Here is a 144,179-nt window from a genome sequence, read left to right on the forward strand (position 1 = left end):
TGAGCTTTTTTTTTTTTTTTTTTAATAAGGAATCTATAACTTTTATGGAGATAGTTTTCCTAACTCCTCATGTACCTTTTCAGTGATGGGAGAGAGGAAGTAAGAGAATCTTAAACTGAAAGTTTAAAAAAAATTGTTTTACATGCAACTGGGAAGATAAAAAAACATAATAAAAGAATAGGATTTATTAAAACTTTCAAATAGTCTTACACTTTTTTACACTCATATGTAAAAATTTCCACACACACACACACACACACACACACACACACACACACACGAGTTTAATTTAAATTTAGCCCTCAAAGCTTGAAAGCAAGGATTGTAGCTTCAGAAATTGTCACAGAGAACTGGTCTCTTATGTTATTGAGCCTCAGCCAAGGAATTAAGTTTTTTCTTATGCTTTACTGGATGGCAAAACATTTTTTAGCATATCTTGGAGCTAAAGGTATTGTTGATAAAAAAAAATAGTATATATTTCTCACCTACAGTTGATCAGATGTTTCCATTTTTTGTGCTACAATACCGATAGGTAATTAAAGTATTCATGTCTTAAGTTGATTTGACATACAAGCGTGACTTCCTTGGTTTACTGTTCACCCAAAATATTTCCAACAAATAATGTATTGGAATTTCTGATTTATTTGTTGTATTTTGCCTTCTTCATATACCAGAACATGAAGAAATTCCCCTCAATCTATCCTTCATGTCAAATTGATCACCATGGTGACAGTCTTCTGAAGAGTCATTCCATTTTTATATATTTATGTATTTATTTATTTATTTTTTTACTCAGAAGCAATTTTATCACCTTGACCAGGACACAACTGAGTAATCCCCAGAGTTTCTGCTTGGCATTCATATCTACTATAACAATCTCAGAGCACATAAATTCTTCTCTATATGCCTGTTACTTCAAATTGTCTTTAAGATAAAATATGTTTTTTCTGCTGTTCAATCATATTTGAGTCTTGTGGCCAATCCTTAATATGTGCCTCTGTTTAGTTTTCTTATATGCTTGCATGCACATATATGTGCATATAGCACATATGTAAGAAAAACCATACAATAATGTATAATATACATGTTATATACAATATAGAGAGAATAATATATAATGTAAAGAAAAGTAAACATATATGTGTGTATATATTATGTATATATATATATACATGTATATATTTGTATCTATAGTTCTGACTTGTAAAAAATGAATAATGATACAAAAAATTATAGTTTTGTCTAGTACTCTACTAAAAAAGCAAAACATACAAAATGAAGCAATAATTTAGGAAATTTAGCCTCCATATGGAGGAAATATTTGAAATTTCTAATTAATGCACACTCCCCCTCTCCTCTCCCCCCCCGCTACTCTTTTTAAATTATAGGTTTAGAAATCTCAATATTCTTTTACTTTGGGAGTAAGCATGTGGCCATGTAGATGAGCATGAATAATAATAACAAAAAATTTGAAACCACATACATATGTATATGTGTGTATGTATATGTGTAGAGGGCAGAACTCTGGAGAATTATGCTTGAAACAAGGTGTTAACTCAATGGAATTGATGAGATGATTATTCTCTAGTTCACATATATACTTAGTACTTAGCATGGTGATGTAATGGTTCTCTAGTTCACACATAATCAGTATGCTGTAATGATGTAATTACAATAAGCTAAAAAGGACTGGAAGATAGACATTCTATCTTTGATCAGCTTCATGGTGGCTCTCATGCCTCTTGCCCTAAGATCAACACTGGACTAGAATAAAGAATTTAGACTCTCTTCTTGACCATTCTCTTGGTGTCTATCCTACTGAGACCAAAGCCTTTCCAGAGAACCTCCAGAGAGCTAACCAAAACATTACATATATATATATGTATGTATCCATATCCATATCCATATCCATATCCATATCCATATCTATATCTATATCTATATATATAATTTATGTAATTGCTGGAGGATACATCTTAGAAAAGGATTATTGATTAAATAGTTGTCATTAATGGCTGCCTTTATTTTTGTCATTAATTCATCAAACATTTGTCAAGAACTAATATACACAAAGTACTGAGTAGGATTTTGGTCTAATATTATTTGCTTCCTCCTTACTTCTTCCATCTTTCTCTTTGTTCCTCAAAATAATTCTGTAAACTCCATATGCTTAACTTTCATGATATCTTCAAAGATAAAGATATAAAAGCTTATTAATAGTACAGTACGGAAAATTTGGAAGAGGTTCAGTTTCTGCAGCTTCAAATTGTCAATTGATGAATCAAGTTTTATCTAGACAAGCATTTATTAAGTATCTACTTTATGCTAGGCTGTAAGCTAAGAACTGGAAATACAAAAAAGAATATGGAATACTTTTAAAGCAGCTATCCCTCAGGATGACCTACTGGATCTCCTTCTCTTATCTTTTCATACATTCTGAATTAATAATTTATTAGATTTTAATTTTCTCTAACAAATTCAAATACACTATTTCTTCCCTAGAGTAGAAATGAGATACTACTCATTCTAGGGTCTAGTACTTTACAAAGTCACTAATATGTTTTTATTCCTAAGTAGATCTTTAGGCTTTATCTTAAGCCCTCTTCTCTTTTTATATTCCTTTTTGGTGATGTCATCAGCATGGTTCAGTTTTAATAGCCTTGCCAGTAATATCCAGATCTATTTTTTCTCCTAAGGTCCTACTCTATACATACACATACACATACACACACACACAAAATGTAATATTTACATATGATATATAACTATTTAGGAAAACAACATATTAAAACATATAACATATTTATATAAATGTATAAATGTATGGTATGATAATATATAACTCCTCTTTTGTATATTTACTGTGTGCATGTAAAGAATGAGGCAATAACCAACCAATTATTTGTATTGTATATTTATTTGTTATTTTCTCACCCATTTAATATTTGTTCCTCATATGTGGAGGAGGGTATTTTTCTTTTTCTTTGTCTCTCTAAGAATGAATGAACATAATGCCTGATACATAGTATTTAATATTTAATGCTTGTTGATTTGGTTTACCATAACACAGTAATAATGATTGGAAATGATCTCTTTTTTAAAAACAGAAATTTTGTGAGTCACAAAGGAGGGATTTTGAAGAGTGGAATTAGTCCTAGGAACAAATAGTCTCAAAATGGAGTTATCTGGATTGATAAAACTTGAGTTTCCTGATGCCTTGTGTTGGTACTCCTGGTGCTCCCTATCCCCGAAGAGCTTATATAACATCATAGAAGTTCAGTGCTACTTAGATAACTGATAAAATATCAGTGATGATAACAATAGCCATGGTGATGGTAATTCTTCCTAGTGTTGTCATTCTCAGGCTTATGCTAAGAGACAAATTGGAGTAAGCTGCCTTGTCTTATTTGCTTGTCATCTAGGTGTTGGTGTAAAGATCATTGAAATAAATGTCATAGAACCAGTGTTTGAATTCTAGCTCTGGTTATAATTTTTGGGTATGACCAGACAAGTCTCTTCACTTCATTGGCCTTTGGTTCCCCATAAATACCAGTTTTGACATTCCTGTTTTTTCAGGCTGCTATAAATGGAGAACCAGAGACTGAGACAAACATATGTCTTAAAGTTCACAAATACAATAATCTATATGATGTAGCAATAATTTTTATTTGATTTTTGTCAGTCATGGAGACCTATATTTAATTTAAGAATAATGCACTAGTTTCTTTTTATTTTATTTTATAATAACTTTACATTGACAGAGTCCATGCCAGGGTAATTTTTTTTACAACATTATCCCTTGCACTCGCTTCTGTTCCAATTTTTCCCCTCCCTCCCTCCACCCCCTCCCCTAGATGGCAAGCAGTCCTATATATGTTAGATATGTCAATGCACTAGTTTCTAAGACAAAAATATCACATACAAAATGTGGAATTCTGCTCATATTCAGGAATGTATTGCTGAAGTCTACTGTGCCTATGATTGTCTAACTACAAAATTATTTTTGTCACAATCAATAGTATCTTTCTTGCTCTTATATTGGCTTTAGCAGCATCAATTAAAGCATTTGCCTGGAAATGATTATGCACTCAAATCTTCAAACAGGAAGCTTACTTAAAGTTCAGTTTCCAAGTTAAATGATATTTATTAAGAACTATGAAAAATCACTAGATACTTGGCTTTATTTGATAGTCGCTATAACCTTAAACATTTTTTTGAGATCTTAATAAGTAATCAGTATTGGTATACTCTTAGATCAGTCATCTGGTATATCAAATTAAAAAAAAATAATAATAATGGCATGAGGAAATACAATTTATTGTTAGGGAATTTCAAAGTAGATACTGCTTATTTTTGTTGAATTAATTTTAATTTTAAATACATACTGAGTCTTGGTCAGTCATCTGAGTTCAGTTACAGCATTCCAGACTGAACAGTTCTTTCCTTATATCTTTTTTAAAAATTTTCATTCCTTATTATTGTTCAATAAAAAACGATCAGCAGAATGATTTTAGAGAGGCCTGGAGAGACTTAGATAAATTGATGCTGAGTGAAGTGAGTAGAAACAAGAAAACATCGTACACAGCAACAAGATTATGTGATGATCAAATGTCATGGAATTGATTCTTTTCAACAATGAGATGATTCAGGTAAGTTCCAATGATCTTGTAATGATAAGAACTATTTACATCCAGAGAGAGGACTGTGGGAACAGAATGTGAATCACAACATAGGATTTTCACTCTTTTGGTTGTTGTTAGCTTGCATTTTATTTTCTTACTCTTTTTTTTTTTTTTTTTCCTTTTTGATCAGATTTTTCTAGTGCAGCAAGAGAATCATTTAAATATATTTACATGTATTGGATTAATATATTTTAACATGTATAACATATATTGAATTATTAGTCTTCTGGAGGAGGGGTTGGAGAGAAAGAGGGGAAGATTTGAAACATGGAGTTTTGCCAGGGTCAGTGTTGAAAAATTATCCATCCATATATTTTGAGAATAAAAAGCTTTAATTTAAACAACAACAAAAAATTTTCATTCTTCCCTCTTATTTGATGAGCAAAGTTATTGCTTATCTTCTTAACTGCTCTGTATCCTTTTCTATCTCTGAATCAAAATTAATATTTGTTTAATATTTCCTTCTGTTATTGCTCTGACATGACCCCCCCCCCTTTTTTTTTAATTAAAGCTTTTTATTTTCAAAACTTTCAGGGGCAGCTAGGTGGTGCAGTGGATAGCATATTGGCCCTGAAGTCAGGAAGATGAGAGTGCAAATCCAGTCTCAGACACTTAATACTTCCTAACTTTGTGACTCTGAGCAAATCCATAATCCCAATTGGCTCAGCAAAAAGAAAAAAAAAACATGCATGGATAATTCTGCACATTCACTTCGTGTTCCAATTCCCTCTCTCCCCAAGATAGCAATTAGTTCAATATTTTTGACATGTCTTCAAATCCTGAACCATTTAAAAATCATTTTGAGACACCATTACTTTTATCAACTGCAATTAGCTATTAAATGGGGGGGGGGGGGGAGAGGAGAGACAGAGACAGAGAGATGAAAAGACAGAGACAAACAAATAGAGAGACAGAGATAAGACAGAGAGAGTGAGTGCTGGTAGAACCTATCTACCAAAGAACTTCATTTTCTTTTCCATATAGCTAGAAAAGAAGTATCATATTTTCAGCCCCATTCTCCTGTCCCTCACACAACATAGTTTTAGAACCACATGAGACAACACATTCCCTATTTCCTTTTCATCATAATCATGATTGTGATTATTGTAGCTATTATTTGTATAGTGCTTACTACTATTTGATAGATACTGTGCTAAGCATTTTGCAATTATTTGATCATTTTGTCCTCAAAACAGTCCTAGGAGATAGGTTCTCTTACGATTCTCATTTTAGAGAAGAGGAAACTGAGGCAAACAGAGAGCAAGGGATTCTCTCATATTTGAACTTAGACTTAGCTGCTTCCTACCTTAAGGAAACAAAGTTTTTAATAATAATAATTATGACTTCCTATGACTTTATTCTTTGAGAACAAATCCAAAATTGGAAATAAAAAGTTTTTGAAAGTAAGTCATTCAACAAAGGAATGAGTCAAAAAGGAATAGTCCCCTCCTCCAAAGATCTTGGAGTTACACATTGATAGAGTTCAAACAAAGGCACAAGGAAACAAAAATGGAATGACCAATATAGAGGTACTTTTCAAATAATGCCCATAGATTGAATAGAATATATATCTCAGGAAATTGGAAATTTTTTGCATCAGTCTTTGGATCCCCAGGAAGGTTTCTGGGGTCAGCAGAAACTGGCTGTCCTGAGTTAAGCATTAAGTAAATCTGATCCCCAAGCAACAAGTCTGGTCTCTAAGTCTTACAAAGGTGAAGTTCAAACAATATAATAAAATGTTTTCCCACAATTTCCTCCTTGGGAGAAATATTTTAATGCTAGCAGAAATACAATTCCTAAAACAGAGAGCTGGGTTAAAATTGAAAAGAAAGTTTATTAAAATTATTCAAATTAGAGGAAACATCCCTTTCACTGCCCATCTTATCAAGAACTTGACTAAATACTTTAAGAAAGGATAGAGTCCATATTAGTGATGAACTTTTCCTAACAACTAAAAATTAGAATGATTAAATTAAGTAAGCATTAGGAAATATAAGTTAGGGGAATTAGACTTGCACCTGGAAACAAATAATTCTACACTATGGCTTTTTGAACTTTTTCTACTTGTGACCCCTTTTTGCCTGAGAAATTTTTACAAAACCTTATATATAATTTATGGTCTATTATCAGAAAAAGTTTGAGATACATATATATATATATATATATATATATATATATATATTCTGATAATGGACCATAATTTCACAATTGCCACATTCAGTTACATGACCTCCATATATGATTACAGTTTAAGAAGTTTTGCACTATAAAATACAAAAAACTTTCGAAGTCACTGAAAATAAAAGCAGAGAACACCTATGGCTATGAATATTACAAATATATGTATATATTTGTACATATGTATTTATATATGTACAAATATATACACACAAATGTATACAGAAATGTATTATGTACATATTTACACACAAATGTATGTGCATGCGTTTTTGTATATACATGTTTTATATATATACATATATATACATACATACATAGACACATGTGTTTGTTTGTATATGTATGAGTGTGTGTGTGTGTGTGTGTGTGCATATGTGTGCACTTCACTTGCCCAGGCTTTAGAAATTTGCACTGAAAGGAAAAAAAGGAAGGCTGCAATTATATTAAAATACAATTAAGACTATCCCTTTTCAAGGATACAGACTGACCTGATATAAGACTAAGGATTTCAAGTGGGAGTTTTAGTTAACCTTTATTTTGGAGCAGCAAATTAAATTTCTTCATTATTCACAGAATATATAGTCAAATACAACAGAAACAATACAATGACAACAGTGGGTAAACCGATTTAAGAGTCTTCTACTATGACTTAATTTAAATCCATCCAGGAACAGAAAACAATCATTATTTTTTTTTTAAATCATGTTCTGGAGTTTCATACATACAAGGAATAGTTCTCTCAAGACCCCAGAAAAAAACTGTCCACTTTGAGATTCTAGTTCAGGGGTCCTCAAACTTTTAAATAGGGGGCCAGTTCACTGTCCCTCAGCTGTTGGAGGGCCGGATTATAGTAAAAACAAAAACTTTGTTTTGTGGGCCTTTAAATAAAGAAACTTCATAGCCCTGGGTGAGGGGGATAAACGTCCTCAGCTGAAACATCTGGCCCATAGGCCACAGTTTGAGGACCCCTGCATCTGATAGATATCCATATGAGAAAGTATTATATCTCAACCATCAAAGCAACAATAACATCTGTAAAGCTGGGATCCCTTGATACAAAGTTGTATCAAAGATGCAACTTCAATACATACTTTTTCAGATGCATTTGATAATTTTCATAAGTAATTGCCAAGAAATCTATCAAATAAAAATCACTTTTTATAAAATAAATATAAAAATCTTATTTCGGTTGTAAAAGTTCTAAATTTCTCATTAAAATACTTTACTATCTTAGAATTCTACAGCATTATTTCAGTAATGTCTCTAATAGACTTAGTATGATGTAATTACTTTTCTAACACTAAAGATCCAGGAGACTAAAGAGCTGTCAAGTTCCTAAAATACAAAAACAGTAGCAGCAGCAACAACAAAACTTCACAGATATTTTCAAGATCTTTGATACTGTCCTCAAAGTTTATGTTATTGTTACAGTTGTTGATTTTAAAGCATATATTTGCAGTTAAAACATAACAATGTGTTTTAACCATTATGACCATGATCTATGAAGAATTTATTTTCCAATGATGCAATTATATCACTGTAATATCCACCTCAATTAACAGCATTTCTTATATATTGATATCCAAAAAATCACAATGAAAAATTAGAAACCTAAAAATGATATAAACAATATTATATATTTTAAATCAATACAAAACATTCAATGTCAATTGAGTGAATGCATTTCTTAATCATCTTACATAGAAAATCAGTTCATGGAGCAGCTAGATAGTGCAATGGATAGAGTACCAGCCCTGAAATCAGGAGGACCTGAGTTCAAATTTGACCTCAGTCACTTAACATGTCCTAGCTTTGTGACCCTAGGCAAGTCACTTAACCCCAATTACCTCAGCAAAAAAAGAAAGAAAGAAAAGAAAATCAGTTCATCTGTCTATTACTTTGGCATTCTCAAGTAAGAGCATTAAAAAGCCAATACAGGATTATTTTGAATCAACTTTGAATTACACTTATAATTACTATTCATGTAGTTTCTAAGCCTTATTGTCATATTATCTTATTGTCAGATATCAAGTGTATTTTATATTAATGTCTGACCTATAGATGGTCAAACATCACAATTATCTCACTTTAAATGAGATTATACTCTAGGACAAACTCAAATCAAATCTGGATTTACAATCATAATTTTTATCCATTAAAATCTTGTTTTTCCTGAAAGCCATTATTCAAATTAAAGAGTCAGCTGCTTTCAGTTAGCTCAATTCCAAAGATTTTTGATGACAGTCTTACATAATTTTTTTTTTTTTTGGAGGAGGTCCATGAGGTATCAAAGATTGGAATATATCCTACTAATGGTCTTTTGAGGACAGAATTTTAGTAATCCATATACAAATAATTCCATGCTGTAAATGTATTTGTATAGTTTCCATTTGGTAAACTTTGAAATTTGATAGAATTATTTCTCTTATTTTGCTAACAGGCATTGCTCTGACTAATGTCCATTAATTTACAGAGACAAAAGATACGATAACGTTATCTTTCTTAAAATATTTCAGCATTTACAAAAAACTAAACCTTATTTAATAATATAATGACTTTATATCTACAGATAGATCTACAGAGCTCCAAAAAATATAGTTCTTTCCAAACTTCTCATTCTATGTTTACTACTGCCTACCACTATTTAGCCAGGGAAATACTTTGTCCTTTTTCCAAATCTTTGATTATAGGCTTATATATTTATAAGCAAAAGTGACTTCAAAATCTATCAAGTTCAACTTCCTCATTTTTTTAAATGCAGAAACCAATGCACACAGGTTAAATGAGTTTTTCAAAATCACAGAGTAATATTATAGGCAGAATTTTCATCCTAGCACTCTGACTCCAGTGTTAAAATATTAATGCAACAATATGTTTGGGGGATGGGTTTAGAAAATGAGAAGTCCATAATCAAATAGGACTCCTGCATGAATGGCTCAACATGTTAGCTAAAATGTCCAGTTTATGTGGTAGACAACTACAACTATTTTATAGCGATGTTCTGATATGGCGACAGATTGAATCTGCCACAAATATTTCTAACAATCAAGCCTGAAAAGACTCATAATTTGAGAAAAAAAATATTTTAAATTTCTAGTATAGCTTTTATCTAATATGAATGCAAAAGAATGCAAAATTCACTTTATGATCTTGAATACATCACCTTTAACCTGATTATGTCTGCTTTCCATAGACAAAAGAATAATAATCCATATCTTTATACTGTCTGTTGTCAACATACATTAATATTTGCAAAGTTCCCTCTTTGAAAGTACTTTTTGCATGTAAAACATGCCATTATCTCTATAGAAATAGTTTGTTCAGTCCCCTATGCATTGTATCTAGCAGTTAAAATTTTCTGACTTCTAAATACTTGACTTGCAATGTTTCAGTAATTTCTTTGGTTAAAGTTTCACATGTCTATCCTGAATATGCATTATAAATATCCTTATACTTTTCCAATCTCTAAAAATGCACAGTATTCTCACATAGTTTTGATTTATGTGCCGTCAGTACTTAGATATAAGATTTTTATTGCAGTTCTCATAGGAATTTATAAAAATCACAGTGAAGAATATCTGTCATGTTGGAAGACAGAAGCAGAGAGAAACACATAAAATATTCTATATTTGAATAGAACATATCTGTGTTATTTAAATAGAATTTTTCTTTTTCATGTCTATATATGTCTGAAATTAATAAAATATATAGATTATCAGATAAGAAGAGACTGTGCTGTATCTCAGATTTTGATAATATATCTCTCACATGCTTGTTCAGTATGGAGCACTGATACCAAGTTTGAAGTGTAATTTTAAGGTTATCAGAGCAGTAGATTCTCATTTATGAATACATGCATACATATCCACATATCTATATATGAATATATGCATAATTGATTGAGGAAGTATGGAATAGTTATTAGATTGCTGGACTAGGAGTTAAGAAGACCTGGGCTCAAATCCTACCATAGAAGTTCATTAGTTATGTGATCTTGGTTATGGCACTTAAGCTTTCTGCAAATCAATTTGTTCATCTGTAAAATGGAAATAATACCATTACTTATCTCACAGAGTTTTTGTGTGGATTAAATGGTCTAATGAATATATTTGAAGGATTTTTCAACTTTAAAATACTATGTAAATAGTAACTTTTTTTTCATTTGTGTATATTATCACTTGTCCTTTTCCTCATATACATACAATGAGAATTCAATTCTGTAGAGCTAAGAATTGTTTCATATATGTCTGTATTCTCAGAAAAAAAATCTTAAATATCTTTTAATTTAATTTAGTTGAAAGGATCTCAAAGAATATCTAATCCAACCTCATCACTTGAAAGATAAATTTATGGAGGATAAGTTCAAGGTTGAGAAGTTAACAAAGGATTTAGCAATAGAGTTGTACTTAAAAAATCAAGATTCTCTATATTCTCATACTTTTTTTTTTTCATGATATTCTCTTTGCATTGCTTGGACTACTAAATCAGGGTAAATTGACTGAATATAGTATTTTCTTTATTAACCCAAACCATCATTTGGGCCATTCTAGCTTTTCAGAGGAAGATACTTTTCCTTGGATTTCTATTATTAGTTGTTTTTTAATCAACATCAAATAATGACTACAATCTTAAGGAACCCAGGGAACAAACACTTAAGTTCTTGTAAGAATATTTCTAATATTCCATATTTTCCCATAAAATAATTTCCCCCAGTGGCCCAGTGATTTCATTTCTTATAGAAGACTTCAGTTTAAAAATATATATATATATTCTTTCTTCATATGCAACTAACACCTTACTCAGATTTGGTATATCTTTTTAGATTAATTAAACAAAGTAGCTAATTGGGTGCATGTGTCATGTAATGAATTGTGGGGTATGTGTTGACATAATGTCCACCAAAAATATATATAGGAAAATGGGAAAGAAAACTTTTAAATTTCATAATTTTATTGGGAGTATCTTTAGAAACTTTAAGAAATGTACATTTATAGTTTGTGGTTTAAGCAAAGATTTTTTTTTTCTTTGCTTGCTTTTCCTAGATGTCAAAAAGAGACATTTTTTAAAAAGCTTTTACAAGTACACTGATAGTGCCATACATAATATTCAATACATCTTTTTTAAAGTCATTTCTGGTGAGATTTTACTATAATGTAATCTATAGAAACCAAATGCCCACAAGCCTCTATGTAAATCTTTTTTTTTTTTTCACCATTAATTTTCCTCCACAGGAATGGGGGCATTTCAATTTCTTTATCCTAGAGACAGCATGGCTAAGAAACCTAAGATCCTTCCAGCAAATGTACAAGTTTCGTTATATTTATATCATGAAAAGATATAGGTACAAACTATATTCGTGACAAATGGTATCAATTACATGTACTATTTCCAACTGAGATTTGCAAAATGTATATAGATATGCATTGCCACATCTTTTGAATGAAACTAAAGGTATCTAATCTACATTTTGCTCAGAAATTCTAAGACTCAGAAGTACTACTTTGGTCTTCCTGACCTTTATGTTAGTTTCAGGCTGTGCATTTATCTTATATCTGAAATCATTCTCTGCATGTCAAGTCACCTGGAGCATTTTTATAGTTAAGAGAGAGAAAATTGGGAGTAGAGGAAAAGAGGAGGAGAGGGAGGAGGAAAAGGAGAAGAGGGGGGAGAGAAAGAGGGAGAAAGAGAAAGAGGGGAGAGAGAGACAGAGACAGAAACAGAGAGACAGGTAGAGAGACAAAGAGACAGAGACAGAGAGAGACAGTGACAGAGACAGAGACAGAGACAGAGGCAGAGAAAAACAGAGAGAGAGAGAGAGAGAGAGAGAGAGAGAGAGAGAGAGAGAGAGAGAGAGACTTTGTTTTCTTTGGCAAGTGCTAGAAAGGAAGGAGATGATTATTTCCTGAAATCAACATGGAATTCCAGATTACATTGCTCCAGAAATATTGGTCATGAAGCCCTATACTAACTCTTTGGATATATGTCCCTAAAGGCAATCTCATAAATTTTATTCAATGAAACTATGACCTTTGAATATAACAATTTGCCAAGACTATATTGAAGGCTCCTGAAGTATTTCAAGAGAAGAAGCTTATTCATTTTTCTGAATTTTGATGCAACCAATGCAATATCATAAATAAATAGGAGCATCTAGAAGAGAAATACCATGCTTGAGATCTACAGAAGGAAGTAGGTTAAAATGTATTTTTTACCAAAATGTCTTTTAACCAAATTAAAATAATACAAAACAACAAATGATAAATTTATGGTTTTGTTAGTTAATATTTAGCTGAAAGGAATTAATTTCAATTTGTGTATGACATGACTCATCTGGAGGATTAGCCACATAGGCCAGAGAGGATCCATATTCTCCTTGGACTATATTCTGGATCTCCCAATCATTGTGGCAAAAGATCACTGGTCCATGCAAGTCTCCCTCTTTTATGCATTGCCTTATGTCTATGATTAGAGTCATCAAGCAAGAATTTTTTTTTTAAACGAAATTGTATGGATTCATTTTGTTGTTACTTTGCATATTAATTAACAGAATCAATCAACACTTCCAAAAAGTCTAATGCTGTATTCTATCTCCTTCCACAGATCCTCACCTCTGACAAAAAACCAGAAAGGAGTGCCTTTTCATATCTCTTTCTTCTTAAGGATTACATTTAGTCATATAGTGTTACAGAATTTAAATAATCACTATTGTTAAAGCATTTTATTTTGAAGATATTTCAGTGGGCAAGAAAGAAAATTTGTGTGATAATAATTGATGGTGGAACCACAAAAAATGACAGAAAAGAGAAAAAAAAACATGTCTGTTGGAATATAATAACATTAATTAGGATAGTTCTTATATGCTTTGAGGATTCTCCTCCAAAGAATTAAACTTTCCTTATCTAATTTTACTTATATTAATAAGATCCCTAGCAGATAATAATTTAGGAGATTAAAAAATGTAACCTTTGAGAAAGAAAAAGGAAAGCAGATAAACAAATTGGAAACTTGGATGTAGCTCTGAAATCCAACTTTTTGAAAATAAATAATTTTCATTTCCACCTTAATGTAAAGGGAAGGTTGTTCTAAGGGCTTTGTTTACATGCTGGAAACCTCAGAGCTGAATCTGCATCATAGAGATAACTACTTGTATAAAAGAAATGTGTACCTGGGGAGCATTGAACTATCTACTTCTTTGAGACTGGTCTAGTTTGTGAAGGATTTCAGAAACATGGTTCTGTTATTTACTTTACAATTGGGAAGCATTAAAGAACAGCTATAGTTTTGCTTATCTTTTTTTAAACAAAATGCTTTAGCCCATACTAACAAAAAATTGACAAAACACAAGATATTTTATATCTAAATAATAGAATATTTCAGTACAATTCTTTCCTCTTGACTTGGCCTTCACAATTTTCTCATCCTAATTGTAGATGAGAAATGTCACTAACGCAATAAAAGTACACCTCCCCAAAAGCATTTTCTGTAATAATAAATTATTTATGTTTGCAGCTTACTGTTAAGGTTCAAACAACAATTCTGATGAAAATAGAAAGAGAAAACAACTGTTTTCATGGTACCTCTAATCACGGTGAAGAGTTAAGATTCAAATTTTATGACTTGAGATCTCTCAGTTTCTAAAAAGAAAAAATAATCTAAATTCAAAAACATCAAAAGGAACAGAATCACCAGTCCTTTTGAAACAAATATAAAAGTCTTGGAGAATGTCTTTAACAGTCTAAAACATATTCATGAAAAGTCATCAAGGAATTGTTGAGATAAGGCAAAATCCTACATGAAGGATTCTAGCTTGATGACAACATATTTTCAGTAACAAAACTTGAGAAAAAAAATGATAAGACATTATAGATGAGTCTTTTTTCATGTGAAATCTATGTTCCTCCATAGTTTGTATGTAATGTTTCTTAAATCAAATAGTTTTCTCATGGATATAATAGAAATTATATGATGCAGAAAGAGGAAGCATATACTAAGAGCTCCCACAGTCCCAGACTATGGGATTTAACAGACAATAAAAGCAGAAAGGAGTACCGTTTCATATCTCTTCTTCAGTATTACATTTAGTACAATGTTACAGAACTTAGATACTATTTTAAAGTCATTTTATTTTAGGGATATTCCAATGAGAAAGAAAGAAATTTTGTGTACTAGTAATTGAATATAGAACCACAAAAAATTATAAAAAGGGAAAAAAATAACAAATTGATGGCATTAATTAGGATAGTTCTTATATGATTTAAGGATGATCCTCCAAAGGACTGGGAATTCATTATTTAATTTTACTTATATTAAGAAAATCCCTAGAAGAAGAATTTAGAAGATTGAAAAATGTAGCCTTAAGAAACTGGAAACTGAATGGATGTCCATCAATTGGAGAATGGCTAAATAAGTTATGATATATGAATGTTATGTAATATTATTGTTCTGTAAAAAAATGACCAGCAGGATGATTTCAGGGAAGCCTGGAGAGACTTATATGAACTGATACTAAGTGAAGTGAACAGAACCAGGAGATCATTATACACAGCAACAACAAGACTTTATGACGATCAATTCTGATGGACATGGCTCTCTTCAACATTGAGATGATTCAAACCAGTTCCAATTGTTTGGTGATGAAGAGAGCCATCTACACCCAAAGAGAGAACCATGGGAACTGAGTTTGAATCACAACGTAGTATTCTCAATCTTTTTGTTGTTGTTTGCTTGCATTTTATTTTGCCTCTCTCTCTCTCTCTCTCTCTCTCTCTCTCTTTTTCTCTCCCTCTCTCTCTCATCACACACACACACACACACACACATACACACACACACACACACACACACACTTTCAAAATAAAACACAAAACACTAAAGTACATAACACCTTAAAAATATATCAGGCAAAATGATAAAAGAAATACAAAATAATCATGAAAAGACAATGATTTAAAAAATAGAATTGGCCAAATGGAAAAAAGGATGTACAAATGATTTCTGAAGAAAATAATTCCTGAAAAATTAGAATTGAGCAAAGGGAAGTAAATCACTTTATGAAATAAAGAAGCAATAAAACAAAACCAAAAGAATGAAAAGAAAAGAAGGCAATGTGAAATATTTCATTGGAAAAACAACTAACCTGGAAAACAGATCAAGGAGAGATAATTTAAATTTTTTTGAGCTTCTTGAAAATCATGATTTTTAAAAAAGCTAATCATCATCTTTCAAGATGTTGTCTGATATTCTAGAACCAAAGAATGAAATAGAAATTGAAAGAATCCACCAATCATCTTCTGAAAAAAATTCTTAAATTAAAAATCCAAGGAATAGCCAAAATCAGAGTTCCCACGTCAAGGAGAAAATTTATCAGCTTCTACATTAAAGAATGGAAGGGATTTGAATATGATATTCTAGATGAAAAAGGAGCTATCACTGCAATCAATAAGCACACATCCAACAAAACTGAGTACAATCCTTCAGGGGAGAATATGGATATTTAATCAAGAAGAGGATTTCTAATTAAGAGCATTCTTGAAAAAAACAGAGCTGAATATAAAATTTGACTTTTCAATAAAAACTCAAGAAAAGCATAAAAAGGCAAACAGAAAAGAGAGATTAGAAGGGATTTAATAAGGTTAAATTATTTACAATTCCTACATGGAAAATTGACTTGTAACTCATATGAGCTTTCTCATTATTAGAAGTTAGAAGGAGTATATATCGACAGAGAGCATAGCTGTGAAGTGAATGTGAAGGTATAATATCTAAAAAAATAAAATTAAGGGGGTGAGAAAGGAATATAATAGGAGAAATGAAAAGGGAGAGGTAGAATGGAGTAAATTATCTTACATAAAGAGACAAAAAGTTTTTACATTGTAGGGAAAGAGACAAGAAGTGAGAGGAATTGGTCAGAGAGGGAATAACATATATACTCAATTGAGTATAGAAATCTATCATACAGGGAGAATTCTGGAAAGATGGCAAGTAGTTGAGAGAAGTTCAAACTCTCAAGATTTTCCCCACAAACAAAACAAAATTGTGCTTCAGAGCAAACATAGACCAGTGAAAAATAAACAAGCATTAGGACAGAACTGGTGTCCTCCTGGACAAGTGAAGAAGGCCCAAAGAAAGATATCAAATCTGAGATTTAGTGGACAGTATAAACACCTACAGGGTAGTTCCTAAACAGCAAACAAGAAGACATGGGACTAGGTGGATTTGAAGGAACACTCAGCCTGAACCACAGGAAGTTTCATGTCTTGAACAACAATGGGGTGTAGGGGGGGCTGAACTGGGAAGAGTGAGGGAAACTCTACTAATCAGGAATGCCAGGGCCAGCTTCTCCCCAGGCGAGAAGGAGCCATCACACCCACTGAGTGCAGAAACAGTGAGGCAGGGATGCTGCTGGCTGGGAGCACTTATAGGAGGATGGAGCTTTTGACTTTGGGTACCAGGTCAGAGAGGAGAGCTAAAGAAAAGCCAGAGGCATCATCCCTCCCAACCCAGTATTAGAAGTGCTTGCACTAAGAGTCCTCATAAAACAAAACAAATAAACAAAAAGCTCCAAAAACTGGCAAAGAAGAAAGGGCCCAACCATAGAAACTTAAGGGAATAGGGAAAACAAGGTTCATCTTCAGTGAACAGTGAAGTCAAACAAAACAAAACAAAAATAGCTATAATAGAGCAGTTAGGTGGGGCAGTGAATAGAGCACCAGCCTTGAAATCAGGAGGACCTGAGTTCAAATCTGACCTCAGACACTTTTCTTATCTGTGTGACCGTGGGCAAGTCACTTAATCCCAGTTGCCTCAGCAAAACAAACACACAACTAAACAAATAAATAAATGAATGAACAAACAAATTAAAAAAAAAAACAACAATAAAAAAACTCTTCAACATTAAAGACTAACATTAAATGGTTGCCTGCCAAGAAAGAATTTATAGGAAAACTCAAAAAGACTTGAAAAATTAAGAGAAATAAAGGGGAAACAAAACAAAACAAAACAAAACAAACAAACAAAAAAAGAGCCAAGGAAAACAAGATTATGAAAAAAAGTTAACCAATTAGAAAAGGAGATAGAGTCTTTAAAAATTAGAATTGGTAAAGAGCAAGCCAGTGAAGCTATGTGATCAAGAAATAACAAAAACAAAATATAAAGAATGAAAAAATAGAACAGAATACGAAACATAAGAAAAACAACAGTAACTCAAGAAGAGAAAGGAAGAATAATTGGAGTACCTGGAATCTGTAACCAAAGTAAAACCTCAACATAATAATGCAAGAAATAATTAAATATAATTGTTTTGGAGTGATAGAACATGAGGGAAAAGTAGAAATACACAAAAATGACTATCACCACTTAAAAGAGATTCTACATGGAAGATACATAGGAATAATTAAAATTTGAAACTCTTAGATCAAAGTGAAGACTACAAGAAATCTATAAAACAAATTTAAATAATTTGGAGCTACAATTAGAATCTTACAGGATTTATCAATAGCTACAATAAAAGACCACAGGTCCTAAAATAATATATTTAGACAATCAAAAGAACTATATATCTTTAGCAAAATTAGACTATATATATATATATATTCAACAAACTTGCAAATTTTCAGCACTTTCTCTCAACCAAACTGGAACTCATTAGAAAATTTAATATAGAAAAGCCAACATCAGAGATTAATTTCAAGGGATTCAACAAGTACAAGTTGTTTTTTACATGGAAATGTATATTATATGTTTAAGATTGACATCAGGAACTGGATAGCTCAAAAGATCAGTATGATCTAACTCAAAACAAAATAACAAAGCAAAACTGTCTAGAAAAAGGTGGCTATGCTATACAAAAAAGAACTACTAATGCAGGCATTAAAGGAGGAAGGAAGGCTGGTAGTTCTGAAAACCTATTCACGTCAGGAATGGGTTAAATAAGGAACAATACATACAAAGTTTGAAAGATACAGAATTCTCCAAAATTATAAGAGGGCAGGGAACAGGATAAGGTGTCATATAGAGGGATAAACAGATTTATGGCAGTGATGCAAGGATGTGTAGATTAATGGCAAAGAAATAAAAATAGAAAGAAAGGATGCATTGGATAAGGTGCAACACATAAGGGTGTTTAGATGAATGGATAAGGTGTGTAGATGAATGGAAATGGGATAAAGAGGGAAGGGAAAAAGAGGGCAAGAGTATAAAGGGGGGGTTTAATAGAAGGGAGGGCAAATTAGGAGAAGAGGTAGTCAGAAACAAAACCGATGGGTATCCATTCAGTTTCTAGTACCTTGCCATTATAAAGAGGGCTGCCACAAACATTTTTGCACATGTGGATCTTTTTCCTTTTTTTATGATCTATTTGGGATATAGGCCCAGTAGAGACACTGCTGGATCAAAGGATATGCACAGTTTGATAGCCCTTTGGGCATACTTTCTGATTGCTCTCCAGAAAGACTGGATCACTTCACAATTCCACCAACAATGTATTAGTGTCCCAGTTTTCCCATATCCCCTCCAATATTTGTCATTATCTTTTCTTGTTATCTTAGCCAATCTAAGAGGTGTGTAGTGGTACCTTAGAGATGTCTTAATTTGCATTTCTCTAATCTATAATGATTTAGAGCATTTTTTTCATATTTGTTCATATCATTTGACTATTTATCAATTGGAGAATAACTTGTATTGATACAAATTAGAGTCAATCATAAATTTTAGAAATGAGGTCTTTAAAAGAGCCCTTGGATATTATTTTTTTTTCTTGTTTTCTGCTTGCCTTCCAATCTTGGCTGCATTGATTTTCTTTGTACAAAAAACTTTTAAATTAAATATAATTAAAATTATCTATTTTGTATTTCATAGTGTTCTCTGCTTTTCTAGTTTTTTTTTTCCATTAATTCTCTTGAAATTCGCAACATTTTGTTCTACCAAATGAATTTTGTTATTTTTGGGAGGTTCTATTAAATAATTTTTTTGGCAATTTAGTATGAATAAGAAGATTAATTTAGGTAGAATTGTCATTTTTATTATATTACCTTGGCCTAGCCATAATCACTTGATATTCTTTCTGTTCTTTACATCTAACTTTATTTGTGTGGAGAGTGTTTTTTAATTGTGTTTATATAGTTCTTGACATTGTCTTGGCAGATAGACTCCCAAATACTTTATATTATCTACAGTTATTTTTAATGGAATTTCTCTTTGTATTACTTGCTGCTAGACTTTGTCTATAGACAATGCTAATGATTCATGCATATTTATTTTGTATCCGGCAACTTTGCTAACTTTAGAATATAGAAATATTCTAGAAATGCTAATAGAAATGCTAATGCTTCATGCAGATTTATTTTGTATCCAGCAACTTTGCTAACTTTATTTTTCTAGTAGTTTTTTTGTTGATTCTCTAGGATTCTCTAAGAGTGATATTTTGGTTTTCTCATTACCTAATCTAATCCCTTTAATGTTTTTTATTTTCTTATTGCTAGAGGTAATATTTCTTTTTTGTATTTTATTTATTTTTAACACATTGTTTATGAATCATAAAGGTAATATTTCAAATACAATATTGAATAGTAATGGTGATAGTGGGCAACTTTTGTTTCATCCCTCATCTTATTGGGAATGTTTTAGTTTATCACATTATATATGATGCTTAATGATGATTTTAGATAGATACTACTGATCATTTTAAGGAAAACACCATTTATTCCTATACTCTACTGTTTTTAATAGGAATGGGTTATAGATTTTGTCAAATGCTTTTTATTTGTCTATTAATGTAATTATATGATTTCTGTTGTTTTGTTTATTGATATAGTCAATTATGCTAATAGTTTCCTAATATTGAACCAGCTTTCCTACTTAGTCACAGTGTATTATTCTAGTGAGAACTTGCTGTAATCTCTTTGCCACTATTTTAAAGATTTTTGCATTTGTATTCATTAGGGAAATTGATCTATAATTTTCTTTCTCTGTTTTGACTCTATCTGGTTTAGTATCAGCACCATGTCTCTGTCATGAAAGGAATTTGGTAGGATTCTTTCTTCCCTCCCCTAGTTTCCAAAACAATTTGTACAGTATTGGAATCAATTGTTCTTTAAATGTTCCATAGAATTCACTTGTAAATCCATTCTGCCCTAGAGATTTTTTCTTAGAGAGTTCACTAATAGCTTGTTCAATTTCTTTTCCTTAAATTCAGTGATTTAAATAATTTATTTCCTCTACTGTTTATCTGGGCAATCTATCAGTTTTAAAAGTATTCATCCATTTTTCTTAGATTATCAGATTTTTTGGTATACAATTGGTAAAAATAGCTCACAGCTAGTTTGCTGATCCATAGACTTCTGAACCAGGGCAGAGTAGCCAATGCTACTGTTTTGGCTAAGAATCTCCCAGCATATTCCCCATGGGACCTCTCTGCCATGGGTCTCTCTGCACTAGGCCTGTTCTTGGCCAGGCCATGTCCCCATCCAATTGAGACACACCTTTCTTGAATATCTTTCCAAAATATCTTCTGCCGGAAATTTGTTGCTCTCCAAATATTTGGGGATTCTATCACTCCAAAATCTTTCAAAGGCTTGATCTGGTATTGGTTCTGTGGGAAGCCAGAAGAATTCAGGCAAGGTCATGTCTATTCTGCCATCTTAGCTCTATTCCTCTTTGTCATTTTTTTTTTTAATGAAATTATTGTTTCTATAATATGTAATTTGACCCACTCTTTTTCTTTTCTTTTTTTAGGATTAGGTTATTTAATTTCCACTTAATTCTTACTCTCTCTATTTTTCATTATTGAATGTGATTTTTATTGCATTTTCATCTGAAAAGGATGAATTTAATATTCCTGCTTTTATGCATTTGATAGCAAGGTATTTAAGTCCTAATGTATAGGCAATTTTTGTGTTAAGTGCCATATACAATTGAGAAAATGACATGTTCCTTTTTATTCCCATTCAATTTTATTCTGAGATCTAACATATTTAAATTTTCCTGACCTTTATTCATCTCCTTGCTTTGCTTCTTGTATAATTTTTGGTAATATTTATCTAGTTTTGAGAATGGAAATTTGAACACCACTGCTTATATAGTTTTATTATCTGTTTCCGTCTTCAATTCATTCAACTTTTTTCAGAAATTTAGATGCTATAATATTTGGTGCATATATGGTTCATATTGATATGATTTCATTTTTTAAATAAAATCTTTCAGCAAGATATAATTTCCTTTTTTATCACCTTTGATAAGATCTATTTTTTACTTTTGTTTTTTTCTGAAATCAGGAATTCTGCCCTGCTTTCTTTATTTCAGCTGAAGTATAACAGATTCTGTTCCAGCTCCTTACCTTTGCTCTGTGTATATCTCCGTTTCAGATGTATTCCTTGTGAAAAACATATCCCATTCATATTTATAGTTATGATAAGTATTAATTTTGCTCCATTCTGTTCTTCCCCTTTTTATGTTCCCCCCCTATAGCTCCCCAACCTTTCTCTGTTCATAACTGTTTTACTTCAGATCACTGCCTTCCCCCCTATTCCCCCTAGTATCTCTATCCCTTTTTTACTTCCTTAAAGGGTAAGATAGATTTCTATATCCAACTGAGTATGTAAATTATTCCCTTTTTGAGTCAATTTTGATGAGATTAAGACTTAAGATTTGCTGTATCTCCCATCAATCCTTCCATTGTAAGAAATTTTCCATCCTCTTTTATGTGGAATAACTTAGCCAAGTCAATCTTCCCCTTCCTTTTTCCAGTAAACTTTTTTATTTTGTTTTTTATTGCTTTATATTATTGTTTTGGATATTACACTATCAAAATAACCTCATTTCCACTTCCTCTTTCTATATGCAGTCTTTCTAATTGTCCTTAATATATTATCTTGCTGATGTGGGTGTGGTCCCTTTAAGAACTGACTTACTCCTTTCTTTTTGATTCCCAATCCCCCCTTCCCCCCAGTTAATGTAATTACCTTTTGATTCACAAATCCTGGTCCCTTTGAATTCCAATAGAAGATCTGGATCTGTCCCCGCCCACATCCAGATCTGAGCCAACTCAGAGCTACACCCACAGGCTCCTCTAGTTAAATCTCCCATTATTAAAGGGACATGCTGGGACCCCCTCTTTGCAGAAGTCCCAAACATACTAGCCATGTCAGGACCCTCTGTCCATTGGACCCCTCTGTTTGGTGCCCTTCTTATCTCTACCTTCACCTATACTTTAACCTTGCTTACCCAATAATAAACCTCTTTCATCAATATAGCTTTTCTGGCCTATACCTGCTTTTTTGGGGGACTTGCGCTGCTACTAGAGCTTATATAATGCCATATCCTTGCGCTGAATCCAAAAGGGTTACAGGGAGGCTCTATTTGACTCACTGTACCCCAAACCTGCCACTAGACTTCAACTAAACCCTAATTTCATTTAGGTACCCCATATCTAGACCTCATCATTGCCATACAAAAATATAAACACTTTAATCTTATTGAATTTGTTATATTTTTCTTGTTTCTATTTTACCTTTTTATAGTACCTTTAAATCTCCTATTATGATGTCATTTAAAAAATTCAACTATGGTCTTTTATTTAGAAATATTTAAAACTCAATCTTTTTTCTTAAATGTACATTTTCCCAAAAAAATTATATTCAGTTTTTTTAGGCAGATAATTCTTGGTTTTTATCTAAACTCTCTTGCTTTCCAGTATATCATATTCCAAGCTCTCCACTTTTGTTTTCTTTTGTTTTTGATGTGGAAGCTGCCAAATTTTGTGTAATTCTGACTGTTGCATTATTTCTTTTTTGCTGTTTGAAATTCTTTCTCTTTTTGCTTTGAGCTTTGGAATTTGTCTAGAATATTCCTAAGAGTTTTTCTATTTTGCTCTTTTTCTAATTTATCAGGGCAGTTTTTTTGATAATTTCTTGAAAGATGTTGTCCAGGTTTTTTTTTTTTTTTCCCTCCTATCATACTTTCAGGTGGTCCAGTAATTCTCATATTATCTCTCCTGTATCGAATTTCTAAGACAGTTGTTTTTCTGATAAGAAATTTTACTGTTTTTAAAAAATAATTATAGCTTTTTATTGACAGAACCCATGCCTGGGTAATTTTTTACAACATTATCCCTTGCACTCACTTCTGTTTTGACTTTTCCCCTCTCTCCTTCCACCCCCACCCCCAGATGGCAAGCAGTCCTATACATGTTAAATACGTCACAGTATTTCCTAGATACAATATATGTAAATTTCAAATTTTCTTCTTTTTTTTTTCTTTTTGATTTTGCTTTATTGTATTTTGATGACTCGTAGAATCACTCATTTCTACTTATTTAATTCTAAATTTTAAAGCATTATTTTCTTCAGTAAGTTTTGTACTTGCTTTTCTATTTGGTTAATTCTAATTTTTAAGAAATTATTTTCCAGAGTAAATTTTTCTATATACATTCCTACAATGTTAATTTTTTTTTTTTTTAATGATTCTCTTCCATTAGTCTCATTTCTTTTCACAGTTGTTCTACTTCTGTAATTTGTTTTTAAAAATTCTTTTCAAACTCTTCCAGGAATTCTTTTTGGTACTGATACCAAATTACATTTTTTTTTGAAGCATCACATATAACCATTTTGATATTAGTTTTCTCTTCTAAGTTCATGCTTTTATCCTCCTTATCACCACAGTAACTTTCTATTATCCAACTAATTTTTTTTCTTTTGTTAATTTTTTTTCTTTTTGTGTGTGTGTGACTTGATATTATTTTTTGTGAGAGTTGAGCTCTGGTACTACACGGTCCCAAGGATTTAGTGCTGTGGTTTTCCAGGTTTTAGTTCTGGCTTTCACTGGCCTTCAGGACTTGGTTTCCAGGACTAGAAGATAAGCTTTCTTGCTGGCTTGTATTTAGGGGTAGGAGGTAGGCGGAGCCTGGCACCCTTCTCTTGTCCCCTAGTGTGGGATTTAGCAGCTGGCTTACTCCAGGGGTGGGGCCTTACTGCTATGTTGCTATGGAAGCTGGATTTCTCTGCTAGCTGACCCCAGAAGAGAAATTTTGTTTTGTGCCTGGGGGTAGGACTTTGCTGTTGGATTGCTATGGAAACAGTCTCTCTGCTGTAGGGCCCAAGCTTGGGGCTTCACTGATGGCCAACAATGGGCTCAAGGTCTTCCTAGAGATTTGTGTATGGGGTAGGGTTATTGGGGTAGGACCCTGCTTCTGTGCACAGATTATGCATTTTCTTAGGTTCTGCTGATTTGTCTTATTGGTGGATTTCCTTAGGCTTGGAGTCTTCCTGCAGGGCTCCTGTTGTAAGACTTGATGCTGCTGCTCTTCCTATATTCCTTTGTTACTCCAGTGCCTGTCTGATAAGCTACAACCTCGCTCCTGGACCAGTTATGAGGTTTACTGGTTATTTGAAGAGGAATTTGGAAGTTATTTTGTACAATTAAAAATAAAACCATTCCCTTGTAGGAAAAATTTACTTAACATATGTATCATCAATTTACATTTAAATTTAAATATCTCAGGTCTTTTTTGAGTAGTTCAGATGAAAATAGAAAAGAAGAGGTTCTAAAGGAATTAAGATTAGGATCATAATTTAATATTAACACTCAGGTTTCACAATGGACATGTAACATAAGAGACCCCAAAATAAATAGCTACAGTCTGAACTTATAGAGTCCAACTTGTGCTAGAGAATATTTAAGGTGTTAAGGGAGCACTAGTACCTCTGATATAAGAATTTGCCAAGATTTTTTCAGGGATACTCATTCACTTTTAGTATCCAACCATTCACTGAACTCCCATCTGTGTCTCCAAAACTTTGTCCTAGGAGAGAGTAACTAAGAGGCTTGAACTCAATTTCATGTGAATTAGGGAGTTACTCAACGCAAGCCTTTAAAGACTTCCCTTAGTAGAATGGGCAGATGAATACATTCTGGAATAGGGGTTTCTTGTCTTCAGTTTTCCAAGAATTCCAAAGATTCTGCAGTTTTGTTTTGTTTTGAAAAATCTTTTTGTTTGATAAATCATTCCTATCACATTTTCATGAAAGATTTCCTCAATAAGAACTAAAAATATTGTCCTAAACATTTAATTAAAAATGATTAAGCAAACATAAGATTGTATAAACACTAATTTCTTTGAAGTTAATATGATGAATTAAGTTTGAAAGACTCACTTCTAATTGTTCATCTGGTATAAAGATGGCAGAGTATAAATATAAGGGTTCTATCCTCATAAGATGAAAATACACAAAATACAAATACACAAAAGACACAATCAAATTTATTTCTTTTTTGTTATTATAGGTTATATTCATTAAAAGTTTATGTATAAATCTGCCAATATATTCCTCAGATTGGGTCTCATGCCAATATCACTGAAATCTTTTGTTTTCCTTCACATTTGTTTGTGGTTTTATGACAAACTTTATAAATGAGTTTATACTTTAAATTTACATTATACTTAGTTGCCATCTATATTTATTGGAAAAGAGATAAAGTTTGCATTTTTTTAAATGAGCTTTTAAATATGCATTAATTAAATAACTTTGGTTAAAATTATTTAGGAAAAAGCTGATAAAATTAAGTTTTCTGTTTCAATAGCCTATTTGAATAGATCTGTTTAGATCTGTTTAGATTCTGTTTGCATGTACTATCTTCTCTATCTTTTGACATATCACATAGCTAATATGTGATAACCTAGTTACTAGACAGCACTGAAAATGAATCTGGTTATCAATCTAAAATCAATGAACTTTTTCCACTTTTAAATGTTGAATCAATTTTTTTTATTCATTCATCTATTTGTTCATTTTATTATATGGAATTCAGGAATGAATGATATGTAAATCATCTTTCATCTGAAGTTCAAAAAAAGATGTATGAATTTTGGGGTAGTATAAAAGACTTTATTTTCTTCTATTTAATAAATCTGAACAATATTTTCTCACATACTTTACTATTTTCAGTTCATTCAGACTTGAAACTGAAATCATCAATAGCTAATATATGTATTCAATTGATTTGAAATACTATGTAAAAATTTTCAAAAGCAAGATATATTCATTCATCTTCTACAGAATCGACTGAGATAATGGACATGCTCACTGCTCTTTTTTGGGTTTTGGTCATAATGAAGACTGCATGTTAAGATGACCAAGAGACACATCAGTGTGATCCGAGTGAGTTAAAACTTAAGTAATTCTTCCAGGAAAAATGTGTGTTTGTGTGTATGTGTGTGTGTGTGTGTGTGTGTGTGTGTGTGTGTGTGTATGTGTCTGCATACTTTTACGTATGTATAAATTCATGCATCAATTTTTTTTTTTTCTTTCAGAATAAAGGGAATCTGAAGTAGTTATATATCTACCAAAGAGGTCAAAGACAAATAGATACCATATGCACCAAGATGAACTACTTCATTGTTAATGAATAGGGAAAAACAAAACTATTTTAAAACAGAAATCTAGGATGCAAGTAAAGATTTTATGAATTGACAAAAAGTAAAATAAATATAACTAGGGCAATAATAAGCACAAAGACTATAAAATGCAAATAAAACAAATTTATGCTTAATATTTTAATGAAAGAAAATATGAGTCTTTGTGGAAGTTGGAATCTTATCAGTTTAGAACATAAAATATTGTGTGACTTAATTGTTATGTTTTCTCGAATGGTTTCTGTGTGTGTGTGTGTGTGTGTGTGCGCGTGTGTTTGTGTGCACGTGAGCGCTTATGTGTGTTTCTCAACAAATAAGGATTATTTGGAGAGGGGAGAGGGAAAGCTATATAAAGAAATCAGAGCTATATAAAATAAAAGCTATCTTTTTAAAGAAAAAATAAATGGAATGATGTATATAGTAATTATATTAGTTGCTTAATATGATGGAGTGCAACTGAAAAGAGTTGAACAAACTTCCATTGGAAACATGTCAGTATTGATGATTTCTTCTTGTTAGAAAATTATTCTTCCTATTTTGAATGTACATGGTTTAAAGCCTACCTCTCTAGAATCAGTCCCCTAATCTCTAAAGCAGCTGCTTGTTTTTGCCTTGATGCTTCTGGGCTGGTAGCAGTTTCCTCTGATCTACACTGGTGGTCTCAGTCTTTCATCTCATTTTTGGCCAGCAAGAGAGCAGGGTATAAAAGGTGACCAAAATATAAACATGTTTCCCTGGAATAATTTTCTTGAAATCTAGTAGAGTGTTATTCACATAGTAGGTTTTCAATAAATTCTTCTTGCCTTTCTCCAGTTCAACAGTGCCTGTTCTGAATCAAATGAAATGCTTCCAAGATGAAAAAAAGAAAATGGAAGCGACATTTCTGTTCAGATAAATTCACTCTTATTTGAATATTGCATATTTCCTTGTGATTTCATCCCACTGCTTTTTTCCATAATGTGTTTTCTTCCACCCATCACAATTACATTTCAGTGTTTGTTCCTTGTCCATTTTCCCCTTATTATGCTGCTGTACTTTTGTCCTTATTTCTTTTAAGTTGATCTCTATATACATGCCAGATAGAAGGTTACACAGTCAATGTCATGCATGGAAGCTATTAACTAATGAGAGGAAGTAGACCTTTATGCATTGAAGGATAGCATTCTCTTTGTCATATGCTTCCGTTTAACCTTTATTTTCAAATGAAGGAAGAGAAAAAAGCATAAAAAAGTGTTTCAAAGTTTGCTTGAAACACTTTAGTAAGACACTTCTCCTTGCAAAACTGCATTCCTACATAACATCTTAAATTATTGAAATCTTTATTCAAATATTTTAAGGCTAGTGTTTGTGCACGTGAAGCAATTCCCCTCTTTCCCTCAGTATTGTTTTTTATTATGAATCAATCTTTTTGCTTGATGCCAATTCTCTTTCTCTTACCAGATCCATGTGCTGTACCGACCCTGTTATTAAGAAACCTAACCTCCTTCCCACGTAGCAGATGTAGTCCCTCTTTAGCGAGTTCGGAGTTATTCTGCATTGGGGCAATCTCTCCTCCTAAGCCATACTGCTCTCTGTGACTCACTGTGGGGCATTCAAAACTGCAACTTCCTCTCTCACTACTGTGAATATCATTTTGTGGGCTGAAGTCCAGGTTTCTTGCTGGGTGTGTAGGAGTTGTGAAGGCATCTGCAAATGGAGGGTCCTAGGCAATCCGTCTGTAGCATTAGAAGAACAGCCGTCAAGCTGACCTAAGCCACTTGCTTAACTTTGTAGCTGTCAGTTCAAGGGTTTCAATGGGATCCATCAGCAAACAGTGAGGGAAGTGGTTCTGCGGGCCAGCCAGCCACACAGTGCTGGAGAAAATGAGCTCCTCAGAAATTGAAGTCAAGCAGTGATCACTTGCGATTTATTCTTTTCTGGGGCTGGCTCTGGCTCCACACTATTGCTCTGTTCTTCTGCATTATTTCTTCAAAAGGCATAGCCAAAGGTGGAAAAAAGTGTGTGGGGTGTCATGTTCAAGTGTCATTCCACTCTGGTAAAGTACTATCAGGATTATGTTTAGAAAACAACAACAAAAATATGCAGTTTAAGTAATGAGCCAGGAAGCTCCAGAATATTATTAAACATTTTAACTAATCAAAGGCATTTTGCTGCAATAGAGAAGTTCATAACCATACCCACCCTTTCTCAATCTCATTTTTTTTGTACATAATTTTTTATAAACTCTGCAGGATTCTATTTACTATACTGGGTTCTTTTCTTTAGATCTTTTGATACTAAATGGATAAAAATCCAAACCAGGAATTGTCCATTGGTTATCCATTTGTTTCCTTAAATAACTAGTCCATTTATAATCCTGTATAATATAAGGGAATAAGCATACTTTTCAATTAATATTCTAATGCCACTTATCCTGTTTGTTTGTCTTTGTAATATGCTCCTTCTAGTGTTATTGGCCTTTTTTTTTTTTTTTTTTTTTTTTTTTGGTATTATTTGAACAATCTGCTGAGTCAGAGTACTTTTATTGGCTTTTCTCCTGGCTAGAACATTTCTTCCTCCACTTCTTCACTTCCTTGCTTCAAGTCCAACTAGAATCTCACAATTTCTTGGTTTTTCTCTTATTGATACACCTACCATTTCTGGTAACAATATTATATAATAATGGTGATAATGGACATTCACATTTCAATCCCTGATCATATTGGAAAGGTATCCCTATTACAGATAATGCTTCCTGATGGTTTTAACATACGTATTATTTTAAGGAAATCACTATTTATTGCCATGTTCTGTAGTATTTTTAAGAGGCATGGAGCTGTATGTTATCAAAAGCTTTTTTCTACACTTATTGAGATAATCATGATTTCTGCTGGTTTTCTTATTGATATGGTCAGTTATGATGTTAGCAGTGAATTAGTATAAATCCCATATGATCAGAGTGTATGATCTTGATGATGTATTACCGTTATCTTCTGGTTAGTATTTTACCTTAAATGATTGCATCAATATTCATTTCAGAAATTGATCTATAGTTTTTTTCCCCATTTTGACTCTTTCTATTTAGGTATTAGCATCATGTTTGTGTCATAAAAATAATTTGGTAGGACTCCTTTATTTTTGCTTATTTGGAATTAATCGTTCTTTAAATATTTGATAGAATTTACCTGTGAGAGGCAGAGCCAAGATGGTGGAGTAGTAAAGGCAGGAACTCACTCAGCCTTTCACCCAAACTACTCCAAATTGTTTTAAATAATGACTCTATAAACAAATTTTAGAGATAGAATACCTAAAAAATTGAGGAGTCAAAAGCAATTTAGAAGGTCATTGAAGAAGGTCATCTATGACACCAAGGTGGGAATCCAGTGCAGCCCCAGACTTGGCCCTGGCCCCCCACCCCAGTGGAGTAGAAACAGGTATAGGCATTTCTAGGGTTTCTAGTTCTCTCAGCCCAAAGACACCAGGCAGGACTTGGAAAGTCTCCAGAAAAGGTCTCTGTCAACAGAGCATGCAATCCCAGTGCAGGCCAAGCTAGTGCAGCTCTGGGTCCCAGCCCTGATCCCCAGCATTGATTTAATCCTACAACAAATAATGGTTTCCTAATTATATAATCATTGGTATATACTCAGTGTGGAGCATATGATCGAGAAGCTTTTAAGGCCAGAAAAGGACAAGCACACTAGAAGCTCTCGGAGACAGCTTCATTTCAACATCCACCTTTGTGGCTGGGGAGTGAACCACAAACCTTTGCAGATTTGGAGAGATTCGGACAGAAGCCAGAGAAGGAGGCAGGAGCTCAAGCTCTTGGAACCAAGGAGACATATAGGCCTCTAAGAAAGCTAACAGGGCCCCAGGAAAGGAGACAAGATTTTGAAAGAGACAGTAAAGGATTTGAATTTAACACCTGGCTGCATTTGTAGTGATTACCAAGCTGAAACAAAGGCTACCTCTAGAGACCCCTAAGAAAATCATTATGGCAGAACAGAGACAAGATGATGAAGTAGAAGCAGCACTAAAATTATCTCTTCCAGGATTCCCCTTCAAACAGTTTTGAAATAATTCCTCAAGAATGAGGATTTCCAGGAGTCAGATGGAAAAAGTTGTGAATTGCTGTAACTTTCCCATTTTTACTTCTGAGAAACCATGAAATAGTGCCTCAACAGAGAACATTACATTTTACAGAGAACACTACATTTATTGTTAAGGGACAGGTCAATTCCCAAGAGCCTCCACAGCTGTGGATCATGACATCTGAAGGGGTAGCAAGACAGCCTTTGCTGACACAGGTGTTGCAGACTGGGAATGAGATAAATTGGAGGCAGAGGGAAGAGGAGAGAGGTAAGACAATGAAACATCCTCTCAGGAGAGAGGTCAGAGAAGAGCAACTGCCTTTCAGTCTCCTTGTATCATCCTCTCACAAGAGGAGATTCATTCTGCGTTGGATCTCCAGCAGCCACTGTCAAGTAGTTCCCATGTATTTTAGCAGCTGTCCCGTGTATTCCAACAGGAACTGAGTAAAATTTATAAAAAATAAGAGCCATGCCTAATTGATAAATGATCACAAGATATGATCTATGTGCCCAAAGGGTTATAACCCTTGCATTCATGAATATTCTTTGACCTAACAATACCACTATTAGACATGAATATCAAAAGAGACTTTTTTAAAAAGGAAAAATATTTATATGTAATATATATTATTTGTAGCAGATCTTTTCTCAGAGCAAAAGAAAAAATGGAAATTGAGGTGTTGCCCCTCAATTGGGCAATGGTTGAACAAATTGTGATGGGGCATCATGACTAGGATGGTCTCAGAAAAAAGCCTGAAAGTCCTCCATGAACTCAAGCAGAGTAAAATGTATTATATGCAAAATAATAGCAATGTTTTAATATTATCAACTATGACTTTTTTATTACATCATGATCTAAAAAATATGCATTTAATATTTCTACTTTTCACTATTTAATTGTGGGATTTTATGTCCTAATAGGTGACTATAGTTTTTGTGGATGTGTCATTCACCTCTGAAAGACAAAAACAAAAACACATTTGTGTAATCCATATTATTCCCATTTAATTTTGCCTAGAGGGCTATCATATCTAGCTTTTGTAAAAGCTTTTTTTTTTTTAACTTAACTTTTTTCTTATTATTTTGGTACTTATATCTATGTAGTTCTGAGAGGAGAAAGTTTGGCTTTCCCCCTACTTCTCCCTAATGGTTTTTTTATCTATTTCCCTTTGTAACTAACCCAAATTCTCCTTTTAAAAATGCAAATGTTATGTCATTTGGTGCATATATGTTTAGTATATGTATGTATATATTATTATTTGTGTATGTATGAATGTGTAATTTAAATTTTATTTATTTTTGTCACCTAGGATTTTTGTTATTTTTTTTTTACCAGATAAAAAATGAGGCAAATATTGTTTGTCTTTTTTCTTATATATTGATCTTTGTATCTCATACATTAATCTGAATTGAAAAAAAAAAGTTGTTTAAACTTCCCAAAATATTTTATTTTAGGGTAGCTTTTACATTTTCAATTTTCTAAGACTATACGTTTAAAATCAGTTGCCATGGTAGAAGGAATTAATCAATAGAAGGAATTACCTGAGACATTTTTATAACAAGATACAGATATGTTTTCACTCAATCAGTAAACAGATATCCATTAAACACTTACTTTACCCCAGATAATGTTCAAACTAGTGGAGATACAAAGAATGATTAAAAAAAAAAAAAGTCATCTTGAGCTCACAGTCTTTGAGTGGGGATGGGAAAGGGTCAGGGATGCAATATACAAACTCTATCTCTTCTCTCTCTGTACACACCCACTCACCTATACACATATCGATGCATAAAATATGTCTATACATGTATAAATACATGCACATGTGTGTATATATTCAAAGCACATATACGTATATATGACATATTATATTACATATATTACACTTTCTGACTATATATGTATTTATATATCTATCAATCTATCTAAAATCCCATATAACATTTATATGATATAGCATTTGAAAAGACACACACACACACACACACACACACACACACACACACAACTAGGGAAGCAAGGAGGCCAAGATGAGGAACAACTATGACATAGTTTTGGGTATGGCTGGAAACAAATGGAAATGATTGGGTTTGGGCAACTGATTACTTTGTTTGAAGAAGAGCAAGAAGGCTTCTGTCCTTGGATTACAAAGTGTATGGAAAAAGAATGGAGGAAGTTTTAATAAGATTGGAAAAGTAGGAAGAAGTCAGGTGATGAAACACTTTAAAACCTAAATAAATGATTTTATTTTTGGAACTTGAGATTACTTGACTTGAACTGAATAGAAAGGTAAGCCAGATTCAGGGTTTAGATCAATTTAATAGCTAAATAAAGCATACCAGAATGGTGTACAATGGAAGAAAAGAATATAATGTATGCTGTTAAAACTAGTCATTGCACTAAGATAGATACTGGAAAAAAAAAGCAATGTTCAGTAACCATAATTTAGCTGAACGTGGTGGGTCAATTGTATTATAAAAGAGAAAGCTAAGTGCCATAATCCATAGACACAAAAAAAATAAGAAACAGAAATTTTAGAGGAATATATGACTTAAAGCTCAGGCCTTTAAATTATTAAAATTTATTATGGCAGGGCAGAGACAAGATGATAAAGTAGAAGAAGCACTAAAATGATCTCTTCCAGGATTCCCCTTCAAACAGTTTTGAAATAATTCCTCAAGAATGAAGATTTCCAGGAGCCAGAATGGTAGAAGAAGTTGTGAATTGTTTTAACTTTCCCATTTTTTACCTCTGAGAAACCATGAAATAGTGCCTCAAGATAGGTCCTGGAATTAAAACACTAGCCAGAAGATGGGGGTCAATCTTTTATCTCTCTTCCCCCCACACACAAAAAAAGATGAGCAAACAACAACAAAGAATCCAAGTATGAAAAGTTATCATTACTGGGAATAAGACACAGATTCATAATAGGATAACAATATCAAAAATGCATACAGGCAAAACCTCAAAGAAAAGCAAGGAAGTGTCTTAAGCCTAGAAAGAAATCATGAAAGAGCTCAAAAAAGGAACTGTAAAACCATAGAAGGAAGTAGAATAAAAATTGGGAAAAGAAATGAGTGATGCAGAATTATGAAAAAAGAAAAGTCAACAGCTTGGAAAACTGCTTAAGTAGAATTGCTCAAATGGAAAAAAAAAAAATCCACTAAACAACCCAACCCCTTAAAATGTACAATTGGCCAAATAAAAAAGAAATCACAAAAGCTGATTGGGGAAAACAACACTTTAAAAGTTAGAATTGGAGAAGTGAAGACTAGTGATTTTATGAGACATGAAGAATCAATCAAATTCAAAAGAATGAAAGAAAATTTTAAAATGTAAAACATAATGTGGAAAAAACAACTGGCATGTAAAATAGATCATAATTTTTGAACTACATGAAAGTCATAATAAAAAAAAAAGAATCCGGACAGCATTTCAAAAAACTGTCAAGGGAAACTTCCCTCATGAAGTCAAAAGGAAAAGTAAGCATTCAAAGAATCCATTGATCATCACAGGAAAAGATCCCAAAATTAAAATTCAAAGAAACATGATAGTCAAATTTTAAAACTATCAGGTCAAGGAAAAATTACTACAAATGTCCAGGAAGAAGCAATTCTCAAATATCGAGGAGTCACAATCAGAATTACACTGGATTTAGCAGCAACATTAAAATATTGGTCATGGGAAAAAAAAAAAAAGATATTCCAGAAGGCAAAAGAACTAAAACCAAAAATCATTTACCTGGCAAAGTTAAACAACATTTCAATGGGGGAAATGGTCATTCAATGAAGAAGAATATATGAATGTAATGGGATTATATAAGAATATAAGAAATGATGAACAGGCATAGCTCAGAAAAAAACACATGGAAAAAGTTGTATAAACTGATGCAAAGTAAAATGAGTAGAACCAAGAGAACATTGTACATATAGTGTCTGCAACATTGTATGATGATCAAGTATGACTGACCCAACTCTTCTCAGCAACACAATTATCCAAAACAAATACAAAAGACTCTTGAAGGAAAATGCCATTCATAACAGATAATGTAGTTCTGCTAGTACTGATATGTACCCCCCCACACACACACACACATACACACATATGTATGTTCATACACATATTTCATTCATTTATTTTATTCTTTCTCATGGAAGAATAAAAAAAGCAACGAGGAAATAAAACTATGAAAATGATGTGATATACTTAGAGAACCCTAGATAATCAACTATAAAACTATTTGAAATAATGGACAATTTGAGCAAATTTGTAAAATATAAAATAAAACCACAGAAATCTTGGCTATTTTTAAATAGTACCAATAAACTTAGAAGGAAGCGATAAATACATTTTATTTAAAATCACTGCTCATAATATAAGATACTTGGAATTGTACTTGCCAAGGCATATACCCCATGATTATATGAACAGATTTACAAAAGAATCTTCACACAGATAAAGACAGATCTAAACAACTGGAAAAATATCAATTACTCATATATTAGGTGAACTATTATAATGTAAAATGTAATGTTCCCTAACTTAATTTACATTTTCAATGCCATACTAATCTATTAAATAGTTATTTTAACTACAATAACAACAACAACAACACTCTTCTGGAAAAATAACAGGTCAAGAATTTCAAGACAATCACTGAAAAACAAGCTGAAAAAGCAGCCCAAAAACCATATTTTAAAGTTAAAAAGTAAAGCAATGATCATGAAAATGATCTTATAGATCATAAGAAATAGAGTTGTGGATCTGTGGGATAAATTCGGTGTACAACACATAGTAGTGAATGACAATATTTATCAAATATTTGATTAATTCAAGTACGCATACTTTTGAGAAAAGAATCCACCATTTAGCAAAAATTCCTGGGAAAACAGGTTTGGAAAATAGTTTGGTAGAAACTAGGATCAAACCAAAATTACATACCATATACCAAGATATAGTCAAAATGGATAAATAATTTAAATATTTAAGGATGCTATCATAATTAATTTAGAGAATCATGGAAAAATCTGCCAGATTTATGGATAAGGCAGGAAAAAGTATTAGATCAAACAAGAGATGGAAAGGTTGATTGGAAACAAAATGGATAATTTTGATTATATGAAATTAAATTTTTTTGTAGAAACAAAATTAATGATGTTGATCAAAATTATAAGGAAAACTGGAAATTAGAGGAAATTATACTGCTTCTCTAATAAAAGCATCATTTCTCAAATACATAAGGAATTGAGACAAATTTTCAAAAATAAGAATCATTCTGTGAATCATAAGTGATAATAGAATATGGAGAAACAATCTTTAGAAGAAGTCAAAGCTTGCAATAGTCATATGTACAAAGGCTTTAAGTCACTACTGATTAGAAATGCAGATTAGAATAACTCTGAGATATTACCTATCAAATTAGTTAATATAACGGAAAAGAAAAATTATAAATGCTGGAGGAGTTATGGAAAAAAATTGGATTAGTAATGCAATGCTGCAGGAGTTGTGAACTAGTCCAACACTGTAGAAAACAATATGGAACTATTCTTTCCAGGTTATTAGACTGTGCATAGCATTTGACCAAGCAATATTGCTCTAGGGTCTATTTCCCAAAGAAATCAAAGAGAAAGAAAAATAACCTATTTGTTGTATAAAAGTATTTATAGCAACTCTTTTTTTTGGTGGCAAAGAAATGATAATTGAGAAAATGCCCCATTTGTTTGAGGAATGGATGAGTAAGTTATAGCATATGATTGTGATAACATATTAGTATGCTATAAGAAAAGATATGAGCAAGATGATTTCAGAAAAATCTGGGAAGAGATATGTGAACGAATGCAAGGTGAAGTGAGCAGAACCAAGACAGCATTGGTCATAGTAAGAGCACTATTGTATTGACTATGAAAGACAGCTATTCGGATTAAGACAGCCATCCAAGACAATTAGAAATCACCAATGATGTAAATTGCTCTTCTCCTCCAAAGGCGGGAATAAAAACAATGAACTTTGTTATCTAATTGTAGCATACCTTTAAAACTGTTTTTTTTTTTTTTTTAATCTTGTGTTTGTGTGTATTTTCTTTCACAACTTGGCTAATATGGCTATGTCAAGGAATGTTCAAAGAAATTGCATTCATTTCACTTGCCAGCAAAGTTATGCTTAAGCTCCTGCAAGGTTGACTTTAACAATTTATGAATTGAGAATTAGCAGAAAAGCAGGCTGGTTTTTAAAGAGGTGGAAGAGGTAAAGTTCTAATTTCCAACATTAGTTGGATAGTGTAGAAAGAAGGGAGTTCCAGAAAAAAAAAAATCTAGTTTTCTGTTTTTTTGTTTTGTTTTGTTTTGTTTTGTTTTGTTTTTTCACTGTGGATCACAATAAAATATGGCAAGTTCTCAAAGAGTTGGGACTACCAAAACATCTCACTTGTCTCATGAAGAATCTATATGAGGGACAAGAAGCAACAGTTCAAACCAAATATGGACCATCTGAATGGTTAAAAATTAGAAAATGAATATGAAAAGACCATATACTGTTGCTTTTAAAATTTAACATATATGCAGAATACATTAAGTGAAATGCCATGCTGGAGGAGTCAAAAGCTGGAATTGTTGTTTGTTTTTTTTTTTTTTAATTGTAGTAAGTTTATTTTTTAATAATACATTGCTTTATGAATCATGTTGGAAAAGAAAAAAATCAGATCAAAAAGTGAAAAACATGGGATAGATTAAAAAAAAAAAAAACAGAAAAAAAGAAGTGAACATAGCATGTGTTGATTTACATCCAGTCTCCTCAGATCTTTTTCTGGATGTAGGTGGCATTTTCTGTCCAAAGTCTACTTGGATTGCTTTGGATCACTGGACTGCTAAGAAGAATCAAGTCTTTCATAGCTGATCATTGCACATTCTTGCTGTTATTGTGCACAATGTATTGCTGGTTCTGCTTGTTTCCCTCAGCATCCATTCATATGAATATTTTCAGATCTTTCTATAATCAGTTTGTTCATCGTCTTTTATAAAACAATAATTGAATTAAGGTTGCTGGGAGAAATGTCAATAATTTCAAATATGTAAATGATACCACTCTAATGGCAGAAAATAACGAGATATTAAGAACATTTTGATGAGTATAAAAGAGAGGAATATAAAAAGCTCACTTGAAGCTTAACATCAAAAAATCTAAAATCTTGAATCATTGGTTCTTTACTTTCCGGCAAATGCAGGGAGAAGAAATACAGTGTTAGATTTTATATTCTTGGGCTCAAAGATATTGCAGATAGTGACTAATTTGTAATTCACAGTTTTGGGGGGAAATGGAATGTTAAACTTTTTATATGTATTTGTGAAATTTTTTTTAAATTAAATATGTAAATGTATACACACATGTTAATACCAAAAAAGTAAAAACATTTATGGCACTTATGCTCTTTTAATTTAATTATCATCAGCCTTAAGCTTTAAATCAATGTGGGTTTTAAAAAAGTAATTACATTTATATAAAAGCCTTAACAATCCACACATATCAATGAACAAAAGACTAAAATGAATTTGTAAGGCTTTAGTGCATTGGACTGTCTAGTTAAATTGTCATACTGAGAAAATTGTCTTACTGTTGTCTGGACACTATTACCCTCTTTACTAATTTTTTTTCTACATTGGAGTAATGATAATTTCTTGTCCTGAAAGCAGTAAAGTGTAGTTTAAAGTGTTTGGATTAAGAATAAGGAGACCTACATTCTAGTTCCCATCCCAACCTCTAATTAGCTGTGAGATCTTAGACAAGCCTTTTAAATTTTCAAGGCCTCTGTTTTTTCATTGAGAAAAGGAAAATTTTAAACAATATGCCTTCTGTTACTTTTATAATGTCTTAAATTGTATTATTAATAGCAGCACCTTGAATACTTTACTAACATGAATAATTTCACAACTTCTAATGCAATATATATGTTCCATTAATTTAAAGTGTGATTGACTATAACACTACCATATTATGATATATTTTGTAAATATTAATATCCAAGAGAGAAAGATCTAAATACTAATACTGCTAATAATTTTAAATTAAGATCTGAATATGAATAATGGTTCATTCATCCAGAAAAATTATATACACATATATAATACTTTTCATGTAACGTAAAGCTGAATGTTTATTTTTCTTTCTATTTATTCATTTTAAATCAAATATTCTTTAAAAAAATCAGACATATATAACATTGTATGCATCTAATTGTAGTATCTTTATTTGTATTGAAGTTCATTCAAGGAACTATAGATACATAAAGGTTGTTTTATCTGAAAGTGCTCCCATACCTAGAGTGCTCTTTTCATTCTTGCAGGTATATATTTAATATAGTACATTGAGTTTGATTTGTTGTATAGAATCATAGAATACATTTATATTGAGACATACACACTGGAGTGTTTTTTTTTTCTCTTTCTTTCTGTCTCCATTTTTTTACAATTTATCATCTTTATCATAATTTTAATAATCATTTATTAAATATAAACACCACAGAATTATGAATTTAAAATAATATATTTTAATTTTGTATTCTTTAAGAATCTCAGGGCCAGCTTAATGTGATGACCTTCAAACTCTCAGAAAAATTCCAAATGGCTGATCCAGGTTAAAGACTGATTATTTTCCTTCTTGTAAGAGATTTTCAAGTGTTTAGCCCCAGTTTGGCTCTGGGTGACAATTAGATATCTTGAATCTGGCTGAAGCTGTAAAAGATGACAAAGTTGGCCCACAACTCAAATCATTTAACTCATTGAAAACTGATTTACAGGAACAGAAATGAAATTACTTCTCTGGTCGGAGTTCCCTTCTTTGGTCACTTCACTTCAGGTCTCAGATTTGACATGGAACTAAATCTAAACTATTGTTGCTTGTTTCTTAAACAGGATCAGGTCTGTCCCAGCTGGAGTCCCTGCTGAGATCACATTGGTTCTTGTCCTAGAACAACACAGCAGAGTACATTTAAGTTTACTGCTTATTTTGGAAGGCTTTTTGAATATGATAATTCCTAATATCTATAGATCTCTAACTATCTCCCTTTAAACTGGGATTTAAGAGAGAGAGACTCACTGTGGAATTGTTTTTTTCCTCCTCAGATAATCTCAAATGCTAATTGGCTTGGAGATTTTTCTAGGTTTTTGAGTAGTTTTATGGAGAGATGGGTTGTACTGCTTTCTGCTAGTCTGCCATCTTTTTTGACTTCTATCTACTAGGAAATATTTTCTTAATGTACAAGTCATCATGTTTATGTTATTCATACTACAACTTTTGTTGAGTTTCAAATATCCTTTATATATTCATGTTTGAAGAACAGAATTAAACAACAGATGCAATTTCTGTTATTGACTAGTTCATAGCCTAGTTACAATGTCAAAACCAGCACACATATACAAATAAGCAGAAAATCATTATACATAGCATGTGAATATGTGATGGATAATATAATGAAACCATAAAAATATATAAATATACTGATGCGAAATGATTATATAATCCATGTACAATATGGCTTAGTCAGGAAAGGTTTCTTGAAGGAGAGCTATTTTAATTAAGATCTCATAAGAGATTGTGGGTATGGATCAAATGAGTGGGAAAAGAAAGGTGTTCTAGCTGTGCTAAGGTGATGGCAGATGCATCTGGCTGAAAGGGGAAAGTTCACATTTAATAAAAAAAAAAAAAAGAAAAGAAAAGAAAAAGAAAAAGAAAAAGAAAGTGATAAGCTTCCAGACAAGTTATAGAGTAAAAATTTCTTGAGAGTTCTGCACACTAGAGTTGGAAGTATATATTCAGTATATTAAGTAACAGAAAAATATTTTAGAGTTTTTGTTGTATTTGAAAATAACCATTTATCTTTTATAAGGAAAAGGTTTTGGGGGAAATTATACATAAACAGCTAAACTTTGCTTTATATTTCATCATGAAAAAATAAAAAAATTGCATAAAATATAAAAAAAGAAAATATTTTATTGAAATTAGTGAGAAGGAAGGGCAGGAGAAAAGAAGAAAAAAAGAATTGCATTAAGTATTGTGAGAAAAAGGCCTGATAGAATCCATACAATAAGAAACTGAAATAAATCAATAGTTCAATTATAAAATTCTGGGGGAAAATGATTTTATATCCTGTAGACCCTTTAACTATATATTGAAATTTCTATTACACAACATCATCTTCATTATCATCATTATCATTTATCATCTGTCATGATTATATCTCTGGATAATTTCTTGAACCAATGTCCCCTCCAGGAAATAGAATTATTTATTTTGTGAAACCAAATGGAATTCCCATATTAATAAATGACTTTCTTGGAGTAACTCTAAACCATATAGTCTTTTAAAAAATAGAAAAAAGCTAAATAGTACAAAAATATGCAAAATAATGAAAGTTTTGAATAGAGCCAAATTATGTTATTTATTCCTTCTATTTTGCAAAAAATTTATGTCTATTTTTATGTGTATGTTTGCATATATGTATACATGCATGTATACAAAGATACAAATACATGCACACATATGCATGTGTGTATGTATATACACACACATACATATATACACACACATATATACCCATGTGTGTGAATTAGTATATTTACACAATGAATAGGTCAAGTATTTATTTCCCTATCTGGATAAAAAATGTGTTAATTTTAGATGAAGAAGAATCTTAGAAAAGTGTCAATACTCAGCATATTCAAGGGTCCATTGCATATTTCTATTTGAAGAGCAGGCCACCTTCAATTCATTGGGTAGAACTTTAATTGGGAGGGGGGGGGAGGAGTTCAGGGAAAAAAACAACAACAAGAATTGCCTGGTAAGAGAAGTGTGTGAAAGTTTCCAACACACAACTGGATAGTCACACTGATGAAATGACTCAAAATATACATTATTTCAAATGAAAGTAAAATTAAAAAACTTTTGTTTATATAAAGTATAGATGATCCTTTGTAATATAAGTTGCTAATAAATGATTTTGATTTTTTAAAATTAATAAATATCTGTTTTTATCTTCTATTAAAAATAAAATGCCAGAAAACAAAATCCATATAACTAATATATATTTGTTATGGAAAACATATTTGTGTGTATATATATATATGTATATACACAGAAATATTTATAACATGCAAATATATGTATATGAATATAAGCCAACACATAATACTTAAATATATACGTATATACACATATACATATCTATAACACATATATATATAAATGAGTGTATGTATGTGTGTGTGTGTGTATACACACTTACACCACAAATATAACTATATATTTGTATATATGTTTATTACATTTATATATGTATGTGGGTACATATGTATGTATGCTTGTGTATGAGAGAGAGAGAGAGGGAGGCAGGGGAGGATGGAGGGGAAAAGGGAACAAGCATTTAGATTATATGTGCATTTATTAGAAAGATGAAAAACAGAAAGAGAGGGAGAGAGAGGGATAGAGAGAGAGATGGGATGAAAGGGAAAAGGGAAAATAAACATTCAGATTGAAGCTATTATGTGCTAAAAACAGCTAAGGACTTTATTAAATATTCTCATTTGATCTTTGGCAACATAGTTGCTCATATCTTATTAAAAGTTTTTCTCAATTGTCTTTACAATCTTGATATTTTGAAAATTGTTCTTGTGCTGCTACTAATACTTTGATGCAATTGGAGTATGTGTGTCTGTGTGTATGTATGTGTGTATACATATACAAACACATATATATGTACAATATCTCTTTCATCTTTTCTTACTGAATAATTAAATTCACATGACTTAATTTTAAAAACTTTTCCCTCAATTGATAAGTATACCTTTCATTTCTAGTTCCTTGTCACCACAAAAGAATACTGTGAATATTTCTATATTTTAATACAATTTAAAATGAGTATTTTTCTCTATTTTTAATTATTAATCAAAATAGAATTATGATAACACATAAAAGGTAATGCTACATTTCAGTATCTACAATTTTATGTGGTTTATATCTTTAATAATAATAAAACTGTCCAAATTTCTCTCAGAAACCCTTGTTTTCTTCAAAACTGAGCTCAAATGTTATATTCTACATAAGATCCCCCTTGTTCCTCTCTATATATTTTCCCTCAAAAATTACCATGAAGAGAGAGGGAGAGAAAAAAAGGGGTGGGAAGGGAAGGGAAAGGGAGAGAAACAGATAGAAAAACAGAAACAGATACAGATTTTTGGATAGATATGTGAAGGACTGGGTGACTATCATAATCACTGATCCTTCTAACTCTCTCAAAATGCGATGATTAATTTTAAATCCTAAATTTATGCTACTCATTTTAAATACAAAATATTACTATCTTATGTCAATCTCTTTATGTCTATAAAAATAACTAGCTTTTTAAAAATGTAAAGTAGTTTAACAGATAAGAAGTAGAAAGAAAGAATAGTAGGATAGAGTAGACATACAACTTTTAGCAGCAAATAGTAACATTGTAGTCGACAAGCACAAAAGCTTAATTTTGAGGAAAAATTAATTCTTGGCAAAAAAAAAATGCTGAGAAAACGAGAATGCATCATGGCAGGAATTGGGTATAAACCAATATCTTTCACCATTTACCAAGATAAGATTAAAATGAGTAGAAAGCTAGATATGAAGAGAGGTATTAAAAGAAAACTTAAAAACCATTTCATGTGCTCCCTAACAAATTCATGCATAGGAAAACAATTTGTAGCTGAATATGAGATAGGGAACAATATGTTATAAAATAAATGATTTCAAAAACATTAAATTTAAAAGGTTTTGTACAAATAAAACATCTTCAGCCAAGATCAGAAGGAAAGGAAAAAAATGGGGAAAATTAGAAACAGATTCTTAGATAAAGGTCTCATATCTCAAATATCTGTAGAACTTGGTAAAAATCTATAAGAAAAAAGTCATTCTCCAATTGATAAATAGTCAAAGGATATGAACAGGCAGTTTTCCAATGATGAAATCAAAATAATTTATAGTCATATTAAAAAATACTTTAAATCATTATTGATTAGACAAATGGAAATTAAATCAACCTTGAAATATCATTTTATATCTATCAGATTGGTTAAAATGATTGATAGGGAAAGTGACAAATACTGGAGGTGATGTGGAAAAATTGGGAAACTAATTCACTCTTAGTGGAACTGGTGAAGTGATCCAATCATTGTAGAGAGCAATCTGGAATTATGCCCAAAGAGTTATTAAACTACCTATACCCTTTGACCCAATAATACCACTACTAAGTCTGTTCCCAAGATTATTAGATTTTTAAAAATATAGCAGCTTTCTTTGGGGTCAGGAAAAAAAAAAACAAGAAATAGAAATTGTGGGGATGTCCATGTATTGGGGAATGGCTGAACAAATTGTGGTATATAATTATGATGAAATACTACTGTGGTATAAGAAACAATGAGCTTGATGATCTTTAAAGAATGGATATCCTTGCATTAAATAATGAAGAGTGAAAAATGAACAGAATTAAAAGAACATTGTATATGATAAAAGCAATATTGTTTTAAGAACAATTTTGATCAAATGAATTATTTTGACAATTATAAAATATAAATATAATTATAAAATATATAATAAATATATAAAATAAATATAAAATATAAATTTACTATAAAGCACATATGAAGGAAGACACTGTCAGCATCCTGAGAAAAACTGATAAATAGAAGTATATATAGAATGGATTTATACACACACACACATACACATTCACATTTGTGTCTAATGGTAGCTATGTCTGGGGCAGGGGAAAGGAAGAACAACTAGAGAAAGCAGCACAACATATTTAAAAGGAATAGTTTTGCAGTTTCATGTGTAATCTCTTTTTTTTTTCTATTGTATTATGGAAATGCTTGTTTTATTTCTTGTTTGGAATAAAATAAATAAAATAAAAGTCACGTAAAAGGATAGAAACGACCCAGTTTATAAAATTTAGTTTCAAAATTTATGTGATTGGCTCAGCTTATCAGATGTTCTTCTCAAGTTTGTTTCATTCCACTTCAGACCTTTCTGAAAGTCTTTCATCTAAATTCCCATCAAAAAATACTTCAATAATTTCCCATTCTTCCTTTTAGCTCTCTGATCTTCTGATGGAAGCACAGCACTAACCAGTTACCCCCTATCCAAAATAGCTGGTAATAGACATATTGATTGAACTATTGGTTGAAGAAATCTTAAAATTAGTTATTATCAATTACTATATATAAATATTTCAGAAACCTTTCATCTGAAGATAAAGGTTGTAATTATGAGGATATGCTATAAATTAAAGAACAATGAAAGAGAACAAAAATAATTTTTTTAATGGTGTCAAGGTCAAATCATGTCAGAAAAGGTTATTCTAAAATAAAGTAATAGTAATGAAAATTTGAAACAAACAAAAAGCCCTCAACAAATTCACATTGTGGAAGGAATGAGCAAAAGTAAAGGGACTGGCACTAATGTTTGTGATTTCAGGTATTTAAAAAGTGCTCCTTTTCATAGATTCACTGAAAATTTCATTGGATGATGTAAGAAATCATTGATGTAGAGCAGTTCACATACTTTAGTTCTTATATAAATCATTTATCTCTGTAGAGAACAATTACCTAATCTATAAAAGTAAGTAGAGAAGGACAACTAAGCAGTTTAGAGGCTAAACCACTGGCTCTGCAGTCAGGAGAACCTAAGTTCACACTTAGCCTCAGACAAGTCACTTAACCCCAAATGCTGAAAGAAAGAAAAGAAGAGGAGGGAAGGAAGGAAGGAAGGAAGGAAGGAAAGAAGGAAGGAAGGGAGGAGTTAAAAGGAGGAAGGATGGGAGGAAAGAAAAACAAATTTAGAAAGGAAGAAAGGAAGGAGGGAAAGAAAGGAGAAGGGAGGAAGGAAGGAGCTTGAAAAAATAAAAGTAGATCATATTTCATAATCAAAAGACATATTTCAGCTATACAGTTTTATGGTTTCATGAAGTGCAATCAGTACTCTTTGGGGAGGAAATATATACTATGAAAACTGGTTGTTTTAAAATTTGTTTATTATAGCTACAGTGATAAATCGCTCACTTTTATATCTAAAAAAACTAGTAATAGTATCTCATTCATTTGGCTTTACTAAATCAGAATATTTAGTCTTTCATTTTTCAAATATAATAGGGACTGGGCTAAATTTATAAAAAAAATAAATAAAAGCCATTTCTCAATTGATAAATGATGAAAAGACACTAAAAGGTCACTTAAAAATGCTCTCAGAAAAATCTGGAAAGTTCTCCATGAGGTCATACAAAATGATATGTACTATGTACAAAGTAATAGCCATGTTATATGAATGACTTTACTATTCTCAGCAGTACATAATCCAAGACTACTCTGAAGGACATGAAAAAAAAAATTTTAATTAAATAACTTTTTATTGACAGAACCCATGCCAGGATAATGTTTTACAGCTTTATCCCTTGCACTCACTTCTGTTCCGATTTTTCCCCTCCCTCCCTTCACCCCCTCCCCCAGATGGCAAGCAGTTCTTTACATATTAAATAGGTTACAGTATATCCTAGATACAATATATGTGTGCAGAACCGAATAGTTATCTTGTTGCACAGGGAAAATTGGATTCAGAAGGGATAAATAATCCGGGGAAGAAAAACAAAAATGCAAGCAGTTTATATTCATTCCCCAGTATACTTTCTTTGGGTGTAGCTGCTTCTGTCCATCCTTGATCAATTGAAACTGAATTAGCACTCTTTATTGAAGAGATCTACTTCCATCAGAATACATCCTCATACAGTATCATTGTTGAGTTACATAATGATCTCCTGGTTCTGCTCATTTCACTTAGCATCAGTTCATGTAAGTCTCACCAGTCCTCTCTGTATTCATCCTGCTGGTCATTTCTTACAGAAAAATAATATTCCATAATGTTCATATACCACAATTTACTCAACCATTCTCCAATTGATGGGCATCCATTCATTTTCCAGTTTCTAGCCACTACAAACAGAGCTGTCACAAACATTTTGGCACATACAGGTCCCTTTCCCTTCTTTAGTATCTCTTTGGGGTATAAGCCTAGTAGTAACACTGCTAGATCAAAGGGTATATACAGTTTGATAACTTTTTGAGCATAGTTCCAAATTGCTCTCCAGAATGGCTGGACGTGTTCACAATTCCACCAACAATGTATCAGTGTCCCTGTTTTCCCACATTCCCTCTAACATTCCGCATTATCCTTCCCTGTCATTCTAGCCAATCTGACAGGTGTGTAGTGGTATCTCAGAGTTGTCTTAATTTGCATTTCTATGATTAATAGTGATTTGGAGCATATTTTCATATGTCTATAAATAGTTTCAATTTCTTCATCTGAGAATTGTCTGTTCATATCCTTTGACCATTTATCAATTGGAGAATGGCTTGATTTCTTATAAATTAAGTCAATTCTCTATATATTTTGGAAATGAGGCCTTTATCAGAACCTTTGACTGTAAAAATGTTTTCCCAGTTTATTGTTTCCCTTCTAATCTTGTCTGCATTAGTTTTGTTTGTACAAAAACTTTTCAATTTGATATAATCAAAATTTTCTATTTTGTGATCAATAGTGATCTTTAGTCTTCTTTGGTCATAAATTCCTCCCTCTTCCACAGGTCTGAGAGGTAAACTATCCTATGCTCTTCCAATTTATTTATAATCTCATTCTTTATCCCTAGGTCATGAACCCATTTTGACCTTATCTTGGTATACGGTGTTAAGTGTGGATCAATGCCTAGTTTCTGCCATACTAATTTCCAATTTTCCCAGCAATTTTTGTCAAATGATGCATTCTTATCCCCAAAACTGGGGTCTTTGGGTTTGTCAAACACTAGATTATTAAAGTTATTGACTGTTTGGATATGAAAAATGTTATCCATATTCTGAGAAGGAACTATTTGTGTGAATACAGATTGAACCATACTTTTTTAAAACTTTATTTTTCTTAACGGTTTTTTTTTTTTTTTTGAGGGGTGGAGAGAGATAAAGATGTGTTTTCTTTTGCAACATGACTTTTATGGGTATGTCTTGTAAGGAGAAATAAAGACAATCTGGACCTCAAAGTTTTGTGTTGGGGGGGGTTAATATAAAAAAAGTGTTACACTAAAAACTGGAAAAATACAGATATAAATATAGATGTAGGTACAGACATATATATGTCTGTACCTACATCTATGTATGGAGTTATATATGTGTATAAACAAAATGTAGAGAAATAAACATAAAATGAAATACCATGCCCATTAAAAAAATTACTATTAATCAGACAAATGCCAATTAAAACAATTCTGAGATACCACCTCAGATCTATCACATTGGCTACCATGAAGGAAAATACAATACTGGAGGTGATATGGAAAAATTTGGACATTAATGTACTTTTTGTGGAATTTTGAACTGGTCCAACCTTTCTGGAGAATAATTTGGAACTATGGTCAAAGTGTCTATTTTTTGACTTAATAATAACACTAGTAGCTTTACAAAAAGATCTTAAAGAAAAAGGAAAAGGACCTATTTACACAAAAGTATTTATAGTGGCTTTGTAGTGTATATGTGTGTGTGTGTGTGTGATTGCAAAGAGCTGGAAATTGAGGATATATCTATGAATTAGGTAATAATTGGGAAAGATGTACATGATTGTCATTGTATAGTATTGTACAATAAGAAATTATGAGGCAGATGATTTCAGAAAAATTAATTTAGGCAAGATGATAGAAGTTTAACAAATCTATCATCAATCATTTAGCTTATACTATATACTTAAAACTAAGAAAATTTCATTTCTTGAATTGGAAACAACATCTTCAATTATTATTATTGCTATTAGTATTATTAATAGAGGCCAATTTGTTAAGATTGACAATTTTCAAGAGTGACATAGATTCTAAAACAATAAGCCTTCACACAAACAAACAGAGAAGTTTGCAAACAATAAAAAGTAAGGGTTACCATAAACACAAATGATTTTACCCCAACTAAATAAGAATTTTATATCATAAAATATTGTTATAGATTTTAGCAAATGCTTTAATTATTTGTTATTTTATTCTTATATAATTTTTGAGGGATCATTATTTTAAAAGTAGCAAAATATTATGGATCAAGAATTGAAACTCCAAAAAGTGAACTTCTTTTTTTCTTTTTCTTTTTTCTCTTTAAAAAGTTCAGTAAATAAAATACATAGAGGAATAGAGGAGGATTCATAAAGGTAAAGAGGAACATATACATACAGAAAAACAAACCAAAAAACCCCAAATCAACAACCACAAAATAGACAGATCCAAACAGAGAACTATAATAACAGAGAAAAAGATCTGGCATTAGAATCAGGAAGACCTGAGTTCAAATTTTGCCTTTGCCTTTGATATTATATCAAATGATGCTTATGTATTTTGACTATATGATGCTGGGCAATTCAATTAATCCTTTAGTGGTTTCAGTAGCTTTAAAAGATGAAAAGTTGCAGAGTAAATGTCCATTGGAAATTACTAGAAACTGTGATTTCATTGACAAATGACAATCTGATAGTACATTTCCCTTTAGAAAGTGCTACAATGCCAAGTGTCACTGTCCATGGTGAACTTCATGAGGATTAAGACTAGAAAAAAATAAAACTTAATGTGTTCTTTATGGGTGTCTGACAATTAAAAAGTTGCAAGAAAAATAGTTTCTCAGTAATTTAATAATCTTTTATTAATAATGTCATTATTAATAATTACTAATATTAATAAAAGGATGGTCATTTTGCTATCTCTCTTAAATCAAAGATCCTTAATGGTGGTGGGTTCAATGTTTATACAGCCTTTATACAGTAGATATTCCTGAGGGGTGCCAATCAATTCTGGTCAACAGGAGAACATATTACAATGGAAGATGAGCTATATTAAAATGAAGTGTTTGGAGAATGTGACTTGGATTACTCAAATTTTGATTATCATTCTTGTCTTATATATGATTAAATGTCTTTGTTAAAGGACTAATTGAGTTTATTAGATGATTATGAAGGGTAAGAAGTTTAATAGTTTATGATATTAGAAGAATATCCACTGGCAAAGTTACCTCTCAAACCCTATGAAGTAATAGTAATACTTTGGTGTATTCAACCTGCAAAAGCTAGTGGGCCTGAGCAGTAAACCCAAAGCTATGTACTAACTATAGGTTATTATATATCATTGATTACTCACATTGAAAAGTGTAATGTTCTTCTCTAAAATATAATGTTCTCTGGGAGCAGGTTTCTTGGGGGGGCTTCTGGGGGCAGCCTTCCTTTCAGTTCAGTAATCCCCCAAAATACAGCCAGGTATTAAAGTCCAAATCCTTTATTGTCTCTTTCCAAGTCATGTCTCCTTCCTTGGGCCTGGTTAACTTTCTTAGAGGCCTATCTCTCTTCTTGGTTCCAAGAGCTCCTGCCACTAGTTCTTTGTCTCTGCCAGCTTCAGCCTCCAACCAGCACAAAGGTGGAAGATGGAATGAATCTGTCTCCTCCTCCGAGAGTGGGCTTGTCCTTTAGTGGGCTTCTCCTTATATATGCTCTCTTAAAGGTGTGAATCTTGTGGAACTCTAATAAGTACTAAGTAGATTAGTGAAGTAGAGAACTGTTAAGTACCATGCTAAATTAGATAACTGACTTAGCACCTTGTAAGAATCCTAACAGAAAAGTACTTCATTTCTATTAATTTAAGACTGATATGTAAGAAAGAGGGAATTTCATTATATTCCAGAAGTTGCTTCCTATTTTGAATGCTTTCAGATTATAATAATCTATTGAATCTTTCATTAAGTACTTTGATATTTTCCTTTTGTCTAAAATACCCTATATCTTTCAGATAAAATATTAATTTATTTCTAATTTTCTCATGAATTTATTTCTAACTCCACCCAATCCGACCAAATAATTGAATATATAATAAAAAAATTCACACCTGTTATTAAATTTATAAGCATAAAATATATACTTAGTATATACTATACTTATAAAGTATATATTTTATATACTTTATATATTTTATATATTCCAAAAACAAGCTGAACCATTGTCCATTTTTTGTGTCTTTCTCAAATTCCACCTCCTCAACTAGGCATATATACTAACATCTGATCAATTTGACTGTTGATTCTTAAATTGTTCAATTAGAACATTGAGACCAGTGTTGAAGAATGTGGTGGAGGAGTGAATGTAACCTTAACATCTTCTCCTTGTTCAACATATCCTTTATCTCAATTCCAGTAAATCTTTTCTGTTGAAACTTTCATCATTTCATTTAGTTTATCTTCCTCAGAAGGATGAGAGGCTGAGTCAGGAGTAGTAAGTTATTAGTCTGTGGCTGCCTAGAACTTTCAAAACAGATGCTGTGACCATTGAGATATTTGACTAGCATTCAAATCGTGGTTATTTTAAAAAGATCTTCTTTTGAAAAAAATCACTAGAGAATGTGAATCTAGTACAGATATAATTAAGAATATGATTTTAAACATATTCTTCAAAATTTCTCTGTATAAACAGGGTATTTAAGGTTTTATGATACATCGTTTGACAGATCACATGTGTTCCTATTTTTCCTGAGCAAAGCCCAACAAAATGTTCACTACCAACAGACTTCTTAGCCAAGTTCACCAAAATATCCATACTTCTTTCTTCCCACTTAGTCTGAGTTTCAAATAAAGCTGGGATGAATTATGGCTTCAGATGGATCCTATGCAAAAATTGGTGGTTTGGAGTCAAATCTCATATAAACCCTGAATGTTGAGTTTTGATTTAGCCAAAAATCTAAAACGAAAATACAGGCAACTGAGCCTCTTTCTCCATTGACATGGGAGATAAATCCATGAACTCAAAACTAAGGGGAAGATTCTGTGGTATCACTGTTAACCTCAAATATATGAATTTCTTGAAGTGATACATAGAGTTGCTAACCTATAAATGGAAATTCGATATTTTCCTTAAATTGAAATCTGAGAGCTAAATGAATGAAACAAGCATTTATTAAGGACTTACTATGTTTCAAGCAAGTAATGAGGAAGGCAGTCATTGCTCTCCAGGAGTTCAAACTTATGGGGGTGGGAAGGAAGAATACATTAAAAAAAAGAAGGGCATTTACAGGGCAGATGCAAAAGCCTGGAAGGCTGAAGGGTGTCCAGTTATCATGTGGCTGAGTAGAATGTTCTTTCTGCATTATTGGATTTGTCTCAGTTATATACACATGTGTGTGGGTTTATTTCCATATATGCGCTCTCTGTGTCTGTCTCTTTATTTCTCTGTCACCGTCTCTCTTGCTCTGTCTCTTTATCTCTTTCTCTCTGTGTTTCTATCTATGGCTCTCTGTATCTGTCTCTTTGTCTCTCTCTGTCTCTGTCTCTGTCTCTGTCTCTCTCTCTGTCTGTCTCTGTCTCTCTCTCTCTCTCTCTCTCTCTCTCTCTCTCTCTCACACACACACACACACACACACACACACACACACACACTTTCACAGATTAAATGAAGTAATTAGCCTGTAGTAAAAAAAAAAACCTAAGTTCAAATCAGCCTTTCATACTTACTGGCTGTGTGATTTTGGCCAAGCACTAAACTTTTTTGCCTCAGTTTCTTCATCTATAAAACAAGGTAGAAAAGGGAATTGAAAATCACTCTAGTATCTCTGCCAAGAAAATCTCCAAAAGGAATCAGAAGTGAAATGACTAAATAATAAAATACACATACATATACATGTATGCATACATATAACATACAGGCACTTAAACAAATACTACTAATATCCTTACATGACATTTAATTTCAGTGTTCATATCAGCCTCAGTCTTAAAAAGACAAAAAGTATTCACTTCCATTTTGTCAAATTTACAAAGTAACCTTTCTTTCTTTCTTTTTCTTTTTTTTCTTTTCTTTTTTCTTTTCTTTTCTTTTCTTTTCTTTTCTTTTTCTTTTCTTTTCTTTTTTTTTTTTTTTTTTTTTTTTGCTGAGGCAATTGGGGTTAAGTGACCTGCCCAGGGTCACACAGCTAAGAAGTGTTAAGTGCCTAAGGCCAGATTGGAACTCAGGTCCTCCTAACTTCAGGGCTGGTGCTCTATCCACTGTGCCCACCTAGCTGGCCCTGATTTTTCTTTAGAATTATAAAATAACCTTGAATCAAAAAGTAAAGTTGAATACTACCCACATGATTTTAGACATTCTTTTCAAATCTCCTTTAAGTGTCATTTTCTTAATCTCTAAATCGACCTGTGATAATACTATTACTTTTTTTTTTTTTTTGCCAAGACAATTGGCAAGTAAGTGACTTACCTAAGGTCATAGTTAGTGTTAAGTGTCTAAGGCTGTATTTAAACTCAAGTCCTCTTGATTTCAGGGCTGGTGTTCTATCTACTGCACCATCAAGAAGCCCCACTAATATTACTTTAGTGAGAAGCGTCAGATATGCACAATACTCCTGAGTGCAGCTAAACCAGACTAATATATAATTGGAAAATATTCACCGACAAAAAATATAGTACAACATAGATAAGGTTAATATGTGCTTTTAACAAATCAATATATTCCTGCAGGGATACTTGTGTGTGCATGGATCAAATAAGACAGAGAAAGGCCATCTGTATCCAGGTTTTATGTTTTCTTCCCCAAACCATATTGCTTATAGATGCAGTTGGAAGAACTTGAATATAATTACAATCCTTTAAAGAATTAAGTCAAGCTGTAGTAAAACAATTAAACTTTGTTCCTATCATTTGAAATCAAATAAGGTACTTTTTGTCAAGAGATAACAACTTTAACAACTTTAATGACTTCTGTCTTTGACACAGATCCCTGTCCACCAGAAGTGTCCGTCACTGCATATAGGAACACAGACTTAGGGAAAGATAAGAGTCACAGGTTCACGTAGTCTGTCAGGAGGCTTTTGCAGGAGAAAGATAAGAAACAAGTATAATTGCCTGGAGTGTTAGGTAGAATTTTGTTCATCCTCTCTGTAGAAAAAAAAAGAATTGCTGAGGGTTTTTTTTTTTTTTTAAGCACATCTTTGTACTAGAGAGCATTTATTGAAAACTTTCAAGTGAAGAATGCTTCTAATCTCACCTTTTTTAGATTTAAAGGTTAAATTTTCAAATATGTCTGCCAATAATTTCTACTGATGTAAAAAAAAAAATAAAGGACTGGCTTGGATTTCAAAAATCAAAATATCTATTAAGTAAAATAAAGCAATAAAGCCTTATTTTTCAAAATATGACAAACATAGCTAATTCCATAAGCATCTTGTTCGGGAATGATGCTAGAAGTCCATGTTTACCTGATTAAATCTTAAAAATCAAAGCTACATTAATATTCTACTTTAGACACACCCCAAACAAATAGAATACTGCTTATACTTCCCAGCATTTTCTTAAAGAATACAAAATGTGAATTAAAAAAAAAAGTAAATATAAGATGTGAACAACTAAAGTGTGAAATTATATAAATTTTTCATTAATTCTTTATGGGCCTTAGATTTCTCTTGTTTAACTGAGATGACTAAGAGAACAGGTGATTCTCGCTTGGTACTCATCCTCCATAAATCTTCTGGACTCTATTAAAACTTTCCTGTCATCCATTCCACTAAGTAAGGAAAAAAAAAAAAAAGCCAAAGTATTGTTCAAGAAACTCTGTCTCAGCTTTGAGGAAACACAGTAGGTGGCTGAAGTGAGAATTAAAAACTGCCATGTTGCTGAAGTTCTCACATTTTTAATATCCCCCTTCAAAGCAGTCAGTGATGGCAAAATCATTCCAGCCCTGTGATATAATTAATTGCTTTAATTTTAAGCAGTTCAAAAGCAAGCAAGCCCTTCACACTGTGCTAATGAGAAAGAGCCCTAACAGAAGCTAAATATTTTGTTTATAAAATGCTCTGGAAAATTTCACTACAGATATGGACACAAATTGACTTTACTTCTGGTTTATATGTAAAATGCTTTAAAATAATTAACAACAATCATCTATTAAGTATCTGCTGTTGTTTTCTATGTCAATGCTGTACAATTTCACTTGGAACACTTATAAAGATTTCTGACTGTTGAAAGTATTCACTCTGAAGGAAATTCTCACATGTTAGGAAAGGGCAGGAATGTGCCTGGTATTTACTTGCCTCAATATTTAATGTTAACATTACCTATTTACCCTCCATTATTCCAGCTTCTTGATCCATAAGCTTTGCTTACCTCACAGACACTGAATAGATTAAAAAATTAAGTAGATGAATGGGAAGGTCTAGCTAACTGACACAGGGGCTGTATAAAGTAAAGATATTTCTGGAGATTCGAACTAAGTTTAGAGATTTTGGTTAAGTAAATAATTTTCTTTAATGTTTTATGTGAGGAGAAGCATAAAAAGGCAACACAAAGTTTAGGTAAAATATTTTAGAAGTTTTTATGTTTATAGATTAAATGATTGCTGTAAATATAAAATTTCTTCCTAATTTCATATTTTCTAATATTGATGTAGTTTAATTCTCAAGATTCTATATGGGTTTCATTAACTCATTTAGTATAAATTCACTGTTTTTCTCATAGAATTATTGCCATCCAAGCAATTGAAATGAAGCATGAAAATTGCTATTCCATTTTCCTTTTTCATTTCTTCCCTATAGTATAACTTTCACTTTTTTGTGAAAGAAATTATGTCCCATATATTCATTTTTCTTATACTTACTCCTACCTCTTTGTCTTGGTTTAGGCTATTTCACTTTTACTTGCAATGAACTTCTGTCGTAATGTTTTTTTTTTTTTTTTTTTAATCTATAAGTCTTAAATCCTTCAAAGCCAGTTGTAATCGACTCCAAAAACTTTGTCCTAAAACAATGCAACTAAGTATATTCATTTCTGTGTTCATAGTCATCTCTTGATTGTCCATCTACTTGTTGATTATATAGAAAGAAATGTGGTTTAGGAGGGGGAAAAAAAGAAAAACAGGGAGGGAAATAGAGAGAGACACATATTTTAAAAAATAAATATTATGGTATCTGATGCTCCCAGGAAAGTGTGAGGTAGGTTCTATTATTATCCTCAATTTTCTAGTTGAAGAAACTGGAGAGAGAGAGAGACAGAGACAGAGAGAATATGGGCTTTTGAATAGCTGAACCAGGAGTCTTTCAGAACTATACATATATGGGTAAAAGCCAAAAAAGCAGCATTTAAAGGTGGTTCTGAATAACAATCTAAATTCTAAAAACTGTTGAGTATGGAATTATTGAGTAATATTGTCTCTTTGGTTGACATGAGATTTCATCACACTCCCAAATTGCACTAACTAATTTCTCTTGTGTAATCAGTCATTTAAACTAATATGTATGCTTCCCCTCAATTTCTGTTTTATAGTTTACTTTGATAAATGTTTGCTAAAAGATTATCTTTTTGTATAAGTATTTGACAGAAAAGGAGCTAAGCTGGTCAAAGTTAAACTTTAACCCCCTTATCTAGAATGAAGCTACTTCTCACTCAGAGGAACCAACAGAAGCATCTTTTATCTTGAATCCTAAAAGAGCATCTTGCCACTAGAATGCAAGGATCTAATGTGTGACAAATATAATTCAAATACAATTATCTTCTTGAAGATAAGAGAGTGAATAAACAATTATTCAGACATGGCCATTTTTCTTCTCTCCACAAAAATAAAAATGACTCTCCTTGTAGGTATGGATTTTTCTTATCATATGTATACCTGCTACATGTGGCCTCCAGATCTGTCCTGGTTTAAAAATACTTAATATATTATTCAACTTTCAACACACATGAGGTTTTACTGTTTTTAAGTTATTTTGCTAGACACTGGTGATTTTAAATGGGAGTTAGTTTAGGGAAGTTAGTTTAGGGCTTTGGTCTGTGATTTCAATTGCATAGAGAGTTCCCTCCACCTTGATTAATAGCACTTCAGTAACTCATTATTTTAGAAGTTGTGCATGGAGAGTGAATAAGCATTTGTATATCTAATATGTGCTAACTGTGCTCAACTTTTTTTTTTAATGTAATATTATTTGATGCTCCCAATAAAATGTGAGGTAGGTGCTATTATTATCCTGTTTTATAGTTGAAAAAACTAGGACAAATTGGAATTAAATGAATCATCCTAAGTCAGAGAGCTAGTAAGTATCTGAGGTTGGATTGGCAATTAATCACATCTTCCTGATTCCAGACTCAATTTCTATTCTAATGTACCACCAGCTTTGACTTCCACCGGTTTATACAGTTACTGGATCAGAGTACTTAGAAATTCCAAGATCTACTGCTTTCTTAATAGAAAAAAGATAATGTTAGATAACAAGCAAACATCCATGTGTGGGGTGAAAGTACAGTTGTGGCATGAAAAAGAATACTATAGGGTGATGTTGTCTATCTTAAGAAGTGACACAAAGAACAGTTCAATACAGTCTACTTGAACTTGGAAATAGGGTGGCTTCTTTACCCTGAAAGAGAGAGACAGACAGAGGGAGAGAGACAAACAGACAGAGACAGAAAGATAGAGAGACAGAGCTTCCAGATGAGTTAAGGCAAGAGGCTGGCCTCCTAATAAAGAGGCATCATGGCAACAAGATCCTGTGGGTGGGGTTACAAAGAAAGGTCTTTTTGTGCATTGAAAGAAAACTGAGTGTGGATAGATTAGGGATCAGGATCCAGATACACAAGCCTACTCAGAAGAAGACTTTGAAGCAACAGAATAATTGCCCCCAGATGGCTAAAGGAATCATAGGTTAAGAGCTCAAAGGGATCTCAGAGATGACTCAGACCATTAAAAAAATGTCAGAAAAACCTGGATTCAAGTCCTACTTTTAGAGCCAATTGGGTGTGTAATCCAGGATAAGGCAACTTTAAGGGTTCTAGTTAATTTCCAAGGTCCTTAAATTGAGTCAGAAATATTGACAACCTGTATTGGTTGTTATAGTTTTCTTAGCTGGGATTTCTTTATACCAATGAAGTCAATCCCTATTTCTATCAGTTTCTGTATATAGAATGTATATATTTTCCAGAAAGACTTTATTATTGTTGATTATATATAAACACTGCTTCTCTTCCCTACACGGAGTTCCTTTTTTTCCTATCATTGGTTTTAGAATTTCATTATTATTTTAATTATGATTTACAACAGGAAATATTTTTTTAAAAGCAGGAATTCCAATGATAGTAAATATATTTAGGAAAAAAAAACTATTTTCATAAAATCCCATAAGTTATGTGACTCAATGAGCTACAAAATATTTCTCTTACTATGGGAAATTCTTAAGTATCAATGAATTTGAAGCAAACTAAAATAGTCCAATATACTTTAAATTATTTGCATACAAACATACATAAATACATACATATAACATACATATGTTAAAATAATGTAACCAGAAAACAAAGAAAATAAATGTAGAGATAAGTCATTTCTCTACTTTCCCAACTTTTTAATATAATGATCTACTGCTTTCTGGAGTGCAGTAAATATTTAGTTATACTCTAATTTTCTGAAACAATATTATAATTTAGACAAAGGAAGAAATAATGCTAAACCACATGAAACAAATAAGCAGGATTTTGTGTATGTATGTGTGTGTTATATGTGTGTGTTTACATATGTATGTATTAGTTTTATATATACGTATATATATGTATGAATGTATGTATGTATAAATTTATATATATGCATATGTGTGTGTGTCTGTAAAATTTTGCCTGAAGAAGATTCTGGAAGTTGGTGGATTAGATCAAAAAACATTAGTCTTTCCTAATTTCTTTTACAAAAATGATAAAAAATCTCCTCAAAGTAAATATTGAGCAGAAGAAATAAACAAGAGTGGGGGTAAGGCAGTTGTCCTAGCAAAACAATTTGAGAAGATCCCAAGAAAGACTGGACCTCCAGAAGTAGAGATGTCGCCTGAGTGAAGTGCAAACACTTCTAGGCCTACTTTTCAAAATCAATAAACAACAAGCCTTGGGAGCAGAAAGGTAGCCTCAGCCTCAGAAACCTTCATCACATGGACAATATAAGGGTAGGATGGCTGCATGGAAGCCATGAACCTTCCATTGTCCAGGAACACCAAGCATAGCTGTGCTGCCTAAATATGACCCTAGGCTGTGCCTAAAGGAGAAAAGGACTAAGACAAGCCTGGCAAATATGGTTGTAAAAGGGCAGAAACCCTGCTGGCTATAGGCACTTGAAGGAAAGCACAGTCCCTGATTTCAATTCCAGGGCAGAGAGGACATGGAATGTCCAGCTGTCCAAAGATCATAAGGAGCAAGAGCATTTGAAGGACAAAGTGGCTAGGGTCCCTAGCCATGGCTTAGGTCTAGTCTCAGGACAGAACTTAGAATGTAACAGTAAGAAGAATCTCAAACTTGGATTACAATCAAGTTTTAGTCCTAAGATATGGAGAGCATCATTTTCCATATCTTAGGACTAAAACTTGATTGTAATAATAAACTGCTAAGTAAAAAAGATAATAAAAATGAATGAGCAAAGGAGAAAGAACCTGAACAAAGATAGCTACTATGGGGATAGGGAAGATTTGGATTCACATTCAAAGATAATGAATCTTAAAAAAAAAAAAAAAAAAAAACAACAACTCATTTTTTCACTAAGAAATGTCAGTTGTACAAGCCCAAAAAAACTTCTTAGAGGAACTTAAAAATAATCTTTAAAAACCAAATGAGAGAAATTGAGGAAAAATTAGGAAAAAAAATAAGAGCAATCCTAGAAAACCAAGAAAAATATGAAAAGAAATTCAGCTATCTGGAAATAGAGAATCAAAAACTTCAGAAAATAATTCCATGAAAATTCAAATTGGTCAAGGGAAAACTAATTATGTTATCAGGCACCAGGAAATGATAAAAACAAAGCAAAAGAATTACCCTTATTGATATACTTGACAAATTTTGCTTAAATTTTAGAGAGAGGTATATAAGAAGTTATTTTATAAAGATAATCACAGGTACAGAATTTCAAGGTTCACAGAGGTCTAATCATATATAATCCTTCATTTTACAAATGTGAGAACCTGATCAAGATCATGCACATACTAAAAGGCTGGAATATGAGCCCCAAATTTAAAAATCAGTACTCCTTCCATTGTGCAATATTGCCTATATTGCCATTTTACATGTTTTTTCATTGTTGGCTTAGAAAAAGGGACCAGAGAGTGATCCTGTAACAACTACTATACATAAAAGATTGAGAAGTTGAGATGAAGGTTTATGGAATCCTTTCACATTCTCTGGCCTCATATTGAAAGCACAGATTTACATCCTCAGAATTATATGTCCTGCTTTTTTTTAATCCCAGAATTTACCTAACCTACTTTTTTTCAAGATTATGATTAAGCTGGTATTTATTTCTCAAAAAAGACATTTCCATTATATACACTAGTCTCAGGCTACTTATTTATAGATGGATGACCTTTAAGATTAAGCTGAAATCATACCTGCTCTTAGAGACTCATTTGGGAATAGCTAGTTATCTTCCTGTACTCTTGCCAGCTGTTCCAATCTGAAAATTATTATTATATTTCTCCCACTGGAAAGATGAAGAAATATAATAGACAAAATGTTTAAACTAGGATGTTCTTCAGATATCCCAGGACTATTAGAATCACATAAGAAAGTAGTTCTATATCCCTTATACTTTTATTTTGCAAGAATTTGAGTGGTTCCCAGGTTGAGATGTTATTATTGACCTATATTTTGGAAAAAACAGACAAGTAAAGTCCACTGGTTGTAGATAAACATTTAAGTTTGTGAACCATTCCAATAAAATTGTTGATTCTCACATTCTGTTAAGAAGAATCATTCACAGGCAAGAATGTTTATACTAGGTAATTATTGCATAGTTAAAACAAAATATTTTCATCATTGGTGCAGAATGATTTTGGGTTTACCATATGTAATCCTAAAATTGTTCTTTCTTAGGATATCAAATATTTTTATTCATTTGGGCAAATCTTTCCTAGATACAATTAACCTTATCTTCATAACCAACATTTCAGCAAAATAGTTCTTTTATTTTCCACACTGAAGAATGTAGATAATGTAATGCAATGCAACATTTTTTTTTTTTTTAAAAAAAAGCAGGTTATCATACAGATAGACCCAGATAATAGAATCATCAAAGTTGGAGATGGAAAAGACCCATAAGGTCATTCAGTCATTTTTAAGGCAATGCAGCACTGTTCTTCATAGTATTCTTTTGAATATTTTGTCCAGTCTAATTTTAAAATGACTATAGTGATAGGTTTCCACATATCCTCTTATGACATTTTTCAGAGTCCAGAAATCTCCATGTTACAATGTTTCATGATAAGCACTTTCACTTTCAATTTTCTTTTTTACTTAATCTTATTCATTATTTTTCCAGAATGAATAGACCACCCAGTTCTTTCCCCCAACAGCATCTAGTGATTTTTATTTAAGTAATTTCCATATCTCCAAATAACATTCATTTGTATGTAGAATTGTGCTTCTTATACTTAACTATTTAAAATTTACACAATCCACATACATATATAATTACTTTGACAAAATACTGCTACATTCATATTCAAACTGATGTTTCTTCTGTGTATATTATAAAACATCACTTCAATCAATCCAAAAGGTATTTTCTTCAAGTATTTAATAAGCTACCACATGCCATATGCTTTGTTATGTGGGGAGTTACAGGTACAATGTATGGATAAAATCAATAGGGTGAAATCGGGGCAGCAAATCAACTAAAATCACCATTATTCCTTCCAAATATCTTTAAAGATGACATCTCATTGAATTGTGTCATCAGTGAGTACTTACAGATTACAATTTTTCAATACCTTCTCATCCATTGCTATTTTTCATCTTTTCATTCAAAAAATACTCCATTCAAAGATTTTTCCTACTTTGTGGAAGCCTTCCTCTTAATCATTTAACACTTTATGGGGATTAGTTTAGCATTCAGATCTTCCCCCTTTCTCTTATTAAATTAAAGTCTACTGCCTGCCTTGGTCATATATCTCTTGATGATATCAGAGAATAATGGAATTTGAATGATGCCTACTGCAGTCATCTTCTGCAAAATGTATAAATGCAAATCATGGTAGGTTAATGAAATATGGCCCATCTATAACCACAAGGATATTTTTATTCCTCTTTGATTTTAAGTTTTTTAAAATAACTGAGAAATTACTGATGTAAGCAAACTTAATCCAAAATAGGTAATTTCCAGTCCTATCCATCTACAGCGTCCTGGACTAAGATACTTGCTATGGTTTACTCTTCCCCAAGGCCTTTGGTTTACTCTGTAATCTCAGTTTTACTCCTAATTAAAAATGTCTTGGCTATTTGCTTTTTTTATCCTTTCCTCCCAAAATTCTTTTTTTGGAAGACCATGAAGAAGGAAAGAGTGAAAAAAGGAAAGCTTACTTCAAACATAAGTTATCATATTACTCAGAAAAAAAAGTAAATCTGACATCCAATTTACTCCTAAAATTCATGAAAGGCACATATTTATTCATTGTTTCATATAGACATAACGTGAAGAATATAAGTAATATAAATGAATTTCAGCTCTGGTATATAGAAATCTTGATTTTTTATAAAAGTATAACAATGGAGTATATCTTTTCAGTATTAGAATCTTTGGACTCTTCTTAATTTTAAACGATCTTGAATTTCTTAGCTTATGTGTCTATATCTTATTAGGATATAAGGATTATATTCTTTCCCTAAGAACAAGTTAATTCATTTGACCCTCTAGATCAAAACTTCTCAAGCTGTAGGTTAGAACCTATGTTGGGTCAGGTCACTGAATGTCGGGGGGTCACAAAATTAGGATTTATTATCAATAAATGTTTGATACCTATTTTGTATACTTATATACCTGTGGTCAGTTTCTCCAGCAAAAAGGGGTTATGAGTGGAAAATGTTTAAGAAGCCCTTACCTAGATAGATGTTTATCATCTGGGAAATAAATCATTTGTCCTCTCCTTAACTCCTAGCCTTGTGATCATACTGGAAAGATCAATGGTCTGTTTTCTACTAATTAGCAACTTATTCATCTGTCTATATGAAGCCAAACTTTTGGCCTTTTATTCTTACAGAATTCTTTAAAAAATTCTTACAAAGTTTAATGAATCAAGTTCTTTCATTGTCAATATAACTATTAATAGAAGCAGTCAGCACTATGCTCAGGGATATTGACAAAGCTGGGAATCTATCTTACAGTATTACTCCAAAGGTTCAAAGGTTAATAGATCTAGAGATCAAGAACTCCAAATTCATCTATTTCTATGTATACATTTTATAAATGAGAACAATAGGATACGAGGAGATTAAGTTCTTTGTTCAGAATGACAACAATATGTAGCATCAGTGGTAAGGCTTGAACCTTGGTCTGGTGATTCTAGAAACAGTGTTATTTCCATAGTATTATGCTGCCTCCTAAGTCACTTTTAGGTGAGCTGCCTCACACTGTTATTATAGACAGAGAGGAAATGCATAGAATAAGATATTTAAGGATGAAACAAAGAGAGAAAAATGTTAATATTGTTAATAGTTAATGTTGGATTCCATAACCTTAACCAGCTTTTGTGATTTGGAGTGAATTAGATTATTCTCAGAGTAACAAGAATGTCTGAGGGATTCAAGATTCAAGACATTATACATTATATTAATTCTTTGGGGAAAAAATGGATAAGTTTCCTAATGCATTTTGTAATGTAATAAAAGATAAACTAATTCTTTTTTCATAAAATTATTATTCAAATATGTGAAAATATATATCATTCCCACATTGCCATCTATTATGTAGGAGAAACAGCTTGAGATGCTTCCAAGAATCCCCAAAGAACATAACTATCCTGCTTGCCTTCCCCTGGCCATGCCTTAGATTGTAAATGTCTTATAATGTTGACTCTGACATACACTCCAATGCTTCTGTTGTAGTCTGACCAAAACAGAATATATTAGGACCATTACATTTCTCATCCTTAATATCATACTATTCTTAGTAAAGCCTGGGATTGCCTCAATCTTTATAAATAATAATTTATTCTGATGCAATTCAATTTGACCACAACTCCCAGAATCCCAGTTCTCTTTTGAATGAGCTACTTATTGTCTGGGCATGCTTCTACCTTATTGTAATTGTTATTTTTTTTCTTTTTCCATTTTTTTTTTTGAATTGCAGTAGTACTCTATATTAAATCTCGTCTTATTATATTTGACCTTTTCTGTGAGTGGGAGGTAAAGGCAGTGTCAGACAATGAAATTATGAGCTATTTTCCCAAATATCTGATGTCTTGATGTGGTAATTAGTGGAGGAGTCATTTTTCTAGTGAATTCTGAGTCTTAGATAAAATGATTTCTTATAATACTTTATTATGAATTTCTGATATGGTGTATTTTAAAAATATAGGTGTAGCATTGCTTTTCTTACTTGCTTAGATCTTAAGCCAATAATCACACCAAAAGTTTGGTTTATACTTCTAGTTTATAAATGAGGGGTACACCATAACAAAATCACAAATCCAACAGATTAGGAAAATATGACCAAAAGATGCTAGAGATAGGGAGGTTTGTCAGATTTTTTTTAAAAAATAGAGAAAAAGAATGGCTAATGGTAAAAAAAAAAAAAAAAAGACAACAAAAAGATTATTTTATTCGAATTGTTCTTCTTCATGTATCCTGAAACTCACTATGCTATATGAAAATTGCCTTCCTAACAATATTTAGAAAAATAAAAAATCCTCCCCACTTCTTTTAGAAATGTCTTTAAAAGATGGAATGACTCAGTTTCCCTTTAAGTTATCACTCGCGTTCACTCCAGAGCTTTATCAAATCACTAATACTCAATATTCACAGTAAGATCTTTTTAGTTATTGTATTTCTTATTGTTTCTAAAGAGGTCTAAATAAGGTGTGCCTTCAAACAAAACCTGTATGATAACATTGATGTTTATTATGGCCGTTCATTTCTGATTAGTTCTTTCTTAGTGTATAATTTTTTGCCCCTCTAGATTTAAATCTACTTAAAATCAACATCTATATCTTCCACTGCTTTCTAATGAGAGTGATCTTCAAATATTAGACACCTAATGGGGATTCATTGATTTAGGTATGCTGAAATATATGCCTATGAAGTTTAGCACACCCAATGTATTCTCAGTATTGAAATAATTAGTGAGAATTATTTAATAGAAGATAAATCAAAGTTTTATTGTTGTTGTTAGATTATTATTATTATTATTTTAGTTATCATTAGGAACTAATGTCTCTTTCATAATTCCTATGATCATTTTCAAATTCAGTATTACTTCTCAAACTCACTTTAAGCAACATCAATTTAAATAAGTACAATTCATTGCTTTTCCAAAGAAAACCAGATAAAACAACATCTTATCAATCTTATTAGGTGAGAGTAATGCAATTGAAAGTCAATATGTACACAATACAAAAGAATTGTATGAACTCTTAAGTGACATCGTAAAACCTGAAACTATATATATCATGCATACATTTAGCTTTTCCTGATATGAATAAGAATTCTACACATGGATAGAGGTCAGGACATAGTACAGAGGGAACTCAGGATGAAAACATATACACAGGCACATACACATGCACTCATAGAGTGAGGACCAGCTGCAGTCAAACAAACCTAATTAAATTCAATAGTTCCCAGGTGCTCACATGAGAATGCTTCCTACCAATTATGGATACAAATCTACCCTAAAAACTTAATCCACCACTTCAAAAATTATAGGTCTTTAACTACATTTTCCCCCCTGCCACTACACTTCATTTTCTTTGAAGATATAATATACAAAGTTTATATACCAACAAGGAAACACATTTTTTCTTCATTTATAATAAGAATTTACTTTAACTGTTTAGAGTTAAGAGATTAAAAGTTCAGTATTCAACATCTTGGCAAGAAGATATATCGTATTCTCTTGAGTTTCCCTTTTCTGCTTTTTCTACCAGATGTTCATCTTTTTCTGTTTCATCTTCAATCAAAATCTCCATGAATCTACTTAATCCAAGAAAGATCTATCTCCAATAAAATTCTACTTTCATGAAACACAAAGTTGTAAAACAATATTTTCTACAAAATAATTAAAAAATAAATTATATAGTAAAATGGAACTTTTAATATATTTTTTCTAAAACAATACTTTCTCAGTATAATTTAATTTCACCCTTGAGTATAAATTCTTAAGTATTTTTCCTTGTTCTTATACATGTTCATATGTATTCTTTTCACTAACACTATTCAATATTCAGCAAGAATGAAATTCTTTTAATACAACATAAAAATTGTATCACTGCAATTTAATTACATATTGTACTATATAAAAATTAATGAAAGGATTTATTTTTAGGTAGCAAAAAGCATGTAAAATGTTTTTTTTAGCTTCACCATCTAATTTTCCAATTGTGATATACATTTAATATTAATTGTTTTTGAAATTATGTAAAGTACTTTTGTTACTAAACTCTTCCTAGAGTTTAAACTATTAGATTATTTATATTACTAATAATATTTGCATTTTAATTGTTGAAGTATATGTGCAAATATGTATGTGTTTGTGAATACATACACATATATTTTTGTACATATATATTCATGGAAGATATATTAAATATTTTGAAAGCTTCTTTTAATTAAGACATTAAAATACCTTTAAAATTTTTTTTGGCATTAACATTATCTATTTGCCATTATTCACTGACGAAAAACCAGCATTTTAACTAGTCAATTCTATATATGTATTCTTTGATCAAGCAATTCAGAATTTTTTAAAAATTTAAATTTTGATTTCCTTACCTCCAAAATAGTTTAATATAATGGGTTGTTATATGAAGTTAAATAAAATAAATTGTTGCATGTATTTATATTTGGATTACAATTTCTATTTATATTATACAAATACTCAAAATATGCCTTTTTAATTGGGCATCTTGTCTAAAGCTTCTAGACAAAGTGGCTGCAACATAGAGACCATGGAATTTAGGGTCAGAAAGATTGAATTCAATTTATATTGGTGCCATTTACTACCTGTGTGAATAGAAGGAAGATTATAGAAAATCCCTGGGCTTCTAGTTCCTTGTGTGTAAAATGAGAACTTTATACTAAAGGCCTTTAAAATTCTAACTTGCTTAAAGTATATAACCTAATGAACTGCCTACATCAACTTAAATTTCAAAGCAGATTAGGAAGTTTCACAAAGTGCTTATTTCATAGCCTTGTAAGATACACAGTACAAGATAATTCCCCTATTTTCCAGATGAGGAACCTGAAGACAGTATGAAAAGGCCACCCAGTAAGTTTCAATCAGATAATAAAACACAAGCATCCTAATATTTGATTTTTATCACATTTCTTCTTCTTTGAAATCATCAAACCAATTTTAGTATGTCTCTGTCCTGTATGTCATACCACTTAACTATCTAAATATAATTAAACTTTTCAACAATTACTATTGAACTTGTTCTGATTGTGATACTATCAATAAGTAGCTAGATAGCCATCAGTGAGTTATTCCACTATTTGGTGACTTACTTTCTCAACTGTAAAATAAGGTGTTGAGGCTAGATAACTTCTAAACTACCTTAAAACTTTAATATGTTTCAATTTTAATGTTGAAATATGCTGTGTTAAAAAGTCCAACAATGGTATATCTCTAATTGTCTGAAGAAGAGTTATTCTCAACATTAGTTAGTGGACTTGTTTTTGATAATTATTTTTAATATAATTTTTTTATATTACATATTTAAAATATTATCATAAGTGCTTTATGGACCTTACAAAATTGTAAAAAGAGTTATGAATAGGAAAAAAGTTAAGAATCCTTGGTATATGGATGTGTGCTATGACATGTGTTGAGAGAACTATTTAAGTATACCTTGCTTTCAGTTATAATTTAGGTCATTTTTTCAATTTTGGCAAAGTCTCATTTCAGATATTCTTCGTGGTGTAGAAGTTACTCTTGACTCCTTTAAAATTCTTCTGCTATAGTACAGGATTACCTTAAGAATTGCTATGAAACTGGAAAAACATGACACAGAAATGAGGTAATTATTTTTTGATATAAAGAGCAGCCTGGCTTCTCTAAATGGTTACTTTAAAGCCAGTTTTAAAGGCTTATCATGGATTGATGATCATCAACATTTATACTTTTTATATAAAACCATATATATATATATACATATATTATAAATATATACATATACATACAATGTATATATATCTGCATATGTATGTACATATATATAATATATTTATAAACAAAAGTATGCCTAAAACATACATACATACATACATATTACGTACATATACAGTTCTAGAGAATTGATTCAGGTATGGAATTGTTTTCTTCAAAGCCTGAGGAAACATCCACTGATGAAAATTATTGGTCTTTATAGAAAAGTTGTTGCTTTGAAGGATAAGAGGTGAATTGGGATTAGAAGGTAGGAAACACTTCCTGTAATTACTAAAATTTTATAAATAACATCTGCTTTAGTTTATTTGGAATCCTAAGGTAGTTACTCTCTTTATATAACTTTAGCAATTATATGGTATCTAGTTTATAAGGTAAATGCAATAGCCAGTGCCTAATAACAGGACAATATTATTCAAAGTTTCAAAATTCATCATAAACCAATATCTAAAAATATTTAAATATGAAGTGCTATTTGGAATTTGTAGTTCTGTTATTTGGGTGTTTTTTTCAATCAGCTAGGAAATTAGACTCTTCTACTTCTTGAGGAAAGGGGATTTTATAATCCACATAATCTTTGCCTTGGAAGCACTGTTTTATCAGGCCATTGAGCTAGTAATGTTAGAAACAGAACCCAAATGTCCTAATACTGCATCCATTCTTCATAGTAGGTCCAACTCTATCATACAGTTGTAGTTACGAACACAAATAAAGCCTACTATAGGGAAAAGAGCATTAGATTTGGAGTTGTAGAATTGTGTTTAAATCCTGTGTTTGCTATTTGCTGCCTATGTGAATTTGAACAACTTAATACTTGTAGGCATCAATTATTATTATTATTATTTATTTTTTTGTAAATTATAGGGATTGGGCTATATTCTAAATAAGATCATTCTCTGAATAAGATCAAGATCCATATTCTATAAAATTTAACAGTAGCTAAAACTCATTTTGTATTTTAGTTATAAAACACAGTTAAGATAGCTATGTTTAAGTATGACTTTATATACATATACACACTTGTGGAATCTGTCACCTTTCTTTTACAAAATGCTACAAATTGATTCAAAATTCATTCCTTTTATGTTTGTTGTAATAAAAGAGAGAAAAACGTATTAGAACTTTCTTGGCATTAGAGGTTTTATCTATTTTGTCTATTATTATTGTCTGACCACAATTAAATTCCTTTTATATATTTTTAACTGTATCACATTTGGTTAAATGTAATCTTTTCCTTATTACACTACTTCAAATTAGGGTTTGATTTCTTTGTTCCCTAAAGGTAATATTTATTAAATGAAGAAAGTTAATAAAAACACAAGAGATCATGTAAAAAAAAATACTCCTAAAAATCTTTTTTAAAATTCCATTTTCTACCTTTGATAAAATAAGTTTCTCTATTTTTTTCTTAACTAGAAACATATGGATATAGATTTCAAAAACAAGAGATATGTTTACTATAAAAATGATGAAGATTGTAAATTTGGCAGAAAGGAAGACCAAGGTCTTCATCAAAAAAAAAAAAAAATCAAGTATTTATAATTCAGTGTTGAGATAACAACTAACACACAAATGTTGAGATTATGAGTCCTATTGTCAATGTTCTATCTTCTTTGTGAGGTCATATGGTACTGGGAAAATGAAGTTAAAAACAAACAGAAAAGATGAATAATTATTAAATTTGACATTTTTCTTTCTGTCAGATGTGAAAATCTGTTGTGAAATCAAACATTCCTCTACCCTTGGGATATGTACCAAGGTATCAAAACTCACATTCTGTAAGCACTACGTATGTTTTAACATTTGGAGAAAAGAACTATATTGCACCTTTAATTTCTTTTTATGAATAAATCATTGTCTAATGAACTGTATTTCATAATGATTTTGCATCTTTAGCAACCATATTTGATCATAATTGCAGTAAAGAAAAATTGCTAATTTGTTTTTGCAAAGACAATGCATAAATTTTAACGATTTTTATGTGGATAAACATGTATGTATTTCATATGTGCATATTATACAAAAGCTCCTTGAGAGTAGGAATAGTTTCATTCTGTATATGTATAGCCTAGTACCTTGCAGGATTGGTGCATTACAGATGCTTAAATTCCTGAAGATTATGGTGATAATAGGAACTTATACAAAAACATATATTGGTAGATATTTGCATAGATATGTGAACATATCCATACATATTCATATATTTGCATAAGGCAGCATAATTTACTGAGGAAATGCATATATTTGAATGTACTTATTACATAGCTACACACATGCATGCATATAGAAGCATGCATAATTCTGTACATAGATATATATCACTATATATGCATATATGTATATACAAAATAAATACAGACATATGCAATTATCTGATATATGCATGCATATATATACCTATACACTCATATATACATACGCATTTATATATTAACATGCTCAAATAAGATACACATATATAAATATTAAAGTCAAATCTTAAAAAGATGACTTGTGTTTGTAAAACAACATTTTTTAAAGTTATTGCATGCCTAACATTAATTATAGATGATCTTGTTATGAAATTAAGACATAAGACCATATATAGAAAGTTAAGGCATATGGCTATATGTGTGTAAATGAATAGTTATTAAGATATTTAAATAGAAATTTTATTAAACTTATTTTTATTATATCTATCAGACAAGCATTTAATACCCATGCAAATATCATTATGTTAGATGCCCTCTTCCAACCTAAATACCTTTCCCTTCCCCCTTGTTTTTTTACTTTTTATTTTGTTTAAAAATAACTATAATATTTTGAAGATTGTTTTGTAATTCTGAGTACTTGTTAGTAATGAAAAAGTTATTCAGATTTTGAAAATACTGCTATCCTTTGCCAAAATTGTAGTCTGTCAGTTTGCAAGAGATGTTTTTATATTTTATATATTACCCAGTATATTGCCCTGATATGCAAAAGTTATGAGAAAATATGATCAATTTCTAACTACCACACACTAAATGATTTATAAAATTAGCTGTGAAAAATGCTTTCTAATGCACCATTAAAAATTTGGTAATAGAGTAAGCATTGACAGTGACTCCAGTGCATACTACTCTAAGACAACTAAGCATCATTTTGTATATTTCCCATTTAACTATTCACTCACAGAGCTCTACAGATAATTAATTTTTTAAAAGTCTTTAGATAGTGATGATGGTGTATGTCATATATAACAACAACAACAACGACAACAAATTGATACTGTTAGTGCAATTCTGAGCTGACAGATGTCTACATACTAAAATCTTGACACTATTGGCATCAGGCTTGGCAGTTTCTTACACGATGCCACAGATATACTGAATGATACTGATGCTATATGGTAAGCTCTTGGAGGATTTTAACATCTGAACAGAGACATTTGTGCTATCACAATATGATTTTTATTTCCTTATGTACTTCTTTTACCCATCATCTTTTCAGTCATAATAATAGTGCTATTGAGCAATGCTTTGTAGTGATAGATATTCAATGGGAATTAATTAAAACCCAAGAGGGGACAGAGTAAACTGCAAATTCCATCTTTTATGATTCCATTGAGACATAGGATATATTACCAAGCCTGAGTGTCAAGCTTATATTTTCATGAGCATTTTATATACATAATCCTATTGGAACAATTAGTGCAACAAATAGCATTATAAGGATATGTTCACTAAAAGAAATATGATGGGATTGGTCTTTAAGATTATAAAGAACAAAAAAAAAAAAGAATTTATCTGTAGAGGCAGAAATCACTATTACCAATAGGTATTGATATAATTTATTTGACCTTATTCACTCTAAGTTACTACTTTCAGTATTCATTACACCCCAAAGTAAAATGGGACAGACATATTTGTATCATTCTCAAAAAGTAGACAACTGTATCTTTTCCAAGTGTACCCTTCCTTGGGTGGCAGCATTAATGTTATTTTTCTGATACAGACATAAATGGTATGGATTTGTTTAAGCATATAATTCCTTAATGACTGGAATCTGGTAAAATGATGTCTGTCACACAAGTGACCAGGCAAGATTCTTATTATTGTTTATCCTTCTTTTTCAAAAAGGATCAGTGATGTCATGAGGGATGTCTTGATTCATGACGGTTTTACAGAATCCTCAAACTCACTCTTGTTTTCCAGTCATAAAAGTTCAGGGCCAAGATCAAAGTCAGGATGACTGGCAATGGTTTGGAATGACCTTGGAGTCCTTCATAGAGTCTGATGGGCTGCCTTCATGGTCATTAGAACAAATTGTTCCCATAACTCAGTCTTCAAATGCTTGGGGTAGGCACTCATCTCGGTCACCAATAGGTCTGAGACTTTTGGGTTACTCTCAGGATGGTTTAGCCCATTTGTCTACTGAGGAACCCCCACTGGGAATGCTACAGCTTCTTTTTCTTGGAGCCCCAAGTGAGAGTTGAGTGCCAAATAGACATCAACAGAGGACCTTATTGACTATTGACTATATAAAAGCTTTCACTAGATAGCCAAAAAAAAAAAAAAAATCATTTAAGACAATTTAAAATAGTCAAAACACTCTCCTTTTATTTAAACCCATGTATTTTTTAACTAATTCATGGGAATGACATAAACTCAGAAGTTAAGAAAAATAATGTGTTTAGATACAGATTTTCTGTCCCCTAATATAATTCCAATCATGAATTGGTATGTTTTTTGAGAAGTGGGGTCACAGTGTTAGGGAGGAGAACAATATAAAGGAATGGAGGAGTTGATTCAGGAATCAGGGCTGATTTCCAGTTGCTGATTCCTCTGATTTTCTGCTCATAGTTCTATTCCTGGTTCTCATTCTGACTCCAGCCTCTCATGGCATTCTGGATACAATTTTCAATTGGCTTAAAAAATATTATGAGAAGGCTGTAATTAGGGTGGGAGTTAATAGATGGTAGTAAAGATACAAAACAATAAAAGAAATAAAAGAACATCAAGAAAAATTTTTAGATAAGTAATTTCATAAAGTAATATAAATGTGAATTTTATATTTTTAAATTTTATGTATTTTTTCTAAAATCAAACTAACTATATGCTCATTTTCTATGTCAAACATAGTCATGCTTATAATGAAGAATTTTTTTGTTTTTTTTTTTTGTTTTCTTGCCAGAGGTTTTCCAGTAGCTCAAAATTATAGACTTTGCAGGCAACAAGTTTGATTTCCCTTTTATTTACTCTTATACTGGAGACTATGTCTTTTCTCTTTTCAAATACCATTTTTTCCTGGGAAATGTATGGAAGAGATGATTTTTTTTTAATCAATCAATGTTAATTGGCTTTTAAGATTTGATCCTGGACCTTTTAAACAAATCTGACATTAGTGGACCTGAAGTATAATGGGATTCATGTATATTTAGTGGTACCAATGAAAGTAAAGGGAATCACTTTGCTAAACAACCATAAATGATTTAAGGCTGGGTTGTTTGTGGTTTGAAAATATATACAGAGGGGGAAAAGATACATATATGTGAATGTTGGTATAAACATAAAGTTCTACATTATTCATTGGATATATTTTTATTTCAGTAGCTGTAAACCTATTTTGAATAGGGAAGAGGCTTTGGCAACATATTTTCAGGAGATTCCTTAATAGTAATAATGAAGATTGGTTATTAGAATATTGGATATACTAGGATTCAGCAAAACTAATAGATCTGACACTTTAATTTTAACCATACAATGAGGTAAGAAAGGAATGTTCAAAGTTTTTGCAAAGAGTGTTACTAGGAACTCAGGAGAAAGGAAAGAAGATCAAGAGATGATAAAATTGGAAGTCAGCTTAAAGGCATAATAAACTGGGCAAAAATAGGGCCAGTAGGCTCTGTTTCAAGTGCAGGCAGCACTACCCAAGAGAAAGAAAGGTAGACAAAGGAATCCTGCTACTGATGAGGTCAGTATTTTCATGTAGGAGCAGAGATCCTGGAATGAAGGGCAGAAAGCTTCAGGGGAGAGAGAAACTTCTCTGCCATACTTACTCTCTCAGGAGAGGCATTAGTTTTAGAAGGCCTGGAGGGGAAGACTAGATAAAGTAGAATTCCAATAGAGGATGTCACGTTGTTTCGAAATACATTATGAGACACATACGATGAAAAATGCTCCCTTAACTTAGAGAATAAGTTGCAGTCTGCTGTGTTTGGAGAATATTTCTCTAAATTGAAAGCAGAGCTAGAAAGAGCAAACACAGAACGAGGGATAAACAATATGAAACTGGCTTTGGTGATGTTTGCACTGCCAGGATTACAATACAATGCTCATATTGCTTAACCATGGGCAACAGTGTATTTGTTTCCCCAGATAAGAATAATCTCAGATGAAATCAGATATCATTCAGGAACTTCCCCTAAACTTGGGAAGATAACTCCAAAGAATGCCACCAGGAAAGACTGTCTAATGAGAGAGTGTTTCTGTCCCTGTTAGATTATCCTGGGTCTTGTCTGTGAGTTCAGATTTTGCATCAGAAATAGAAATGGAATTTGGGGTAATCTATGCATAATTTTTTAAAAGTGAAAACAGGTTTAAGAACAAGCTGAATTTGCTCCTGTGAGTGTTCCCTCTAGTCTTTATGCTTAATAAATTGCTGGGGGAAAGAGGAGAAAAACAAAGAAAACAAAAAACTATCACTGGATCAATTTTAGGGGCTGAATTCATAGTTGTACAGAGTTATCATCCAATACTTCCAACTTCATTTATTTTGAGAAGAGTCTAGAGAACTACATATATACTGAATTGAATTAAAGGACATCTATAATTATTTGACAAATGGAGTCAAGGATGAATAGGAGATACCCTCCATGCTAGAAAAGATCTCCAAATATCAGTTTTTGTATTTGAAGTAGGATCACACACAATCCATGCTGCATTATTTAATTAAAAATTATAATTGAAATTTTGGATTATTTTGCAATTGTTTCCCTCAATGACATTTTGAATTTTTCATCCCTCAAACTTTAATAGTCCATCCTTTTTACATAGAAGTAGCAAACTACTTGGAAGTTCATGCTTTATCATATATCTTGGTATACATATATTTTTTAATACAAGATAATGTTCTTGGAATTTATCTTGAGAGCAGACTGAGCAAGATTACATGCAGATTGTATAATACTGGATGGTAACCACTTAGTTAAAAGCATTACAGCATTTTCTCATCTTAGGCAATTTTCTATTGTCACTGAATTCCAAGATTCTCAACTTATATAACTCGAGATATATGTAGCTCCAAAGTTGTTTTCATTCTGTCATTAAACTTATTTTTGAAATTAACAAATATCTATTTTTTATTTCTTCTACCAACCCTCCCATATATATTGAAAAACAAATTCCATTAACAAATATGTATATTTACACAAAATAACTTTCTATATTGGTAATGTCCAAAATATAAATCTCATTTTGCTACTTGAATCTATTGCCTCTTCTTCATAAAATAAGCAGCATACTTCAGGTCAACATGGAATCATGGACAATCATTGAATTGGTTTGAAATGTTAGGTCTTTTGAAATAAATTATCTCTGCAACAATAATGGAATTATTTAAAAATAAATGTTCTCCTGGTGATGTTTATTTGACTATGTTATCACTTTATACGTCTTCTCAGGTTTCTCTGAAACTACAGTTTTACGCTACACTTATTTATGCTGTAAATTGTTTAGATATTTCCTATTAATGGATATCTCCTTAGTTTTATGCTCTTTGATACCACAAATATAGATGTTAGAAATATTTTGTAAATACTGGTCCTCTTTTTTTCTTTGATTTCTTTGATTCTCTTGAATCATTAGTGGGTCAAGTGTATGCATAGTTTAATAACTCATAATCACAGACTTACAATTCAAAGTTTGACCAACAATGCATCAATGTGCCTTTTTTTCCCCTACATCATTTCTAATGTTCTCTTTCTTTTTTTTTTTTTTTTTTTTGTTTTTGTTTTTTGTCATCAGTTTTGTAAATCTGATAGGTGTAAGGCAGAACCTCAAAAGTTGCCTTAATGTGAATTTGTCTAATCAATGGTGACAGATTAGTGGTGTTAATATCTTAGATTTCCTCCTCAGAGAAATTCCTGTTCATATATTTTTTTATTCGTTATATGATGAATGGCAAAGGGACTAAGTATCAAGAGCAAGAGAAGTCTTTCCAGGAAAATGAGGATACAACAATCCTATTACTAAGACTATTAAATCTAAAGGGCACATTTTCCCACTTTTTCTTATGAAGTTAACACACTGGAGGTAGACATAACTTTAATGAGTCAATCAGTAGACATTTATTAAGTGCCTTCTGTTTGCTAGACTTTCTGCTAAGTTCTGGTAATACCATTTTTACCTTAAAAGAGCTTCTAGAGAAAGAAAGAAGATGTAAAGGAAATTATGGAAGGAGTGGCTAGATGGTAGAGTGGATAGAGTACTGGCCCTGGAGTCAAGATGATCTGAGAACAAATCCCACTTTAATTATTTAATATTTACTAGCAGTATGTTCTTGGGCAAGGCACTTAACCCCAGTTGCCTCAAAAAAAAAAAAAGTTTTGGAAACCACTAGGTGGAGAGGGAGAATGTTCTAGGTATAAGGATTATCAGAGAAACTTCCCATAGCCGAAAGGTAAATATCTTGTTCATAGAGTAGACAAGATGCCAATATCAGTAAATCAAAGAAGATATGACAAATAAGTCAATTAGAAAAAAAAAACTGAAAATATAAAAGGAGACTAGGTTATAAAGGGGCTTTGTGGTGATCTTCTTTTAAAATAAGTAGAATAGTTCACTCTGGGGGAGAGGTGCAGGTTTCTCAGGGGAGGTTTTCTCGGAGGCAGCCTTAGTATCAGTTCAGATCAATAATTACCCCAAAAGCAGCCAGCTGGTAAAAATACAAACATTTATTTTCTCCTTCCAAAATAGCCTGGTTAGTTGAGGTCTATCTCTCTGCTTGGTTCCAAGAGCTCTTGCAGATTGTCCTTTGCTTTCTTCAGCCTCCACCCAGCACAAAAATGGCATGAATCTCTTGTCTCCTTCACTTGGGGCTCGGCTGGCTTTCTGGTGAGTCTTTCAGACCAGCTTGGTCTCAGTGGGGAAGTGTAGGAGCCCAGCCACCACAGTGGTGTGAGATGGAGATGAATCTGGTTGTGCCTATGAGAGAGCCTTCTCAATCTTCCACTGAACTCTCAAATCGTAGCTTCTTCCTCTGAAAACTCTCCTTCCTCCACCAGCCAGCCAAGTGGAAAATATTCTCTTGAATCACTCTTCACTGGCTTATATATGACTCTTCTGAGACAATGGGATTATGGGTTTTCTCCCATAGTGCTCTCTGTCCCTAAGAGCTTCAAGGGAGATATGAATTCAGCTATCTCATACTAACCCCTGAAATTTTCCAAATGTGTGAACTCCAATGAGTAAAGGTGCAAACACAAGCATTGTATCAATTAGTTCTACTTAGTACCTTGTTTCAAGTTCTGGCCCAAAACATCTTCTTGTAAGAGCAGATCAATAATCTATCAACTCTAATGAGTTAGCAGTTTGTAAACATTCCAACAGGGCTTGAATGTCAAACAGAATATTTTGTAATTGATCTCAGAGGCAATAAGAAACTACTGGAATTTATCACTAAGAATTGTGGTTGTACTTTAGGAAAATGAACTTAGTGACTAAAGGTATGATTGAGAATAGGGAGAAACTTGCACCAGCTGGCTATTATAATTGTCCAAGCATACAATAAGAGCCTGCACTAGAGTGATGGACCAATGCATGAATATTAGGTAGAAGGGACAATCTAAATAGGAAGTTGTGAAACTCCACATTGCTTGCGCCTCATACCAGTTAACACTCAAGATAGAGGTGAGGCAATCAACAACTTTGTAATAGATAAATAGACCAAGTGCTTGGAAAGATCTTGGCATACTGAAATGTAATAAATATTTATACATTAGCTGATTGATTAGTTGCATTAAGGCAATCCTAGATACATGGCTGAGCAAATGGTACTGGATTTATCCTTTCCAACCATAAAAATTTAAATATGAAGTGGTGATGATTCTTGCTTTAAAAAATCATTTATTATACATATTTCAATTCTACTGCAGAGAGCACAACACCATTGGGCTGGCCACATTGTTGGAATGCCAAATGTTCACTTTTGAAAAAAAATATTCTATGAATAACTCACACAGGCAAGCACTAACAAGGTAATCAGAAAGAGTGACACAATGACATTCTCAAAATATCTCTTAAGAACTTTAAAATCAATTGTATTACATGGGAGACACCAGCACAGGACTGCCAGCATGGCATGCCCTCATGAGAGAAAGTGCAGTGCTCTATGAGCAAAGCAGAATTGAATTAGCCCAAAGGAAATGTGAGAGTTACAAATTTAGAGGAGCTATCCAAAATGTTCATGTCTGTCTGATCAGCTACTGTCTGACACACTGTAACTCAACTCTTAACATAATACTGTCATTTTATTCATCTTCAAAAATGAAAGCCGACAACAAATATCTTTCCTATTTTTATGCTCATGGGGATGGAAGAAGAAGAGCAAAGGGAGTAGGACATAGGGCATATTAGAAATTAGTAACAGTTAAAGGACATACAAGCAGAGAACATGCCTGAGGAAAAGTAAAGCATTGTCAAAATTGAGGTCCAAATGAATAAACATAAATTCACTTTAGCTTAAAGAAATTGGCCCAGAGCGGGAAATAACTAATTAAAAAAAAAAATCAGAAATTGACCTGAGTACAAAGGTCTAAACTGAAATTCAAGTGAGTAAATAGAAATCTAATCCAAGATCAAGGAACGGGGGTCCCAAAGGTACTGATCAAAAGGTCTCTGCAGAAATTTGCAAGTATGTTCCTTTACACTTCTTGTTACTATTTGTTAGACTCCATATTCCATTACAAGGGGAATATCCAAATGGAAGAAAAAAAATTCAGAAAGTGTAACTGAAGAATTGACATCTGAGTTTATTTTACACAATCAGTAAAAATGCGAGAACTTTAGTATATTACTCAATCAAATGAGAGAGTATTTTTAAAGTGCTTGCCGCACAGCAGGCACCTAATAAATGCTATCTCTTTCCCCTCTACTGAATTTGCGATAGGATATTCATCTACCATTTAAATGCTTAGGTGGATTAAATGAAATAACATGTTAAGTTATCTTAAATATTAACATGCTACATAGTTAATAGATAGTATTAATATCATGCTCTGGATCATCATGATCATCTTGATCATTTTCAAAATGGCCTCTCATATGCCCATCTTTATTAAAGAAAATAAATTATTACACTGTACAGAAGAATCTAAAATGTAAGCAGTAATCAAATGTTTTAGTAATTCCTCTCTACATTTATTCTTTATGACCTGGGATATAATCAACCTTTGAGAGAATCACCTAGAAACTCCTTAGGTTCTCTATGGGTCTATGGTCTAATCCTGAATTTATGTCTAAGACACAGAATTTATGAAAGATGATATAAACAATGACAGAATATCCATTAAACAGGAATCAGATCAAATACCTCTTAATCACTGTATTTTAAACTACCTGTCAGTAGAAAAGAGGATAGAGAAATGTGATGGGACATGAAAACTGACACATGTCATGCTGTGAATTTTTCTCAAGAGTACAATAATGTACCTGTGATCACAGAAAAGTTTGTGTTATACTTTAATTTTAATATCTAATATTTAGTCTTTACTTCCCTCAGTTTCTCAATACCTAAATGTAGTTTACTGTCATTCATTATTAAGAAAAAAAATTGCATATAGAATATAGCATCTGGAAAAATGAATGTCTGAATATTATTTTTTATCATCACTGGGAAATGTTTTATGTATATATGTATATCAGTGTATATATGAGTGCATTTCCATGTGTGGACACATGCATTTAAAATACATATGTTTATATGTACATGTATTTTATATATGTGTATAGATATATGTGTATATTTACATCTATATGATCTTGTCATAGAAAAACTTATTCATTCAAATGATACATGAGTAAACTAAAAATAGATGTTAATTATTTGTAGTATTTTTGAACTTTTAACCCCCAATATAAGGTAACTTAAACTACGATATATTTTAATGTTTAAGAAAATGTATCACTGATATTTTTTCATCGACTTTTCATCTAGTTCAAAAAATGCTGTATGAAATCATCTAAAATATAATTATTCATACATGAAATGTAAAGAAATATTTGTGAGATAACTTAAAAACTACTGAATAATACTTGCATGTAAATGTATACACAATAAAATGAAGAATAATAAAGTGCAAAGAACATTGGATTTAGAAAATGGGGGAGGATAGATGAGATAATCTCTAAAATTCCTTCTGGCACTGAAATGCGTAATTATAGGATGGATCTTTTAAGTAATTCACATTTTAAAACAATCATCCTAAGTACTAGAATATAAGAAAAACTATTTTCCAGTAGTAAAATGTCAGACTCATGATGCCTGAAATCCCTATTAGTTCTAAAATACATATCAAGCTATCAAGCTATCTATTTATCTAATCTATATATCAGAGATAATCTAGTGTTTTACATACTAATTTTCTTGATAAATATGGATTTAAACTAAGAGCATCTGCAAATAGAGCCAATACATACATGCATACACACCTTCTTTAAGAGGGATGACATAGCTAGTTTTACTCTTTTATTTTGTTTTTGAATACTACTCTCCCTCAAGTGCTTTTTTTGTATGTGCTTCCTTGTTTTTTTGTTTTGTTTTGTTTTAGCATACAAATAATGGGATTACTATTGTAATTTATTGTATTTATTAATACATTTTGTTAATTTTTCTTTAAAATGTTTAAATCTAAAAAAAAAATGAAAAGATTGTTTTTCCCTAGATATATGTTTAACTTGAAACTGAATAATAGGATGAGAGCTGTCCTTGAGGCTTTCTCTATATACAGAAATTGAAATAGAAAATTGAAGCCATTATTCAAGCTATTCATGCCAGGAAACACTTTTACCTAAAAGATCTCAATAATTGAAGCAGAAGTGTGTTTGTAGAGTTAATTATTTGGACAATTGCCTAAAATTTCCACTTCATTGAAAATATAGACTTAGTCTGATAGGTTATTTCACTCCCCTAAATTTATTTAGTACTGACCTACTACATCCTCTTTTGAAAGCCTTGGGGGTAACTCCATAATATTTGCTTCTTAACCTATTTTACTATTAACAAAACTTGCTATCTGAAAATTTTTCTATATGCTTTAGGTAGTCTAAATCCTAAGGCTAAAAGTAAATCTTTTTTTTTTTTTTTTTTTTTTTTTTGCTAATCCTTGCTGGAGACAGACAGCAGCTAGTCATCATTTTTTGTTAAAGCTTTTTTTAATAAAAATAAATATAGTAAAATAGCACCTGATCAACAAATCTTCCAGTTATCTTGACCCATATTTATAGTTAAATCAATGGGTTAGTCCCAGAATTCCACTTTGGGGCTCAAATTCTTGCTTTTCTGTTGCCTTTGTCAGTCAAATAAACAGAATACAATTCGATGCTCAAAATTCTGGCTTTTAATTGCCACAACTTCAGTCTTTCTCAGTATTTTATTAGTAATTTCATTTTCATTTGTCAGTTGACAACCAAGTATATTTGCAGCTATGGGAAGTAAAAAAAAAAAAAAAAAATGGGATGAGAAGCTCAATGTTCCTTTGATGTTTGTCTCTCTTATCCTGGGAACTGAAGGATTTCCTCCTGGCTCTGGGCAGACCGAACTCCCCCTAAGAAGTTCTAAGATCATACTAGGGTAAGGAACTCACCTGAAAGCATATACTTTCTTGTCAATGGGGAACAATTCGGTTACAGAATGGAAAGGGAGATTAGAGAGGCAAATTGTTCCCCCAAGGAAGTTCTAAACTCATACCAGGGTAAGAGACTCACTTGAAAGCATATGTTTGGCAATGGGGAACAGTTCAATTACAGAATAGAAAGAGAGATTAGAGAGGCAAGTTGCTCCTTTCTTTATTTTCTTTTCTTTTTTTTTTTATCTCAGGGTTCTTCTGCAATTGTAGCTCTGTTCCTTCTTATTCCACCCCGAGTCATTATTTCTCTCCCCTTCATTTTATTGGTTATTTCCTAATTTGTTAGGAAATGTGTTTATTATCAGTTTCAACAATCTCTAGGGAAAGATTGGGGTTGTTTCCCATGGTTCAATGTAGCAATATTAACATTTTTGCGTCCCTTCCATTTTCTAGGATGTCTCCCCCCTAAGAAATGGTGATAACAAGAGAGACAGAGATAGAGAAACAGAGACACAGAGTCAGAGACAGAAAGAAATAAAGAGTTAGAAAATTGATTTTTTTCTACATAACTTTGCATGAAGAGAATTAGGTCATCACATAGAATGATGAGAATGATATACAAATCGGAAATAAATAAATAAAAACTTTTTCAATGCATCTGTAATCTTATTGAAATTTTATTACCACCAATTGTGCATATGGCAATCACACATACCAGACTGTCCTATGGGATTATGGCCCATGGTCTTCTATAGTTTCTGCCCAGAGGAGCCATCCAACATTCCAGAGGACTAACTCGAATGATATTTTAGTTTATGGTTATGATAAGACCACAATTTCTCTGGAATTCCCCCTCCTTCCACAACAATATTAAATTAATAATTTTTTCATGCAAATGTGACAAATCTGGTTCTGGGATTTGATTAGTCTAAGAGTCCAGACTTTAGATGTTCTTTTTTAATGTAAATTTTTGGGAGATTCCAGTTGCATTGGTCACATAAGTGCATAAAAATGTCCACCCATATAGAGTTGGGGCCTTCCAACTATTGGCTATTCCAGTACCATATGAGTAATAAAATCTTGCCCTGCAGACCAGATTCCTTTCTAAATTAAGATGGGGTGATGATGCCTGTCAGAGAAATGTTGTAATATCCTTTTTTAAATATCCTTTTTATGTTATAGATAAGAAAAACTTCTTTTGTTAACCATGGAATCACATATAAATGCCTCAATTCATCCTGACTTTGAAACTAGACAAATAGGGAATCAGCCCAAATCAGATCAACTCCGAAAATAGGAATTGTGGCCCCAAGTAATAATGATTTTAACCTAACTTCACAGAAAATATGATCAAGTCATGATAACCTTTTCTTTCAACAATCTTCAATTCTAAGCTTATATCTATTAAATATTAGTGTTAATTTAAGGATATATATATATATATGGGACCACAACTATCAGATTAGCTAATATGATGGAAAAGAAAATGAAAAATGTTGGCGGAGATGTGAAAAATTTGGGACACTAATGCATTCTTGGTGGAGGTATGAGCTAATCCATCCTTTCTGAAAAGCATTTTAGGATTACCAGAGGGCTATACAAAGCTATAACCCTTTACCCAGAAATATCACTATTTGATCTATATAGCAAAGAGATCAAAGACAAAGGGGAAAAAAAGGACCTACATGTACAAAAATAATTAAAATAGCTATTTTTGTGGTGGTAATGAATTGCAAATTAAAAGAATGCCTATCAATTGAGGAATGACTGAAGAACTTGCAACATATTATATTATGGAATATCATTATGCTATATGAAATGACAAGCAGATTGTTTTCAAGAAAAAGAAATAAACCTGGGAAAACTTATGTGAATTGATGCAAAATTAATGAATATTTCAAGGACAACATTGTATACAGAAATAGTAATATTGTATAATTAAATGTTAATGACAACTATTCTGATCAATATAATTGTCCAAGGAAATTCCAAAGGACTTATGAGGAAACATGCTATCACTCTCTGGAGAAAGAACTGATGGAGTTGGAATGTAGATTCATGCATACTTAAAAAAAAAAAAAAACCCAAAACAAAAAACAAACAAACAAACAAAAAAACAACTTTCTTGTTGTCTTTCTTTCTTTCTTTCTTTTTGAGGGAGTTCTATATTTTTTTTTGGCAACTTGACTGATTTGGAAATATGTTTAACATGATGACATAATCTATATAATTTTTACAAATCTTTTTGAAAAAGTGGAGAAGGGAAGAGAAAGAATTTGAAACTCAATTTTTAAAATGTTAATTTTTTTGCATATAATTGAAAAGTAATGAAATAACTTAAAAATACATTAGGAAAAAATTATATGGATTCTTTTCTTGCTAATTGGACTCTTCTCTTGTTAATAAATCCATTATGTCAGACATTAAACTTTCTGAGAGTATAAAGTACTTTTTAATGTGACCATTTACTTAATTACATATATTTATCTACGTGTTTTTCTTTTATTTATTTGATTATCTCTATAGATTATTTATTGATCACCTTTCTATTTTGCTTAGGTTATAAATATAATGCCGGAGAAACTGAGGCAAGATAGAGATTAGAGAGTTTTTAATATTTTATTTGAAAGGGAGAGATTTACTGGGATCCCAGGGCTGAATGAGACTCTGGTTTCCAACAATCCAGCAAACAATGTGAGTTCTCAATGACATATATATCTCCCAGATACAGGGGTAGACCGAGGCATTGGCAGAGTCCAGAGCACTGAGATTGGGAACATGGGACTAACAACCCAGTTTTGACAGTGTGGGAGGTATGGGGGACATCAGATAAATTGGGATTACAGAATGGGGAGAGGTACCCAACATTCTGATGATATCTAAGATAGAAGGTCTTTCTCTTTATCTGGATCATCATGATTAGGAGAGAGGGGTGGTGTTGCAGAACAATTAGGGAAACTGAGTCAGGACAATTAGAGAAACTGAGTCAGAACAATAAAAGACAACATAGAGTATAAAATATCTTTGTGGTAACCATTTTTTATCTCCTAATATTCAACTTTCAATGTGTTTTAATATAAACTATTGAATTCTACCTACTTTTTCTCTTTTCACCACCATTTCTACAATATTCTACAATAGTTTTGCATTTATTGACACTAAAATCAACCAGGATTATCTTCTCCATTTCAGTTATACAGTAGTCAAACATTTTTTAGGCATTTACTGTCCAAACCATTGTCCAAAAAAGAAAGTCAAAAACAGTCCCTATTATAACAGACATACAAAACAAAAACAATAGATATGTAGAAAATAGATTAAAAGGAAAATTATGTGAGAATGGAAATAGAAAATAGTAAAGGGATCAGTAGAGGTTTCCAGCTGAAGATGAGACTTGAAGCACTTCTTGAAGGAAGCCTGGAAATCTAAAATTCAAGATTAAGGGAGCAAAGCATTTTTATGCCACTGATTTTAAAATCTGTATATCCAGTCCTATTTTTTCTTCTGAGATAGAAATTTCTATCATCAATTGTCTATTGTTCATCTCAAACTGGACCACTCTGTAGCATCTCAGACTGGACATGTCTAAAACAATAGGGCTTATTATCTTTCCTTCAAATCCTTGCTTCTTCCAAATTCTTCCAATCCTACTGATGGTTCCCCCAAGTCACCTAATCAGGCAGATTGCAACCTTCTTGTCATAATGAATTTCTTCTCACATTCTTTTTGTGTACTCCGAGACACCAATAAGAGAATCTTTATTAGAGTTCCATATCAGAGAATATTTCTACATCCAGATTCATCTTCCTCAGTTAAAATTTGACTTCAGACACTTACTAATTATGTGACTCTAAGTCACTTAAACTTGTTTGCCTCTGTTTTTGTAAACTGAGAAGGAAATGGCAAAGTACTCAGGCAAGCTACTCCATTATAGTCAAGAAAACCCAAAATGACATCCTAAAGAGCAACTCATAATTGAAAGAGCTGAACCATAACAAACAGCACTTACCAAAGACTTTACAATCTAAAGAAGGAAACCACTAGCCAAATTATACAAGATGAGGCTCCAAGTGCTAGGTGTGGTTGGGTAGAGAACCTGGAGCATCAATAAAACTGTTCCCCAGGGGAGGCTGGAAGAAAGCTCTGATAGAGATCAAGTTAGCTTGCTGGTCCCACCCTCTGGACCATCTCAATCCTATTATATCATGTCCCTGAGGGTAAATGTTCCCTATGAATAAATTTATGGCCCCAGCCAGGTCTTCTGCACCTCTTTGGGTCAGTCCACCAAGAAGCTCTGTTTTGAGGGGTCACTCTGTAATGCCAAAGAAACTGAGCAAGACAGAGGTTAGAGACCAATTCAATAGTTTATTAAATGGAGAGAAATACTGGGACCAGATGGATCTTGGTCCCAGGGCTGGACGAGACTATCATCTCAAAGATTCCATCAATGAAGTACTCTAGAGGGCAAGCCTTTTATGGGATAACAAGAACAATGACACAATGGGGGAGGTACCTGAGTGGGGATAACCTAATGGAGGGAGGCCCCTAGGATGACACAATGGAAGGAGGTTACTGATATTCTAATGGCATCTAAAATGGATAAACCTTTATCCTGTCAAACATTAAGAAGGAATGTCTATAATATAAAGATATAAACCTTCATCTCATCAACCATTTAAGAGGGAATGATTATAGCCTGGGGTTTTGGGGAAGAGCAACTAGGGTAGACCTTTATCTCATCAAACATTAAGAGGAAAGGTTATAACCTGAGGCAGAATAACTAAATAAGACAATTGGAGAAACTAGGTCACAACAATAAAAGGGAACTTTGGTACAACAACTTCCCTTCACCTTCCCCAAGACACTTGGTGTTTCTCCCAATAAAACTATGCCTTATATTGTCTCTCCTCAGACCTCACTTCTGTTTTAAGGTGTTAAAATCCTTTTTAGGATTTAGCCTGCCAGCTAAGAATAAGCCCCAACCTCTTATGGTGTTTCCTTTCTCCTTATAAGGGATACATTTCACTAAGGGATTCCCCCTTTCCATCATTCATTATTAAAATCCCTTTTTATACTTTCCCAAATCTATTTTATATTTACCATTCCTATTATATCTCTTAATTTTATCTGTAGCCTCTTCTCCTAAATAAACCTACCTTTTGCCAAAGAGAATGACTATTATGAATTTTTCAGGTGACAGAAAACCTAACGCACATCACTTGATATCACATTTGTCCTATCAGCCATATCACATAAACACAAACTATATGCAGGATAAATATCAAACAAGGAAAGGCAATAAAATTAAGAGGAGTTGGAAAAAACTTCAGGTAAATGGATGGAATTTTAGATGTCTTTAAAGAAGTCAGTAATCTCTGTTACCTCACTGTAGTTTGAAAATAGCTTTTGATTCTGAGGAATGCAGGACTTGACAAGACTGAGTAGGTAGCTGTTATGTTTTTATGTTGCTATTGTGGCAGGAATAATGGACAGGTGGGGTGGAATGGTGAGATTTTTGGGGAAGGAACTGCTAAATATCTAAATAATAAAGTTGGGAATGTGAGGTGGGTGGTTAGATAACAATGACTTCATTTCTTTAGATTAGCTTTTGTTCTGGCTGAATCTCATTTGCAAGTCAAGTTAGAGAATATCTTGGAAATGTGTATCCTAAATCAAATAAAGGACTGAGGTCTAGCACTGATTGGGTAGAATTTTATTTGGATTTTGTTAATTGGGATAGTGACTCAGTCTCTGGTTGTACTAAAAAGCTATCAGCTGACCCTAATCAAGTAAAAACCCTCATCTGCCCATGTCCATTTACTTCATTTTGAGATACTGGAGATGAGATGATCCTGAAGAGATGAAGAAAACAACAATGGATAATAGGTTTCTCTGATTGTTCATGACCCCATTTGAGGTTTATTTTTTTGGCAAAAATACTGGTGTGGTTTGCCATTTCCTTCTCAAGCTCATTATACAGATGATGAAAACAGGGTTAAATTACTACTTGCCCAGAGTCACACAGATAAGATAGGTAACAACTCAGCAGATAAACACAGAGAAACTAATGTGTAGGACAGTGATCCTTACCCAAATCCTTACCCAAGGTAAAAAGCAAAATAATAATAATAATAATAATAATAATAATAATAATAATAATAATTACAATCTCACAAAAAATCGGCAACTCCCAATAGACAAAGATATCAGTAGAAGAGAGGAAACTGCAACACACAAAATTATATAGACCCTAAACAGAACCCTCCCCACCTTTTTGTCCCATTGTCTAGGGGAGTCCAGACTTACACCCAGAACATAGAAATTTATCCCAGAAACAAAAGAATATTAGTAAATAACGAACTCTTTACCCGGCAAGTACTTAAATGTTAATTAAGAAGTAGGGGAGGGGGCAGAAGGGGAACCATTCATCCAAGGCAATTGAACACCTTTTTAGCTTTTTAGCTATAGCTCAAGTCTCCAGTCTCAAGTCACAATCAGGACATAGGTCAAGTCCACATTCCCATGAGAGGAAAACAGTTCACCCCCTGTGAAGAGAACAATTGACACACGATACTTAATGGGGGAGCAAGAGAGTTTTCTCAAGACTCCACAGTATATGCCTAAAAAAAGAGAGCTCCCAGCCTGGATGTATAAACAGATGATATAAGTATTAATTATCTTAATAAATATTAATATTCTTATAGCATTACAGGTATGAATTTCTCCTTTATGCAAGAGTTTGTCATTTTGTGTTATTTTGTTTAACTACATGAATATGTCCACTGATGTAGTAGTGTCTATTCCAGGTTTATGGGGGTCTGCTACATTTCTTATCATGCAAATTCATTGGAAGTCTTTGCTTTCCTTTTTCAGGAAGCAAAATGATTTCATAGGAAATCACATTCTTGTAGGCTAGGGGGCCATGATTTAAGTAAAAGAGAATTCACTGGGTATCTTGAAACTGAGGGTAGTTAGTACTACCAGGGGCAGGGATTACTGAGTGCTTTCAGTCTAAATCTTGGGAAATATATTCTCCAATGACTATAATCATGGGGGTCTTTGAAGTTAAATGAGTAAGCATTTGCTGTTATTTTTCAAATCACCTAAGGCTACAGTCTGTAAAATTGTCTCTACCTTAGGAATCTGTAATAGTTCTGAAAAGTCAGCTTTTTCTTTGTAGTTCCAAAAGACTATACATACTCTCTAGTCAATTTCAATTCTCCTTAGTCAAGAGGGGATGAAGAAGGGGAGAGAAACATTCACAGATTTACAAAATATGATACCCACTATGAGGAAGATTAGAAATATTAAAGCATTAACTTGTATATTGCCTTGTGGATTGCATTCAAAGGCTGCTTGACTATACTTTGGTTGGTATTTTTCCCAGACAGTATGTGTGTGTTAAGTTGGTTTACAAGTAAAGTTAGGTATGTTTATTGACTCTACTTAGAATGCTAACAATAGATGAATAATGATACAAGTTATCCAAGAAGTACTTGAAAAAAATTATTCACCAAGTGATAAAATGTAAGTTTACTAATTATAAGCCATATTTATTAGCCATATTTAATTTCTAAGATAGAAAGCAACTGAAATAGTAATTTTTATATACATATTAAATTAGCTTTCCAGTATACATCTTATAGTCAACATACCCCAAAATAAACTTATTCCTTTTTCCCCTAACTCCTCTCTTTCTCTTTGAACTTCCCCCTTTATTTTCAAGGGCAACACTGTTTTCCCAGTCATCATTAACTCCTCACAATCCCAGTTCCCATCAATCTGTTAACAATCCTATTGATTTGACCTTTGTAACATATCCCCAAGATGATCTCTTTACTTCTTTGATATTGCCTCTTTAATGAAGGCTTGAATTATTTCACCTTTGAACTATTACAATAGCCTGAATGATATCTAATCATTATTGAAAATTATATTATTAAAAGTATTTATGGTGAATGTTAAACATTAGCGTTTATATTTGCATGTCCGGTTGTCCTGATCTATACCTGGCCACTGGACCTAGATGGTTCTGGAAGGGAAAATGAGACTGGACACCTTGCACAGCTCTTTCTCACTCAACTCCAAATCACTTGCATGCCACAGCACCACTTCCCTGATGTGATGGTCATCTTTGAGAATAAAGGACAAACAACAAAAATAGCATCATTTTAAAATTAAAATTAAAAAAAAAATTCATCCTTACTGACTTTTCAACCTAATCACTTTCATCATTGTTCTCTTCTTCCTAATCTTCCCACAATATGTTATCTTTACTAGTATCTACTGTACTTAAAAGACAGACTTTCTAAAGACACAGTTGACAAATTACATCAGTCTTTTTAAAATTATCTCCCTAGGATGTAGACATATCCTCCATTATTGTATTGTCTTCACTACATGATTATGAACCACTCTCAAATTTTATATAAACCAAGTTCAGGGGAAAAATTGGGCCCAGATTTGGACCAATTTATATTTCATTTGAAGGCTTTCTTCATGCATTACCTGAAAGTGCTATTATATCACTTTATATTTTTATGGGATTTATAATCCCCAAGGTAATTTTATATGCCATGTTTGTTTGATCAGCACCTTTTTTATAGAAAAGGAGTCTTAATTCAGGGAATTTACATGATGGCCCAAGTTTCAAAAAGTATAAATTAGAACCCTCATCTTCAAAACTCTGTTGCTTTTCACTCCACCTTTTCTGTATTAGAAATCTTATGCTGAAGATTAAATCCTTATCTTTCTGATTTTTTTTTTTTTTTTTTTTTTTTTTTTTTTTTTTTAGCAATATCCCTCATATGTCATTTGTATGACTGGTCCTTAAATCTACAAATATCTGGAGAAAAAATGGTCATAAATGATCCCTCTCCCCCTAAATTGAAGTTCTAGTTTCCAGGTGATAATCATTTACTTATTCCCAGGAATTATATTCATAGTCCAGTGGATTTATTAGGATTCTGAGCTAACCAAATTTGAATCTTTTAAAAAATGAAAATGGTAGAAACAGAATAGATAGAAAATGTGTCAGAGAAATATTTATATGTAGAACCAGATGTATGAATATGTGAAAAAATTAAGACTTGATGTCTATTTTAAAAGGTATTTGCTAAGTTTGTATTTTTTTAAAAAAAGAGAATTTTAAGATAATCATTTTTTGGTGGCTTTTAAGCTGGTTTTGAAAACAGTTTCAAAATAAGCATTTAAATAAACACAAATATTCAGTATTTTGGAAATTAGTGTTTCAAGTATTTCAAATTAGTTCCTAAAAAAAAAAAAAGAAAAAGAAAAATGAAAAAATTTTCTACACTATATTATTTGCTTTCCTCTCATCCATTACTTTGTAATTTGGCTTGTAAACTTCAATACATATATATGATATATACAAGACTGCTTTCTCCAAAGTTAATGAAATTTCTTAAATGTCAAATAATCTTTTGCATATCTTTTCTTTGTCCCCCTTCTCCATGGTGTATTTGTTGCATTTGACAGTATATAGCAGCCTGACCTCCTTAATACCCTCTCCTGTATGAGCTTTGATGACTACTTTATATTAGTTCTGCTAAACTTTCCTCCTCATTCTCCTTTTTGTGGTTTATAATACATCTTGCAACTATGATTCTCTAAAACTACATCCAAATTCTATACTCTTTTCCCTCTATGAACTTAACAGATTTATATACATATAATTACAATGTCTTTCTAAGTAACTCACAAATCTAAATATATCTTAGTTGCTTCCCTGAATATCAGTCAAAAATGGATATTTTAGATTTGTATCAAATTTAACATAATCCAAAGAGTGATTATGTTTCCTTTCAAACTTTCCTGCCTCTATTACAGATATTACATACAATCCTGGCTTATAACTAACTTATAATATTATAATACATTTATTCTTAGAACAGCTAGGTGGCATAGTGCATAGAGCATCAGCCCTGAAGTCAGGAGGACCTGAGTTCCAATCTGGTCTCAGACATTTAACATTTCCTTGCTGTGTGACCCTGGGCAAGTCACTTAATCCTAATTGCCCCAGGGGGGAAAAAAAAGTAATGTCTGACATTTATTCTCACAGATATGATTTTAGTCCATGCTCATGTTACCTATCACCTAGTAGGTATAATTTTTTATCTCAAATGATCTCTTTGATAAAATGTATCTTACTACCCTACTATATACATCGAAGTGATTTATATACAGATCTGACAATAACCTTCTGTGTTCCCTTCTAAGATAAAGATAGACCTCTTAAAACACTTAACCCTCTTTGACCAATTTACCATATTTCCAGCTTCACTGTACAATACTCTTCATTTTTAACTCTGAAACTCCATTAAATCAGCTTTCTTCCTTTTCCTCATACACAACATTCCATTTTCCTAACTTTTTAACATTGCATTGGCTATTTCTAAAATGCCATCCTTTTCCTCTAAGTCGTAGTATATAAAGGACTAGAACTATGAAAAGGTGTACTTGAATCAGACACCTGAGGACTTAAGGCTAATTACCTATTTGATATGAGATAATGACTCTATTAGCATATGTTTGGATAAATGGCCTTTCTCACAGTTGATGCTGGCTCAATGTTTGATGTTAATATAATCATAAGCAAGGATTAGAGAGTGGGGTGAAGAAGGGAGACTGGCTTGGCACACACTTAGTGGCAGGACAAGGAGGAGAAAGATGGAGATTCTGGACTCCAGAAACAAGAAGAGATCTTTGGCAAAACTCCTGGCAGTTTGTCTGCTTCTTTCATACCTCCCATAAAGAACTAGAACTTTTACTTATCCTGACTCTGGCTAATCCTGAGGCCTCCAGAAAGCTAGCTTGGATTTAACAATAGCATCCTTTTCTTTCTTTAAGAAAAAAATACTTACTGGCTTTGGAGCTAAATCGTCTACCTTCATCATATACTATCTATATGACTTGGGGGAGATCCATTTAAAGAAAACTTAATTTTCTTTCTTGTGGAAGGAATTGCTATTAATTTTGCTGTCAATCCTAACTCATGATCCTAAATTGTTGTGCCCACTTTTTAATGTTTGTTTTTGTTTAAAATGGGGATCTCTAGAGAATGTCAGTGCTAATATATTTTGGCAGAAATTTATCTTGAGAAAATATATTAGAGAAAGTCATGCATAATTACTAACAATATAGCTGAATCACTAACTTAAATGAGTCTGATAGTATATATATATTTTTTAAAAAAGATAAGGTTGAAAACTATATGAGAAGAATCAGAGTTCTGGAGGCAAATATAATTAAGCCCTAGTACCTTGTATTCCATCAAGGTTTTGCTATGATTTTGAATGTGAATATGAATTGTATTTTGAGTTTGCATTATTGACATTTATTTTTAGATCAGGAGCTATTGTATCAGTCTATTCTATTGATTAACAATGGTTTGTACTGAGGGCAATACCAGTCTATGTTATAGACTTATAACTTATAAAGAATCAGCAAGAATTTATCACAGAATGTCTGCTGAAAAATTAAATCCAAGTTATCTTTCGGTGGCTCCTAAAATGTAATTAGTGGAATGCAATTAGCATCTCCTTGTAATTTACAGAATGTAAAATCTTGGCTCATTCTGACCAATTGCTAGCCAGAATGTGGAGAGAAATGCCTCAGATCTCAATTTTTACTTCTTAAAAAGAAGAGTCAGGAAAGAATAAAAAATAAAATAACTAAAATATTTTCCTCCTAGTTGTTTCCTTATTAAATTATTTCCTTTGCCATTTTATAAGCAATTATAAAGCCATTTGGTAATCAGACAGCATAAGAAAGTAATAAGAACAGTTAGGGGAATAGAGACTTCATATAGGACCTCCCCCATAGCTGGCACTATGTAGACAATTTGCAATTTGGCTTATAAGGCAGGAATAAATCCTGTGTCAGCCAGGCCTTACTGCTACAGTAAACAGAATCATGTGGGAAGGAGGCCAACATATATACAATAAAAACAGGGAATTTAAAATAAATTTATAAATGCATTTCATAGAATATTTTACTTAAGGCATTATGCCATTTATTTTATCTGTAACTGTGCTACTGATTTCCAATAAATTGTTGACATATGACTGATTCAAATGTACAGAGAGGATATTGAAATCAACGAAGGCACTAAACTGACAAAATGAAGTACAGTTTTGAGACAATTATCTGAGAAACTAAAGGCAAAAAATAAATGCAGTTAGAGGTGCTAGCTACCCCTAGGAGGGGTGAGGGAATGGAATTAAATTTACCTAGATCTTTTCTTTCCCATTCAATAAATTCCAGTAGCTTCCTACTGTTACTAGAATCAAATATAAACTCCTTTCTTTAACTCTTTAAACACACAACCTTGCCACAACTCATCTTGCCAGCTTTATTGTATGTTTTTTTACCTTTCACACTGTGATATCCATTGTTAAGTGGCTTTATCTCAGTTTCTTATAAGACATTCTATATTCCATTTCTTTTTGGTTGTTACTCCTCCTACTTCTCTTCCTTCTCCTTCTTATCCCTGGTGACATCTCTCTTTTCCTGCAAAGCTCAGCTTAAGCTGCAATTTCAATATTAACCCATTCGGGGATAAAAGAGCTTTAAACATTTAATGAGTTATCATGATCATGATAGCATGTGATAGAGCAACTAAATCTAAGAAGATAGATGATGTTTCAGATCCTGTCTTTGAGTCTTACTACTTTCAGGATCCATGGACAAATTCACTTGACCTCTATGAAGCAATGTCCTAGGAATCTAATGAATCAGAGTGCAATGAGAAAATCATGGGCTTCTTAACATTGCCTATAGTAGTGGTGTGCAATATTCTGAATTTCTCCTATGTGCCAAATCAAACCTTAAAAAAAAAATCTTCAATTTATTAATGTCTTTTGCTCTTGTATCACAAGGATTTCCAAACATATTTCTCCTTGGTACTTCTAACAAGCCATGTCTTGTAATAAAGTTTTAACAAATAAAGAAAAATTAGCCATTTAACCTTCCTGACAGATTCTTCAATATTTCATTTCTAAACGCTCCACCTCTCCATTGAGGTGCACTCATTCTTTCAGCTATTCTTGAAGGCCAACCTTGGCAGAACTGGGACTTTAATTTACAAATAGATTTTTAGCTCAATATAATCATAAAACCTCAAAGAGAAGTCATAGATGATAGCCTAACCCCTAATTGCACTGCACTATGCTAAGGTCATCCTTTTTCTATTTGAAATTTTCTACTGATGGCCAAATCACCATCTCCAAAGGAATCCCCACTTCTATTTTTGGTGTGCTCTCCTCATTTATATGTTTTTACTTTTTAATCAAGCTATTATCAAAATAAATACTACCTTCCTTGCAAATTTCATCCATTATATGCCTGAACTAGGCATATGCAATTTAATTATTTTCAAACATTCAAACATATATAAAAATTGTTGTCATGTTTCTCATTCAACTAATATTTGTTAAGAATTTACTATGAACTAATAGTAAACTAAGCACTGAAGAAACAAACAAACAAGAAAGGCAAAATACTTCTCTGCATTCAAGGAACTTACAGCCTAAGAACTGTATTGGGGGAGATATCATGCAAACTATGCAAATAAGATATATTCAAAATAGATACATTCAGGATAAGCTAGAGATAATCAACAGAAGAAAGGCACTTAGCGGGTATGAAGAAAAGCTTCTTAAAGAAAGTGGGACTTCATTGACATGAAAGGATTCAGGGAAGTTATAAGGAGAGGCAATTTCAGTCATGAGGGACAACTAATGAAAATTCTTAGATTTGGGAGATGGAGTATTATGCTTAAGGAGTAGCAAAGAGGCTAGAATTCAAGTAAGTGGAGGTATGAGGTGTAAAAAGAACTGCAAAACTATAACAGGTTATGGAGGGTTTGATAAGTCAAAGAAAAGAATGAATATACACACGTGTATATGTGTGTGTATGTGTAACAAAATACATGCATTTATGTTTTTATACACATATATGCAATTGGTGTGTGTATGTGAGAGAGAGAGAAATTATTTTTTCAGAGAGAGCAATCAGCAGGAGAGAAAAAAAAGATATATATTACAGGTGTTACAAAGATAGAAGAATAATCAGCAGGAGAAAAAAGATATATGAGTGTTACAAAGGCAGAATTGATATGTTATATTATAAGTAATTTTTTCTCTCCAGTCTAAACATTCTAAAATTAATAAATAAGTATGAATTATATTCTCTAGTCCCTTCATTATCCGATCACCTTCATTCACTTCATTCTAATTTTTCAATATCTACTTTAAAATGTGGAGTCCAGAACTCACTATATTAAGTTGGATGTAATCTTTTCAGGACAACACAGAACAGATGGATAATTTCCTTCATTCTGGACATGATGCCTATTAATAATTAAAATAGGGGCAGCTAGGTAGTGCAGTGGATAGAGTATCAGCCCTGAAGTCAGGAGAACCTGAGTTCAAATCTGGCCTCAAATACATAACACCCTTGACAAATAACGACCCCAATTGCCTTAGCAAAATAATAATAATAATAATAATAATAATAATAATAATAATAATAATAAAAACAATAATAACAACTCTTATTTAATCATTAATTTATTTATTTTAAGCTTTCTACCAATATTCTCCCATCTTGGCTTGGGTGCCAGTATGTCTAGCTTTTAAACCATTTTTTGTCACACTGTTGGATCTCAGTGAGTTTGTGGTTAAAAATCCAAGATCCTTTTCATTAAAAACTGTAGTCTCATAATTTTTTTTCATTTTATATTATTAGAAAAAAATTTAAACTCAAGTTCAGAGTTTCACACTTATCCATTTTATAATTCATCTTTTTAGAATTTCATTTTTCATCATGACTCATTTAATAGTTTCTGTCTCTGACTTTGTTGTCTAATTTGTTAGATGTCATGTGCAGATCTTCAATGACTTTATGTAATTCACTGATGAATAAACATCCTGTGGTTCACTAGAAGAGAACTCCTTCAAGGTTGTATCAGGCATGAATCATCAGTCTTTGAGGCTCATCAGACAGCCAATTCTTATCTCTACTCACTCTGGTTATTTGTCATAGCCTTAATTTTAAATGCAAGATATAATGCAAGATTTTTTCAAATATTATGCAGAAATCATCATATACTATCAGCTTTAACTCCATCTAATAATCTAGTAATACTGTCAAAAAGGAATGAGATCTATGCAATTAATTATCATTGCATCTAATTCTAAATCAACACACGTTTTCCTCCTTAATAATATATTGTAAATATTTGTCAGCAATAAATGTCAAATTGGCTTACAATTTAAAGCATTCCATTCTTTGCAATTTTCCAAAGAATGAGAGTGACTCGTTAGCCATTTCTGTTATGTCTTTCAGTACTATGAATTATAATATTTCTTGGTCTTATGGTTTGGACTCATTGAGAGCAGCTAGCTGTTCTATTACTATCTCCTCAGTTACACTGAATTTCAGTTTTCTGTTAAATATTTTTATTCTATGATTCCCAGTTAAAATAATGATTCTCTTTGGTAGAGACAATCAGCAAATAAGCAACTCTGCCTTTTAGCCCTCACTTAAACATGAATCCTCTTCTATTTTTTAATCTTCCTCATGACTCCAAATATCTATATCTATATATGTCTGTCTGTCTATCATGTATGCATCTATGTATCTATTATCTCTTTCTATCTGTCTACATGTCTATATCTATATATAGAGATAGGCATATCTATCTCTCTTCTACATGTCTTGCCCTCCTTCTTTCCTGAACTTATGAAATGTTCACAGTTCACTATGCACAAATTATGTATAAAGCTTTGTCTTATTTATCTGTCATCCAATTTGTCAATAAAGTGACAATTTCATCAATATACTTAAACAAAAAATGGCTTTTCCTATATGTAAAAGGAATTGATAAAGAACTCATAAAAATTGATATGACAGAATTGTTGTTTTCAAAGATCTTACATCATGGGGTAAATCTGAAGTAAGGTGGATGTAATGGGAGTTGAGAAAAGAAGTGGACAAAATGTAAGGGCATGTCTGCTAACTTGATATGTGTGGCAATTAAATAATCTCTTCTTCAATTAGCTTTTAGGGTCTACATATTCAAATTTTCAAGTCTCTAAAAATATGTACTCTTGTGAACTTTCATTAAATAGATTTCATAATTGCTTAACACTATCTCCTTCCTTTTGCTAAGCTTTGGTTTTGAAAATAGCTGTATTTTTAATTTATCAATCAATTAAAATAAGCAGTGCTTAAGTGCTTATTTTATATATTGTTCTCTGTCCTCAGGATACATAATATAAAATAAGATAGCCACTGCCTTCAAGAAAATCACATATTACTGGATAAATTCTTATTTATCTGAAGCTCCAACCTTCAATTAGCAGTAATGATGAAAATGTCACTGAAGTCAATATAGGTCTCACTTTCTTGAGATGTACTTCATAATCTCTTTCCATTATTTCATTATTTCATAAATAAGAACTTTCTCCAAACTAGAGCTTTTCTAAAATGGAATAGAGTGCTTAGACATGCAGTAAATTTCATGTCACTGCAGATTTTCAAAGGCTGCCTAGATGACCAGTGACAAAGGACATTACAGAGAACTTGCCATGGGAGGTTGGACTTGATGACCTCAGAGCTTCCTTCCAACATCAATATTCTCTGATTCTTTGATTTTTTTTTAAATTCCAAGTCTGTCCATTTTCTATTAGTAGGTGTGATGAAAAGCTAAGTAAAAGGGGAGGTTAAATCATTGAGGATTAGCTGTGGATTTCATTTATCCCTGCTGTTCATGTCCTACATTCAAAGAGATAATTGATTTGGATTTATAACTGTGGTAAGGTTCACATCTCATTGAAGATGTCACAATTTCAAAGCATAAAGTATAGGATAGCAGTTGATTTAGCTAATTTTGCCAAATTAATTTATCCTAAATTATACCCATAATTGATACATAGAAATTAAACCTATATATTTATAATAATTCAAATCACCAGTTAATTTTCTCCCATGATTAACATTTATATTATCTTAGATTTATGTCTACTTTGAGAATAAAAAAAAATCACGAACATGCCTTCAGTAGTCACAGTAGGTATGCATGTATATATGTATGCATCTACAAACACATATACATATATAGACACATAAACACACATACCCATCTATCTTTCTATCAACAGCTAATGGTATAATAGAGAGAGTGTTGGACCAGTAGTAAGGAAGATTTCGTTTCAGGTAGTTATCAGGTATGTGAGTCTGGGCTAGTCATTTAACCTTTATATTCCTTAATTCATGATCTATAAAATGAGGACACAATGGAGAAAAAAATCACAAATCAGTCCACGATTTTTGCTAAGAAACCATGGACTTTGTCTATCATGTCAAGTAGAATCAGACACAAGAGATTAACAGTAAATTACAACCATATACACACATATATATAGCCATTTTATATCTGTATGCATCTTTATATGCATGCATAAAAGCACACACATATGCATATGTATATACATATATACATGTGTGTGTGTGTGTGTATATATGAACTTCAGCGTTCACATGTTTATATATATCTCATACACATATAAACATGTGAACGCTGAAGTTCACAATACTGACAGATAGGACAATTGATGGACTTTGATCTTCCTGCAGCTTAGAACTCCATAGCTGAAGAGATCACCAGTCTTACCCTCATGCAAATGGTAGAGCTTAAAGGAATGCACTGACCTATCCAGCTGGATCCTCCCAAATGCTGAGCTAGTTCTGACAAATGCTGAGCTAGTTCTGACAATGTGTGTATCAACCTCATAATTTGGGTTCACATCCCTGGAAAGTGTACTTTCAAGTAAGAGAATTTAACTATAGTGTTGAAAATTTCTCTTATTTGTATTACTGATGGTTTGATGTATAGATGGTATAGTGCTGACTGGTGGAGCACTTGTCTTTTGGAAATGCTGATTGTCAAGCCAAAATTAGCATCAGTAAATGCATCCACACTCCGGTGCATCTCAGGGGAAAGTGTGGGAGATAAGAGCTCCTAGGTTCTCTACAAAATGGAAGGTCTACTGACCTCAGTATTGTGTGCTTGTGAAACTTGGACAGTATATCCACTGCTGTGCCAGAAAAAATTTAACTTTTTTCCATTTGAATCATCTCAGGAAGATTCTGAAGATCTCCTGGCAAAGTACCAGACAGTGAGGTCCTTTTTAAAGCTGAATTTCTAAGCATTCAAATTCTGTTACAGGTTCTCACTCTTTATGTTATTTGAATACCAAACTATTGCCTAAAAATATTTTATGGAAAAATCATACAAGGCAAGTGCTTACATGGAGGTATCAAGATGTCTTTGAAGAACTTTAGTATTGATTGTCAAACATGACGGACCATGGTATAGGACTGGTGTGCCCACGTCAAAGAAGGTGCTGTGCTCTGTGAGCCAAGCAGAATTGCAGTGACTCAGAAGAAATATGAGATACACAAATAAAAAAAAATAATCTCCATACTACACTACCCATTTATACAAACTATTCGTGCCCAGCATGTAACAGAGCCTTCTGAATTCTTATTGGTCAGATCAATTAGTTGGATATACTGTAGGTTGACTTTTGTTTCATGATGCCATTTTGGTCCTCTTTGCACACAGAGAACGATAATGATTCTCTATAGACAAGTAGCATAGAAAATAAGGCTAGAAAGGCTTATAAGAAAAAAAAATGACTTGTTCACCTGAGCAGTAATAGCATTGTCATATTATTTTTTCCCATTTAGTTTCAGTTTTTATAATTATCTTTATATCTTTTATGATTATCTTTGAAAATATATTTGTCCTGTATCATTTTAAGTTTTATAAAACTAACCAGGCATTTTTGAATATCTCTTATAAATGAATATACTTTAATTCTTTTCTTTTTTTCCCAAGAGGGCCACATAACTCTCTAGCAAATTGGTGAATACAAATAAAACATAACAGATTTCTTTGTCACACTAAAAATTGATTTGATTTTGATGACACTTCATTTGCATAATTAAAACAACTTTCCCCTCTTTCAGTTATGAGCAATGATGTCTGGTAGGAAAGAAACTACATATATGCAATTAAGTCCTCATTGATCATTGAAATTTAGATGAAGGCTTTTTATTTCCCACCAGCATTGTGTGTGTGTATGTCTATACTTGATTCGGCTTTGTACAACAGTTCTGTAAATTTCATGTGATGTTCTCCGAATGGTATTGCGGTACATACTTTTCAGATGACTCATTTAGCTTTGCTGTGAGCATCTGCTCAAATTACCAGGAGGGCATTAAATAAAAGCGAGCATGTGTGCATCTTTAAGATATTAGACATGACCAGCTGTTTTATATTCTCAGAACCTATTCAATAATAAAAGGCTACCACACAGCTTACAGGTAACGGGGAGAATGAGGCTTAATACCATTGCTCAGCAGTGTTGGGGCTTTCCAAGGCATACTAGTGACTGCTGACCCAGCATGTGGGTTTGTCTAGTGCCAAAATCCATGTCTAGGAAGACAAAACAATTCAGAAGTAATGCTAAAATATTCTCTTTAGAATATTAAGTATTTAGGTGTTCATGGCAATATAATTCTAAATAAAAAAAAATCTAAGATCCATTTGTTCTTTCAGGATATTTTATCAATCATCCTGAATTAATGCATTTGCAAAGTAGAGAAAGAGCATTACTGCTTTTCTCTTGTCCTACACTGATTATTTATGAGTACATAATAAGAAGTCCTTCCCCTAAATCATTTAAAGATGTTTCCTTTTTTCCAACTGGTCTTATTAAAGCAAATTCTAGTAAGATCATCTACCATATGCAATAAAATTATATAAAATGTGCTTAGCATTGTAACTGATATAAAGAAGTCCCTGTCCTCAAGTAACGTTCAATCTTGGATGAAAAAATGATTTACACACTTAAACATAAATGATTATGGAGAAATAAAAATACAAGGCATCTAAAGAAAGAGTAAAGTGTTGGAAGATTGTATCCACAAGAAGACCAACAACTAATAATTGATAAATAAGTTAGTCTAAAAATAATCTAATCATTAAAGATTGAACATTTAGAAAGTAGAACTCTGAAGTAGGCTCTCATGCAGGAAGGTTTATTGCTCACGAAGAGAATCAACTACAAGAGTGACAAAGGTGCTATCAGATGTTGAGTGCCTGTAAGTAGGTATTTAATAAATGTTTGTGGATTGAAAATAAATGAATCAATGAAAGAATGAACTGAAATTTCTGATAAATTTCTGGAGTAAATTAAGTCAGCTGAAAGCATAATTCAGTTCAATAATAGCAGCAGAATGTGTGGGTATTCATCACAATAATATTAATAATACTGGAAACAGTTATTATACGATGCTTTGTTGAAAATTTATGTATAAATACATATGTGTGTGTATATATGTAGGTGTGCTTACATGTATATGCATGGATGTATTTCACATATCTCTCTATAAATCTATACACATAAACATATGTATATATATATATGTCTATTTTATTAACAATTTGGAACTAAAGCTCCTTTCAAAAGTTATCCATGGCCTTAGCTTACACCTGTATATGTACTCATTTGATTCTCACAGGAACCCTGGAAGTTAGATGATATTATTATCCTCATTTTACAAATAAGGAACTGAGCACAGAGAGGTTCAGTGTTCTGCCCAGATCACATAGTTAATAAGTAATTGAAGCAGAATTACTCGGTTCTTTAAACTTCAAATTCTAAATTATCCACAATGACCCTCCCCTCTCTTGGTTTCTCAATCAATCAGCAAGTATTTATGAATTCAGGCACTATTCTAAGCACTGCCGAATAAAACAAAAAATCGACAAAGTGATACAAAGTATTTGCATAAATATCTTTTATCTCAAGGAACTTAGATTCTAGTAGGTGAGACAAAAATGTACATGTGTACACATACATGTATGTAAGGCATGCATATGTATATGTAAATTAATATATCTGTAATTGATATATACAGGTAGGCACATATATACAACTACACACATATATATTTTGTATGTATGTGTAAGCAAACACAAAGTAACTTGAAGGATTGTATAAGGTGATGCTTAAGGTGAATTTTGAAAAATTCTGGAATTCTAAGAGGACCAGATGAGGAAAAACTACATTAATGACATGTGGAAACCATGAGAAAAAAAAAAGAAGAAAAAAAAAGATGAAAATAGTATGTGTTGATCAACATTAAGTTTCCATGGTTCTCTCTCTGGATACAGATTACATTTTCTATCCAAAGTATATTGGAATTGCCTTAGATGATCACTGAACTGCTGAGAAGAACCAAGTCTATCATAGTTGATCATAAAGATTTAATTCTTAATCAATGCAAAGACACTTTAATTGAATTGTACTTAAAAACTAATTTTCACTTTTCAAACTTAACATTTAACATAACTGGTTATAAAATATTACAGAATATCTTAAAGGATAATAGTAATATATCTGAACTTCTCTCATTTGTTTTGATTTTTAAAAAATCAATAAATGTCCATATTTAGAAGAGGATATTTCTCTCCGATATAAAGCCAAGAGAAGTTAATCCAACTCTAAGAGTAACTTGAGAATTACAATCTTAATATAACATGGGGTCAACAAACTAGAAAGGATGAAAAGAGCCACCAAAATATAAAAAATATTATTCAGATGCTAAACAATTCTTTGGCTTTTATTGACTAGGAACTTGATTCTTAGTAGCAATGTAATGTATTACCCAGATCAACTCAACTAACCTCCTTGGTCAGGTAACTGCTCATCAATCAAGTAGTGACTACTTGAAGATTTCTTAAATTTTCTGACTTGATCTCTCCTTCTTCTTCTTCTTCTTCTTCTTCTTCTTCTTCTTCTTCTTCTTCTTCTTCTTCTTCTTCTTCTTCTTCTTCTTCTTCTTCTTCTTCTTCTTCTTTTTTTACTGTTTTTATCTGTCTCTTTAGTTCTATTTCTCTTTTCTCCATATCAATATAAATATTGATATAATTTTTCTTATATTCTTTTTCAGAGACTATATAAATATTAACATGTATACAGATTATATTAAAACTATCTATATAGACTCATGAATATACTACACATATATGTACATATACACTTAAATTATATATATACATATATATTTATGTTACACATACCTACACATATATTTTATAAATATATATAATTTTGTTATATATCACATATATTATGTTTTATATACACATATACACATGCATATATAAAGATACACAATGCATGCATGAATACACACATATGGAAATATACACACATATATGCACACATCTACACATGTATGTATCTATACACACATACATGACTGAAACAAACAATTCTTCATTACCCCATTTTGGGTTTTATTGGCAATGATATTGAATCTATTGGCTTTCTTTCTCCTTCAGCATAATTTACACATGAGGAATTGAGGCAAACATAGTGAAGTGACTCACCAGGGTTTCATAGCTATTAAGTGTCCTAATTCCAAGCTCAGTATTCAATCCAGTCTGCTGTCTAGTTATGCTCCCCACCCCACAACATACGTTTATATGTATTTTATGAAGCATTCATTTTTTTTCTTTCTTTCTTCTTTTTCATCATAAAAGAATTAGGAAAAATTGTGTGAGAAATAGGAAAAAAAAACCTAAAACTAAAAACAAAAACTATCAACAATGTAGTATATATTAGCTTTTGGAGCAAGACTATCAACATATGGACTCAACTAGTGCAAACTGCCTCTGAATAACTCACATGAAAGATTGTAGAAGTTTGGACAATTAAAAAAAAATACAGACATAAAATTGCATGCTTCTGTCAACTGCCTTTCATTCCTTACATTATGGGATTAGATCAAGCAGGCGGTCATCCAGATTCCAGTCCATTGGGTATTATGCCTCTCGCTTTTTAACATGTTCTTATGTTAGATGTTAATGTGGCTAGCCTTTCCCCTTCTTTTTTTTTTTTTTCCTCTTTGCTATTAGCCTACACAATACCTCTAAGTGAACAGTAATGCAAAGACTAGCAATTTGAATTCCCTTACCAGTCCTACTACTTCCAAAATCTGTTTTTTATTAGTAATTTAGAACTAATGTTCTTTGCAGAAGTTCTCTCAATCCTAAGGTCTTTTCACACCTGCCATGAAATGCTGAAGTTTCTAGAGAAGGCAACTTTGATTTGCTATAAAACTCTCAGGCGCAATATTCTCTCTCTCTAATGACTTAAAAATTCATTTTTTACCAAAAATAAATTGTTTTGGTTAACTGTGATGTCCTGAATAATATTCATATGTGGATGAGGCTTTATTGATCTAAAAATCCTTGAATAACTGGTTGTTTGGTCTCTTTCTTCGTACCCTGAGAACATTTAAGAAAGTTAAATGTTAAATGTTCTCTGAGTTAGTATTTGCCAGAAAAAAGAAACAAAGCAAAACAATACAAAACCCTTAAAGTCTGGTGTACTTCTCCTATCAAATAACCTGTTAAAGGAAATAACTTGAAAGTTAATACAAATTTATTTTACTAAATATGAACTTTTGAAATATGTTTTTGAGAGTCATCAAGATAAAACATGAATAATATGCAATGTGGCATCAAGCCCTGAGAACTCTCATTCTGTATTACTGATGCATATAAACTTCAAAATCACTCAGTACTGATGGCAGGAGCAAGGGTCAGAGATTTTGTGCATACTTCTCAATCAATGAGACAAGAAGAAACATTCCTTGTATAAAGACAAATCCCAGCACGAACGTGAGGTGGGACTGAATGCTTTAAGAATGTCTATTATTAATTTCTCACTAATTCTAGGAAATACATGGCAGGTTAATTTAGTAAAGATCGCATAGTATAGTAACGATATCATATAAGATCATTAGTAAAGATCCTTCTTTAAGGAAGAATTAAGAGAGTGAATGGAAGCAATTAGATGGTGCAGTAAGGAATGTACTTGGTCTAGAATCAGGAATACCTGAATTTAAATTTATCCTCAGACATATCAGCTGTTTGATTCTGTGTAAAATAATTAATGACTTATTGCTTTAATTTCTTCATCTTAGAAATGAGGATAAATAATATTAGCATCTCCTTCCAAGGGTTTGTTTAAATATCAAATGAGTTATTTGTAAAGAGCTTTGCAAACAATTATTGTATGAATGCAAGCTATTTGTGAAGTGAGTTATTTTTTTATTTCATATTTTTATATTTATATTTTAAAAAATAATACCTCAAATTAAATTCTGGAGTGGAAAAGAAACAAAGGTCAAGGTGAAACACTTTTTTCCAGGCTAAAACAAGTTAAAAATTCAGCAAGAAAGTTCAGTGACATTGGGATTGAGGATGGTCTGGAAAACATTCAGAAGCAAGAGTTGGCTTGGAGTTGGCTGCAGCAATATCAGATGCTCTCAGTTCGGAGATGAGAAGTGGCTCACACAACACTTCAAAAGATTACAGATGGTGCTTTGCTGGCACCTACAGAACCTAGAATGATTTGACATGTCTATTTTCCATAGCTCTAGGATTAGAGAGGATACAGGGTAACAATTTCAGTGCAGAGAGGAATGTTTCTGGTCAATTAAAGAGTGCAAGAGACTTGATCACAATCCCAGAACCTAGAAGAGACCTAGCACTTGTGACTGCAAGGGACTTTGCTGGTAAAGATCAGAACATGGACTGACTAGGAGGGCAGTGGAAACTATAACGTGAAAAAAAACCGTAAAGCTTGGAATAATCCCAACCTAATTTTAGATGAACAGAACTCAACTTTAACATAAAGTTCAAAGTCAATAAATAGTCTGAAAAAAATGAGCAAACAACAGCGAAAAGAACTTGACCATACATCATGGCCAGAAAGATAACAATGTGATAACTAACTACAAGCAAAGACTCAAAGAAAAATAGTAATTGGACACAAGTCTCATAAAAATTTCTGGAAAAAGAAAGAAATAATGTCTTATGAACTCATGCAAATTAAACAAAATCAGGAAAACCATTATAAGGACAAGATTGTAAGGAAGTAAAAAGTATTTTTAAATACTTAAAAAATCTGATTACTTAAATGATCAACCATGACTTCAAAAAACTCAAATGAAGAGTTTTACTTATCTCTTGATAGAAACATAGTGCACTCCTGATGCAGAAACAGACATAGTTTATTTGAATACAAGTATGTGGATATATCTTATTTGACAGTCTTTATTCCTTAAAGATTTACCTTCTCTTAAGTTTTAAATAGGGGTTGGATGGGAAGAGAGATATAGTATAACTCTTTATACAAAAATAACAACAACAACAATCTCCATCTTCAAAAAAGAATCTTTGAAAAACTAATTTTGTTTTTAAGTAACAGGAAAGAAAAGTTCAGGAAAAAAATAGATAAGTAAGATGATTTTGAAAGTAATTTGTTTTATAATTTTAAATTTTTTAAAGAAAGCAGTTTATGAAATATTTGGTGCATTTATATTTTGCAGCAAATAGGAAAATAGCCTTTTTAATACTCAAATTCAGATGCATATTTTCTTTCCCAAAATTTTATTATTAAAAATGTTTCCATACAACCTATTAATTTTCAGTCAAATCCATAGCTTTAGTTTTACTATATCATACTGTATTTTTTTCTTTTGTCTTTTAAATAGAATCAGAGTATTTAGGTTCAGATCAAAACAAAATGATATATTCCATGTGTGACTTTGGACAAGTTTCTTTGTTCTTAGTTTCATTATCTATAAATGAAAAAGTTGCATTAGATGGCCTCTAACTCTATTTAATGATTATAATGTTAGTCCAGTTTCCAAGTATAAATTTTCTTTGGACCTTTATTACTCTTAAAGATGTTAAAATCAGCTATTTAATTTTAAGTGCTCCCTCCTCTATTATAGTATTATCCCTAAAGCTTTTTCATATCAATTGAAAATGTATTATACTATATTTTATAATGTATTTCCATATGTAGATTTTAAACTTTGAATCTTATTTTAGAATCTTTTAATCTTAAGTTTTATACATTTAAAAATATTGAAGTTTTGGAAATTCCAGTTGTGTCATTCTATATGCCACTGGAAAATCTGATTAGTAGGTATTTCATCACATCTTCAAAGTTAGAGTGAGAGAGAGAGAGAGACAGAAAGAGAGGGAGAGAGAAAGAGAGAGTGTGAAGTAAGGGGTAATTGAATCATTAATATTATCTTGATCTCTATTTATCTATGTTTATCTAGGTACACACACATACACATACATATATATTATATGGAGAGAGAGTTAAGAGGTAACTGAATCAGCTTATATCTATCTATACATATATACATACATATATCACACACATTTGTGTGGTTGTGTGTGTGTGTGTGTGTGTGTGTGTACATTTTACCCATACCACACTAAAAATCAGTCTCTCCATGCTAGAGAAAAAAAAAATTATTAATCTTACATCTTATGAATTCAAAAGAGCTAACTGGTGTACTCAGTTCTCTTTATTAGACTAGTAGATCTTAACTTTTATTTCTTCCTTGGGCACATGGCACCTTTTATGCTTAAAATAAAACAAAATGCACACTTTTGTCATGGGTACAACCCAGGGAAATAAAGCCACTTGGCCCTATTTTAATGTCTTCTGTCAACTGGTTTTTCTGTATCTTATGATGTTTTGATTATTTTTAAAACTGAAATTATCACTTTAGCCAATCAAAAGAGTGAAACTGGTGCTTATAGACCGATTCAAGGAAAGGTATTTAATGCTAATACTGACTAGAGTATGCTTCAGTTAGGAGGATCAGAGGATCAGAGACCTGGGGCACTACTCTGACACCCATTCCTGCCTTGCAAATTGATCTGCTTTGGGCCTCTTGAAAGAGCCACTATGTGCCTTATCAACAAAATGAAAAATTTTTCACATACTTGTGAAATTGGAAACTTTCCCTCTACCTACATCATAGGGATGCTGAGAAGATGAATGACAAATATGTAAAGTGTTCTGACCTCTACAATAAAACCCCTTATCTAAAATTATTATCACTCTTAAGTGGCAGTAAAAGCAAAGCGAGTCTAAACATTCAAGAGACTTCTGCTCCAGATTGACTTCACTGCAGAAATATTTCTATAAATAAACCAAGCCAACTTGAATATTTACAGTTCTTACCTGGCCGTGTGAAAGATAAGGAGCTCACTCATTTTCACTGAAAAAGGATCTGTAACTAATGTCTATGATAAGATCATTGTACTTTGACAAGAGACAAAGGAAAAAAAAAATCAGATTTCAGAAACTTCCTACCAATATTTGAATATTCTACTATTTTCTCTTAAAGAGATTATTTGAGCATGTCAGTGTGAAAAATTAGAAATACATTATAAGAACATAACAATAAACATTGCTGCTAGAGATTATAAGGTATATTAGCATTTTTTTCTCCCTTCTTCATTTCCCAAACATGAAGAATCTTTCATGGATGAAATATCAGCATGTACATGTCATACCATATTTATTTGTTAAATATTTCCTTGTAAGTTTGGAAACTGCATCTTGTAAGTGTCATATGCTAGGTTATCAAGGAAGCACTGTAATTACTGAGAGTCCTCCTACTTTAAAAGGCCATGCCCTCTATTACTGTAAATGCACTGAATCTTCAGGAGGAAATGACAAGTTGGTCAATGAGCAAGGAAGACTAGAGACTCCATGGATAAGGGAAATACCTGTTAGTAAAATTAGATGCCATTCAACAATGACAAATGGATTCTTTGTACTAGCAAATCCATTGGCTCCTGCTTAGCTACAAACCAAGATTATTCTCTTGAAGATGACATTGGATATTACCCAGAATGTATTGCCATCCAGAATGTCATTTCTATAGAACTGTTTGTCTTGGGATAGGAGTAGAAGTATGAATGTCCTTTTTTCCCCCTCTCTAAAGTTTATTCTCTTAGTGAACACTATCCTAAGTAAAATGATTTGTAATATGGTTAAATAAAATAAAATAAATTATTCAATTGCTTCTTAAATGTGGTCTTGAAAGCAGTTTTGTATTTGTATGGGGTTCCTTGGATCATTTTATTTTCTTCCTTTCACATTTTACTCTGGCCTCAATGTCTTAGTCTTCATATATTTTTAAGCCCCCAACTCACCCACTATACCATCTGGAAATGTTATTAGCTAAATACCAATTATGTTTCTGCTGAAAGACTGAGGATTATCTGAAATATTATTCTATGATGTATCATCCTACAGGATGTAATACTAAAACTGTCACATACTATATCACAATAATGCAACTATCATGGAACACCTGTGTAGGCCCCTCCATCAACTTATGATTACTGTCAACAAGAGGTTAGCAATCGGAGGAAACAGTAAAGATTGCAGAATAATGGCATCTGACGTGTCTCTGCAGCTGGCAGACATGCAACAGATGAAAAGGTAGCACATAATATAACTTTCATTTAACAGGGAAGCTATGTACTGTACCGTACAACATTTCAACTACCTCTTAGACTTTCTGTGAAATTTTCCCATTTTGCTTTTAAATTCAATGAAATAGAAGGAAGTCAGTGTTTTATTTTATGAGAACATAACTATTCATTTAATATCAATTTGGATATAGTTTCCATGCCCACTCTCCTTCTTTTTTGAGGAAAAGGGTAAACTAAATGTATATATTCTAAGATTCTAAATTATAAATAAGGGAAAGTCTTATTAATCCTACTCTGAGTTCTTCACTTCAGTAAGAGAAAAATAACAACTTTTGTACTAACAAAGATGAGAAAAAAAGACCTGGCATTTGCCAAATAATTGGGAAACCTGTCCTAGGAGTCTGTAACTAGAATTGTCCTATCTAACTTTTTATTGTTGTTGTTATTCAGTCATTTTTAGTCATGTCCAGTTCATTTGGTGTTTTCTTAGCAACGGTAGTAGCTATGTGCTATTTCCTTCTTCAGATCATTTTATAAATAAGGAAACTTGAAGTAAACTGGATTAAGTGATTCGAATAGGATTACACAGCTAGTAAGTGTTTGATGCCAGATTTAAATTTAGGAAAATGAGTCTTCCTGACTCTAGATCCAGCACTGTATCACCTGGCTGCCACTTCAAATACCTAAAATAATTTTATATAAGGAAGTATGATAGCTTTTCAACCCATATTTCAGATTCCCTTATTTGCTACTATTGGCAAATTTTTTACCAATACCTCTCCCCATTCTAAAGGAGGGCTTTAGATTAAATGTACATTATCCACAAATTCTATTTAAAAGTAAAAACATCTTAATATGAAGAAGAACTGAAATTGAAGTTAAAATATGCATTGGAATCTGATATCTGATACTTTGTGTCAAATCATTTTACTTTCTTAAGTCCTAGTTTCATCAAAAGCAAAACGAAATGACTCAACAAGGTGAAAATCAAATTAATCAATCAATAATTAATCGATAAGCATAAAATAACTAGTATATGTTGGATACCATGTTAGGAACTGAAAATACAAAAGAAAATAAAACAAATTAAATAAACCTCTACTCAATTCACATTTGGTCAAGGAAAGATACTATGCACATCTATTAGCAACAACATGTTGTTTATACTCAGCCTAAGAACCTATTGTTAAATTCTCAGTGTGAGAATTTGTATTTCACAAACCAGCAAACACTAAAAGACGCTTTAATTTTTTTTTTGTTTTCTTGATTGTGATAAATTATTAGTAATTCACAATAATATTAAAAGTATATCACAGATACTTTTTCCTCAGAATTCCCTAATTTGTAATGTTTTCCAATTTCTGAGATGGAAATACCAATATTGAAAATTTTATAATTAGCTCTCTCAAGTCAGTTTGAACTAGTTCTAGCAAGCCCCTGAGGCTATATCCAAGTTAAAGAAAAAAAAATATGGAAGAGTATAAAACAAGGATATTTGAAATAATCTATTCAAGGTAAAAGCATTTCAAAAAGTCATCTTCTTTTAGATGGGGCTATATGTCTTCGAACTAACTTTCACTCAGAAATGGTCAATTCCACAGGGAGGTAGAATTTGGAAAATTTAGTAGAGATTAGGTTATACAAGACACTAGAAAGTATATATGATGGCTAAAAAGGCAAGTAACATGATCAAGCCTTTGGTTTGCATGTTTATATGTATATGTAAATCTATAGCTGATGAATAGATAGAAGAAAGGTACAAACAATAATTGTTTCCTAAATGTGACTGGAAATTTCCCCATTAAAATGAAAATGACTAGATGAATATAAAAATAAACACAACAACTTGCTATATACAAAAAGTAGATTTAAAACAAAGAGACTGAAAGTACTCTATTAAACACCTTTTATGGGACAAATACAATTATCACAAACAAGCCAGAGAAAAACAAGGATTATAATGAGAATTATGTTGGTTGGGGGAGGAAGAAAACAATAACAAAAACTATCATTTACATAGTGCAAAGCATTTTGTATATATTAGCTTATAGTAATCTCACAACATTATTATCCCCATTTTATGAATGAGGGAACTGTGTCACAGAAAGGTTAAGTGCTTTGATCAGTTATATACCTATCAAGTGTCTGAGGCTAGATGTAAACTCAGTATATATTTGCCTCAATTCATGGTTCTATTCTTTAAACTCTTAAGCCACTTCATGAAAATTGATAAAAATGCAAATAAAGTTCATCTTAAGGGGACTAAATCAATATATCCTCTTGATTCAGAAGAGGAATTTAAGTAGGAATTTATAGTATATACAAATATTATTTAACATTAATAAAAATAAAACTTTACAATTATGTAAATATAAAAAATACCTATATGATTATTTCAACTGATATTGAAAAATTCTTCAGGAGGAGGAATTACTCATTTATAATAAAACCTAAAATATAACAACCATGAAATAATCTTTTATTAACGTGACAAAAATATACATTTGAAACAAACAAAAAATTGATTACAAATATTTACGTTCTTTTTGATATAAATACATTAGAAACAAGATATCTAGTGATTCACTTATAACTGACATAATTCTAGGAATATTAGCCAAAATATCAATCATAAGTAAAAAAATTAAATATATGAACATCAACTTAAAGTATCTAAAATTTTCCTTTCCACAGACAACACATTCTGTTTTAAAATAACCCTAAAGAAATGGCACAAAAACTAATTTGAATGATTAATGTTTTCAAGTAAGAAAGAAGACATAGACATACATGAGTATCAGCACAGCTTTACAATTGGTTGTTCCTCTTATTTGAAAAGGAAGGTCTTCTCTTTGATGGTCAATTCTACTGTTCAACCGGAATGTGTCAATATGTCGAATTTATGTTCTTTTCATGACTATAATGTAAAATGGAAAATATTTTCAGAAAAATCATTAACACTTCTATAAAATAATAGAAAAGGTCAGGGGAAAATGAGTTAAAACCCATACACATACATACACATGCACATATATGTATGAGTATGTAGGTATATGTCCATATATGTATGTGTGTATGTAAATGTATAGCTAGGTAGATGTATATATGCATATAAGGTATATGTATACATGAGTACATACAAAAATCCTATATAACACAAAAAGCACAATTAAATCGTTATAAAGATATTCACTGTTCTTGACTAGAGCATGTCAACATAATGAAAACTTCAAAGCTACTTAAATTTGGTATTATATCCATCTGGTATTTTTGTTTTGTGTTTCATATTTTTTTTGTCCTAGACAAAGAAACAATTAAACATTGGTCAAGTCATTAAATAGAGATTTTGAGGGGAAAATAAATTTCTAAAAATGTCTTATTCCAATCGCACAGACTTAATGTAATATTTAGCATAGTTCACTGAGCAGAGTAGATGCTTAGTAAGTGTTTTCTAACAATATTTTTAGGGTAGGATTATAATAGCATTTTGAACAAGTAGAACTAAATCCCTAATATTGTATTCATGTTGGAGGGAAAATAAACCCTTCCATTTGTTTCTAATGTTGAATATATTGTTTTATCTATTTGTGATTCTATTTTTTAAAAAAATGCTATTAACATTAACGGAATAGTGTCAATAAAATATTTTGATCTCAGACATTTAGGAAACATAAAATAATTCTATAAGATGCAGAGATGTGCTCAGCTACCTATAATATAAGTTTAACAAATGTTCCACATTGCTTTTTGCATGGTATTGGCTTGGTAAAATTCCAGAATTTATTTTCCTTTTCTTCCCTGTCCTCTCTACCCCCAATATATCTTCAGTGTTAAGCCTGTGAACCCCATGTCATGATTTTTTTGCTTTTAGGAGGAGGGTAAAACATTTAGGAACAGGGTAAGATATAAATGTTTCCTCAAAGGCTTATATGGTCTTCTATTTTGGATGTTAAAAATAAAATTCAAAATCACATAAATTTAATAAATGCACTATGACACATGTTACAGAAATTCACATTTACTTCAGGAGCTATATATTTTCAGTGCCTTTGAAAATTCAGTTTAATATAGTATGCATTAGTAAAATACCAAATGGTAATACAAAAACATTGTTCTGCCCTTGAAATGGATATAAACAAATATAAAAGTTAGGCCTTCATTCAATTAGAACAGAAATTCTTAACTTGTGTTTCTGATATAGACTCTTTTGGCACTCTGGTAAAGCTTATAAACTCTTCTCAAAATAATGCTTTTAAATGATTAAAATAAAATTAAAACTAAAAAAGGATTATAAAGAAGAAAACTTTAAATGGAAAGAATTATCCTTATATTGATGTTTTATCTCTCTAGACAATTACTTGGTGCATTGACTAGTGAGCAGTTCTAGAGTCTGAACCGAGTTCAAACATAACCTCAGACACTTACCAATTGTGTAACTCAGGACAATTCACTTAATGCTATTTGCCTTCGTTTCCTCATTTGTAAAATGATCTGAAAAAGAAAATGGATACACCAGTGTCTTTGCCAAAAAAGCCATGGGGTCACAAAGAGGTAGGACAAATGAAAATGATTGAACATATCTGTATGCCTATGTCTATATATAATTTCTATAAATTTATACATGCTTTATATGTAATTATATAAATTTATGTACACTGACGTCATTTATTCAATCAATATACATGTATCTACATACTTGTAGATTGTACTTGTATATGTATGAGCACTTTAATAAGTGAAAACAGAATTAATTTTTTCAAACATCTTGAATGATAAGACATATGTATATTTGTCTGTATAACTCTTGTATTGCAATGTCATAAATGAATGGAGGATATTCAAATAATTGGATGAGAAAAATGTAAAGCTGAAAAATTACTGTACAGCCAAATTCTGGAGAACTTTAGTGTCATGCTAAAATTAGTTATTTTGTAGATAATGGAAGCCAATTGAACTCTCTTTGAACAGAGACTAATGTAATCAAGAAGGTTAAAATGAGATTATTCTAGTCACAATATGAAATACAGATGGGAGAGTAAAGTGACTATGAAGTATAGAACTCTTAGGATGTGATTCAGATATAGAATACTTAGAATATAATTCAGAAAGTCTTAGAAAAAAGTTAATGAGATCCTGAATTGGCTAAGAGATAAATAGAAATAAATGTAAAGAAGACAACACATAACAGGTATTATCACGACTGAGTCGAAGGGAATGCAAAAACTCAAAGAGTATCAGAATTAATGGAAAAAGAAAAATCATTCAGGATATAAAATAAAACCACTCAAATCATTAATATTTCTATATATTACTAATAGATCCCAGTAGCAAGAAAAAGAAAAACTCCATTTAAAATAACTATAAAACAAGATAAAATATTATGTGTCCACCTGCCAAGACAAACTCAGGAACTATATGAACATAGTTACAAAACACTTTTCACACAAATAACATGAGAACTAAACAATTAGAAAAATATCAATTGCTCATGGATAGGCTGAGCTAATACAATAAAAAGAGCAATACTACCTAAATTCATCTACTTATTCAGTGCCATGCCAATAAAACTACCAAAAATTATTTTATAGAGCTAGAAAAAATAATTATACAACTTATCTGGAAGAACAAAAGGTTAAGAATATCAACTAATGATTATTAATGAAAAAATTACAAAAGTCAGTGGCCTAGCAGTACCAGACCTAAACTTTATTTTAAGCAGCAGTCACCAACACCATGTGGTACTGGCTAAGAAATAGAGTGGTGGATCAGTGGAATAGATTAGACACACATCACACAATAATCAATGACTTCATAGTGATCTAGTATTTGATAAACCATCAAACTCCAGCTTCTGGAATAAGAACTCATTATTTCACAAAAATTGCTGGAAAAACTGGAAAATAACATGTCAGAAATTCAGTATAGACCTACATCTCAAACACCCCATACCAAAATAAGGTCAAAATGGATATATGTTTTATATCCATTTGGCTGAAGCATAGTGTACATAGAAATTAGATAATAAGAGAGGATATTGGAAATGTAAAGTGATTTCACATTTCATAGGGCTTTTAATGTCAGTCAAAGAAGTTAGATCTTTATTCTGGAGGCAATGGGGAACTACTGAATTTATGCAAAAATATGTATAACCAAATCTATGCATAAAATATTTTTGAAGGAGTAACATAAACAATAATTTGACAAGAAAAGGTAGAGAATAAAGGGCAATATTTGCAGATGCCGTTGCAATAGTGTAAGTTCCTTATGGTATGGAACTATATCAGCACATTGGAGATGAGAACAAAAAGGAAAGAGATGGAATTGACACACTTTGTAACAGATTTTAGAGAAGTTAGCAAGATAGAAGAGACAAACATAAATATGGAATTTTAGACATGAAATATAGGGTGAATAGTCATGCATTGAGAAAGATGTCAAATTATTTATCTCAGAGAAAAATAGCAGATTAAAAATGAAAGGAAGTTTAGAAGAGAAAAATAAAAAGTTATTAGGATAAGTTGAATTTGAATTGCTGTGGGAAATACATATGGCGATATTTTGAAACAGCTGAATGATTACGTGTGACAATCATGAGAGACATAAGAATGGAAGATATAGATTTTTTTAGTCATTTGAATAGAGGTGATAATTAAAGTTATAGGAATGAATTAATGCACCAAGGAAGAATGCATGAAAGAGAGAGAGAGAGAAAGAAGTACTGAGGTTTGAAGGAAAAAAATGCTGAGACTTTAGAAAGTTGAAACAAAGGAATTGGAGGAATGATCACAAAATGATGGGATCATATTTTTAAGTATAGAAGAGGTCATATGCAGTAATCAAGTCTAACCTCATTTTACAGGTGAGTAAAATGAGAATAATAATGTCTGACACATATAATATAAGAGGGAATATGGCATAGTAAATAGAGAGCCAACCCTGTAGTCACAAATTTATAGGGTTTAAGTTCTTCCTCTGATACATTAATGCTCTGTGACCTTGGACAAGGTATTTAGCCTCACAGGGCCAAAGGCAATTAACATCAAGAATTTAAATTTGCAGAGCAGGTGCTGATTGGGAGAAGCTTCCTACTTTCTTGTAGAACAGTCAGAAAGCACTGTATGATGCACAAAATCACAGAAAATAAAAGATAGAAATTTATGATTTTAACTGCCAGGGAATGATGTTTATCTTGAGGCAAATTCATTTAAGAAGCAGTTTTGCTCAGCAGCAGCAGCAACTACAATCTAGTTAAGGCAAAAATAATAACAAAAAACCATTATATTAGAAGAAAGGGTAAAAGATGAGGAACTGCTAGATAGAAGGGCAAATATTTTAATGACCTATTCAAACAAACTGTTGTTAAAAATATTGAAATTTAAAAAAAAAAGAAGTAAAGATATTGCCTTTGATTATGAAAATTTAAAAAAAATTATATACAAATGAAATAAAGTAGTTATTGAAATGTGACTAAAAGCGTATCAAAAAACAATTTGATATACTTGTGGGTCTGGTTCCAGATAAGTCACAACCAATATCAGTTTTTCTTACAAATGCATTTTCATAAGACGATTCAAATAAATAAAAATAACAAAACATTAGAAGCATATATTATTATGATATAATAGCAAAGCAATGCAGGATGAAAAATCTGAAGAAAACTTGATCTAAGGACCAACTAAGATCTATTGTTACAAGAGTCTTTACAGGTGAACTTTACAGGAGGACTTTTTAAACATCTTTTTATCTAATGTATTATATAGTGTCCCAAAAGTCTTAATGTAGTTTTAAGATGCTAAATCCTGAAATTTCACTAAGATTTTACACAGCTTACAGAATTTAAGGAAATAAAAATATGAAGAGTAGCTACATCATCCCTAGTATATACCAGAGAAATTCATGTTGTAATAGTGCTGAAAAAGAAATTGCCCTCTAGGAAATCTAGGTGAAAATAACATATTTTATAAAACAGATGAGGAAGGGAATGATATATAACTATATGACCATATCTCCCCAAAAGGAGAAGAATTCATCAATAACCACTGTTCTCTAACCTTCATTATTTATTTATTCATTTATTTATATGTCTCCAATGTCTGCCACTGATTTATTTTCTGAGAACACGGAAGTAACATTGTTCAGTGACACTCAAAACAGAAAGATGTGTGCATGTCGTTATTTGTCAACATCATGGAGGATGTTCTACATAATCAAAACATTCTCTTTTTAGAATGATATTCTATACCAAGCTTCCAATTATTACAGAAACATCTCAATCATTTCCATGAATTAGTCTCAACAGAATTTAAAAGTAACAATACATAAAGGAAAAACAAAATAGATGGAAAAATAGATGGGGAAAAAACAGACAACAAACTTTTTAACCAAAGTATGACATGAACAGCAAGTGTGATTATCTTAGTATATCAAACTAGCATATCAAAATTTCCATCTAAAAGAGTAATTAATTGAAGTTGGATAATAAATTGATTAATGAAATGAATAAAGAAATTAAACTGGTTTGAATTATTTAGAAATTGAGTTATGCCTTTGATGATAAAGAGGTTTTCTTTACACAAAATCTATTTGCTTCATACTATTTTCCTTTAAAATGATAATGTATTTGGGTAAAAACAAAACAGAAACGCAATAAATGTCTGAACTTCTCTCAAGACAAAAAGTAGCAAGGAAAAAATCAGGTCAATTTGGTTATTTAGAGACATAAGCTGCTATTAAAAAAGTAGAATTTCAAAGTTGGAAGAACCTTATATATATATATATATATCTGAATAAGAATCTCTGCAACATCAGTTTAGAAAAACAATCACCCTTATTAGAAAACCTTCATTGAAGGACTTTTCAAATTTATTAAGCCCCCAAATTTTAAATGATAGGGTGAATTAAACAGACTTAAGAGGCACTTGAAGATGGCCAAAGCATCTACTCTTAGATTTAATCTGAAAAAAACCCCAGGTATATAGATAATGTATGATTCACATTGAGCTACTTTGCTTTTTTGTCTCTTTCTCAGATCTTTGCCCACATGTCAGGTCTGGATTATTTTAGATTAATTTCCTTTAATAAACAATTCAAATCACAGTATATACACATCACAACTTCTCCTTATACACCACTTTATATACTTAACTTTCTATGTGAAAATATTTACTTGTTAATAATTAATGATAACATGATGTATATATGTAATATATAATATTAATAAAAAATAAACACTAATAGTAACAATAACAATATACTTATTTTGGTACTTTCTTTTTTTCTACCCATGTCATTGTGTCAAATTGCTTTTTCTTTGATAAGAAAAATTAAATCATTTATATTTACTTTGTATAGTAACAAGTGTTACAGTCTTGGAAAGTATATGCTTAATAAAAAGGTGTTGATGACTTATATAATGCCTTCTTTAAGACTTCTTTCATTCCTTATATTGTATTAATTTACATTGGAGATTAATTTAGTACCCTTTTTAAACTTTTGATGTAAAAGAATTCTTTCAATTTGAATCGTTAAATCTGTCATTTGTACGTGTGTATGTTCACATGTATATAATACAGAGAGACATAAATTGCAGGGTATAATTATATATACCTATATATTTAGGTACATGTGTAATAGAATAATTTAATTGTACATACTATGTTTATTTAACATAATCTCCATTTTTTCCATTTTAAAAGAAATTTAATTGTGCACACATACAAATACTCACACATACACATATGATTTGAGAAATTGTCCAATTTTAATAGGAAAAAAAACCTCACTTGTAGATTACTTTCTTTACTCTGTAAACATTACTTTGCACAATCTACCTCAATCATCTCTGCAGTCAAAAATAAACATTTATCAGATTGTTGACTGAGGTTAGAGATGATTTGTGACTTTTGAAAGTTTTTTTCTCTGTGAAGATAACTAACCCACAGATTCTCGGGATTCTGATAATGGCTTCACTTTTCCACCACTGCCCTCATCACAGAAAATATAATATAACCTCATAGAAGGAACATATCCCTTAGGAAAGAAGAACATTTCTGATATAGGTGTATCTATTTTATTTAAGTAGTATTCCTTATTCAATGAAAATTTTGATTAATGTTATTATACATTGATTTGATAAAAATTGTCAGTATATATTGGTTAGGCAGTACAATATTATTATGAGGAAAATGCTTAATGTGAATTTCTTTTCTAATAAATTATATTGTGAAAACACATTGTAACATTCCCAACAAATAATTGCAATATTGACATTATTGATGTATTTATTAAGAAATTTGTTCCTAAGAAATAAAGATCTGACAATTTTAGCTGATATTTATACTAGACACACTGGTTATCATTATTTCCATAAATTCCTCCTTATCTAAAATAAAATAACCCAAGGATTAAAGATTTATAATTTCTAATATCTAATTCAATGAAAATGCTATTATACCAATTTGACAGTTAAAGAAACTGAGGCAAACAGAAGTAAAATAAGGTGCCAAATATCATCTAGTTATGTGATGAGGCTGAATTTGAATTTGAATCTTTTTGACTCTCTACCTAGTGATCTATCATTTCCAACAACTACTACCAAAATTGTGTATTTAAAAATAATTGGCTTCAAATTTTACCATCAACATGCAAGGATCTTGTGTTGTGCCCTTATTTGAATAGCTTAGGGAATTCAACAATAGGGTTATTAAAAATAGGGATCCTTTATAATAAAAAAAAATCATAACTAGTCCTGGGGGAAAATGGAAAGGAGAAAGAAGGGAAGGAAGAAGTATTGTTACTTTTACATTAAACAAGCTGAATTAGAAGATTAGCAAAACCTCATTCTTCTTGCTGAGGAATTCCTGTGAGATTCAAGACTCATTTTGTGAGAGCCTTTCATTCTTTGCCCAGTAAAATAGTTTGTGTATCCCAAGAAACCACTGCTGTACGTGGCACAGCAAAGCATTGGTTAAATGGACCAAAATTTATTTTAAAAAATTATTAGTAAATTCTCATAAACTGATATAATCCTTTTAACTAGTTATCTTTCTTAAAAATAGACTTGCATGTGCCCTGACAGAAGATTAGGTAAAGAAATATGCATAGAGTGGTTTATCAAGATTCATATCAAGGTTCACAATGATATTGCATCCTGATCAAGTGATCAATGATAACCATAATATCTATGGCCCAGGTTCTCTAATTATAGTAAATGGTACAATATAGATTGACTTGGAGACTGTTAAGGTTCTGATTTTGTTAAGTCACATATTGATATTCATGTATGGTAACTGTTAGGGATAATCTGAGTCAAATCAGATCTGCCTCCTTTAAGGTAGTTTATGTGAAAGATGTCAAGAGCAATATCTTTGATACTAATCTTTCAAGCATCTTTGTAAAGGGCAAAAGTCTTTCATGGCTGAAAAAGGAAATAAGAGATTACAGAATAGTAGATGAATGAAAATGATCGTTAATAACATTTCTACAATTAAAAAAATAATTCAATAAGGAAAAATTAATTTTGTTACTTTTGATAATTGATATAGTATCATTTATTTCCTTCACACTCTGCTATATTAATTAATAGATGTGGTTTTACTTAATCATTTTTTTTTAAATTTTCAAGTTGTCTTTGCTTAATAATGCAATATATTTTATTTCTGATTTTAAGAATTTCTTATCTTTTATAAGCTAGTTTGAGATTATTATTTTTATAAGCATTCTATAGGTGTGTGAAAATAATTTTTATTTTTGACTTGTCCTATTTACTTATTCACAAATAAATTATATTTCCAGCACATTAAGATTTGAATCAAATAAGTATTTACTGATACCCTTTTTATTTGGCTTATTAATCTCCTGATATTTGTTTGTTTAGTTCAGTGCTTGTATTTTTGTTATACTTCTTGTTGTAGATTGAGTAGATAAATTATCTGCCTCAAATAAATTGAGAACTGAGGGAAATTTTTTTAAAAAGAGCTTACTGAATGTCTTTTATAAAATATACACACACACAAGCACATGCTTATATATAGCTTTATTTTATATATTTTACATATATAATAAAATAATATCTATATTTTATATATTTATTTTACATATTACCTAACTATATCATTTATGTATATACTATCTATCTATATGTACATATACAAGCATATTCAAATATTTATATATACATATATGTGTATATAAGCATATTTTCATATATATATACAGATGAACAGATATTAGCTATCATTGTTAATGGTTCTCATGATAGATACTATACCAAATGATTACAACTATTAAAAGTATTTGCTTATTATAGAGTCAGACTTGACCTTTTCTGACATCATAAAACTCTTCATCAAACTAGCTCTTTCAAATGAATATAGTCTTTTGTAGTGAAGACATATTCTCTACAGAAATGTTAATCAATAATTATTAAAATTTCCCCCAAAGATCTGTAAGTTTTTGCCTCCTTTTCTGTATCTATGGTGCTTAGGTAAATAGTCTTAGTCAGTATTATCTGATTGACAGCTATCAGCTGTCAAAGAGCAATATGTAATGATGAATTAAATTACAGTCAACTGTTAAAAGAACTCTATGTAAATGGATAATTGAAAACAAAATCCTTTGTATTAGACTGGATAATCAGCATCCAAGATATAAGAATATATATGTAGTTATCATAAAAACCATTTGGAGGTAAGAAAACAACAGCTTTCTATTGCTTCCATGCATGTCACTCAACAGCATGTTTGGATACATCTTATGTAGACTCACAGTTCTGACAGTTTGCATGCATGTACAATGTGTGTGTTTATATACATACATATATACACACATGTGTATGTATATCTATATATGCATATGTACATAAGTGTGTATACCTATTTATATCTAATAAATTCATATGTAATATGTTTTATCTCTAATTATCTAGAAACATAACAATAAAATATAAATTAACAACAATTTTCAGTTGGTTTATCCACATTGTTCAGGAAAAATGCTCACCATTTGAGCTGTCCAGGTTCTAGGCCACTATCTAAGATTATAAATTGCAGAGAAGGTGTTAACAGAAATTGAAAGAGAATTTCCTTCTGGGGAGTTTCCTATTCCAGTGGAAGCACAGATCCGGTCCCTCTGTCTGGGTTATTTTAGTAATTATCTAAATTTTTCATTGTCCTTTGAATTCATAGATATAAATTTAAAGGTTTTTTTTTTTTAAGTGATCAGGGTAATTCATTTATTCAATAATATAAAAGATTCCTATATAAAGACCAGAGACTCTATTGCCTGATGAAAACACAAGCACTACAACACATGTAGATTGAAATGAACCTTAAAAGAAATATGGCTTTGAATCAAATTTTCTTGAAAGATATTTAATAAAGAGCAGTGAAATGACAGCTTACTTGATAGAATGGATTTTTTAAAAAATTGCTAAAATTTATCCCCCCTAAAAAACCCCTCAATTTCAACTTCACCTATATTTTGTTATATGATATATCCTTATTGCAGGATTTGTTAAATTTATAATAGTTTTTTGAGATTTAAAAGAGATTAAGAAAATAATTGAGGAAATAGATAATGATGCTGAAAGTAATACAAGTGCAGTCAAGATGACAGAATCACTTTTTAAATGAATTCTTTCTTTCTTTCTTTCTTTCTTTCTTTCTTTCTTTCTTTCTTTCTTTCTTTCTTTCTTTCTTTCTTTCTTTCTTTCTTTCCTCCCTCCTTCCTTCCTTCCTTTTTCTTTTTTATTTTGCAAATGCATGTACAAAAATTACATTGAAATGAACATATGCTCTAGAATGTATTGAATACAAAGAATTATTGCTAAAGATGTCCTCTCTCCTCACATTTAACAGGTTTGTGAAATTATTTTGAACAGGAACCAACATCTTGTTGTTTTAGGAACGAAAACAACAACCAAAAAATTAAAAACTCAAAATATTCTCATTTAAGGAAATTGTAATATTCAATTGGCTTTATGCCTAAGCAAATTAAAATTAATCTAATTATGAAATAATTGGAGGCAAAGATGCAATTTTGGGGGGTAGGTATGAATTAAAGAGCTGATTTTTTTGTTTTTTGTTTTTTGTTTGTTTAAAGAGACAGGGAGAGACAGAAAGAGAAACAGAGAGGGGAAGAGGGAGGGAGGGAAAGAAGAAAGGTGAGGGATAGGGAGAGTTAGAGATATTTAGCTTCCCACTTCTTTATTTACTTTGGGAAAAAAGGATAAAAAAATCAAAGAAAACAATTCTTCAAAAAAAAAAAAAAAGACCAATTTGTCTCCAGAATTTGTGAAAGACAATTGCTTTCATTATACATTATTTCCTTTCTCTAATATGTTTAAAGGACCATAAAGCAATAGCAACTAAAATTTATATAGGGCTTTAAATTTTGGAAAGACCTTTACAAATATTATTTCATTTGATCTCATAATAAGCATAGGAGATAGATGTTATTATTATCCCCATTTTAAAGATAAGGAAATGGAGGCAGATAAAGGTTAAGTGACTTACCTGTTAAGGATCATATTTGAACTCATGTCTTCCAGACTTCCAGCTGCCTAAATAAAGTAAATGAGAAATGATTCATTGTGGTATATAGTTAATTGCTACACTCTGACATTTCTGCTATAAATATTGGTAGGACTTTAGAAAAAAGAAACTAAAATTGGGTGGAATAGTTGGCAAGGCTTATTGGAGGAGGTAGGAATGGTGTAGGTTTTCAGTAATGAAGGTGTAGGAAGCAGAAAGAAAAAAGATGACATTTTCTCTGAAGGAAAGGGCATAGAGGAAGAAATCATATAAGCTACATTTTGGAGTGAAGAGAGACTAAAAGTCAAAGAAATTAAATATGTTGAGTTGTTCTTTTTGGGAATAGAGACAAATGAAAATGAATAACATTCAGCTTCTAAAGAATCCTCAAGTTTAGGCAGAGTTTGGCTTTGATTTTTAAATTTTTTTTTTTCTGAGGCAATTGGGGTTAAATGACTTGCTCAGTGGCTTTGATTCTTTAGGAAAGAAAAAAAGAAAATTTCCTCTAGTGTCTATGAAATGCCATTTTTTTTGTGGGATTTACCATTTACACTTTTCTGCAAACTTTGAGTTCATTTTTATCTTTTCAATTTCTTGGTAATTTTAAAAAATATATACTTTTTTTCTTACTATTACCAACCATTCACCACCTCAAGGAGTGAACTAAAATTGTACTATCAGTGAAAAATTCCACAATATATCTGGAAATATAGATTTTCAAGAAACAAAATGTTTTTAGGTTATGATTTTGTAAGGCTTTGTGAAAGAATCACAATTCATTATAGTACATGTATGTGAAGGAGAAAGTTTGTCCTCATTAGTTTGCTGTAGCATCTTTGAATTTGACAGCACCTACAGATCCAGGGTATAACCAAGTTATAACTCAATTACTCAATTTTTCTCATGGGACTCCTCTCCTGCAGCCCAATCTCACAGCAGAACATTCCCTAGCTACAATCGGAAAGCCTACAATGCATGCAAAGTAGTTCATATTATACTGATCTTTTCATGAAAATACTTTCTGCAATCCTTTGAGTTACTATTTTTTCTTTATTTCACACTATTTTATTATGCTTTTAGTCCTAGGCTTGATACATAGCTGACTAATTAAGTTTGCCTGATTTCACTAGTCACATTTCTTGTCTTTGGCAATGATTGTTGTTGTTTAGCCATTTGAGTCATATCCAACTCTTTGTGACCCTATTTGGGATTTCCTTTGCAAAAATACTGGAATGATTTGCCATTTCTTTCTCCATTTCATTTTACAGATGAAGAAACTGAGGCAAATAGGGTTAAATGACTTGCCCAGAGTCACACAAGTATTAAGTGTCTGAGGCCACCTTTGAATGTAGGTCTTCCTGACTCCAGCCCTGGCATTCTATCTACTGTACCATTAAGCTTCCACTCAGTAAATGGTAATAAGTTCCAAACTAAGGTGGGAAATTTTATAATAATTTGGGACTTTTATTTCTACTGATATGACAAGATTGCTGAGCCCAGAAATATATTCTTGTTAACTAATTTGAATTTTACTAATGCTTCATACATGACTCATTGTATCAATGATGAAAATATCTCTAACGATCAATTATATATTACCTTCAGAATAAAATATATTCATTTATTTGAATGATAATCATTATTTTAAAATATATATTATTGATCATTTATATGCTTGATACCAGTACCATGAGCCTCATTAAACTTACATAATTTTGATTAGACCTAGCATTTTTCTTGAGAACATACTATCTTTAAGAAGTGTTGTAACTGTTCAATCATTCAATTTACTAATTATTAATATTGATAATTATTAATATTTTAACATAAGTTTTTGAGGAAAAGCTAATAAAGGATGACATGACTAAATAAACAAAATAGGAATAAGTGTTGTTGAATTATATTTAATGCTTATCAATCAATCAGCTGGCTTTTATTAAACACCTATTATAGACTAGGCACCATATTGAATGCTAATGATATAAAAAAGTAAAATCAAACAAACAATAATTACAAAAGCAGTTTTGGTCCTCAAAAAGCTCATGGTAGTGGAGGAGAACATATGCAAATAGTTCTATATAAACAAGGTATATACAGAATAAATTGAAGTGTAATCATCAAGGCAAGACTATGATTAAGGAGAATCAAGAAATGCTTATTATAGATGTTTAGACTTTAGATGAAGCTGAAAGGAAACCAGAAAAACTAAAAGTCAGAGATGAGTACTGTAGGATTGGTGGGGAATTCTTGCAGTCAAGAGGCAGAGTATCTATCATGTGTGAGGAACAGCATAGAGGTAAATGTCATCACATCGTATATGAAAGAAGACTGGAAAAGACTGGAAAAGTCAAAAAAAGCTATATTATAAGGGGCTTGGGAAGCAAACTAGTTTATTGTGTGTGATGCTGGAAACAAAAGAGAAATATAGTAGCTAAATGAGTGGATAAGAGGAAAGATATGGTTTTTAAGAACAAAAGTTTGCAACCAATTTTAAAAGTAACAGCTAAAATAATACAGTGAATAAAGACCAGCAGATTTTAGTAGACTGTGAATTCAATATGAATTAGTACAAAACCAAAAATAAAACAAACAAAAACCTTATCAACTTTAGGTTCCATAAAGAGAAGCAATTTTGTTCACTTTCCCCCTTCCTAGTAGAAGAGTAAAGACAGTTTGGGTATATTCTGTGTTGATCTATCAGATTGAGAGTACAATGGTCAGTTCTGGACATTATATTTTAATTAATTAATTAAATTAAGAAATAAATTATTAAGCTAAAGATTGTCCAGAGGAGAGCTATTGAAATTGTGAAAGTGTTTGAAATCATGCTTTTTGATAACTGATTGAAACAAATTGAACCTAAATAAGAGAAGACTAAGAGAAAACAAAGCTGTTTTATTTCAATTTTATGAAAAGTTATTGTGTTGAAGAGAGATTATCCTTGATATTCTTGGCCGTGGAAGACAGACCCAGGAATGATGAATGGAAGGTTCAGATGGAAAAATTTCACGTAAAATAGAAGGAAAAAATAAACAACTATCTATATGTTGAACAAGAAGAAGACTTAAAGACTAGATGACCAGTCATTGGTGATGTAGAAAATATTCAAATTCTGGTGTCTATTGGGTAAGATGGAAAAAGAGTTGTCATTTCTGATATTTAAAACATTTAAATTATCAAAATATTTATTTGAAGGATTACCCCTATTTAAAAAATAACAAAAAACAATTACAGTAACGCAACTGAGAGTATATAATTTCAAATCTGGTCATAGATTTATAGTTAGAAGAAATATTACAGGTTATAAAGTCTAAACCTCTAACTTACAGATGAAGAAATTAAGGTTCAGAGACAGAATTCACAGTAATATCCTCCTGAATCCAAATCAAGTAAGAAAGCATTTACTAAGCACTCACTATATTCAAATTATTAATCACTCATTCTGGAATTTATTCTCTGTACTATATCAGTAATCATATGGGTCAGGTCAGTTTACTCACTATGCCAAAGATATGTACACCTTCATTCTATTTCAAATTTTAATGATGCTTTCCCTGTATGGTTGTACTAATGGCTAAGCTTGTGAAAAGTTTGAGGAGTGGTGTTAAACTCTGTAGTATACTTGCCAATCTAATCCTTTATTTATTTTTTTAAAAAAGAGATTAAGGTTATATCTACACAGGGTGACTGGATAATTTCAGAATTGAAAGGTCCAATTTAATTTAGTCAGCTTGTCTTATCTATATGAGAGTCTGCTAATGGAATCAGACCTTTAGTTGGACTGTGAAGAGCACAAAATTAGATCTAAAATATTGTCACAGCAAAAACTACCTAGTTGATTTGGGAGCTAACAGAGTGTAGTGATTTTTGTTGTGCTTCAGTCTCTGTTATAAGTTCTATCCAAACCTTTAGTGCCAGTCTCCCAAACTCCAATATAGGGTTGCCTGAGAGACTTGGAAAGGACGCAGACACTGTCAATGACAGAGGAACAAGTGAGTCATCTTGTTATACAATATTGTTATCACCCAAACCTTTGTTGTGCTCCAAACATAAGACTTTATCAAACTACCCTGCATGCAAGGCTTCTCTAGAGTCACACACATAGTCATCCAGCACAGAAACAGACAAAGATTCCTGAGACTCCTGAAACCTCATTGTTCTACCATAGTATGACATAGCATGCACTTTCCCTCTATTCTTGTATCAGACAGCTTGTATCAGACAGGATGGTAGATGGAGTTCTGACCTGAAAATCAGGAAATCATAGTTCAAATGCGGCCTCAAAAACTTATAAGCTGTATTACTCTGGCAAATTACTTACTCTCTGCTTGTTTTGCTTTTTCTAGCAGAGTGGTTGTGAAGATCAAATGATATATTTATTTAAAAACAAATTAAAATATTATTCAATTTTTATTTCATTATGTAATATTTATTTTAAATATATATGTGTACATATATGTTTATGTATATGTGTGTGTATATATATTTATATATATACATATATATATATATATATATAATTTATTTATTTGTTTAAAGTGAATAGAATGAAGACAGATTGGAGGCAGTAAATCATGCAAATACTCTTAATACTCCCCTCCAAATAACTTGAAAAAACAAATAAATCCTCAGATCAAAATTTGAGTGTCAAAACCAACTAAATGTCAGACTAAGATATTTTTCTGGCCTAAAAAAATTAGCCAGTAGGCAGGAATGACTTGCTACACCAGAATGGAGAAGGCCTGCCACAATACCAACATAGAGGGAGCATGATTGCTTGCAACTGTAAGGGAGTAGAGGGGCCTTCTTGGGTAAAGACCAGAATTCAAAAGCAAGAGAAAAATAATTAAACTCTACTGGAAACACACTATCTTGGAAGCATAAACAACTAGCAGAGGCCCAGAAATTGCTTAGAAAAAGGCAGCACAAAAAAGCCTGATGTTTAGAACACTGCCTCCCCATCTTTAGATAGTATCAGATAAAGTTCAAAGTTAAGAAATAGACTGGAAATAAGTGAATTACCAGAAAGGAAGAAAGGAAGGGGAAAAAAAAGAAAAAAAAGAAAAGAAAAAAAAAAGAAAGAAAGAAAGAAAAGAAAAGAAAAGAAAAGAAAAGAAAAGAAAAGAAAAAGAAAGGGAAAAAGAAAGGAAAAAAAGAACTTGAACATAAAAACTACTATAGTGACTAGAAAACTAAGACACAAATTTGCAAGACAAAAATATGAAAACAGATAGAAGGGAGTCACAATGAACAAAGCTGATTGGACACTATCCCAAAAGTAATTCATTTGTTTCAATTAAATCTTTTTAGGGGCAGATAGGTGGCACAGTGGTTAGAGTGCCAGCCCTGATATTAGGAGGACCTGAATTCAAATTTGTCCTTAGACACGTAACACATCCTAGTTGTGTGACCGTGGGCAAGGCAAGTCACTTAACACCAATTGCCTCAGCCCCCCCCCCCCAAAAAAAAAAAAACAAAAAAAAAAAAACCTTTTTATTTTCAAAATATATACATGGATAATTTTTGGCATTCATCTTTTTTGCACAACATTTTTGTTTTTGTTTTTATATTCCAATTGCACAAAAGAATTCCTCTATACATTTTCCCACAAATATACTGCACAAGAAAAATCAGATCCAAAATGAAAAAAAAAATGAGAAAGAAAACAAAATGCAAGCAAACAACAACAAAACAACAAAAAGAGTAATTTCAAGAAGAGTTAAAAGATGAGTGGTAGAAAGAAAAAGAGGAAATTAAATGAAAATAATGCAAGAAAGTTATGAAAAGACAATTAACAGCTTGATCACAAGAAGCTCAAAAAATTCTGAAGAACTCCTTAAAAAGCAGAATAGGCCAACAGGAAAGGAAGTAAAATAATTCACTGAAGTAAATATCTTCTTAGAAAGCAAAATTGGTCAAAGATAAAGAGAGATACAAAAAGGTTGTTGAACAAATTCTTAAAAATTAAAATTGGGCCAGTGGAAATTAATGACTCCATGGAACAAGTAAAACCAAGTGAAAAGAATAAAGAGGAAGAGGAGAAGGAGGAGAAGGAAAAGAGGAGGAAGAAGAAGAGGAGGAGAAAGAAAAGAAGGAAAAAGAATCAAAATATCAAAATTTAAGAATTATTGGACTACCAGAAATCCATGAGAAAAAAAAAAAGAACCTAGATATCATTTCAAGAAATTATTATCAAGAAAACTCTGTTGATATCTTAAATACAGAGGGTAAAATAAAAACTGAAAGTATGCAACAAATCAGTGTATTGGGCAAGCCACCAGTACCTGCAGCTCCTCTGTGCAACACCAGTCACCGAGATAGCAATGTCCAACATTAAGATGTTGGGATGGGGCTCCCAATGCTCTCTGATCCCCAAGATGATAGTTCAATATTAAAAATCAGGAAATAAGTTAAAAAATGAATAAGAAACAGAAAAGAGCTCTGACTATAGTAAGCTAATATGGAAACAGGGAAGATCAAAACACAAACTCCAACTTGGATAGACTTGGATAAAGTTTTCAAAATGCTTACATGTGAAGCATCAAAATGAAATAGGAATTGGTCTTAAGCCCAACATGTCTTCTAGGAAGAGCTTTAAAATGATTTTTAAAATCGAGAGGAATTTCTGAAAAGGAATTTGCAAGAGAATTATGAAAAAACATTATTGGAAAAGAAAGTATAAAAAGTGATTGAAGAAAAAAACTCTTTAAAAAATAGAATTAGCCAAATTGAAAAAGGTCAGTACAAAAATAATTGAACAAAATAATTGTTTAAATGTTAGAATTTGGACTTTATGAGACATCAAGAATAAATTAAATAAAATTGAGAGAAGGAAAAAAAATTGAAGAAAAAATAAAGTACTTCATTAGAAAACAATTTATCTGGAAAACAGTTCAAAGAATGATAATTTAAGAATTAATGGACTACCTAAGGTCATGATGAAAAAAAAAAATCCTAGACATCATCTTTCAAGGATTTATCAGATAAAACTGTCCTGATATCAGAGAACCTTAGAGTGAAATACTAATTGAAAAAAATTGACTGATCACTTGAAAGAGATGAAAACATCAGGGAATATTGTAGCCAAATTTCAGAAACAGAAGGTCAAAGAGAAAATATTGCATGCAGCTAGAAAAAGAAATATCTCAAAAACCAAGAAGCCCCAGTCAGAATTCAGCTTCTGAATTAAAGGATAAGAAAATATGGAATATGATATTCCAGAAAGCCAAAGAGCTTGGATTATAGCCAGTAATCAACCATCCAACAAAACTGAGCATACTCTTTCAGGGGAAAAGATGAACATTTAATAAAATAGGTGACTTTTCAAACTTTCCTTATGAAAAGACCAGAGGTAAACAGAAAGTTAGATCTTCAAATAAAAGACTTAAGAGAAATATAAAAAGATAAATAGGAAAGGAAAAAAAAAAACTATGCTATTTAACATTCCTACACATGAAGATAATCTTGTAACTCTTGAGAGCTATCTCTATTTGGCCAATTAAAAGAATATGTGAATATGAGATAACTTTGATGTAATGATATAAAAAAATACTTTAAGGTGCATGAGAAACAGGATTATACTGCAGAACGGGAAAGGAGGAAACAGAATAGAGTATTGAAGTGGCCCAACAGATCTACAATAAATGGGAGTGAGTATCATTTGAACCTTGTTCTTATTGGAATTAACTCAAAGAGGGAATAATGCATATGCTCTGTTAGATGTAGTAATGCACCTTACCCTATTGGAAAATAGGAGATGAAAAGGAAATAAAAAGAAAAAGTAGTAATGCACTTTACCCTGTTGGAAAATAGGAGATGAAAAGGAAATAAAAAGAAAAAGTAATAGCTGATAGAAAGGAGAGCAGAAGTAGGAAAGGGAAAAAAAGGGGATGAAAAAAGAGAGGGCCAATTGAGGAAGATGGTTTTCAGAAATAAAACACTGGTGAGGACAGAGAGAATTATGAACAAGGTGAAAAATAGGATAAAGGGAAATACACATTAATTGTAACAATGAATATGAATGGGATGATCTCCCATAAAACAGAAGCAAATAGTGGAATGTATTAAAAACAATAGCAACAACAGTATTCTACTATGTAATTTACAAGAAACACAATTGAAGCTGAGATATACACATAGAGTGAAGGTTAAAAGGCTGAAGCAAAATATATTATACTTCAGCTGAAGAAAAAAAAAAAAAAACAAAAAAAAACGGCTGGGGTAGCAAAGCTGCTCTGAGAAAAAGAAAAAAAACAAAAATAGATACAACTATATCAGGTTCAAAGTATCATAAACAAGGACGGGATATCAAAATTAAATATATATGAACCAAGTGGCATAGCATCCATATTCTTAGAGTAGAAATTAAGTGAATTATAGGAAGAAATAGGCAGCAAAACAATATTAGTGGGGGACTTCAACACCCACCTCTCAGCACTAGATAAATCTTCACCACAAAATAAACAAGAAAGATCTTAAAGAAGTGAATAGAATTTTGGAAATGTTAGAAATATTAGACCTCTGGAGAAAATTCAATGGGGTTAGAAAGGAATATCCCTTTTTTTTCCCTGTCATATAGGGCACCTACACAAAAACTGACAATGTATTCGAGTATAAAAATTTCACAATCAAATGAAAAAAAAAACAAAATTATTAAATGCAGATTTTTCAGATAATGATGTAATAAAAATGCATACAATAAATGGCCATTTAAAAATAGGCTAAAAAGAAATTGGAAACTAATCTAATCCTTAAGAATGAGTGGGTCAAATAACAAGTCACAATCACAATAATTTCATCAAAGACAGAAACAATACTATGATAACATATGAAATTTTGTTATGTAGCCAAAGCAGTTCTCAAGAGACATTTTATATCTTTAAAATCCTACATGAATAAAATTGAGGAGGAGATCAATGAATTGGGCATACAATTAAAAAAAAAACCTAGAAAAACAATAAATTAAAAAATTCCAATTGAATACCAAATTAGAAATTCTGAAGATTAAAGAGAAATTAATGAAATTGAAAGTAAGAAAACTATTGAAACTAATAGTTGGCTTTATTGAGGAGGGTAATAAAATGGATAAACCTTTAGCTAATTTGATTAGAAAAAAGAAAGAAGAAAACCAAATGATTTGCAACAAAAGCTAAAAAGGTAAAGTTACCACCATTGGAGGAAAAATTTAAAGCCATCATTAAGAGCTATTTTATCTAACTACCTGTCAATAGATCAGATAATAGGAGAAATGAATGAATATTTACCAAAAAAAAAATTAGGTTGATCAGATTAATGGAAAAGGAAATAATACAACAAACCCTTTTCTAGAAAACAACGTTGAGTCAAAACAGAGAAAGAAAATTATAGAACACTTTCCCTAATAAATTTTGATGTAAATTTTAAAATAAAATATTAGTAAAGAGTCTACAAGAATTTTTCACCAAGAAAGTACACTCTGGCCAGATGGAATTTATAGCAGGAATGTGGGGCTGGTTAATTATTAAGATCCTATCAATATAAAAAAATAATATAAATTATACGATTATCTTAATAGATGCAGAGAAAGCTTTTGACAAAAGACAAAAATAGAACACCTATTGCTAAAAATAACAACAACAATAAACCACAGATCATAGGAATAAATGGCACTTTCTTAAATTTTTAAATTTATTTTATTTATTTAATTTTTAAATTTAATTTAAAAATTAATATTTATCTAAAATAGCTAGCAGTATTTTAAATGGGCATATATATGCTAGAAGCATGAAACAAGAATGCAATATCTACACTATAAAATAGCACTGTACTAGATAAGGGAACAGAAAGATGTTGAAGGAATTAGTATAAGCAATAAGACAACAAAATCATCTATCTTTATATTTGTTCTAATTGCATATTTAGAGAAATCTAGAGAATCAACTAAAAATTACTTGAAATAATTAATAATTTTTACAAGAATGCAAGATATAAAACAAAATCATATAAATCATTAGCATTTCTATTGATTACCAGCAAACCTCAGCAGAAAAATGTTGAAATCCTTACAAAGTGTTAAGTCATTAGAATTGATAGAGACAATAATTATCTAATTTAGCATGGTTCAGTATGATTGCTCTGATCCTACAAGGAGATATTATGGGCCAGAACTTGAAACAAGGTACTAAGTGGAATTGATGGAAGCAATGCTTGTGTGCTTGTGTTTGCACCTTTAAGAGTTTACACATTAGAGGTCACACATTAGAGCTCACACATTGGAGTTCACAAGTATGGGAGATTCACAAAGTTAACTTTGGAACTTTGTGAATTCACACCTCCCATAATCTCACTCTCAGAGGAGGAGTCAACCTTTGAGAAAGCATAAAAACAGCTGAGCTCAGTCAGCAGAGTTCAGTGGAAAAGATTCAGAGTGGAAGAGAGTCAGTTCAGAAGAAGCCATGAGTTGGAGTTGAGCTAGAGCCAGAAGTCACTTCGGAAGATTGAGAGAGTGAGAGTTCAGTTTGGGAGATTGAGAAGCTAATTTGCCATCAGGCAGAACTAAGATTCAGAGAGAAGCTGAAGCTAGCAACAAGAGCTCTCGGAACCAAAGAAAGCTAACTGGGCTATTTTGGAAGAAACAATAAAGAACTACTTTAACCCCTGGCTGCATTTGGAGTGATTATTACTTGAAACTGAAACTAAGGCTGCCTCCAGAAAACTTCCCCAAGAAACCTGCTCTCAGAGAGAACCATGATTATATCATACTAAAGAAGAACACCACAGAAAAAGATAGAAAGTGCAATTGCATTTAAAATATTTGGGAGCCTACCTGCCAACACAAACCCAGTAACATGTGTACACACTTACAAAACACTTTTCACACAAATAAAGGTGGATTCAAATAATTAGTAAAATGTGAATTGTTCATGGGTAGGCCAAGCTAATATAATAAAAATGATAATTGTAATCTAAATTCATCTACTTATTCAGTGCCCCACCAATCAAACTGCTAAAAATATTTTATAGAGATGGAAAAAATAATAACAAAATTCACCTGGAAGAATAAAAGATCCAGAACATCAACACAATTAATGAAAGGCAGTGCAAAGGAAGATGGCATAGCTGTAACAGATTTTAAATTATACTCTTAAACATCAACCATCAAAACTATTTAGTAACAAATAAGGGATACTATAATTTCATTAGATACATGAGACATAGTCATGACTGACTGTAGTAATGTACTGTTAAAAAAAAAAGATTCCAGTTTCTGTGATAAAAACTCACCATATGACAAAAACTGCCAGGAATCCTGAAAAATCATATGGCAGAAATTAGGCAGAGACTAATATATCATTCTCTATACCAAGACAAGGTCAAAGTAACTACATGGTTTAGATATAAAGAGGGATAACATAAACAAATTAGGAGAACAAGAAATGGAGAAGTGAAGAATTTATGACCAAACACATGATAGAGAACATTTTATGAAATGCAAAATTAACGTTTTTGAATAGTCAAATTAAAAAGCTTTTGCACAAACAAAGCCAATGCAACCAAGATTACAAGAGAAGCAGAAAGGTGGGAAACAATTTTTTTTTCCAGCCAGTGTTACTGATAAATGCCTAATTTCTAAAATATATTGAGAATTGAATCAAATTTATGAGAATATAAGTCATTCCCCCTTTAATAAAATATAAACAGGCAGTTTTCAGATGAAGAAGTTAAAGCTATCTATAGTTATGTGAAAAAATGCTGCAAATCATTATTGATTAGAAAATACGAATTAAAACAACTCTAAGGTATCACCTCAAACCTGTCAAATTGGCTAATATTGTTGGAATCCTTACTAACTGCTAAGTAGTTAGAGTTGATCTAATCTTACAAAAAGATGTTTTGGGCAGAACCTGAAACAAGGTACTAAGTAGAACTACCCATAATCCCTCTCTCTGGAAGGAGCATAAATAGGCCAATGGGCCAGTCGGAGAGTTCAAGAGAGAGTGAAGACGCTACAAGTCGAGATTTTGCCGGAATGACATGAAGAGTAGAGCTGGCTGGAGGTAGAAGAAAGAGGCAGAGGCTGAAGGACCAGACCTTTGGATTTGGTGACATTTGGAGGGAGCTCTTGGAACCAAGCAGAGAGATAGGCCTCTAAGCTAACCGGGCTATATTGGAAATAATAAAAGATCTGAACTTTTATCACCTGGCTGCGTTTTGAGAAGAAAAAGCTCACTACATAATATGATAGAAAAAGAAAATTATAAATGTTGGAGAACAAGTGGGAAAATCGGAACACTACTACACTTTTGGTGGAATTGTAAATTATCCAACAAATCTAGAGAGCAATTTGGGATTATGTCCAAAGATCTATAAAACTGCATATCCTTTGTTCCAGCAATGCTGCTGTTCCAGCAATGCTATATTTATAGCAGCTCTTTTTGTGGTGGCAAAGAATTGGAAATTGAGGATATCTCCATCAGTTGAGGAATGGCTGAATAAATTGTACTATATGAATATGAAGAGATACTATTGTTTTATAAAAATGATGAGCAAGTGTATTTCAGTAAAAATCTAGGAAGATTTACATGAACTGATGCGGAGTGAATTGAGCAAAATCAGGAGAAATAACCCAGTAAAAGCAACACTGTGCAATTATCAATTAGGAGAAAGTTAGCTCTTTTTAGCCAGGCAATGATGCAAGAAAATTACAAGGATCTCATGATGAAAAATTCTAACTACACCCAGACAAAGAACTATGAAGTCTGAATGCAGATCAAAGCATATTGTTTTCACATTTTTTTTTCCCTTTCTTATGGTTTTTCCTTTTGTTCTGAGTCTTTTTTCACAACATGAGTCATGGAAATATGTTTAACATGATTGTACTTGTATAACCTTTACCAAGTTGCTTGCTAAGGAAGAGGATGAAGAAAAAGGAGGGAAAGTAAAAAACAATAGAACTCAAAATCTTACAAAAATGAATCTTTAGTACATCTTTACATGTAAGCACAATAAAAATAAAATATTAAGTTAAAAATTATATAAGAATGTTAAGCATAAAAATTTGAGATCTGCTTAGCTGAAAGATCTACATCAGCATAATTAATAAAAATGTATTTATTAAAAAAGAGAATCTAAGAGACTATATTTTTCTAAAAGATACCATATACAATGAAATAATATTAAAAAAAAATTACAGCAAGTAAATAATGAATTCAATAATAATGAATTCAATTCTTAAATATATAGAAATCTTATCTATTAATAAAAGATGAGCCATTTCCCAATTGAAAAATGGTCAAGGGCTACAAACAGGCAGCTTTCAGATGAAATCAAAGCTATATACATATATTCATATTGAAATGCACTAAATCACTACTGAGAGAAAAATAAATTAAAATACTCTTGAGATACAATCTCTTTTTTATTAGAATTGACAATAAAATTTTGCCTATCCTTTGACACAGTATTATCAGTCTGGATCTGTATTAAATAAAAGATCAAACAAAAAGGAAAAATACAGACTCATACATACAAAAATTTTATAGTAGTTCTTTGTGGTGATTTTCTTCTTTTTAATATAATAGTTCTCTCTGTGAGAGAAGGTTTCTCGAGGAGATTTTCTGGAGGCAGTCTTAGTATCAGTTCTGATCAATAATTACTCCAAATGCATCCACCTGGTAAAAATACAAATGTTTATTTCTCCTTCCAAATCTTGTCTTTTTCCTTGGGCCTGGATAGCTAGATTCTTAGAGGCCTATCTTTCTGCTCGATTCTGAGAACTCCTGCAGTTTTGTCCTTTGCCTCTGCTCTCTTCAGCCTCCAGCCAGCACAAAGATGAATCTCTTTTGCCTTCCAAAGTAATTCTCTCCTGGCTCTTCTCTACTCCGACTTGTGACTTCTTCTGACTTGATGCTCCCCTCTCCATGTAATTTAGATGAATTCTCTTCACTGGGCCTCTGCTTTCTTCTTATATATCAGAGAGCAGGATTATGGGTTTTCTCCCATAGTGCTCTCTGGCCCTAGGAGCTTCAAGGGAGGTGTGAATTCACAAAGTTACACAGTTTACTTTGTGAATCTCCCATACTTGTGAATTCCAATGAGTGAAGGTGTAAACACAAGCATTGTATTAATTAGTCCTACTTAGTACCTTGTTTCAGGTTCTGGCCCAAAACATCAACTCTAATGAGTTAGCAGTTTGTAAAGATTCCAACAGTTCTTTTCATGTTGGTGAATATAGAAATAGAGGCAATGCTCATCAATTGTGAATTGACTAAACAAATTGTGTCATGTGATTGTGATAGAGAACTATTATGTAGTAAAAATGAAAAGGGCGGAGTTTCCAAAAAAAAAAAAAAAATGAAAGAAAACATGGCAAGACCTATATGAGCTGATGTGAAGTGTAGTACAAAGAACAGGGAGATCATTGTGTATAGTAATAGCAATATTGTAATAGTGTTCAATTGGCTCCTTGGATCAATACAAAGATCCAAGACAATTCCAAATGACTTCTCTTAGGAAAATTTTTGTCCATCACTAGAGAATTGATGAAGTATAGTTTTCTCATTTTATTTTTGGGAAATATGGCTATAGAAGCTTCTCAGTGGGTAGAGAAGGGGATATGAGGAAAAGAAAGAATTTGGAATGCAACATTTCAAAAGAAAATGTTAAAAATAAATCACATGCACACAATCTTAAAGTGCCCAGCACCACCTAGTAGTTGTAATATTTTTCACTCCTATTACCCTTCTTTTTCTATCCCTTTTTAGACCTTTAAAGGATTGGTGCTGCATCCAATACATACAAAACAGTTTGTAGCAGTTATAACAGTTTGTATACTAGAGATTCTTATTCTCCATGTTATTTTTGTTATTTTTTTTCTATTTCCTGAAAAAAAATAGAAAAGAGACCTATTTTCTAGTTATGATTATGTATCCCACCTGTCTTCTTGGTCCCACAGACCAACAGGATTATGTTTTTAATTTTAGTAATAGTAACATTATTCCAACTAAAATATTTTCTTTTACATGGTGACATACATATTTACAAAAACCATTTAAATATTTTGCATGTTTAGCAAAAATAAATCTACTATATGTTAATTTTACATTTATATTCTATATTTTTTGATATTTATCATATAAAAATTGTATCCCCTAATAAAATATTAGCTCTTTGAGACCAGGAAAAGTCTCTTTTAAAATCTTCTTTGTGTCATCAGTGCCACAATATGGCACATAATAGGTACCCTTGATAATGGAATTAATTTAGAAATATTTTTGAATTTAGATATATTTTTCCTTTGTACTATGTACATTCAGAAATTATAACTATACTCTGATGTTCTATTGGTCAAATTAAACAGAAAATTTCAAAAAAGATACAATTTCATGACACTGTCATTTTTTTGTTGTCATTACTTTAAGAGCCAGTAAAAACTAACTCTAAAACTTTCAGAGAAAGTTTTTCTTAAACTTTCAAAATGTTTTTCAAAGTTTAATAGCTTTTTTTATAATTAAAGGATAGTGAAGACATTTATCTACCTTGAAAATATATATGTCTAGGTATGTGTGTGCATCTAAATACAAGAAAATTGTATTTTAACCATCAGAGATTTTTGACAGCTAAACTGCATACTTATGGAATAAGGGACTCTCCAGAAGTACTTTACATACCAAACTACCATATTATAAACTGTCTAGATAAGTGTCTGGCCCTCTATTATCCATGGGGCTTTCCTGTCTATCTCTACTTCACTAGTAGTAAACCATAGCTCAGAAAATGTTGGTTCTGTATACAAAAGCCCTTGGGAACAGCATAGTCCTGTTAATTTACTGGTGGCAGGGAGAGAACAGTTGTCAGAGTGCCTGGAAGCCAACCAGCAGACTGTTGACTTAATTATACTAGACAACAGAGCCAACATTTTAAAGCTGTGAAAGATGGCAATTTTTCACACTCCCTTTTCTCCTACTCCTTCCCCCATCTTAATCTGCTAAAATAAATCATTCTAACTATTAAGTATTGTGAATATTGCCAATAGTTAGGTCTTCTTTACCCCTTGTCATTAACTACCATAAACAACTAATCTCAAATCACTCTGAAGTCAGTTAAAATACCACATAGTTCAGAATCCAAATTCTAAGCAGTAAGTAGGGATAAGATACATATAATGCAATGAATGAGGACGTTATATCTAAAGATTCATGGCTATAGCTAAACTTTCTAAAAATTGTTACTTTTATTATAGGAAAAAAAAACTAAATTTATGTGAAGTTAAGCCCTTATTTAAAATTTTTTCTGGAAATCAAAGGCAAAATTTTGTCTAATATTATATATTAGTTTAAAAACATAGGAGAATATTGATGGTTCAAATTGTTTTATAGTATCATGGATTCAAAAAAGTACTCTCAATGAAATAAAAAGTTCACATTTCATATCATAAAAAATAAAATTTAATTACCTTCTGTGTGTATATATATGTATATATATATGTGTGTGTGTGTGTGTGTGTGTGTGTGTGTGTGTACATGCATATTTGCACACCTGCATCTATGTATAAATACACATTGTCTACTGCTGCAACTTTTTAATGCCTTCTCTAGGCATTTTTAATAACTAATAAAGGCAATACTATTTGACTATAATTCATGAAGCCAAACAGACTGATTAGATTAACATTACAAACAGCTCAAAGGGAAACTGAAAGACAGATGGTAGGTGCTAAAATATTTCAATGACTTAGATGAAAGAAAGAAATTATGGAGAAATGTATGACCAGCAAAGAATTAAGTTGGTTATAGAGAGAATGAAAAACATATAGAGGAGATGGATAGTCCAAAGGGGAGGGGGGTAGAGTTCTTGGAAAAAAGAAAAAAAAAAGCCAAGCATATAGATCTCCTGTGAAAAAATGATTAAAAAAGAATCAGAATTCCACTAGATGAGAAATTTGATTTGAATCAGTGGAGGCAAGGTGATTTATTGCTGATAAATTGAATATATCAGAATATGTGTGATCCAAATACCCTTTTACAATTAAGAAAACTGAAATAGGGCAAAAGTTAAATGATTATCCAAGGTAACATAGTTATTTAAATATTGGAGGTTAAATTTAAGTTCAGTCCCAACTCTCTTCATTTTTTATCACTTAGCTGCCTCCTAAAGCAAAGATAATAGACAATTCACAAATTTTAACTTTTAGTATATAGGAAAAAGGTTTTAGTAGGTCAAGGTTTCTTACAATTTTCTTTAAACATATTTGAAATTTGTTTTAGATTTCTAAAGAATTAAATTCCTCATCATGTATTAGTTTATTTTAAACTTAGATCTTATTTTATTTATACAATTTTCCTTTTGGCTTTGCTTTTGGAAAATGATGAAATCTTTTTTTATGACTCCAAATTTCTCTCTAAAGATGTATTCCATATTATTTTTTTAAATATCAATGTTTTCTCATTGAAATTATATGACTTTAAATCATGGAAGACAAATGTGTTTGAAGAGCTAAAGTTGTGTTACCCCAAAGGCCTCAGTTGAAAGAAATACATTATGAGTAAAGAACTGTTTGAGTGGAAGACTGAAAAATATAATAGTCATATTGATAATAATAATGGTGATAATAATGATAACTAGATATTATTTATTTTCTACCGTATGTCAAACACTAAGTATTTTACAGATATTAACTAATTAGATCCTTAAAAGTCCAGGAGATAAATGCTATTGTTATTTTGTTATTCCCATTTTACAATTAAAGAAAGTACCACAGGCCAAGAACAGATAACTAAATATCTAAAAATAGATATAAACTCTGGTGTTTCAGAGTCTAGGCCAGCATTCTTAGGGGAAAAAAAAAGTTTCTGAGATTTACAACCTGATGGACTAGTCCATACTGTCATTTATTCATTGATGAGGTACCAAAAGGAAACTCCTAAAATAGGTAAAACTTCTCTCTTTAGAAGTTTTATAGAAGGACATGAAATGTTACGTAAGGTTAAAAACAAAACAAACAAAAAAAAAAAACATGAATGAGTAGCAATTTACATTATTGGAGAAAATGCCCATGTTGTTGACATTACAAATCCATCAAAATGTATTGAGACTATTACTTTGCCATTTTCCATCTTTTATTAATATTTCTGTCAGAATATGAAGGGTTGTTAATCACTAAGTGTAAGAGAAAAAAAAAACAGCTCGTGTAATTTAAAGGAGTAGGAAAAATCATGTCAAAGGTAGAAGAAAGTAAATAAATAAAAGGAGGAAAAAGCAGAATTTTCTGAATGCAATCAACCCTGATTTCCAAGATTATGGAGTCAGTTCATCATCACTATTCTAATATATAAAAATTATGAATAAATTCAAATTGTAAAGTGTGGGTGGTGGTACTGGGAATTCATGCAGTCGTAGTCTGAAGTTGGAAAATACATATTTTTCATCCATTTTGTTTTGTAATGTGGTTGATTTAGCCAACACTTTTCACATTACTATGATCCCCTCCTACTTCCTAGGAAACTTTGTAGCAATGAAAGTCTTGATATACAAAGTTTAATATCTGCAAATAAAAGAATTTAGACATTAATAGAAAATAATTCTTTTTATTGATTATGGAGGGGGTAATCTGTCTTGCTCAGCACATCCCTAGATGACAATGGTAATGTACCTATCTAAGTAATTATCTATTACAAAAAAGCAGGTAGTTAACACATTCTTTTAAAATGACTAAATGAATGAGTGAAAAATAATTAAATGAATGATCAAATGAATGAACTACAAGTTCAGAATGCTAAAATTTAGATTATACTTCACTAATATTTGGTGAAGTGAAAAGGATACTATGTGTGTGTGTGTGTGTGTGTGTGTGTGTGTATTTCCAAAGCTGAAGTTTTATAGATTTTTCTTGATC

The sequence above is a fragment of the Antechinus flavipes genome, chromosome 3, assembly GCF_016432865.1.
Source record: "Antechinus flavipes isolate AdamAnt ecotype Samford, QLD, Australia chromosome 3, AdamAnt_v2, whole genome shotgun sequence".
Taxonomy (NCBI): domain Eukaryota; kingdom Metazoa; phylum Chordata; class Mammalia; order Dasyuromorphia; family Dasyuridae; genus Antechinus; species Antechinus flavipes.